Source organism: Vicugna pacos, chromosome 1, assembly GCF_048564905.1.
Source record: "Vicugna pacos chromosome 1, VicPac4, whole genome shotgun sequence".
Taxonomy (NCBI): Eukaryota; Metazoa; Chordata; class Mammalia; order Artiodactyla; family Camelidae; genus Vicugna; species Vicugna pacos.
This window is the reverse complement of record NC_132987.1, coordinates 121,818,966-121,947,988: the sequence shown is the minus strand read 5'-3', so window position 1 is coordinate 121,947,988 and position 129,023 is coordinate 121,818,966. Positions and strand designations below refer to the sequence as shown.

General features: G+C 55.2%; 1 protein-coding gene and 1 non-coding gene across 7 annotated transcripts; both read right to left on the bottom strand.

The window, feature by feature from the left end:
• Positions 1–31,632: 31,632 nt before the first annotated feature.
• On the bottom strand, positions 31,633–123,266 carry PDE9A (phosphodiesterase 9A). 6 transcript variants are annotated; one of them, XM_072969718.1, is made up of 21 exons: positions 123,142–123,266; positions 95,649–95,719; positions 94,255–94,332; positions 88,165–88,208; positions 62,651–62,737; positions 62,458–62,512; positions 61,508–61,578; positions 54,437–54,521; positions 48,304–48,385; positions 46,791–46,865; positions 43,529–43,615; positions 42,721–42,825; positions 42,359–42,441; positions 41,079–41,235; positions 39,797–39,910; positions 37,291–37,395; positions 36,515–36,643; positions 34,943–35,038; positions 33,113–33,182; positions 32,341–32,397; positions 31,633–31,871 (listed from the first exon to the last, which is right to left on the bottom strand). In XM_072969718.1, exons 1-20 carry the CDS (start codon positions 123,208–123,210, stop codon positions 32,384–32,386), a joined length of 1,677 nt encoding a protein of 558 aa, XP_072825819.1. In that variant the 5' UTR covers positions 123,211–123,266; the 3' UTR covers positions 31,633–31,871; positions 32,341–32,383. The 6 variants fall into 6 exon arrangements, with proteins under 6 accessions (XP_072825819.1, XP_072825810.1, XP_072825806.1 ...); XM_072969709.1 differs by having other exon boundaries at positions 31,633–31,868; XM_072969705.1 differs by lacking the exon at positions 32,341–32,397.
• On the bottom strand, positions 83,528–83,600 carry TRNAV-AAC (transfer RNA valine (anticodon AAC)). The gene has a single exon. It is a non-coding gene; the product is annotated as a tRNA-Val (tRNA).
• Positions 123,267–129,023: the final 5,757 nt, after the last annotated feature.

Genomic DNA, 129,023 nt, shown 5'->3' with positions numbered 1-129,023 from the left:
GACGACTGAATGTTCCAGTGACACGGTCCTAGGAGCGTGCCACGAGCGTGCTGCCTCATACTCTTAGGCACAAGCTGCTTGTTTCGCACAGCAAACCCGCAGGCGGTGCCCTTGACTGAGGGTGATGATTTCCTGCAGTCCTCTAGCTCTGAGTCTGACCCCGAGAGCAGACACGACAGGTCCCCCATGCTGGCCCCGTGCCCAATGAAACCTGCCAGGCCCAGACTGGGCACAGCACGTGGGCTCCAGGCCCCTCTGCCGTCGACCCCTGGCGTGACGCTTGCTTTGAACCATAACAGTTCAATATTGGAAAGACCCCGAAGCTACCAGCACAGTGGGAAGAGACTTTTCTCTTGTGGGTCCTGGTTGGAAAGCTCTTCACTGTATGTGGTTAAGTGGGAGCAACTAGGTTAAAAGTAAGTTTAACAGAGAAAGTTATTAAGGAAATACCCACCCCAGGAAAACCCCAGGCCCAGAGATCACAAGGGAATTCCACCAGACTTGAAAGACCAGACAGTCCCAGAGCGCCATCCAGTGTTCCGGAGCGTAGGAGAGGAAGGAAGCTCCCTGGTTCTCTGTGACGCTCACATGACGCTGGGTGCTGAAGCCAGATGCAGACGATACAGAGGGAAAGCCTGCGTGCCGGTGTCCCTCATCAGTACCAGTACAGCAACGCCGGGCGCTCGCAGCCGGACTCCAGCCCCGCGCTGCAGAAGCAGCGCACAGCGACCGGGCGGGGCTTGCTTTAAGCGTGCAGGTCTGCTCGGTGCTGGAAACCTGCTGGTGGAAGACGTTCCGTCATCTCCATGGAGACCAGCCTTGGGCAGAACTCCACATCCACGGTGAACACACTGCAGAAAACGGGGATTGAGCGGTGCTTTCTGTGTTTGAAAAATGGGGGTGAAAATACACATACAGCCTGCCATTCTAGCCATTTTTAAGTGCGTTGACATTAAGTATGTTGTGTGCAACCATCTGAGGGACGCGTTCTTGACATAAGAATATATATTTGTACACCCTGGGCCTGAGGCCACTGTCTTACTTTATGAAGAGACAGAGACAGCCCCAGTAAAACCGGGGCCGCGGCACAGTGCCCCCTGCCCCCTGCAGTCCAGCGCGGCACCCCACAGGGGGCGCCGTCGAGGGCCTGGCAGCTGGCAGGGAAGCAGCGCACCCAGCTGTGCTTGCAGATGACGGGGTAGCACATCCGGAAAAGCCTAGGGCATCCACACTCCAAGAGAAAGAATTCAGTGAAGTAGCTGGGTACAAAGCCAGCATCGAAGAAGTCAGTAGCCTTCCTAGACGTGGACAGTAAACGAATCACCGCAGAGGAAATTCCGTTCACAGTTGCCTCAGAGGTTGCTCAGGGATAAATTTAACCAGAAACATGCAGACCTCTGCAATGAACACTGTAGTCTTGAAAGACCCCAAAGCAGACCTGAACACATGGAAAGACATCTCTCCTTCTGGATGGAATGACAGCTTTATAAGGATGTCAGTTCTCCCTGACTTTATAAGTTCAAAGCAGTCCTGTAAAGATACTAGCTGTTTTATGGAGTTCGGGTGGGTTGATACTGAAGGTCATACGGAAAAACAAAAATATCCAGGAAAACTGAGGGGGACTAACCTGACCAGCAGTGACACTCACCACCACGCCTCCGTCGTCAGGACCCTGCGGTGCAGGCTCGTGAGCACAGAGCAAGGGACGGCGAAAGTGCAGAATTAGCCCCAGTTCAAGTGGAGGCCACGCGTGAGAGCGTGGCGTCTCAGGCCACTGGGCAAAGATGAATTTTTTAAAGAAAATGTGCTGGGACAGTTGGATTGCCATTCGGAAAAAGAAAATTAGATTCCTCTCTCACTCCACACACAGGAGTGGCCTCTGACAGGTTAGGAAGCGAAAAATGAAACCATGCAAGTGATGGAAACACAGGTGGGTTCCTTGTTAACTTTTGTGTAGGGAGGGTCGATGTGTGACTCAAAATCCAGAGGCAGTAGGAGAAAAGGATCGATAAATGTGACTGCATACAAATAAAAGGTTTTTGCGCGACAGAAAATACCATAAACCACATAAAAACTGAACTGACAAACTGGGAGAAAATATTTGCAACACAGACCACAGAGAGCTCCCTGTCTGTCCCTTTGTGATGTCCCTGTCGTGTGAAGAGCTCTCTGTCCCTTTGTGATGTCCTGATCATATAAAGAGCTCTTTCAAATGTTGAGAGACAAAGGACCGAGACCCAGATGGAGAAATGCGAAAAAGTCGTGCCCAAATAATTTACAAAAGAGAAATAAAAATAACTCCCACAGCATGAAAAAAAATGCTCTGACTCACTCATAACTAGAAAATGCAAATCAGAACAACAATGAGATACTACGTCTCACTCAGCAGACCGCCGGCAGCTTAAATAAAACGATGACACACACTCAGCGGGAACCGCCCCCCGTACTTCGCTGGAGGGGATGCGCGTGTGGCAGTGACCAGCAGCACCGCGTGTGCACTCGTGTGCTGCCCCTCCCCCTTCTCGGGACCCACCCTGGGGATACACGTCCAACAGTATGCAAATACACGCCCGTGAGGTTCATCGTTGAGCGTGGTTTGTCACTGCAGAATGTTGGAGCCAGGGCAGGTGCCCACGCAGGGAGGGTGCACCCACGGGCTCCAGCCTGTGCAGCTGGGACGTGGACGGAGAAGGCCTCTGTGCACAGACGAGTGATTGCCAGGACACACTGTCACGTGGAGGGACAGCATGCACACACGTGACTGTAGCATGCTCCCTTCATGTAAGAAAGATGGGGATGGAAGACAAGACACAGGCATCTGCTCTTTTGTGCAGAAGGAATACAGGATAAACCAGAAGCTGAAGAGTGATCGGTGACCTGTGGGGAGGGGGAGGGAAGGTGGGAGCAACTTCTGCCCAAGGCTGCTTGTTTGTAAAGCTCCCATTCTTAGAACCATAGCAGCGCACCCCCACGTAAGCCAGGAAAGCCACCCGGGGGGTGGGGGGGGGACAGTACAAACAGGAATCAATGAGCCTGACTTCCGTACAGTCAGTAACCGGCCTCTGAAGGGGCTGGGGAAGGAGAGAGCCAGCATGAAGTCTCTCTGGAGAACAGAATTTTGCCAGAAGGCCGTTAAGTCTAAAGACAAAAAGACCCAGACGAAATACTGTGCTTCAGACCGTAAATTCACGGCGGGGAGGGTGGAGCTCAGCAGCAGAGCGCTGCTTGGCACGCACAAGGTCCTAGGTTCAGTTGCCGGCACCTCTGTTAAAAATAAAGAAATAAACCTAATTACTTCCCCCTGAGAAGTCTTCAAAAAATAGACAGTAAATTCATTCCACACAGGGGTGTGGGTCAGCAATACTGGAATCACTTTATGTGCACATTGGGACTGAACAAATAAGTAAATACACAGCGGGGTAGGAGGCCAGGGTCCTCCCTGTTGGAGAAAGAAGTCACCAACAAGGAAAGGGGGCTGGTGGTTCCTTTGGGCTGGAATCCAAGGAATCGGGGCGAATCTATGGTTTTCAATGTACACATATTCAGACAGATGAACAGAAGCGGGTGTGCGCTGGGGTTAGCGTGTCTACGCACGGTTTCTAGCTCTCGTTGCTCAAAGACAGTGACATCTCAGTCCCAGTGAGCTCCCTTCGCGCCCAGATCTCCATTTTTAAGCACCATTCTCCAGTATTAGAAACCAGGATCCGTGGAGGAGGGGTTGATCCCAGGACTGTGGCAGGGAAATAGAAGCCGAGCCTGGGGCATCTCATGGAACCAGAAAATAAGGAATTGCTTGAAAAAAGAGGGGTCTTTGTTGAAAGGACCCAGGACCCAACCTGCAGGCATTCCCAGTGGCCAAAGCTGGGGCATTCTGAGCGACTAAGTAGATGGTGACTGAGCTGGACAGTAACCCAGAGCGTGAGACACATAGCCACGGACCCATCTGGTCCAAGCCATCGACTGAATACACACCTACATGGTGGAGGAGAGCCAGTTCCTCCGTCCAGAAGAGTTCCAGTGGAGAAACGTAAAAGGAAGGACTGAAACTCAACGTCACCACTAGGCAAACACCACAGCAAGACCCACCGATGGAGGCTCAGTTCAGAGGCAGAAGTTTGGGGAGCAGCAGGGTGGTTGCACGGCTCCAAAGTACCTCCTCCAGGATACTCGTCCGTTACCACGGGAAACTGCACCTTCACGATGGGAGACCCGGCAGGTGCCACCCTAGCCTGGCGATGGCCGTGCCTCCCCTGAGCCAGGCGTGCAGACACCGCGTCCTCGCTGGTCTGGCGCGCTGAGCAGCATCTGGTGTCTCGGCTGTGGCGCTCCTGCCAACAGGAGTGACCCCGTGAAATGGTGGACAAGCCCAGGCAAAGGGACAACGTCCGGGACCCGGCGAAGGCGGCACGGCCACCAAGGACAGCAGACGGGGACGCCTTAGCACAGAAGCAACTGGGGACTGGCAGTTCAGGGCAGCGTGGGCCTGGCTGGGATCCTGGAACTGGAAGAGGATGTTAGTGGGGACACTTGAAACAGGGGAGGCACTTGGCCTGTTGGTGTGTCTATGGGAGTGACCGGCAGAGCCGGGGGACGGCAGGGGAGCGTCCGGGGCAGGTGAGCAGGGGCCCCGCACCTGCCCTTCCTGCCTTCGTGGGGCAGGTTGCATTTTGCAGAGACGGTTAATTTACATGGAGCGGCTGGGTGAACGCTGCCCGACGCGTGCACCTGCGCTGTCATCCTCGTCAAGCCGCAGAGAGCTTCCGTCCCGCAGGCTTTCCTCGGGCCCCTGACAGTCGGTGCCTCCCCAGCGCCAAGTGTGGACCCGGGCAAGTGGGACCCCGTGGGAGGTTGATGGGTCCAGCCAACAAGAGGGCGTTGGGAACCCTCCCCAGGGGTCCCTCACCCTGAAGTGCCTTCCTCAGAATTTTCTAAGTCCCTCTGGTGCTCGGGGAGGGCTAACCCCCTCCTTCCCTGTTGGGGACTCTGCTCCTCTGTGCCCTGCCACCCAGGGTCAGTGAGTCCATCCCTCACTCAGATGCTGTGGCCGTGTGTGCATGTGTGTTCACTTACGCACATGCATGCACCTGACTTCTGCTCGCCCTTCCGTGTCCTGACAGCTGCCCCGCCTCGGCAGAGCACCCAAGGGCAGCAGAGTGGTGGAGGGGGTGGTGTCCTGTGCCCTGTTGGCAGGCAGGCCTGGGAGGGGCCACACCTCCACTGAGGGCAGTGAGAGCCTCGCTCCCACACAGCGGCCTTTGTCCTTTCTTGCCTCTGATGCAGGTGACCAAGTCAGATTCACCCTGTGGGAAAAGGGACAGAACTCCCTTGTGCAAATATGCTGCCTCTTCTGACTCCAGCCTGGCCGCTCCTGTTCTCCCATTGCTGGTGATGTGGGGGCCAGGGCTGTGGCAACACTGAGAGTCCGGGGGTGCAGGGACCACAGTGGGGGAGGCCAGTTGGAGACGTGGCTGGAAGATGCCTTGTCCCACAGGAAATCCCCAACAGTAAACCCCACACGGCTGGTGAGGACACACTGTCACTTGCGTTTGCATTTGTGGTCACCATCAAACAAGCATTTGAGAGCCTTCGGAAGCAGTCTTCACAATACTGGAGGATCCAGATTGTTTCTGAGCAAACGGGGGTTCCCAAGAGCCACTGCACTGTGGGTGATAAGGGCACGGATCCCATTCACAGGGGCCCCACCCTCATGACCTCATCTCCTCCCGAAGGCCCCAGCTCTAACACCATCACATCAGGCATTGAGATTTCAACACACAGTGTGACCGAAGCATAGTGCTGTACACCAGAAATCAACACAGCATTATAAACTGACTGTGCTTCAGTAAAAAGAATGCAAAAAAAAAAAAAAAGGATTTCAGCATGTGAACCGTGGGGAGACACAAACTTCAGCCCGTAATGTAGGAAAGCTTAGACTAGCGAAGCGACTGTGACCGCGAGTCACAGCTGACGTCTGCCGTGTCTCGTCCACACAGAGGGTAACGGGGACGCCCGCTTGGTAAGAGTGTGAACATTACATGTAGAAGAAACCGCTTATATTCATTCATCTGTGTCTTGTGGAGAGCAGTGCGTGGCACGTAGTAAGCCCTTGATAAATACTAGCTCGTGAGATATCGAGTAAGAAACACGTGTGTGGTATACGTATTGCAATACGTAGGATTATAAACTGTAGACGATGCTATTAAATCACTGCAAGAATTACTGGGCTCCACTGTGTGCCAGGCTCTGAGGATCCAAAGCAGGTCAGGAACACAGGCTTTTGTATTAATACTGCAGTTCTCAGCTGGCTCTTAATCTACACGTGTTGAGGGGAGGGAAGTATGGGTCAGAGTAAGTATTGAGAGGTGCCCCGGACCCGCAGCCGGGGAACCCCATTTGGACAGACCATCCCTCCTCCTCGCCCTGCCTCTTCTTCTGAGCTTCTCTTACTAAGCATGAGGCTGGGGGAGCCAGGTGGGAGCTGCCAGGTAACCAACGGTAACCTGCAGAGAGGGCTGGGGCAGGGCGGCCGCTCACGGCTCACTTGTCACTTTATTTGGACTGCAGCGAGCAGGGACGGAAGAGGACGCTCGTTCAAGGACTGGATGTCTGGTCTACGTCTGTCTGAAAGCGCATCATGCCTGTGTGATTGGTACCTGGATCCGCACCCGAGCCCTGGTCCTTCCTGCATCCGTGGCCGTCTGCCTGTCCTCCAACGGCAGAGCCAGCGGGCATCACAGAGCCCCCGGCCCGCTGGCCGACACCTTGGTGGGTGTTCCGCAGGCTCGCCACGCTGCTCTTGGCTTCTGGTCCAGAACAGACGGCCTGTGGCCGACAAGTCCTGCCACCAGCTTTCTGTTTTTCTTTTTTAACTGAAAATGTCACTTTGCCAGCCTGCTGGGGAGAGGGCCTGCCTAGGTGCGCGGCACACAGCACACACGAGCCCCCGTTGTGCCGCCCAGCCATGTGGTCGGCTCCCAGGGCCAGAGACGCCGCGGCCCCTCCCGTCTTCTTGGGCTCCCTCCCCAGTGACCGCAGCCCTGAATCCTGACACCGAGTGTTGTTCCACTGTTTCTGAGCTTGATCTGCGTGGATCCCCTCGTTACGTCCTCACTGGTGCCTGGCCTTTTCGTTTTGCCTCGTGGTGTGTGGGGATTAGCATTTCACGTTTAAATGTTCTGGGAGTCCTGCTTAAGTTTTACCCGACACCGGGCAGACCTGTCTCGGCCCCCGGCAGGCACAGGGCACAGCTGTCCCTGGGACCGCAGTGGCTGGAGCAGTCAACCGTGGGAGGTGACTCTTGATTTTGAAAACGGTTTCCCCTCTGAGATCTTCAGATTTGGGGACAGTGATGCTGAGGACTCTGAGGGCTGTTTCCATGGAGATGGGAAGACGAGGACATTGCCTGAGGACTGCCGCCCTGCTGACACCACGGGAGGTGTTCTCGGGCCGTTCTGCTGAATTTTCAGTCGTCACCATTGTCACACTTTCTGGGTCTGGGGCCCGAGACTCGGGACGGGCCCAGGTGACGCAGCTGCAGCGCCCGACCCCGGGCCGCCCTGGTTTTCCTGCCCCCAGTCCAGCCCCTCCCTCGTGCAGCTGCTCCCTCCTTGAGACAAGGCACGGTTGTCTTCGTCTGGATGCCCCTGAGCCTGGTGCCGCCTCCACCCCGCCCCCGATGCAGGAGGCACCGAGAATGATGTGGGAGGACTCTGGGAGGGTGGCAGAACCGGGAAGGCCAAATCTGACCCCCCCGGACGTCCGCACTAACAGAGTCTGTCTGATGCAACTGTTTCAATCTGGGGTCTGTGGACACCTTGCAGCTTCAAGGGGGAAGGGCTGGGTGGAAAGCTGCAGTGAATTTTGGTGAAATTCGGCTCTTACACAGGAGCAGCTCCCCAGCCCCACCCCAAGGTGAGTTGGTAGGTGCTCACCACGGGCAGGGGCTCCTGGGGCCGCCGGCCCAGACTGCGGGAGTCACAGTGGGCAGACGGGACCCCGTCCTCCAGGCAGGGGGTCTGTGCTCTGATGGCTGGTTGCTGCTTCTGACAACAGAGGGGCAGATGAGGAGGGGCAACAAAGAGCCATGGCGTGGTGCCCCCTCCTCAGGCTGAGTGACCGCCAGGGGATTTAAAGGGCTGGCATCCTTTTTTTTTTAATCAATTAAAAAATTTTGGAGTAATTAGATTTATTTATTAATTATTATCATCATCATATTATTTTTAACAGAGGTCCTGGGAATTGAACCTAAGACCTTGTGCATGCGAAGCACACGCTCTACCCCTGAGCTGTGCCCTCCCCTCTGGCACCCTTTCTTTTTCCTCCTTCATTGTTTTGCTTCTTCCTCTTGGGAACTAGATACTAAAGACTTGGACATTTGAAGGGAACTGCATATACAAGGAAAATCAGAACGTGAGTGCGTATATCCAGAGAAAGGCTCACAAGAGATCTGAGAAGGCTTTATATTTATACCTCAGGCAGAGCGCAGAGACCGCTTACAACAGTTGAAAAGGAAAAACAACTTCAATATAAGACAAGACACAATAAACTTCCTAGAAGAAAACATAGGCAAAACATTCTCTGACATAAACCTTAGCCATGTTCTCCTAGGGCAGTCCACCCAGGCAATAGAAATAAAGCAAAAATAAACAAATGGGACCTAATTAAACTTACAAGCTTTTGCACAGCAGAGGAAACCAGAAGCAAAACAAAAAGACAACCTATGGAATGGGAGAACATATTTGCAAATGATGTGACTGACAAAGGTTTAATTCCAGAATATGTAAACAACTCATACAACTTAAGAAAAAAACAAACAACCCAATCCAAAAATGGGCAGAAGACCGAAATAGACATTTCTCCAAGGAAGACATCCAGATGGACAACAGGCACATGAAAAGATGCTCAGTATCACTAATTATCAGAGAAATGCAAATCAAAACTACAATGAGGTTATCACCTCACACCAGTCAGAATGGCCATCATTCAAAAGTCTACAAATAATAAATGCTGGAGAGGGTGTGGAGAACAGGGAGCCCTCCTGCACTGCTGGTGGGGATGTAGTTTGGTGCAGCCACTATGGAAAACAGTATGGAGACTCCTTAAAAAACTAAAAATAGACTTACCCTATGATCCAGCAATCCCACTCCTGGGCATATATCTGGTGAAAACTATAATTATAAAACACACTTGCTCCCCAGTGTTCATAGCAGCACTATTTACGACAGCCAAGACATGGAAACAGCCTGAATGTCCATGAGTAGATGACCAGATAAAGAAGTTGTGGTATGTTTATACAATGGAATACTACTCAGCCATAAAAAAGAATGAAATAACTCCATTTACAGCAACATGGATGGACCTGGAGATCATCATTCTAAGTGAAGTAAGCCAGAAAGAGAAAGAAAAATATCATATGATATCAATCATATTTGGAATCTGAAAAAAAGAGACACAAATGAACTTATTTACAAAACAGAAACAGACTCACAGACATAGGAAACAAACTTATGGTTACCAGGGGGCAAAGTAGGGTAGGAAGGGATAAATTGGAAGTTTGAGATTTGCAGATACTAACTAATATATATAAAATAGGTAAACGACAAGTTTCTACCGTACAGCACTGGGAACTATATTCAATATCTTACAGTGACCTATCATGAAAAAGGGTATTAAAAGGCATATATGTGTATGTATGACTGAAACATGCTGTACATCAGATATGGACGCAATACTGTAAACTGAGTGTACTTCAATTAAAAAAAAATCCTAATCCAGAAAGTGAACAAACACGTACCTGTAAGCGGGTGTCGGGAAGCGGGGGGTCCGGGTGGGAAGGGAGCTGCCTGGGAAGTTCCGCAGGTGTCTTGGGATGTTTTCGTCCAGGCTCAAGACTGCAGTGACCCGGGAGGCCAGCCCGAGGGGAGGCTCCCAGGCTGCGCTGAGGACAGGCCGGAACTGCTGTTTTTCCTCTTTGCTTCCTGCAGAGACAAGCTGTGATAGATTTGTGCCTTTTCTTCTCAACTGGATTGACTTGAGTCTTGAGAGCAGAGACAATGACGTATTGAAAAAAGATAATTAACCATTTGAAAGAGTGCAGTTCAGCGACATTTAGCCCATTCACGATCCACCACCACTTTCTATCTGGTTCCAAACGTTTTCATCGCCCACAAGGGGGCCCCACACCCACTAAGCAGCAGCTCACCGATGCCCCCTCGCCCAGCCCCTGGCAGCCACCAGGCTGCTTCCACTCTCCACGCAAAAGGAAACTTGCCTTCACTCTGACGCCAAAAGTGCGGGACTCCCCCCTCCCCCAACCAACTCTCCACCTCCGACACCAGCTGCCCAGCGACTCAACTCAGTCCTGACACTGACGACCCCGCCGAGCCAGCACCGACCCCGCCGCTCCCGGGCTCCGCCCCGCAAGGCCGCCCCGACCCCAGGGAGCCCCCGGCTCCCACACTCGGCCTGACTCGGCTGCAAATCAGGGGTTCCCACCACCCCTTCCCTGGGTTTGGTAATTTGCTAGCACAGCTCACAGAACTCGGGGAAACACTGTGCTTGCATTTCCTGATTTATTATACGGGAACAGCCCGGGGAGAGCCACAGGGGGTGAGGTCCCCGAGGGTCCGAAGGCCAGGGCCTCTGCCCGTGGAGGCGAGGTGCAGGGCCCTGCTGGCGTGCGGGTGTGTCCACAACCTGGAAGCTCTGCCAGCTGCTGCAGTAGAGCCTTCCCACAGGCCTCGGGACTGAGTGTGATGATCAAGTCACTGGCCATTGGTGGTTAACGCTCATCCCACGACCAGATGGAGGTAATTCTGACCCCTCCTTTAAAGCAGGACAGCTGAGGCCCGCAGTTCGCAGTCATTGATCTTGAATTTGGATCTGACTATTTGGCTTCTGGCACAGCGCCTAGTCCCTGCTGGCCCAGGGGAAATCACCACCCTGTGGCTGGCCTGGGCGTCAGAAAAGCCTGTCTTCACTGCCGAGTGTCCTCCTTACGACCCCCACGAGACCCCTTCTCACTCTGAGTGTTCCCCATGAAATCCCCACAAGGGCATGCACAGAGACGCACTTTCTGGCCCTTTCCAGCGTGCGCAGTGATCGGGTCTCGTCCCCCAAAGCCCCTCCTCGGCCGCCGCGGTCAGGTGTGATCAGAGGACCGGTTCCCATTAAACTGTCAGTGACGAATCAATTCCTCAACGTTCTTTTTACCCTTAAAAAGCTTCCAATCCAACAGTGTTTTGTTCTGCCTTCTGAGTATCCTTGCCTCCACCTCTCCCACCAAAGCAGGACCGGGCAAGACCTCCCCTCCCAGCCCTGAGCTTGTCCGCTTTTCCATCTCGCAGAGGGAAGAGAAGGCATTCTGTTTTTCCCTTTGTAGGTTGGAAATCACCTCCTCGCCATTTTGCATTTTCATGATGGACACTTCCTTAATGGAAAAAAAAATGAAGTTCTGATGGAGGAATTAAAAAAGTTCTTTCTATGGGACACTGGTGGCAGGAGGATCCAGCGTGTTCCCTGAGTCGGGTGGGGATGGCCCTCAGCAAGCGGGGGCTGCAGGCCAAGGAGCGGGCAGAGCACATCACACAGCAAACCCCGAAAGCTCCTTCTAATCAATTCCTTGCGGCTGAGAAGATGTAAAACCCTGGGGAAGGAAGGGCAAGTGGAGTGCATGTGTGCGTGTGCGTGTGCGCCTGCCGTTGGGCACACGTGTGTGTGTGTGTGCGTGTGCACGTGTGCTTGCAGCATCCGGACCTTTTGCAGGGGAGGGACATGCATGTAATGGGTGCTCTCATTTCCTAAGACATGTGGATGCGCTGGAGGGGAGGCTGCCTGCCGGGGGGCTGCCGAGAAGGCTGTGAAGCGCCCTGTTCTGGCCGCTTCCCTCCATGAGAGTGTTTTCCCCAGTGAGACGCCTTCTGCCCCCCGGCTGCCCAGGGGCCACACTCGGTTCAGACGTGCTAAGGACCCGTTTCCTTGCATTTCTTCAGAACTTGGTCTCCTGCACTCACGGAGTTCTCAGCCTGACTTTCCTCTCCTCGTTTCCAGAGGACATGAATCACACCCTTCAGAGAGGGCGATTGCTGTGCAGTGGAGTCAACCTGCCAGCCTGGGACCTTTCCTGAGGGTGCGAAGGACCCTCCCAGCCGCAGGAAAGCCCCCAGGAGTTGTGACAGGCCCTCCCCCTCCCCCAACCATCATGACGGGCTCTTTTGCCCGAACTCGCTCCTTGCACTCTGGCAATTGCTCAGACCTAGTTCTCTGAAGAGCCAATTTACCAAAAGACCAATTCCCTGAATTTGTTGTTTCTTTGAACTAGTTTGTTTTAGTTGAGCAGTTTTCGATTTGTGTTCACATTAGGGTGTCTGGGCTGTTCTGTCTCTGCCTCAGCGGCCTGGAGATGGGGGAACATGGAGAGGGGGCTTTTGAGAAGGCACTGTGGAGGCCGCTTTAAGCCTGTAACCTTGACTATGAAGACTTCTGATCAACCAGCTCTTCATTAAAATGAAGTAACTTTCATAAAACAAATATTCCGTAAAGGAGAATAAATTAAGACTATATTCAGTGATGCATTTTTCATAAATGTATTTTTAGATGGATTTATGCTTCCATTTTTTTCAATCTGAAGGTGTAAAAGAGGTTGCTAGTTGCCTGTTCTGAAACCATTCTCCATTTTTCCTTTAACAGAAGGTCTCCTTTTGGGGGAGAACCCTTGTGCCCAGTAAACAATCATTTCCCTGCCTCCCTGGACGTAGGGAGGATTGAGGAGAGCCAAGCAGATGTATTTGGGAGGAACATTGTGAAGGGACTCACCTGGGAGGCATGCTCTTTGCCCTTCTGCTTATTTTCTTTCTGCTGGAATGTGGTCACAATGGCTGGATCTACTGTGGCCATGTTGGGACCATGAGGTGACCTTAATGATGACTGCTAAAAGGCTGAAGGTACAAACAGACGATGACCAGATCATACATAAAAATAGACTGACCCACCAAATGTTGAAAGCTGTCCAGAAAACCAATGCCTTAGCTTACAGCCAGCCTGCTGTAAGCCCAGCGACAGTTTCCCCCATCAACAGCCTCTACCAGGGCACACCTGCAGCCTTCCTGTTTTTCCCCTGTGAAGCTTTCCCCCACTTCTGCCTGCCTGGGAGTCTATGACCCCCTTGCTGCCGCCAGCTCTGAAGAAATAGTCTTTACTTTCTTATTTGAGTGGGTTTCATTTATTTCCATGATCCTATGTCTTTTGGTAGAGCAGAAGCACAGAAGAACCTGAAGCCCTGGTTGATGGGGCAGCTGCCTTTCTAGCCCCAGACTGTGTTGGGGAAATAGAATGCAAGACGAAATTTCCTCCCAATCCAGAAAACATCTCCATAAAGGTAGAAGAAAAAGAAAACACTTTTATTAGTGAACACACGTTTAGCTAGAATGGGATGTGCTTCCCAGGCAATCTGCTACAGAGACTGCAAGGATGGAAAGGAATCTTCCGCTTGCATGTGGCTAAGTAACTCCAATCTACCATGTTCATGTTTCCAAGATGAAATTGCTCAATTTCTTGTGCCTTCATGACTGGAGGTAGGGTTTGTGACTTGGAGCTGGGTGCCTGCTGGAGTGTGCCCGTCTCCTCCTGGGAAACTGGGGGGTGGTGTCCACCTTGATGATTGCATTTCAGAGACCCTCCTGGTCCTTGAGGAGCTGTGAGACTGGCAGGAGGCGGAATTCACAGTTGACCTACAACTGCCAGTTTCCAGACTTCTTAACATCACAGAAAATAAGCCTCTACCATCTTTAAGACACTCTTTATATAATACTAACTGCCAAATGCAATATCCAACAAAAGCACAGTTTTGTAGGATTTTTTCCCCTAAGTCTGGAAAATTCTCTTATCTTTGAATATTGCCCCTCCCATGCCCTCTATTCGCTCCTTCTTATAAAATATAAAATGTGTACTAGAGCTTCTCATTCTGTCTTCCTTGTCTAAAGTTTTTGTTAATATTTTTCAAGCTTTATCTGTCTGTGCTACAGATCTAGCCTCCAGTTCACTAATTCTCTCTTCAGCTGTATCTGCCTACTACATAATCATTACATTAACTTTTATAATTTCGATGAATCATAACAAATATATCTAAAATTTTTGTTCGCTTTTTAAAAATTTCTGCTTCTTTAACAAATATTCTTTACAAAACAGAAACAGACTCACAGATGTAGAAAACAAACTTATGGTTACTGGAGGGGAAAGGGGGTGGGAAGGGATGAACTGGGAGTTCGAGATTTGCAGATACTAACTACTATATATAAAATAGATAAACAACAAGTTTCTTCCATATAGCACAGGGAACTATGTTCAATATCTTGTAATAATCTATAATGAAAAAGAATATGAAAACAAATATATGTATGACTGAAACGCTAGAAACTGACACAACATTGTAAACTGACTATACTTTAATAAAACAAACAAAAACCCCCGAAATTGTTTCATGTGTTACAAATGCTATTCTCTATATGCTGTCTAAAAGAAGCCACTTTAAATATGAAGACAAAGTAAAGGATGGAAAAAGATATATTGTACAAAAACAAGTGAAAAAAAAGCTGGAGTGTCAAAGTCAATTTTATTTTTATTTATTTTTTAAAATTAGATTTATTTATTTATTTAATGGAGGTGCCGGGGATTGAACCCAGGACCTCACGCATGCTAGGCATGCATTCTGCCCCTGAGCTACACCCACCCCTTGAAAGCCGAATTTAGTACAAGGACTGTTACCAGGGATAGACAGGGACATTACATCCAGGTGAAGGGGCCAGGCTATCAAGAAGACATCACTGTCCTAAATGTGTGTGTCCTGACAACAGACCTTCAAAATGCGCAGAGAAAGACCTGAAAGACCTGAATGTTGAAATAAAGCACAATTACAGCCGGAGATTTCCGTGCTGCTTTCTCAGCAACCAGCAGGACGGGGGCCAGAACTTCCCGGGCCTGGCGGTCAGTGCGGCTCGCCTCCTGCGGCCGCGGTGTGGGGGACTGGGCCATGCGGGCGGGAGTCCGGCTGGGGTGGGTTTGTTGCTGCCATGGCCATTTCAGTGCCTCGGACTTCAGATTCCTCCAGCCGTGGGCTGTGGCTGCCTCGTTGTTGGGAGGGGGCTGCAGTGCTGGAGGGCCCTGCTCAGGGTCCCGACACCGCCTTAGCCTTCGGCTGTCCCTACAGGCCTGCCCCGTAGAGCGGTCCCTCTCCAAGCTCTTATCCCTCCCCAGGACCCTGGATCTATGCTTATGCCCCAGGGACACGATGGTTTGATGCCCCTCCTCCAACATCCTAGGTCTTTTTTAAAAATATTTTCTTGTTGGGGGAAGATGATTAGGCTTGTTTATTTATCACCTTTGGTGGAGGTACTAGGGATTGGACCTGGGACCTCATGCACGCTAGGCATGCACTCTACCTCTGAGCTAGACCTTCCCCAGCAGCCCAAGTCTTTTGCTTATAAAAGACTCTGGGAACCACGTGGGGCTTGTACCTGCCCAGGACCCACTGCTCACTTCATGCACACCTGTGTCACCAGATGGCTCTCTCTGGTCTCCTGCTTTGTTCCTGATCTTTCTTGCGAGCAGTCGGTGGTGACCCGTGGGAGGGCTTGAGAGTGAGTGCAGACTCCCCTCACACATGGGCCTCCCAGTTCTTTCCAGCTGTCACATGAACTAGCCTTTAAGAATTTCTTGAAATTCTTCAGAATCCTTATGGTGGTTACTTCTTTCTTCTGTGTCCTGTCGAAGATGCAACAGTTCATGTGCTCTCTCTCCTTGAAAGGCTTTTTCCTTTTTGAAATTTGTTTTACTTTGTTCCTTTTTGGCTCATCTCTCTGCGGTTTTGAGGATTATCTCACTTTTATCTTCATGAGCCTGACAGCTTTCTACATTCTAAGTGGAGATAGAAGTCTCTACTATGCATTTAATTGCAGCCTGAACCTAGTTAATTCGCTCTGTGAGATCATTTTCAGGGGAGTTTCCACTGCAGGAGTCCTGGGTAATGCCAGCGTCCTCTGGGTTATATGTCACATGATGAGGTCACAGCAGGAAACAGATGGTGCAGAAAATTGGGTCATTGAGGAAAGTTACAGAGCTGCGGGTGGACTGAGAGAACTCAGTGTTCTAGTGCTTGTGAGAACAGGCAGGGGTGGCAGCCCTGAGGCTAGGAGGCGGGGTGAGAGCAAACTGTTTCTGGGGTCCAGAGAGAGTGGCTGCAAGGCGGGGAGCAGCAGGGGCGGGGCCCCCGGTGGGGGAGTGCAGCCAATCTGTGTCCACACATAAAACGTGCAAGGATATGGCAGAACTCAACAATACCCGAACCAGCTGGATGGAACCAGCACTCACGGAACACTCCGGCAGTGACAGCACAGCACACATGCTTTTCGTATGTCCGTGGAACACGTCAAGATAGATGTCGCCACGAACCTTAAATCAAACCTCAGCCAATTAAAAAGGATTGAAATCATGCTGACTGTGGTCTCTGAACACAGTGCAATCAGGCTAGACATCAAAAGCAGAAAGCTAGCGGCGAGTCCATGGATGATGGGGACTAGTCAGCACACTGCCAAGTAATCTGGGGTCAAAGAGGAAATTTCAAGGGGAATTAAAAATACATTGGACTGAATGAAAATGAAAATACAACATATCAAATGTAGCTGTAAGACAGCTAAAGCAGGGCCGAGAGGGAAATGCACAGCACTAAACGCTTCTATTAGGAGAGAGGCAGAATTTCCAATCCGTAATCTAGGCTTCACCCTCAACACAAAGACGAGCAAAATAAATCCAAAGCAAGCAGAGGGAAGGAAATAACAGATAAGAAAAGAAATCAATGAAATTTAAAATAAAAAATTATAAGAAGTTTAATGAAACAAAGAGCTGGTTCTTTCAAAAGATCAATAAACTGAAGAGAGAATATATAAATTACCAAAATCAGGAGTGAAAGAGGGACTGTTAGCTTACAGAGCCTGCAGACGTCAAAGGGGTGATGGGGAACAAGTCAAACAATTCTACACAAATAAGTTTTACAGCTTGAATGAAACTGACCAATTCCTTGAAAAGCACAACCTAGCAAAGTCACCAATGGTGAAACACAATTTAAATAGCTCTGTAACTATTAAAGAGATTGAATCAATAATTAAAACACTCCCCCCGCCTCCAGGAAGTTCTCTGACCTAGATGTTTTCACTGGAGCATTCTTCCAGGGTTTTGAAAAGAATTAACACCAATTTTACACAATCTCTTGCAGAAAACAGAAGAGAAGGAAGCACTTCCCAGTTCATTTTATGAAGCAGATGTCACCCTGATACCAAAACCAGATAGACAGTGCAAAAAGGGGGAACCTACAGACCAATATCCCCACCATCTATGCAAATATCGAATAGAATTCAGCATATATAAAAAGAATTAGTCACTGTGACAAAGTGGAGTTTATTCCAGGTTTGCAAGGCTAGTTCAGTATTCAAAAACCAATTTACTTCATTTTAACAGGCTAAAGAAGAAAAAATCACATGATCATATCAATCAATGCAGAAAAAGCACGTGACAAAATACAACATCCATGTATGACAGAAGCTCTCGGAAAAACAGGAATGGAGGACAATTTCCTCAAGCTAATAAAGTACGTCTGCAAAAATTGTACTTAATGATGAAAGACTGAACGCTTTCCCTCTGAGATCAGGACTAAGGCAAGGATGTCCACTCTCGCCACTCTTCCTCAGCGTGGTGCTGGGCATTCCAGACAACGCAGTAAGGCGAGAGAAGGAAATAAAAGGCACACAGTTCAGCAAGGATGAGGCAAGCTGTCCCTGCTAGTTGATGACATGATTCCTTGGAAAATCTCAAGGAATCTACAAAAACAAAACCTCCTGGACCTAGTAAATGAGTTAGTAACTAAGGTCACAAAATACAAGATAAACGTACAAAATCAATTGTATTTCTATAGACTAGAGGTGAATACATGGACACTGAAATTAAAAATACCCTTTACAATCACTCAAAACAAAACAAAGAATGCTTAGGTCTAACTCTAACAAAATAGGACCCGTATGCTGAGAAGTATAAAATCCTGGTCAGAGAAATAAAGGTCTACGTAAATGGAGAGACAGACCATATTCATGGATTGGAAGGCTCAAGATGTCAGTTCTTCCCAAATTGAAATACATGCTTAATGCAGTTCCTATCAAAATCCCAGCAATATTTTATAGATACAGAAAACTTTATATGGGAAGGTGAAAAACCGTCTAAATAATTTAGAAAAAGAAGCTAAAATGAGAGGCCCCACGGGATCTGACTTTAAGGCTTATTATATAGTTACAGCAATCGAGACTGTGACACTGGTGGAGGGATGGACACAGAGATTGATGGAACAGAACAGAGAACCCAGAAACAGACCCACACACATGTGCCCAACTGATTTTTGACAAAGATGCAAAAGCAATTTAATGGATGAAGGAGAGCTTTGGGAGAGTTTGTCAACAAATGGTGCTGGAGCAACTGGACATCCAGGGACCAAAAAACTGAACTTCAACTTAAATCTCACACTGCCTATAAAAGTCAACTCAAAATGGACCATAGATTAAAATGTAAAACTATATGACTTTTAGAAAAGCATTGGAAGAAAACCTTCAGGATCTAGGGCCAGGCAGAGAGCTCTTAGATTGGATGTCAAAAGCAAGACTGGTGAAAGGAAAGCGGATACATCGGACTCCATCAAAATTAACAATGTTTGCTCTGTGAGAGATGCTGTGAAGAAGATGAAAGGACGAGCTACAGACTGGGAGACGGTGTTTGCAAACTGCACATCTGACAGAGGTCTGGCACCCGGACTACACAGAGAATTTCCAAAACTCAGCAGTGAAAACAGAAAAACAATAACCCCTCCACAGACAGATTTGGAAGCGGGCAAAAGACACGAGGGTGCGTCTTGCCAGTGAGCATATGCAGAACACATCTTTTCAGACATCCCACATCCTGGCCATCACAGACATGTGAATTAGAACCGCAGTGGGCTCTCACAGCACCCCTGTCAGAATGTCCAAAATAAACACCGACAACAAACACCATATGCTAGAGAAAGTGTGGAGACACTGGGCCCTTGGACATTGCTGGTGGGAGAGTAAAGTGGTGTGGTCATTCTGGAAAGTGGTTTGACTGTTGCCTATGAATCAGACGCATACCTGCCCTAGGACCGAGTGATTGCACTGCTGGCGTTCATCCCAGAAAGATGAGAAGCCATATGCATGCAACGGCTGCTACTGAACTTCTACAGCAGCTTTGTGTGCAGCAGCCCCCAGACTGGGAGCAGCCCAGATGCCCTTCAACTGGTGAACATTTAAACAAACTGTGATCCATCCAACCATGGAACACTACTCAGCCATGAAAAGGAACAAGTGCCAGACGTACACAAGGACCGGGATGAACTTCCGGAGACTGGTGCCGAGTTCAATAAGCCAAAGGTAGAATACTGTGTGGTTCCGTTTACAGACCGTTCACGAAAGGGCACCGTTACAGGGACAGAGGGTAGACTAGTGATCGCAGGGGCCGAGGAGGGGGTGGGGTGGGAGGAAAGACGGCAAGGCTGAAAAAGGCAGCAGGGGTCCCGGTGGGGATGGAATTTTCTGCGTCTGCACGGCATCCGTCCGCATCCCGGGGGGATATGGTATCAGGGTTGTGCAAGATGTTCCCTCTGGGGGAATCGGGGTGAAGTCTGTACGGGACTCCTTCCTGTTCTTTCTTACAACTGCCTGAGAACCTACAATTATCCCAAAATAAAAAGTTTAACTTAAAAAAAATCATTTTTCTTCGTTGTAACATGAGCAAAAGAGAAGCTAATTTCCTGAGACCACATGTTTCCTGAGCACCCCAGGGCTGGGAGAACTCTCACCGGAAGGCAGACCACTTCCCTTGGCCTCTCCACGCACCTGATGATTCAGCCCAGCCCTCAGCGATCCCGGCCGGAGCAGACTGGAGCGGGGAAGTATGGGCCGGACGAGGCTCACCGCAGAGAAACCAGTTCACTTGTTGGCTTTAAATGATGCTCCCCAAGATTTGGACACGGTAGGGGCAGCCTGTGAGATGGGAAATGTCCTGGGGGTTTTGGATGCAGCCTGTGGACGGAGGGTCACTGAGCCCCCCGCCGTGATGACAAGGGTCTCCTGCACCTGAGTCAGCATCCACTCTCCTTGTGTGAAATTTAAAGGAACCACAGGAGATCCCACTGGAGTCCCAGGATCGTGGAGGCCCCAAGAGGCTACGGTGCTGTGCCAGGAAGCACCAGCGCCAGGTGACTCACCTTGAGTCGGGGGCTCCCTCCAGCTCCCCAGGAGGCAGTGCTTGTTGGAAACGATCAGTTTCACTGGGAGGAAGGACTCTTTGCTCATCCTCCCTGTGGGCAGAGCTGGTGATAGACCGTGCCTCGCTGGCCAGGTTGCGGTTAGCGAGGACGTCATCGCTAATAAATAAAGCGTGGACCTCATGGGTTTGCATTATCTCAGCCCTCTCCCCAGGGGATGCTTGACCCCGCCGGCCCCTCATTCACCAGCCGGCCGGCGACAGCTGTGTAAGGATGGTGGTGGGGGGCGTGGTGGCCTGAGCGGAGGCAGAGGACGCTGCATTTCTGCTAGAAGTGCCTGCAGCGGCAAGAGCTGCTTTTGCTGCTGAGATGACACTTTACGAGCAAGAGAAAACACCCTTTTCATCTCTCTGCAATCACATGTGCCTTTTCTATACCCTTTTGTTTTGGAACAAAAGCTGATGTATTTTTCCTAAAGACAAACACATGGAGAATCTATTTAGCAGAAATGGTGGACAGCAGCTGGTCACAGCGGATCAAGAAAATACCGCAAGCTTTTCCCCAGAGGCTTTTATGAAATCCTATCAGAAATGAGTGGCCTGACATGTGGGGGGAGACCCACACATTTCAATTCTCATTCCCTCTTATGATTTTCCCGTAAGTCAGTTTTAATGCAATGCTGGTAACTCTTCAAGCTGAAAACTTGAGCAGCAAACCCGACCATCCTACCAGGTCGGCTCGTGAATAACAGTCCAAGTGCCTGCCTTTTAATTGCTCACCCACCCGCCCACCCATGCCCTCACATGCGCATCCAGCCTCCCTGAGCACGCCGCCTCCGTGTCCACACAGGCTGGGCGGAGAATTTACCTCCCTGCGTTTCCTCGTGGCCGTCCTCACCCAGCCCACGTCTCTCAGATACCAGTGAGGGCAGCTCACTTGTCAGAAATTAGCTTAAGAGAATAAGATTTTTTTAAAAAAGCTTCCTAATGCTTATTGGCTTTTTTTCCCTGCAGTTCTAACTCATTTGCTAATGTGGCCCAACAGAGAGGCCCCTGGTGCACTGTCGGGGCTGACACATTGGCCCGTATCAGGGAGGTGCAGGGGAAGCTCACAGGTTCATGGGCAAGGTTAGACTTCCATGGTGCCCGAGAGAATGAAAATATAAGGCAGTTATCTAATGAACAAATTCAACCCCCAGGCTTACTCCCACAAACGCCACGCTTCCCTCACTCCGTTCAAGTTTCATGATTGATTCTGGGTAGTTAAACACCTAATTATGCACCAGCCATTCCCAATCGAGTTAAGCCCTGAACACCTGCTCCTAATCACAGTCTCATTCAGGGAGCCCTGATGAGCGGATGTCCGCAGTCCCAGCAGGGACCACCAGGGCTCCTGAGCACCCCTGGTCTCCAGGGGGGAATACTGGGGACCCAGGAGTGTGACTGCTTTTAACTTCGTGGGGGTGGGGTTTCTAAGACAATGAAACCAATCAAGCCAATAGCGCCTGCTTGGAGGCTTAGGGATGCATCTGTTGGACCAGCTCCGTGCAGCGTGCAGGGTTGTGGTTCACATTCCCAACTTCTCACCTGCCACCTGTCCCTCCTCTGAGCCTCAGCCAGTGGTGGCACTTATTTTGGCCACTCTGCCGCATTGAAATATAGTAATTGTTCATGGCTATGTTCTGATGAACAAGCGATACAATTTCATTGTAGGAAATGAGGAGAAAGTGCTGGGTAAACGTGGCTTGTAATTTCACGCAGAAATTACCTTCTGTGAAATATGTGTAGTTAGTGTCCAATCTAACATTATTTAATGAACGTTTTCCAATAAAATTAAGTGCCTGGAAGCACACGATTGTTTTGGCTGCAGCGTGTTGCATCCTATGCGTGCGCCCTGGTTTCTTTGAAGTTTCTCCCCTTTGTAAGATGCTGTTATCCCCTTGCCTGACAGTGGCCTGAAAACTCCAAATTGCCTTTGAACTCCTCAGAGAAACAGACAGAGCCTGCCTTCCCAGCATTTGAAAGGCCAAATAGGACACTTTCTTTGAGCATTTAGGGGCTCAGGATAAAAGCTTGCACTCATTTTTAAGAATCCCTTCATTACCTGCTTTTGCTGCCAGGTTCACATCTAAAATTTCTTTACCCTTTGATTAGGTACTGCTGATGGCTCAGTACAGAAAATAACCATGTGCAAAATCTGGTGAGGCAAAAGAATGCCAGACGTAAGGAACTCGTCTTTTGCCTTCTCACAGGCTTGGGAAGCTGCGTGATGCTTACCTGACTTCCCGAGGTCGGGACAGGCAGACCCAGTCAGCGCTGGCGGGAGCCCGCGGTCTCGTGGGGCCATGGCTCCACGGCCCACCCGGAAGCTTTCAAGAGCTTTACAAGTCGAACCCCATCAACAGGAGTCCTAGATCGCCGCGTCGGGAGGTGAAGATAAAGTCTCAGCTGCAATTCATAGGGTTTGCCAGTGTCTTCACACCTGAAATCGTCACTCCTGGGAGGGCTGGAGAAAACAGGGTGGGGGGCCTGGTGGTAGAGGAGGTTAAACGGGCAGCCGGAAGAGACCAGAGCCGGCTGCCAGCTGTGTTTTCCATCACGGCCGTCCTCGCGCCGGTAGACGGCAGAAACGTCCATGCTCTGATTCTTTGTCCTGAAGTGGGGTCTGCTTTTCCACCCCTCAGATCTGGGCTTGAACAGGTGACTTGCTGTGGCCACTGGGACACGATCACGGTGGTGCTTGAGGAGACAGGGAAAAGTGCATGGGCCCTGAGGGGCTCACATGTTCTTGCTGCTGGGACCACTTTCCCACCGCATCAACGAGCCACATTTTATTAACCTGCCATAGGGTGATGGACCTGCGTGGCTGCATCTCCAGCTGCCACCAAACCCTGCCAGATGTGTGGTTGAGGCTGTTCAGACCAAGCAGCTGCAGCCGAGCGGGGCCAGACTGACAGTCCTGCCCAGTCGGCCCACAGAGCCCTGGGAAGGAATGAACATGGTTGTTTCAAGTCACTAAGGTTTAGGGTGATTTGTTACCTGGCAAGAACTAACAGATACACTCTCCATCCATACCCCAGTGGTTGAAGGCCACATTTCAGGTCTAAGTTTGACCAAGCAGGGGGTCACACTTTGTTTTCCTGGATTCTTCTGTCCAGATCAGTCTTGTCCTCTGTCCTGTCCTCAGGCCTCCCCGTCTGAGTCACTCTGCGCTCAGTGTCCAGTCCTTGCAGAGAGGCCCCGCTGGCCCTCCCTCCATCTGCTTGGACCCGAGTCCGCCTTTCTCCTTTGCTCTTGGGGACCTGCCTCCTGCCTATGTCAGATCCTGGCTCATCTGAGGAAGACTGACCAGGAGGAAACAGCCCCAAACAGAGCCACCCCCCCGCCCAGGGCAGGGGACACGCGCCACTGCTGGCCTCCTGCAGGGACGCGTGGCCCACCGGGACACGGAGGAGGGCTCCTGAGGGCCCTGCCGGTGGTGGAGGGCCAAGTGCTGGATGTCGTGCAGGACGCTGGGCACGTGCCATTATAGCGAAACCTCACAACCCCCCAGAGAGGTGGAAACTGACAGATGGGAAAGCAAAGACTGTGAGGGTGTCAGGGGTGGGACTGCGTCCCCTCAAAGAGATCATAACCACTGGTACCTGTGAGTGTGCCCTTATTTGGAAATAGGGTCTGCGTGGACGTGGTAAGTCAAGGCGAGGTCACTCTGGAGCAGGCTGGGCCCTCACCCCATGGCTGGTGTCTTAGCAGAAGAAGGAAATTCGGACACAGAGACAGGGGAGGCTGTGTCACCATGGAGGCAGAAATTGGGGTGATGTCGCCACAGGCCAGGAACACAGGACTGCTGTAGCCCCAGAACTGGGAAGAGGCAGGAGGGATCCTCCCCTAGAGTCTTCGGAGGGAGCCTGGCCCTGACAGCATCTTGATGTTGGACTGCTGGCCCCAGACCTGAAAGGGAATGGAGTCCTGCTGTTTTAAGCCAGCAGGCTTGCGGTACTTCGCCAGGCCTGCCCTCGGACACTAGTACGGAAGGCGAGCAGCCCGCAGCACCCGTGAGCCGGGAAACCCGGTATGGTCAAAGCCCAGTCCTGCCAGGTTGTTTGCAGAGCGGGCGGGCTCTGGACGACCTCCCATCCTGAGGGCGGACGCGGGCCCCGCGCAGGAGGGAAGGGGCAGCCTTGCCCGTCCGTCAGTGGAGGGGCTGCCGTTGGAGGAGCCTGGCTCGGGCTTCTGGAAGCCTCCAGGTGTTTCCATTCAGGATGGATGAGCTTGTCCGAGGGGAGCGGGAGATACAGAAACCGCTGAGCATTTCTGCCTGGTTCCTTCCCAGTCAGTAAACCGTGCCCGGCACCGTGTGTGCATCAGGCTGGCCGGCAGCCTTGCCCGTGTGGCCAGCGGGCGTTCCCACCTCGGCAGGAGCTGTGCTCCGCGGCCTGCTGCCGCTTCCGGTCGATTAGCATCCGTGGGACACACCTGGGCCACTGAGGGGGCAGGTGCCTCTGGGCACCCACAGCACAACGGGCAGGCGGGTCAGCCGGCCATGGCCGCTGGCCAGCTGCTTCTTTTACATTTAAATTGGCGTGTCCAACACATTTTGAATTTTTTCGTAAAATAACTTTTAAGGAAAACAGCAGAAATGAGTCCAGATTTCTCATTGCTATGAACACGCGTGGGATACTGCAGGTGCAGACGCATGGCTCGCCGCCCCGCGAGGGTCGTGCCCTCCCCCGCTGCCCTCCCTCGCACCCGTCCCTTTGTTCCTTAACGAAGCCCAAGTGTTCTTGTTTTTATCCCGTTCACCGCCAGGTCTGAAAGCCGTGCCGAGGCTGAATACTTGCCCTCTTTTCATCTTTTTTTTTTTTTGAGGATTCTGGTTTTCTTTTATTGAAGTATTGATTTGCAATGTGTGTGGGTTTCTGGGGCACAGCACGTGATTCGTTATACACACACATATATTCCTCCTCGTGTTCTTTTCCATCGCAGGTTATTACAAGATTCTGACTACAGTTCCCTGTGCTGCACAGTAGGACCTTGTCGTTTGTCTATTTTATGTACAGTAGTGTGCACCTGCTAACCCTGAGCTCCCAGTTTACGCCTTCCTATCCCTTTCCCCTTTGGTGACCATGAGTTGTTTTCTATGTCTGTGAGTCTGTTTTGTAAATAAATTCATTTGTATCTTTTTTTAGATTCCACATATGGGTGACATCATATGATATTTGTCTCTGCCTGACTTACTTCATGCAGTACGATACTCTCTAGGTCCATCCATGTTGCTGCAAATGGCATCATTTCATTCTTTTTTATCGCTGAGTAACATTTCATTGTATATTAATTCTAAACTCCATACCATAACTTCTTTACCCAGACATCTGTGGATGGACATCTGGGTTGTTCCCATGTCTTGGCTGTTGTATGCAGTGCTGCTGTGAGCACTGGGGTGCAGGTGTCTTTTTTGAATTAGAGTTTCCTCCAGATAGATGCCCAGGAGTGGGATTGCTGGATCCTATGGTCAGCCTGTTTTTAGTTTTTCAAGGGATCTCCATACTGTCCCCAACAGTGGCTGCACCAGTTTCCATCCCCACCAGCAGGGCAGGAGGGCTCCCTTTTCCCCGCAGCCTCTCCAGCACTTATCGTCTGTGGGCTTTTGAATGACGGCCACTCTGACGGGGGTGATGCGGTTCCTCATTGTGGGTTTGATTTGCACATCTTTTCAACTCTTGAACGTCCCTTCTCTCAGCTGGGAATGAGGCTCGGTGAGTAAAAGATGCATGTATGTTCACAGATGTGCGCAAATACACACCCACAAAAGTACACATATCTGCGAGAGCAGAGCATCCCTGTCCCACCCCAAGCACACGCACACACACACGCACACACGCACATGCGCACACGTGCAGTTTGCAGTATGACTTCTCTGTGTGATTCTCCAGGTTAGGGATCACAACCCCAAATTCATTCCTTCGATTGGTAAACGTCTGAGCTGTGACCAGGGTGGCCCCCAGGGTGCGTGGGGTCCGGGGAACACCCTTTTGCAGGGCTCTGAGCTTTCTACACAGTGCGAGGCTCCCCAGGTCAACTTCGGGGCTGTTGGATCGTCCCGTGGGGCCGGCCCGGCGTCGGGCCCCCTGCGGCGGTGTCAGAGCCGGGAGGCCTGACGGACCGCCGGGCCTGGGCAGCCTTGAGTCCGCTCCGTGGTGCTCGCAGCCGGACGTGACCTCCCACCCCCTCGTTCTCGCAACTGACCACCAAGTCCAGCTGGACAGCTGCCTAAACGGTCCCTCAGACCCCACCTCCACCTCTCCCTGGCCTCCAGCCTGCACTCCTGGCCGGGCCTGGCCATCCGCACACGCCCCGGCGCATCTGCGGCCCCGGCCCCTACCTCGCCGCCGCAGCAGGTGGCCCTCTCCCCACACCCCTGGGCTGCCAAGCCCACTGGCTCCTCCCGGCCTTGGGGCCTCTGTCACGCTGTCCCCTCTGTCATGCTGTCCCCTCAGATCTCTGCCTGGCTCACTGTGTTTATCATCCAGCAGGACTCGGGGCCGCCTCCTCTAGGAATCACACAGCGGAGGCTGCAGCTCCCAGCCCAGCCGGCCCACCTGTCTGGACGGCTCCCCCCTCCCCTTCATGCCCACTGGCCTTTCAGGAGGTGACTTCTGCCTCCTTCTGCGGGTCCCCAGGGTAACCAGTGGGTCACAGGCAGTGCACAAACTCCTGGCTTCCCCACAGCCCTCTCCCCTGGCCTCCCCACTGACCCTGAGCTCTGAGGCACCTGACATCCAGAGTGCCACCAAGACACATTTCAGGACGGGCGGGAGCGGGGCAGGGAGGAGGGGGCCGGGTGGCGCCTGGGGCAGAGGCCAGGCCTGCCCTGCTCGTCCGCGGTCACGAGGAAGGCCCAGCTTTGGGGCAGGGACTAGCCAGGCGGGAGGGCACCAAGTGTCTTCAAAAGAAGGAGCAGGCACAGAGTCTGGGGAAGGGCTTTTTCCCACTTATGAACGTGAAAGTTGAGGACATGCCGTTTGGGTCCCCGAACCCTGGGCAAGCCTGGGACAGAGACGACGGGGCCAGGATTTGGAGCTCAGGTCGTGGAGAGCCGTGGGGGGCGCGAGGCCCTGGGCTGGCGTGCGGGGACTTGCGGGCGCAGGAGGAGCTTGCCCCCCCCCCATCTCCCACCTCAGGCACCGGAACTCCCTCGACAGCCATCCTTTTCCACGCCCCGTTTAAAAATAAAATAACATTTATTTATTCTACTTAGAGGGGTGAAGCCAGTCGCCGTGGAAAATTTGGAAACCACAGGAAGAGCAGGAAGGAACCTCCCAGCGCCCCCTCCAAAAACACCCCGAACTGCCGTGTTTCAGCCAGAGCCCTGCTCGCCCTCTGCAGCTGAGGAGCTGGGCCGAGGTTCGGTTCTGGGTTCACGACTGCCCTCGGGCTTGCCTTGGCTGCGGCCGAGTCCTGGGGTGGGAAGGCCTTGGTGGACGTGGGTGGACGTGGCCGTGACTTCCGGGTGCTTCCGAAGGGCTGCCTCTCAGCGCATCCGCTTGGGTCCCATGTGTCCTAAGGGATGAAACCTTCCCGAGGCCTCACCTGGGGCGAGGTGAAGGTTCTGATGCCTCCTCAGGCCTCCATCCGAGCTCCTAGGGCCCCTCAGCACCGATGCCTCCATCCGGGGAAGGCCTTTAACGAGGCTCCACGGGCTAGAAGGGCCCATCTTTCCGGGACCAGCAGCGTCCCAGAGAGAGCAGCGGTGGCTACCAGCCTGCAGGCTGTCCTGGTGTTGGCTGGGCAACCCCGGCTCCAGTCTGTCTTGAGCACCCACTGTGCGCCAGCTTCATGTTTGCTGCCCGGGACACAGTGATGAGGGCTGGATGGGTTTCCTGGGGCAGCGGTAGCAAGTACCACGGACAAGGCGGCTCAAACCACAGTCATGTGCTCTCTCACAGGCTGGAGGCTGGACGTCTGGCACCCAGGTGTGGCAGGGCTGGTCCCTCCTGAGGACCTTCTCCTGGCCGTGCAGACGGCCGTCTCTTCCTATGTCCCTCGTGGTCGTCCCTCCACGTGCATCTGTGTCCCCAGCTCCCCTTCTCATACAGACATAGCCATTGTGGACCAGGACCCTCCCAACGACCTCATTTTAACTGAATTACCTCCTTAAAGATCCCACCTCCAAATACGGTCACATTCCGAGGTGCTGGGGGGTGAGGACTTCAACTTGTAAGTTGGGGGGTTATGATTCAGCCCATGACAAGGGCACCCACCCCCCACCAGGCTGGGCTCCTGTCTGAGGCCCCCAGCTCCTGAGGCTCCCCCAGCTCCCCCGCGGCTCCCCCAGCTCCCCCGCGGCTCCCCAGCTCCCCCAGGCAGGGTCAGAAGCCCAGCGGTGAAGCTGGGAAACCTGCCTGAAGACACAGTGGGGCTCGAATTCCCAACGCCCGTGCTGGCCCTTCTCGGTGACTTATGGAGGAAAAGCGCCTCAATATACCTAGCGATGATTTTATCTGCCCCTTAGGTTACAGTTAAATTCTTTTAATTTAAATTTTAAAAACTCCCCTGTGGCAACAGTGAGGAGCAGGGAGACAGAGTGAAGCCCCCCGGCTGCCCTTGGAGTGAGGATGGAGTGTGGCACTTCTGGGGTCACCGCCCCGTGGGCAGCTCCGGGCCCGGGAACCCGCGGAACAGCTGCTCTTCCCGCCCCGAGGAGCCTGGACGCCGACAGTTCCCAGCGACAGTATTTATTGCGTTAAGTACTTCACGGGTCTGGGGCCTGCTCCACGCTCACGGTGAACTGATTTCCCCGTGTGGTTTGGTTACAGATGCCAGCCAGCGGAGGCTGTGACGCCGGTGGAGGGGTCCTGGTGCCTGCAGTCTGAGACGGCGGGGTGTGGGCGCTTGCCCACGGGGACACCATCAGACATAGCTCTCCTCCCTTCCTCAGCTGCAAGGTCAAAGCTGAAACCACTGGAGGCTGTGCTGCCTTTCTGACGGTGGGGAGAGATGTGTGAGTCGGAGCTGGTTCCCAGGGCAGCGCCCTCGCAGAGCCGAGCACCCAGGACCACGCTTAACGGAGGATTTGTCATGGCTTCTCAGATCCAGTCTTTGACACACACAACGTTTCGTCAGTGCTCAGAGAAGTTCTTGGGGAGAAAAACAACAGAAGACAGCGCTTTCTTGTCTCCCCGTGTGAGCACAAGAGGACGGGTGTGGCTGGGTTGCCGAATGGACTCCTGGCAACGTGCTGTCTGCTGGAGGTACTGCCGGGGTCTCCTGCCGTGAGGCTCTGCTCTGCACACTTCATCCTTCGCTGTGACTTAACTCTGAGGCTGGACGGTGGCCACCTCTCCATCCCTACCCTCCTCCCCTTAGCCAGCACGTGCGGGTGCCCGGGGCAGGGGGCTGGCAGGTCCCGGTGTGCGGGCTGAGCCGGGCGGTCGGGGCCCCGGTCCGCGGGCTCTGGGCCCGTCAGGAGGCTGGCTGGCAGTTTCCCTGCAGCTTAAAGGGAGGGACGTGCCCCGTGTGAGAGGTGACTCAGGACGCAGCCTCGTCACCCCCACGGGCTCAGCTAATGGGGAGGGCACCACCTGCAGCATAGAAACATTCTTGATGCAGAAGGTTCGGGAAAGTGTTCTGTGGGAGCCTGGTGCTCTGAGGGATCCCATGAGAGGAAACCAGGCTGGCGACTCAAGGACCAGACTGTCACAGACGCTGCTGGGACGTCTCTCATTTGTTGACTTCAATGTCCCAGGACTTGGCATGACCAAAACCTGGGAATGCAGACGAAGTGTGTTAGTGTAGGAAGGAGCGTGTGTGCAAGGGCATGTGTATGTGCATGTGTGTGCAGGTGTATACACACATGTACACGTGAGACTGTGTATGTATGTGTGTGGACATGTGGGTGTGTGATTATGTGTGTGCACAGGTAAGGATGTGTGGACACATGTGCCATGTACGATCACATGTTCACGCATGTGTGTGTACACGTGATCATGGGTACACGTGCACATAAGCATTGTGTGTGGGGACATGTGTGTATGTGTGATTGCATGTGTGGACACCTGAGCACCTGTGTGATTGTACATGTATATGTGTGTGGACACGTGTGTCACACATTTGTGGTTGCATGCATGTATGCACACGTGACACATGTATGCCTGTGTGGACATACGTGTGGGTCTATGTGTGATCGTGAGTATCTGTGCATATGTGTGTTTGCGCATGTGTGCATGAGTGCTAGTTCAGTAATCGTTGTGCGAGGTGTGGGAGGGGGAAGTGTGCGGAGGAAGGCACCGGCGTACCGCGGCAGACGGCAGTCCCTCTGGGAAGCGCTGTCTCCGAGGGGGAGTCGCCTGTACAGGACGACCTGCAGGCTGACGGGCACCAGTATCTCAGCACCTACTAAGTTTGGGTTGTACTTTAGCCAAAGCTGCAGGATGTCTTGGTTTTAGCAGGATAAAAATGAAAAATGAGAAAAACAAGAAGAGAAGCAGAACCCGAGGCCCCTGTCTGTACTGAACTGAATCCAAGAAGAGATGGAAAATTTCACAGCTCAAAAATGAATTATTCAAAGATGGGGAGCAATCTTCTGGAATTCACCGAGAGGGAACAGATGCTCCAAGGAAACCGTACCGACTTGCAAATGAAAGGTCCACAGATCTCAGATATGTCGACGGCCTTTAAGTCAGGTTGCAGAGCAGAGACGGCGCCCACAGCCCCGGGACGCACCGAGGAGCCTGGACGCACGTGGGCAGGGCTTCAGGGCGAGAGGAGAGCCGCGTGCAGCCTCACAAAGCTCAACCATGAACCGGCCTGGGGCTGGGTCTCCCTGGCAGGTGCTGCGCCACCCAGAACGTCCCCAACGCTTGTCCCCAAAACAAAGGCAGGAAGAGAAGGACCGCCTCTTCCATCTCCTGAGATGGAGACCCTGAAATGTGCTGAGTAAACGCAGTCCTTTTCCTATCTGCCGATTTAGATGTGGATTTCCCACCCCTGGAAAAGGGCTCCAGCCTGTGGTCATCAATATCCCGCATGGATTTCACGGGCTCAGGTTGCCTGCGGCCCGACTGACCCCATGTCCCCAGCACCGCCGCTGATGTCCCCCTCACAGCTCACAATCGGGGCATGCACGTCCTCGCGCTCCGGGGACTGCTCTGATGTTTTAACGCTGAATTACACACGGGAGGCCAGCATCACATCCCTGGGCCACTGCTCTAAGACACACTGCGAGAAGAGCAGTGTCTTCGTCTCCACGCAAGAACCGGGGGAGATTTCTGGGGTTTATCAGAAGCAGCCCAGGACACACAACTCAACTAAAGAAGAAGTACAGTACCCATTTCTGTATAAGAATATATTATTTAAAAGACAGCTTAAAAATAAAAATTCTGTACAGCATCGTGAAGTCCTTTTTTTTTTTCTGTATCAGTGAACAAAACGGTTCTTAGAAAATGTGATCTTGTGATGTCAGGTGCTCAGAACCAACTCTTCCCTGCACGGAGGATCCCGCAAAACTCAGCTGGTCGGGTCCAGACAGCATCCTGCCGGTCTCTGCTTTCTTCACGCACAGTCTGCTTGGAAAAGGAGAAAGAATGCTGGTTTGTGTCTGTGGGACTGGAAATGTGCAGGCAGTGCCACAAATCACACACAGACAAGGAGCACGTCTTCTGTCCCAGAACTCTGCTCGTTTAATCACTAAACAACAGGATGACTGGATGAAGATGTGGTATATATACATATAACAGAACACTACTCAGCCATAAAAAAGAATGAAACAATGCCATTTGCAGCAACACAGATGGACCTAGAGATTATCATAGCCAGTGAAGTACATCAGAGAAAGACAAATATCATATGATATCACTTATATGTGGAATCTGGAAAAATGATACAACTTTTATTTACAAACCAGAAATAGACTCATGGACACAGAAAACAAACTATGGTTACCAAATGGGAAAAGGTGGGGAGGGATAAAATAGGAGGTTGGGACTAATAGATACACACTACTATATATAAAACAGATAAACAACAAGGACCTACTGTACAGCACGGGGAACTCTATTCAATTTTTTGTAGTAAGCTATCATGGAAAAGAATCTGGAAAAAAAAGTATGCGTGTAACTGAATTGCTTTGCTGTACACCTGAAACTAACATTGTAAATCAACTGCAGTTCAATTAAAAAAATTAGTAAAAAACTCAAGCAACAAGAGGAGGGGGATTGTCACCTCTAGTTTAGAGACGGGGGCTGTGGCTCAGAGAGGTTCAGACGCCTGCGCACGTCACGCAGCTTGTGATTAGCAAAGCCCGGACTCACAGCAGGGACTGTCGGACGCCGGGGCTGTCTCTGCTCCTCCCCAAAACCACACCCAGTCCTCGCGCCCCGTGCCTTGAATGTTTTCTGAGAATCTCTCAAACGATCCTCAGGCACGTGGGTGGCTGGCCTCGTCTCGCGGAGGCCGAGGGGCTGGTTGCTTTCTGCCTGGACTAACTGAACGGCCAGTCCCCAAAGGGCACCGGAAGGGCTTGCAGTGAGGAAAGCAGAAACTTTATTTTTGAAAAGCCTTCAAACAGTGCTTTCCCTGGCAAGTGGTGCACCTGTGATCACTGATCTTCCTCTGTTTCCTAAGGCCTTTCAGAGCCTAATGCTAATAAGTACGCAAGGAAGCAAAGCTTCACTTATTTAAGAAGATTCCGTCATTCAGGTTCTGTCCCTTCCCCCTCTTCCCTCCTTCCTTCTTCCTGGATTTCTGTGCCGTCCCCATCTGGGTCTGAATTACGTAAGCATTGAGACATCTTTCGGAACAGCCTTACCTTCACTCTTTCTCACATCTCTGCTTTTCTCTCTCGACTTGGTGCCCCCGGATGTCAGGCTGTCAGCCTTCTGCGGGAACCAGGGCGGAGGATAAAAAGGCCAAAGTCAGGCTCCAGGAGACAGTGTGTGAGTGACCACCTGTCTGCTTAAGAGCTTCCTGGGACTGAAGATGCTAAGATGTGTGAGGCCACTGAGGTCTACCCCTGGCGAGCCAACACACACAGTGTGAGCATCCCAGACATGGCTCTGCACCGCCAGCCACTGTCCCCGCGGCTGGAGGCCCCACCGGCCCGACACCGTCTGGACTTGGACCGCGAGCCCACGCTGGCCGCCACGGGCAGCCCTGGTGCACCAGGGGCGGGGGGAGCCCATGCCCTTTCACCTCTTTTGTGGGTCTGTTCTTTCTGGGGACAGGAAGGGGCCCTGGAGGGTCCTCGCAGCCCTGCTGGGACCTGGAGACTCAGGGCCTCCGTGGGGATGGCGTGCAGCTGGCCGGGGATGAGGGGAAGGGGGTCAAGCCCCTTTAGCCTCCGGTCAGCCGCGGGGCGGGGAGACGACTCGGCCAGGGGACATCTCCTCTTACATCCATTCTCTTCGTCATTTGCTCTTAGACGTTCAGAGTTTCCGAACCTGTCTGACTTTCTGGGAGAAGAATCCAACTAGAGAAATCGGTCGCCGGCCTGGATCGCTGAGCGACCCGTAAGCCTGTACGGAGCGGCACAGCGTGTCCTGCATCTCATGCACAAAGGAGGTTGAGGGGCGAGGGCGACACGGGGGGTTCCGCGGGGCAGGGGCACGGTGGGAGATGCCATGAGCATGCAGCCCCCAGACTGACTGACGCCTGAGGATGGATAACAGTAACCCCTGTGACACCGCCCTGTGACCTCACCGTCAACCAATCAAGGACTGTGCCTGAGCTGATCCCTTACCCTGGGACGCCCCGCCCTCACCTCGCCTTTAAAAATGCTTTGCTGAAACCCACTGCCCTGGGCTCCTTGGCGGCTGCTGTGGACACGGCACTTTCCTTCACCACAACCCGGGGCAGCAGATTGGCTTCACTGCGTTCAGGTGAGCGGACCAAGTTTGGTTTGGTACCAGCACGGGGGTCAGGGGGGCCCTGGAGTCGGGGGGATGCTGGCCAAGGCCAGACGGGGACAAAGCACCGGGCAGCAGGGAGGCTGTTCCAGCTGCATCGGGGGCTTGGAGGGGGGGTGGGGACGGTAGTGGAGGGGAGGCCACACCTGAGGGGCTGCAGACATCACGGTGGGGGTCTGCGGTGATCTCAGGCGGCAGGGGGCCTGACGCAGCTCTGCACACACTGGGGTCCTGACTTGGCCAGACCAACTCTGGGGGCTTTTGGGAAAACCTCCACTCCAGCTCTGAGCCGTGAACTGACCCCTCCCTCAAACACAGGACCCATCCCAGCAGCAACCTAGAGCCAGAGCCAGTCTCCTGACGCTCTTTGCGGGTGCCATGTGTGGCTGGGTCCCGAGTGGCAGCTTTCCCTGTGCCGGGGCGGGGCATCTCTTCCACTGCCCTCCCTCCGAACAAGGTCGCCCTGAGGAGGAGGAGGAGGACAGGGACCCCGCGGGGCCGGGGCGCTGCTCCGAGGGAGTGTGAGCAGCCATGAGGCTGTGATCCCACGAGGACCATCGCAACCGTGGGCGACTCCCTCCGGGACTTTGCATTCCACGCAGCATGGTTTCCCCGAAGACAGAGTCCCTCGTCTGACCCGGCCCGGCTTTTCGGTGGGACGTACGGGCTCTGGCCCCGAGGGCCTCTCGCCGGTGCGGCCGGCCGTGTAGGCCCTGTGCACACTCCCGTCTCACCTCCTTCATGGCGTCGTCTATTTGCTTCAGCTCCTCGTAGCGATCTCTGGATTCCCACAGGGGCTGCAGCATGAGCTCCTCGACTGCAGGGAAGAGCTGGGAGAGACGCAGACGGATGCCATCAACAGTCCGTCCTCCTTACGGAAAACACGTGAGCAAAACCGCGCCAGGCCCCGTGCGTCTGGGGGGACCAGCCGCACAGGAAACGTGCTTCTGTCCAAGGGGACCTTTGGAGGCTCCTGGGCCGTGGCTGTGGCAGAATCCAAGGTGCCCAAGGTTTGATGCCATCTGGTCAATGGCTCCTGGAAGCCCTCCTGGATGGAGCCCACGCGGCTGCCACCCACGCATCTGAGCTGTTTCCTTCTCTCATGTTTTCCACGTAGACCTGGCAGAAGCTGCTCCCCTCCTTCTGCCTCCTGGGACTCCCGACTGTCCATCCTGCAGACTCTCATCATCCAAACGCCAACCTCACCCACTAGCCCCCGACAGCCCTGTGGCCGGAGAAGCGAGGCCATCCCCCTGGGGGGCCCCGGGCCCCGGCTCTGCTCACACCACATCCCAGGCCGGCCCTGTGGCTCTGCCTCCCTCCTGCAGCTCCCGCTGTGCTGGGCCCACCTGGCGAACATCCATTTGTCTTTAAGACTCAGCTCCGAGGGAGCTACTTGCCCCCTCACCTGCGACCTCCCCAGCCCCAGGGAGGCATGCCCCTGGTATCCCTGTCCCACGGAGCCCTGGGCACATAGCTCTCAGCTGCAGTGCTCCCAGGCTTCTCCAGCCCCAGCTCTGCTCCTGCGGCTGGAGGAGAGCAGGCCCGTCATCCCCTCACTGTGCCCCTGCACCTGCCGGCCCAGGCGAGGTCTGTGGTTGTGGAAGGAACGCTCATACAGGAAGGCAGGTTCTTAAGAGAAGCGACAGAGTGGTGGAGTTTGAGGAAGGACACATTGAGGCAGTTATGGAAGGCCACTGGGGATGGCATGGGGCGCCTGAGCTCAGAGGTGGAGGTATATAAAAGGCGAGACCAGGAGCTGTGGGCCGTCCTGCGAGATGGAAGTGCCAGGGAGGGTGGGGGACTGTGCACAAGGTGGGGTGGCTTGTCTTGTGTTAGGGGCAGTGGGGAGCCACGGAAGGTTCAGGAGAGAGGCAGAGACCATCTCCTGGCTGAGGACTAACCTGGCGACAGCCCTGTGCTGGGTGGGGGGGGGGGTGAGATGGAGGCGCGGGCAGGTGAGAAGGGTCTTCTGAAGGCAAGCATGAGAGGCCCCTGGGCGGCGCCCTGGGGCAGGGAGGGCCTGGGGTGTCTCCCAGAGACACCATGGACGAGGGTCTCCTGGCCGAGGTGGCTGAGGAAGGGGAAGCCGTGCAGCTCTGTGGCTTTGCTGCTGGCGTGGCCGGCGGGGCAGGAGGGATGGGTGGGGAGGTGAGAGGGGAGTCTGTTTTGGACATGCTGGTGTTAAGGTGGGGGGGGGACTTCAGGTGGGGCACTGGGCAGGTGGCCCAAGCACACGTGCGTGTGTGCACACACACATGTACTTCCCATCCTCGGGTCACCAGCTCGTGGTGATGGCGGCTCACCTTGGTCACCGTTTCGAACATTGGGATCAGGACGAACTTGATGAACCCAATTTGGGCTGTGGCTTTGGTCACTTTGTCCCGGTCCATGAACGGGGCGACAGGCAGGCCCTCTGACTTCTCGCGGTCGCTCTGCGGGGAATGCAGGAGACACGACGTTAAAGACAGAAAACCATCCGAATCTGGAAGCTTTCAGGGTCAACATCCCGCGAGAAAGAGGAAACAGCTACCAGGCCAGGGGGACCCGCCGCGCAGCCAGCACCTCGGCGGCCACGGGGGAAGAGGACGCCGCCTTGCGTGCTGCCCAGCTGGGCCTGCAGGCTTGTGCCGGGGTGGGGGTGGGGGGCTGGGGCTCAGCCGCAGGCCCCCAGCCCCCACGGCTCCTCAGGCTGCTGTAACAAGCGGCTTATTGTCCCTTCCAGCATCTTCCATCTTGGGCTGGCTTGGCTGTCCGTCCCAGAGCCTCCCGGGAACTGCTGCTGGCTGACCTCCCCCGGGGGCCCTCTGCCTCCACGGTTCCCGCTCCTGGCCCCTGCGGGCCCCGGGGCCCCCTCAGCGGGTGAGCCAGTGGTCACAGGGGCAGCGTGACACGCGCTGCTCCCGTTGGTCCCCGTCTTCTGTGCCTCAAACCCACTTCACTGCTGACGTGTGCCCGCTGTCACGGCTTCAGGGGGCTGGTGACGCGGCCACCCTGGCACCAGCCTGCCACGTCCTCGACACGAACCCGGTGAAGGGGGGGAAGGAGCCACGGGAGGGTGGCTGCTGGGCAGCGCCCTTACCTGCATGAAGTACTCCTCCAGCAAGCAGTCCACCCAGGGCTCGGCCACCTCTGCCGGGCGGACCTCGTTGGAGATGTCACAGCACTTTATCAGAACCATCTTCAGCTGGAGGGAGAGGGGGCATCAGCACCGCCACGCAGGCCGGTCCCGCCGCTGCGGGGCATCACCGCACCCCTGGCGGTCAGCATCTTCCCAGAGGTGGGGCCTCGAGGCGTGGGCAAGCCCCTTTAAAACATGGACGGTGGTCCCACAAACCACACACTGACAAGTTCAAGTGTACCTTTTGGACGCTGACAATACTAAGAAACGCAGACACAGCACTGCCAGAAGGCGGGGCTTTAAAAGGTAAGGTGGAGGGTCCTGGGGCCCCTGGGCACAGAAGTGGCCCGCTGGAAACAGAGGGGGAAGGGGACCCTCACGTAAAAGCAGGGAGGACACCCCCTGGGCTCGGCACCCCCTCCCTGAGCACCGGGGAGGGAAGGAGGATGGGGAACCACGGTCCCGCCTGCTGACCGAAGGGGCGTCCAAGGCAGAATCCCGCCCCAGCCTGGGGGCACACAGTTACACAAAGGTCGAGGTGGCCTTGGCTTCTGCCCTCTGGTCCCAAGCCTGGCACCGCCCCGTGTTAGCCGGGCCTCTGCCGGGACCCTGGGCTTCCTGCCTTTTTTTTCCTCATATTTGGATAAACTTTTATTTTTATATCAAAGGGAAAACTAATTTCACCTGAAGCTGCCTAATCCACATTTCCAGTTGTGAAGGTGTTTCATTTACCATCTACCTTTGAAAGGCTTCAAATAAAACACAGCTAGGAAAACACACAGAGCCCCGATCGCAAAGCCCTCCCGGTGGCTAGGCGGCGGCCACAGCGCTGCAGCTGCAGGTCGGCCGCGACTTCTCCCGGGAGCCTAAGCGCAGCTCGCCTGGGGGCGCAGATAAGCAGCACCGCATCCACACGTTAGGTTGTGACCGGCAGTCCTGAGCAGACAGCATCAGACTGTGTGACTTTAAAAAATTACCCTCGACTTGCCACGAACTGTATCAAAATCCATCTGTTCTTCCAGTTCCCCCAAAAGCTCTAGGAAAGCAGTGATGTACCGTCCCCGCTGTCCTTCACTTGTTGCCCGGCTTGAGCCACTGTCCCCCAGAAGCCCCCTCCTCCTCGCCGCCCACGTCTGGACGTGTGACCGTCCAGGTCCTGCCCTGGCCCCTCCTGCCAGCCTTCCCGGACACCAGCCCCAGACGGTGCCCCCTGCACGCCCCACGCCCGGCCGCGTCCTCGTCTTCCCAGGAGACTAACTCCCTCCGTCCGTGTGCAGGTCACTGACACTTGCCCTGGGGTGGGGGGCAGTGGGGTGTGGATGGATGAGGCCCTGGGGAGCCCGTGCCTCTCTCTGCCCCTGGCCTGCAAAGACGTGATGGTCACTCTGAGTGGCCCGCTGCCCTAAGTGACCCCTGAACACTGGCAGCGCCACCCTCTGGGCTCCTGCCCCATCGCTCCGTCCCAGCTGGCCCTCCCTCTGCAAAGAACTGGCAATGGATGGGGCTGGTCTGCCCTTCCATCTTCCATCTCCAGATGTGTCCCCGCCCAGACCCTGCTCGGCCTTCTCGGCATCTTAGAGGGCAGGGCGGCACCTCCCCCGTCCCACTGTTTCCAGGAACAAGGAACTCCCTGCACCAGACTGCGTCTCTCTTGCATCTGGGATCGGATGCTTTGGGAGGCCCTGACTTGGGGGGACAGGCTCTCCCGCTGTTCAGTTATTAAAAACTGGAGGTCCTCCCCTGCACACTGTGTGTATTAGCCATAATTCAGTTTTGTGGAGTGGACGAGCCCCTCCTGAGGACAGAAGTCCAGCCAGATCGAAGAGGACTGTCCTTGCTGATGAACACATGGTGACGGAAGTGACGGTGTGGATGTTAACACTTCTGAGAAAGCGAGGCTGTCAGAGAGTAGACCTCGCCCTTAGACCAGGCTTGTAGAACCAACCCCGTCTCTCTCTGGAGACCAGGGCGGGAAGTCTTCCCGAGTTTTCCCTTCTCCGAAGGGCAGATGTGGGCACACCCCCATCACGGGTGAGGTTCCTGCCCTTCTCTGGTCCCCCCGCCCTGGTTATGCAGGGGGCGCCCTGAAATGTAGCTGGTGGGGGCACAGGTGGGAGGCGTGGGGTCCCACCGGGTCCCCAAGGTGCCTGCCCAGAGGCTGGGATTCAGTGTGTTTCCTGGGGCTGGGCCTTCATGGGAGAACCAACTTTATTCTCAGCAAACCAGAGCCAGAGGGACTGCCTTCACCCACTCATCGCCTTCAAATCAGAATGAGATGGAGGAACAGGAAAAGGCTGCCTTTAACCTGGGGGGCGGGGTCCCGACAGGGGGCTTTCCCGGTAAGAGCTGTGACAGCGACACCTCACTCCGAGGTGAGGTTATGAATTTTGGCTTCTTGGTTTCCAGTCTGAGCCGGAGGGTGGGACTCACCCACCAGCCCCCAAAGAGGGAAGACAAGCCTGCGTACGAGGGTCACGTGCTCCTCATTGCCGTAGTCAAAATTCTCCATTTTTTCCTTGAAAGAATCCATAATCTCTGCGTGTCTTGCCATGTCTGTGGCCAAGATTAACGTGATCATCCCCTGAGAAGCAAAACAGCAAAGCGTCAACACGGGGCACGATCGCGACAGCTGGGCAGTGAGTGCCGACTGTGTGCGGGGCCGCCCGCATCACTTCAGCTGGTCCTCACGCCAGCGCTGTGGGCGTGCCTCGGAATCCCCTCCTCATGTTCACAAAGACACTGAGACCCGCAGAGGCCGGGGAGCCTGCCCTCTGGAGGCTCCATTCCCTGATGTCTGGTGCCCCCCGACCCCCCCCCCCCCGCGCTCCACGGCTTGTGTCTGCATCACTCCCGTCTCTGCCTCTGTCGTCACACAGCCTCTCTGTGTCTGTGTCCTTCCTCTGTGTGTCTCTTATAAGGACACTTGGCACTGGATTGGGCCCACCTGGATAATCTGACCCAGAGCTCCTGACTTAATTAAACCTGCAAAGACTCTTTTTCTAAATAAGTCACAGGTCCTGGGGGGTCAGGAGGTGGACACACCTTTTCTTTTGGTTGGAGGGGCTACCATTCAGCCCGCCTCGCTCCTCAGGACCTGATTCTGACATCACCCCCCACCCCAACCAAGTGTCGGAGGGTGAAGCACAGGGCGGTGTTCAGTGGGACCTCCGTGTGTGCGGGCACCACTGTGGGTGACTTGGAATGTCTGCCTGAGGACAGGTGGCCACCCTCACCCTCCTCCCAACGTGCCCCGAGGAGTGAAAAGTCTCTTTTCTGAAGTGGGAGGTGGGGCTGACTGGCTCACGGGGTGGCCGGGGACAGGAGGGGACCTAGGGGCCAGCGGTCAGGGTTCTGCCCTGCTGGACGGAGCAGACGTGTCCGTCCGGGGCCCACATGGACACACTCCGCCTCCTTGGGTGAGCGAGTTACCTCCCCTCTGTCAGCCTCGCTTTCCTGGGCTGCGACATCAGAAAGGACTTGTCTCAAAGGGTTAAAGTAAATGGTGGCCGTGAGGTGCAGCTGCGTGGAAGCCCACGCAGGTGTGCACGCCACGTGCACACCTCTTCCTGGGGCCACATGGTCTTGGAGGAGGTGGGCAGGTTGGTTCTCCAGGGTGCCTGGTGGGCACAGCTGTGCTTCAGAGCTCCCTGGAGCCTCAGCCACAGCAGAGGGGGCTTCCACTCTCTGGTCCTGCTCACCATCTCCCCCGAAACCCCCACTCTGCAGCAGCGAGCCCCCACCCCGCACACCTGTCTGATCTGCCGGAAGCTGTCCGGCTGCACATTGGAGAAGATGTTGCACTCGGGCTGGGTGAGGATCTGGAAGGCCACGGCACAGTGGTGGTTCTCCAGGGGCGAGATGTCATTGTAGCGGACGGCCAGCTCCGTGCGGGCATTGATCTGGTACCTGGGATCGCAGGAGAGAGCAGAGGGAGCCTCAGGCATCCGCGCTTGGAGGCTCCTGTGAGTCAGGGCAGCAACGCCCGGGTGTTTAGAGGCTGGAAGTGATGGGGCTCTTGGGGGCAACCACACCCTGCTGGTGCCCAGAAACCCCTTCTCCTGATGCTCTGCTGCCTGCTAACTAGATGCCTCCAAGATGTCACAGTACTAATGGCAGGTGCCACCAAGAAGCCTCAGGGCCTCCCCGCCACGTGCCCTGAGGGTGGTCAGGGCCCGTGAGCATTTTCAATTTGTGGTGGTGGGGGGTCAGTATGTATTTTCACGTCAGGGGCTGTGGGCTCGGCCCTTGGCTGGCCTGTCCTCGGCACGTCCTCCGAGTGTGAGGTGAGGGGACGCCGCCTCCTCTGGGGAGCACAGACGTCCCCGCCCTGGGATCCACTCTGGTACTGACAAACCACCACCCGGTTCTTTGGCGTATCTGGTGTCATCACACACAATAAAATTTGAAACACGAACACACAGATTCAACAGAACAACCCATGCATTGCTGTGAACACAAACCAACACCGCGTGGCCTGGACTCCGGCAGGTACTTGGGGTGGATCTCTGTGCCTCGCCCCCAGCGGCGGGACTGGATGTGCGGTCCAGCAAAGCTGGCCGGTCCTCCTGGCCCCTGCGCCCTGCCCTGCCTTGGACCCTCCCACCTCTCACTCGTCCATACCCTTCTCTGACTCAGTGAGTCTTAGCCCCTTCTCTCTGCTCACTCGGGAGGCTGCCCTCGGGGGAGTGAGACCCAGAGAACGGGGTCCCCATGTGGGTGGGCGTCACTCCTTGCTTTGGGGGGAGGGGAGGTTCTGCTGCTGCCAGGCTCTGCCTGTGCAGATGCAGACCTGGGGCCGGGACCACAAAGGGGTGAGTCAGCCCCCCTCAGGGGTCCTGTCCCGGGAGTCAAGGCCCTGGACAAAGCCCCAAATCGGGGAGCCATGTCCCATGGAGGTGGAGCCGGGGGCTTGAGAAGCCTTCACCGACAGCTGCAGCTTGGAACTTGCAGAGCGTTGAGCTGGAAAGTTCACCTCTGATGCTCAGAGTGCCCTTGAGGGGGAAGAAGGAGATAAAGACTCCGAACATACGTGTTGTTGTAGCCGGGATGGTCCAAATCATGGCAGACGGCCGCTGTCATCAGGATCAAGATATCCATCTGGGAAAACTTCTCCTGGATCAGAGAGAGGGTGGGTGGGGTGAGGAGGGGTCGTAACCCGGTGGGATCCGGGTGGGCCGAGGCCAGGCGGGAGGGGACCCACCTCTCTGGGTCAGGAGGGGGAGGAGGGCGGGGCGCTTGTCATGGACACAGGTGGGGGCAGGGCTCCCAGGGAGGGGTGTGGCTCCAGGGGGCGGGGCTCCCCGGGAGGGGCAGGGCTCCCCAGGAGGGGCGGGGCTCCCTGGGAGGGGCGGGGCTCCCAGGGAGGGGAGGCCCCCCCCCCCCGCCGCACACCTGGAGCCCGCAGAGCCAGACCATGCTGTACATCATCTGGGCGACGCAGAAGCAGTGCCGGAAGTTGTGGAAGGGGTTGTTCCGGTAGTTGTCGTGCACGCAGAGCTGTGGGATGAGAGGGCAGGGTCCAGCCGCCGCCCCGTCACCCGCCGCCCCTCCAGGCTCCGGGCACTTTGTCCCTGTCGCCAACCGCCTGCTCCCGGCCTGGGCCTCCCGTCTCCCCAGGGTGCGGACAGGGGGCCCTGGAGCCTGAGGGCGTCCTAGGGCCACGCTGTGGCTTCCACTCTGGGCCTGTGGACTGAGCCATCCCCAGAGGGGCCATCCGGGGACCTGAAGCTGGGAGGGGGCTGGGGGTACGTGAGGGGCTCCAGTCACCAGCAAACCTTCAACACGCTTATAATGTTTGGTTCTCAGCAATACTGTGTTTCAAAGAAAGATCTGCTGCGAAACACACACTCCTTTACATACGTACCGGTATCCTTCCCCACATGTACACCTCACACACGCATACACACACGTGTACACACCACAGATACACACTCACATGCTTACACTTACACATGTACCACCACAAACACGCAGGCACCTGCAATCACAATTGTGCACACACCCCACATGTACACATGCATACAGTCACAAATGCACACGCACACATGCTCACACATGCACACACACACAGACACACGCGTGCATGACACCCCCCCAACACACATGCTGCCTTGTGCATCCCCATCAGGGAGGCACCCACGGGCCATTCCCGTGGGACTCTGTGAAACCGTGTGCAGGGTCAGGAGGGCCTGACACTCACCAGCCATCTCTTGAGCGTGACAGGGTTGATGCTGAAGTCTCTGACCAGGCCCAGGTCGTGGTACATGTGCTCTAAGCAGCTGAGCATCTGCGGGCACAGAAGCAGGACGGTCAACAGCATGACCGGGCCAGGCTAGGCCCCCACGGCCCGGGAGAGCCTGCAGGAAAGCCGGGTGGCTTCCCCAGGCCCCTCCTGGGGGTCCTGGAGAGCGAAGCCTGCTGACTGGGGGTTTTCAGGATCCTCCAGAAGGATGTGGGGGCTTGAAAGAGCAGTCGGGGTTCAGAAGTCAATGGGATTCTCTGCAGGAGGGGACACGCCGGGTGAGAGGGACACTGCACCCAATGGCCGCACTGGAGAGGATTTCACTTATTTATTCACGTGAGGAACCACCTCAGGGGGTCGGCATCACAGTGTGAGGTTCGGGACTCAGTTCCATCCTCAGCAGACCTGGCCCTGGACGTGCCTGAGGCTGGGAGACGGAGGAGCTCGAGGACGCACATCCCAGACGTGCGGCACCCCGCTCCCCAGGGGCCCCCGGCTGCGGGGTCACGCTCTTTAATGTGTTAACTGCAGTGCCCAGAAGCCGGCCCTCCTTCTGGGGCACTTCCCCTCTGAGCTGCCTTGTCCAGAAATCCCCGCTCAAGCTGGAACTGATTTTGTTTCCAGTCCCAAAGAGGATTCATGGTTGCCATCTGTTTAAACACCCCTCAGAGCTTCGCGTCTAATTAGGCTAGGGAAGAAAGATTAAACGATTTTTAAAAAGTGAGAGTTTGACCCAGTGGGCTCTGCTTTCTGGGAAGGCAGGTCTTGGGCGAGAGCCCAGGGGGGATGGGGATCTGCCAAGCCGGGACGACACAGAATCAGCCGGGGGGCACAGGGCAGACACCGGCTGCACTCCCCCGACCCCCCGGTCCCGCCCCGTGCCCTCCGTCCGTCCCGTCACCTGCCGCCCTGGTGTCTGCACAGGCGCTGCTTCCTGTCTGCCTCTGTTCGCCGGATGACCTTCTCCTCCCAAAGGGTGTCTCAGGGGCTGAACTGTGACCCCTAAATCACTGTGTTGAGGCCCTGACCCCAGTGAGACAGTTTGGAGAGAGGACCTTGAAGCAGGTGACTGAGGTGGGCCCTCGTCTGCTAGGACTGGTGTCCTTATGGGAAGAGACCAGGACACAGACACGCACGGGGGACGACCACGTGAGGACACAGGAGGAGACGGCCGTCTGCACGCCGAGGGGAGAGGCCTCAGACGGTACTGGCCCTGCCCACACCTTGATCTTGGACTTCCAGCCTCCAGACGGTGAGAACAGGTTTCCCCTATTCTTCAGAAGCCCCCACTCCGCTCCCTCAGCGCCTGCGGTGTTTGTTACAGGGCACACGTTGCGGGAAACTCATTTCCACTTGTTGCACAACGTAGGAGAACTGGACACACAAGTCAGGTGCGTTTTGCAAATCCAACGCCATAACCAGGCGTCAGTGCCCATGAAAGGAACACCTTAGGGAGCAGAGGCTTCCGTGGCATCACAAAGAGTCCACCCGGACAACTGGAAACCGCCCCCCTGCCCCGCTCCCCCATGCAGTGGGAACTGGGGTGATGTCCCAGATGGAAAGTCCCTGAAGGTAACCACACACCCGTCGTCCTCGAGGGGGCAGCACACGTGCAGACTGGGCCCGGGGCTTGGACACCAGAGCCTTGAAGAAGCCCCTTACAGGACGGTCAGGGTGCAGGGTCCCGGCCTGAGGACGGGAGGGCTGGTGTCCAGGCTGCTGCCCGGATCCCCCTAGCTTTGCCGGCAGCTCTGTCGCCAGCCAGGGGGCTCACTGTCCAGAGCTTCTGGTCCCCACATCGTCCTCGATGCTGGCCCTTGGGACTGGACGCTGTAGCTCTGATCTCTCACCGCCTGACACCTTTGCTCCACCCGCCCATTCTGGGTTCTGGGCAACCCCGAGGAGCTGAAATGTTTGCTGTGAAATCAGAGTCAAGAAGCGGAGGTGACGGGCAGACGAAACCATCTGGTGCCGCTTGCATGGCGGCTCCGGAGCAGGAGTGACACGTCTGTGCATCTGCTCTCGTGCTGGCGGCCCGGACGCGGCGGCGGGTCGGGGTCTGGGCGGCCGGGTGGTGGAGAGCGTGGAGGACGCCTGAGAGACCGGAGGCCCCGCAGCTGCAAGCTGGCGCTCAGCCACCTCCGTGGGGGGTGTGTGATCAGAGGGCGCCGGGCGCGGCCCCAGGCGACACCAAGCGCGCATCACCCACGCGTGGAGGGGGAGAGGTGAGCCACCACCACCCGGAGTCCTGATGTTCCCGGGATGTGAGCTGCTCCGGGGGCGGCCAGATGCAGTTTCGGGGGCTGGTGGGCTGTTGAGGCTTTCAAGTGCCATCCTCGCTGCCAGCACTCCAAAATCCACGACGTGCCCAGATGTGCCAGAGGCCAGGGCTCCGTCTCTGAGCACCTCTGGCTGCCACCGCAGGTGGCCGCAGGCTTTTCGGAAGCGCCGGAACCCCTCCCATTCTCCCCTGGGATATGCTGGTGGACGCCGGGCCAGCAGCCAGCCGCACAGGCAGCGTCGCTCCTTCCACCCCGGCCCTGAGGGCAGCTGCACGCACTCCCCGCGTGCGGACTGATGTAGGACGGAGGCGCCTTCCCATCCCGAGGCGTCTACACTCTCAGCGTGAGGGCGCGCCCCTCTCCGGCCTCAGGCAGCCCGAGCTTGGAGGACACGGGGGCGGAGAGGCTCTGCCGTGGGCCCAGGTCTGCTCTCACCCCCCAGGGGCTGGGGCCAAACGTGACTTTTCTGGATGTGCTCAGTGGTGACTCTCGTCCAGCAGGGGTCCGTGTGTCCTGAGCCCCGGGGACAGGCCCCCCGTTGTTGGGAGCCGCTGAGACAGAGGTCCTCCTGCTTCTTTTGGAAGATGTAACTCTGGCTCCTCCGGCCACGCTCCCCGGCCCCGTCCATCCCTGATCACGCAGCTCCGGCAGGTGGCGGCCACATGCTTAAAATGCCCCCTTCCCCTGAACTCGCAGCTCCCACGCGCTGACTGGTTGGACGTGTCATTGGGTTTACTCGCTAGAAAACACCCCGGGACATAGGCCGGCACGGGCCCTGCCCAGGGCCAGGCCGGGTGGGGGCGGGGTCTGTGCTTCCCCGGCCCGTGTCGCCAGGCTTCCGTGTCCTGGGAGAGAGAGGAGAAGCCAAGGAGGAGAGCGACGGGGACGCCCCCGTCTGGTCCCCAAGACGCTGGCCCCTGGGCGGCCCCCTCACTCACCTCGTTGGGCTCCCAGAGCCAGACGTCGAAGGTGGGTTTCCGCAGGGCTTCTATGGTCTCGGGGGAGAGCAGGTACTGGGGAGGACGGGGAGCGGCATCAGCCGGCCCTGAGACAAAGGCACGGTGCCTTCCCCACCCCCACCCAGGACACCTGCGCACGGACCCAAAGGCTACATCCCACGAGGATTCTGGAGAGGATGAAACTGTGGGGACAGACCTCCCACCCGCGGTGGCCGGGGGCAGGGCAAGGTCTCCGGGAATGACCACCCTGGGGACGAGGGGACTTCTGGGGAGACAGAAAGAACATTTACAGCTGATTGTGGGGGAGGCTACGTGGCTGTGTGTCTGTCGCACTTCACAGCACAGGGCACCCACGGAAGGTGGCCTTTACTGCATGCTAATGACACCTCGATAAACCTGACTGACAGACGTGCAGTGAAGTGGAGTCAAGGGGAATGTTTTTTTACTTGGCATAAATTCAAATACTGGCCAGGAAGCTATTGTGACGGCTTTTTGGCGGGGGGAGCCCGTCACTGGCTTAGCTATGGGCTCTGACTGCAGTTCGCTGAGGGGGCTGGAGCTGGGGAAGGTCAGATTTCAGGTCACACTGTTATAAGAAAGAGCAGATTTTAGACAGAAGACAGTCACAGTGTTTGAGAATTAGATATATTTGTCTCTGAGGTCCTTCTGTTTGTGTTTTAAAAAGGGATCTGCAGTGGAGGTTGGGCATCCTTTTTTTGGCCCCAGGCTGGGCCTTGGGACCCCGGGACAGGACAGGGTCCTGAGACGTGGGCCACGTGCTCATATGGGAAAAGACTCTGGGGGGCTTTGCTGCTGCAGGGACAGCAGGGGGATCTGCCTTGTGCACGGCCAGGCCCCCGTCTGCAGGGTCCCGGCTGCTGCAAAGCCCAAATCTGAGCACGAGGGCGCGTCAATCAGTGGGGCTGGGTTCCTCTCAGTCACCGGCTGAAGGCATTGGTGACGGGGTGACCACCAGCACCAGACCCTCCTTTTGTAATTGTTTGAAGACCCCTCCCTCAGTTCCCAGGGCACCGCTGCTTTAACAAGGGCCCGGGGTCCCCTGTAACTGAGAAATTCTTTGTGACAATAAAGCAAAACTTCTATAGCTCCATACTGTTCAGGGCCGGGAGATGCAATGAAGCAGATTTTAAATAAATGAGTTAAAAGTGAAAGTTCTTTAAAGCAACATTTGAGTGTATAAACCATTGGCCAAGGGGGCGGTGGGGGGCCGGGTGGACACCAGCGAGGGGCCTTATCTCTCGGCACAGTCAGCTCTGGCCTGGGGCCACTCTTGCTACACAAATGTCACCGAGAAAATACATTCCACCTAAGAATTACAGGAGGGTCCCACAGCCCAGGGCCCTGGAGGGAGCTGGTTTTGCAAATGTGCAGACAGTCGGCGGCCAGGAGGCCAGGGTGACTGAGGGTGGGGACCTGCGCCCTGGGGCTGTGGACACAGCCCCATTTCTTCAGAGGCAGGACCTCATCTTACCTTGGGATATGCGGGGACATCGCGTCGCGGCGTCAACTTCTTAGTATTATCCAAGAAACTGTACTTACAGGGACAGCTGGTCCTGCAGAGAAGAGCCAAGATCAGTTCTGGCACCACCGCGTCGGCCCTGGTGTTCACCCGGGCGGCGGCCTGTGGGGCTCTCATCGCAACAAGAACAAAAAACCCCAAAGCCCAACCCAACCCAAACCCCACGAGCCCCTCTGGCCTCGTTTGTTACGGAAGAATAAGTCATAAAGCCAAGGATGCCGCGTGGCCAAACCGGGAGCGCTCCGCCTGCACCACCCGAGGCGACCCTGAGGCCTTGGGAAACCCACCACCTTCATCTCAGAGAAGCTCCGAAAACTCTTTTCAGTGACGCAAGCAAAACAGTTATTCTAAAAAAAATTAAAAAGAAAAGAAATAAAAAAAGTCATCCCCATCTCACCCACCTCCTTCCTCTGAGTCTCACACTTGGAAGTGCCTTCTGTTAAGTTTTGGAGTCTCCTAGAATTGTGCTCGGCATAGGCGCACGCGGGCAGCCTCTGGGGCTTTTGTTGCGGGGGGAAGTAATTAGGTTTATCTATGTATTTCAAACGGAGGCCCTGGGGATGGAACCCAGGACCTCGCGCACGCTAGGCACGCGCTCTGCCACTGAGCTCTCCCTCCCCCGCTCCTGGTACTTCAAACAAGGATGGAACTGCACCAAACTTGCTCTTTGGCAATTTGTTTTTTCCTACTGAACATGCCACCAACTCATTGCTTCTGCCTCAAAGAGCTCAACCTCACGAAAGAGCAAGTCCTCCTCTGGGCCCCGGGAGGGGTGGGCCGCACGTCACCCACCCCGCCTCCCGCGATGGACTTGCAGGGTGTCCCCAGCGGTCTGCACTACACATGTTGAGAGACGAACCCGCTACCTGACTGCTCTTCGTTACTTAACATCAAGGCATCCCCCACAAGAACAGAACAAAAAGAACCCAGTGGTTTTAGGGGGAGCCCCTTCCCAACGTCAGGGGTGAGTGTGCTGGCCTGTGGGTCATAGCACGAGGCTGCAGGTGGGGGCTGCCCCAGACCTGGCACTCCACCTGGGCACCTTAACTGAAGGTGTTCTCCATCCTCCCCTGAACAGGGAGGACAGCAGGGAAGGGGGGTAGGTCCACACCCACTTTGTGTGAGACTCCCCAGGCTGGGGGTGGGGCCAGCACAGAAGCTCATGCGGTTTGTAAATACAGCTCCATCTTCCGGAAGAGCAGTTTAATACCATAGCATAGCGTCCTTTAAGCTGCATGTCTCCTCTGGGAAATTTACCTTAAGAAAGGAATTAGATGCAAGCCAACAGCGCGAAGGTATTCATCTCTGCGTTATCTGTTGCTGCAAAACCATGAAATCAAACCAGAAAGCCAGCAGGGTGTCCCCAGATGGGAAACAGCTGAGACCATTACGGCACATCAGCGAGGTGGACCGTTACGTGGGCTCTGAGACGGTTACGAGCGCTGTGCGGGGCGAGGGGACTTCAGGTGAAAGGGAAGACTCTTCCTTGTGTACAGTACGTCCTAAAAGGTTGTGCAAAACCATCTGCCAAGACACGAGACTACAAGATGAAAGCAGGTGCAGACCCCACGGCTTTCTGGACAAACGTATGATGCTGCAGGTCGGTGACGTTTTGATCTATTTATTGCTCACAACGTTGTAAATGAAAAGAGGTTACAACACAGTATTTCTTAGCCGTTTGTCAAAACTCGGTGGGACTCTGTTCCTAGAAACACACCTGGGAAGCTCAGGACCGGATTCCCGCTGGGAGTGTCGCGGTCCCTGCGTCACCACGGATTCACGCCCCCGTCAGCAGAGGCGGGAGGTTTTATAAGGAGGCTACGTGGCCTGACAGACTCGGAACAACACGTCTATTTCCTTTTTGCAAAAAGAGCATTTGGTATTACTTTCTTGGCATGCTGTTATTCCTTCTCTTGAGCCGATGTTTGCAAAAATCATCAGACTTGCTTCATGCGTGGAGGGTCTTTTAAGACAGACGTAGTGAAAGAGTGACAAAACCAAGAAAAGGCACCAAGCAAGCGATTTCCATGGTCACCCCTGTAAGCGAGGGGAGTCCCGTTTACACACTCCTGAGCAGGGGAACTTGGTCTTAAGAACACGGTGTCATCATGATTCCTTTTCTGCTTTTAACCTCTTTGCACACACGCCCACGCGTGGGCTGTCCAGGGAAGTCCTGCGCCTTCCCCGGAGGGCTGTGTAAGCTTTCAACACGCGAGGTGTGGGAATCCAGCTGCTTCCTCGAACATCCCAGCACTGGGAGCGTCTGCTGGGGCCTGGTGCCTCCTGCCAGGGCCGCCCCACCTCGGCCAGGCGCCCCCCGCCTGCTCCCTCTGCGCCCCGTTGCCATGGGAACCAGCCTCCCCCAGATGACAGTGCCTTTCCCTTTCATTCTATTTGGGGCTTGCTTTTGCTTTCGTTTTCTGTGCTCCCAGCCTCCCCTCCTCTGGGGCTCTGTCCGGTGGTCAAGGCCGTTTATTGGCGGTGAAAGTGGCGCTTACAGACCCCAGAACCCTCAGATGCCGCCCTGTGCTCTGCAGCCCCCGCCGGGGTGAACCAGCAAGCTCCACTCCGTGCAGGCACGTGCTCAGCAAGGCCCGGCCCTGCCCTACATGTGGGCAATCACCTTCTTCGTTCATGGCGGAAAACCCAAGAGGGACCCAGGGCATGTGTCTCAGGGGACTGCAGTCTGTTTGGGGGGTGTCTGTGGGTCTGCGCCCGACCGGATCACTGACCCCACTCCCCCAGGGCAAGGTGGCTGTGGTCCACTTGGACCCCCAGCTCTGAGGACCCGCTGTGGCATGCTCATGTGGGCGAAGGTGGTCCGCACTTAAGGTTTCCTGGCCGCCTGAGTGGGTCCCCCTCCTCCCCAGCCTGGTGCCTTTGATCCCCTCTCTGCCCCCCCACCCCAGGCAGGATCCCTGAGCAGCTGGGCTGACGTCGTCACGTGTGATTTCTCCCCGCCCCCGCCCCTGCAGTCCGGGCGAGGTCCCAGGTAACAAGCCTGGTCCCAGGAGGCTGAATGGCTACACGGCCCCTCCACCTGATTAAAGCAGAGCCCCGCCGTCAACAGAGACAGAAGGGGCGGTGCAAATGGCCTGTCCTCCATCTGCATCCATTCCTCCGTGAAGGAGAGGGCACGGCTGTCTGGGCCCCTGGGCCAGGGCCCGGGGTGGCTGCTGTGGGTTAGACCTGAGCCCTGAGACTGGATTTCTTTTTCCCAGCTGCGTCGCAGTGTGTGAGCTCTCACGCCATTCTGTTTTGACTGAAGAGTCACAATAACCCGTCTCTCACCTACATGGGATGCTGTGCAAACTGCCTGCCGAGAACACGCTGCCTCCAGGAGCAGTCAGGGCACCGGGGAGGCTCCTCTCGGATTATCGCGCTGTGAGCTCCAAAAACGTGCTTCCTGGGGGAGCACGGAGGAGGCCCTGCCGCCGGGACGAGGCTCAGCTCGGCCCGCTCCACCCGCGACGGACACCCGCAGGTGACAGCTCGCCTCCCACGAGCTCTGAAACTGGGCGGCTCTTCCCCAGGTGGCGCGTGGCGACCCCCGAGAGTCATGCTGAAGTCCTGGCCCCACGCACCTGCGACGGTGACCTCGCTTGGGGACAGGGTTGTTACAAGTGTAATGAGTTCAGACTGGCCATACTGGAGGGGGGTGGCCCCAGACCCAATGTGACTGGTGCCCTTTTAAAAGGGGACATCGCGACAGAGACAGACACACACAGAGAGACGGCCCCGGGAAGACGGGGGCGGAGACCGGAGGGGCGCTCTCCGAGCCGAGGGCCGGCATGCGCCGCTGAGAACCGCCAGGAGCTAGAAGAGCGCCTGGGACAGTCTCCCGGGAGCCGGGCCCCCCAGGTGCCCGCGTCAGACCCCTGGCATGCCTCCTGCTTTTGAACCGCAAAGCCCTACCATGTCAGCGCTCCAGTCTGTGCTTTTGTTTCCTGAAGACTTTCTTTTTCACTGTATTATACCTGGGGGGTGGGGGAGGCAATTAGGGTTATTTGTTTAATGGAGGTGGTGGGGACTGAGCTCAGGGCCTGGGCACGCTGGGCACGCTGGGCACGCGCTCCACCACGGCGCTTTGTTGCAGCCGCCACAGGAAACTAGTACCACTTGGGCGGAAGTTTGTTTTTCTTCCTGCAACCTGCCCTGCGGGGCCAGCGCACGCGGGAAACCACACCAGGGGCGCATGTCACCCTGCCCCCGCCCGGCTCCCACGGAACAGGGGTGGGGGGTGCGCATCAGAGGGGGCCGGCGACACGACAGGGCAGGCCAGCCAGGCGGGGGCTGGCGACTTACCCCTGGCTGCTCTGGATTTAGTCACTTGGGAAGGGAGGAGAGGCTGCCTTACAAAATGCCTCCTGCTTTTGAACCACAAGGTTGTACCCCTGAAACTGACATAATACTGTAAATCAACTACACCAACCCCCCCAAACCAAACCCCAAACTGCCTCCTGTAAGTGATTTGTGGGCTCTCTGGACACAGCACATCTGTGGGTGAGGCGATCCCACAGAGGGGGACCTGTGGGGACCGCGGCCCACCAGGCACCACCCTCTCGCCCCAGCGGACACGGCACATGGCTGCGACTGCCAGTGTGGGGCTGGTGGCAGAGGGACTGAGGTAGGGCTTGGCTGACTGGCTTTTCTCCCCCGGGCATCAGGACTGGCCACAGGATGGAGGTCCAGCACGTGGCAGCCGGGGCGCAAGGGCAGCTAGAGGGCTGAGCCCGAGGGTGACACTGTGACCAGAGGCATGGTGGCCCCAGCATCCTTGCAGCTTGCAGTTGCCGGGCAACTCCAGGGCTCCTCCGGGTTACATGAGGGTCTCTCTCCTGACCCCAAACAGACTCTCACTATGGGGGTGCGGGGATGAATCATTCGCTCGCAATTTTCTGTTGTCACAAACTCCTTCACCCAACTTCCTCCAAATCGAATGGACTGAGACATCACGAAATCCAAATCAGCCGACAAGTATGTGGGATGTGAACTCGGCAGCGTCCCGGTAAGACACACACAGATGTGGCTCTGAGCCCGTGAGGCTACTCCCCGGGCCTGCCGCGAGGCTGCCAGCCCTGCCGTACTCCGGTGGGACCAAGTCGCCGCCATCAGCATCCCTGTGCCTCCGGCCCCGCAGGCCCTTCCACTCGGCCACACTCCACATGAAGCAGGTTGCTCTCAATTTTTAAAACATAGGGGATGAGCTTCAAGATGTTAGATGTTCTCCATAGGACAATTTGGTGCATTGGCACAGGGCTTCTCAGGTCCAGTAGTCCCATTAAATCCTCTGAGGTCTGGCTGTAACCGCAGCATCCTCAGTGGCCCCCTGGATGGTAACCATGGGCGTGAAGAAGCCCAGGGGAGCAGACAGGTGTGAGCGGGTCCTGGTGCATGGAGCCCCGCACGCTGCAGGTGCTCAATGCGTGTGCAGCGTCCAGCATCATCTTGGCTGACTTTGTGCGTTTCTGTCCTCAGCCTGAACATCTGCTTTGGCTGTAGCTTTGGTAGAGGGTCCGGCTGTAGCCCAAACCTCACTTCTGAGGCAGGCGGCATTTTTTCCATGAATTTTGGAAACCTGGTCCACCTCACGCTGGCTCCCCAAGGGCACATGTGGAGGGACCCTTGTTCCGCAGGACAAGTGATTTCTGTGTCCAGAATGGCTGAACCTCGTGGCACAGTTCCCCTGACCTGCTGCTCTGTGCTGTGGGCACATCCCCATGGGAGCGGGGCCTCTGGAGCACCCGGACACTCATCCCCTGTAAGCCAAAGGCTGTTCTGCTTTGATTGCCCTCTTTCTTAAGAAATCAGTGTCAACTTCATTCAAGGAGAGAAGTGAATCCTAACACTGATCTGCAGGAAGGTCATTCTCCCTCCCTGTGACGTCATCCTCTTGGCCTCCATCTGCCGTAAACGCTCCTTTATGATAAGAAAGCTGTGTAATCGAAAAGCAAATCCCAGATGGTGCCACCCCAGCCAGAGCTGAGTCAGACCTTCAACCTTGCTTCTGGGAAGACGCAGCCCCTCCCACCCCCGTATGTTCACATGGAGCTCTGCCCCAGGGCTCATCCGGTTCGGACCTTACCTGTTGCTTCTGGCTGCCAGCTCCTCCCTCATCTTTTTAATGTCGCTCTTGCATTTCTCAATCTCCACCACTTTCAGTCCTTCCACTGGTGACAGAGAGAAACAACGGGGTTACCATGGATATGCGAGGCCGGTAACTGGGGGCTCCCACGTCCCCCGGGGGAAAGCTGGCCTGGGCAGTGGTTCCCACTCCCTCTAGGCTGCAAATACTCAGGGTCTCACCCTCAGTCAGCCCACCACAGATGACTCACGTGGCGGGTCTGTTCTGTGGCCCAGAGAGAAGCATCACGATCATCTGTGTGGCCCCTTAGGAGGGAAGCCCCTTCCCCTCCCATTCCCTGAAGCTGAATCTCCACTCTTTCCGCACCCACGCCTTGCTTTCTCTCCATGTCCCTGCGCACCGGCTGAGGACACAGGACAGAGTCTTTTATCCCCGAAAGGAAAAGGGGGTACGTGTTCTCAGGGCATTAAAATGCAATGAAGGGCTCAGTGGTTGCAAAACCACAGCCTTCCCAGCAAGGATTAAAATTTCATTAAGATAAGCTTTTAAGTTAAAAAAATTTCATTAAGATAAAAGCTTTGCATTTTAAGGTCCTCTGCAGAGCAGTTCACCAGGAGAAGTGTTCGCTTGAAATGGGTGCGAAATGAACAAACCAGGTTAAGACCAGGCTGAGAGACCCTGGTCTTGGTCTCATCCCTGGGGTCCTGCTTCGGGGGGGTCCCCTAAGTCAGGACACTATTTTCATCAAAGGATGGACTGACGCTTATGCCTGCAAGCGAGTATTCAACTCAAGATGTTCACCCTCGCAGGTGCACATTTAGCCTAGCAATCCTGCAAGCTTTGGAAAGGCTCTTAAATCAGAGTCAGTTCATAAGAAATAAAAAAGATTAGTTTCGTTACTTTGTAATCACCCCTCAATTTTCATGCAAAAAGATACTACCCACAATGCCACTCACTCCCCCTTTTCATCAAGCGTGGCTCTGAATATGGCTAAAAATAACCTGCGGATGGTTTCTAAAAGCAAAGCAACTCAATGACTTCCACTGGTTCCCACCAATCCCCGCCCACCCGGAGGGACTCTCAAGACTGGAGCTCACATCGGGGGAGACGCTTCTGGTGCCAGGCTCCGGGCAGCCTGGCAGGGACCGTAACCTCCCTGCGTGGGTTTTCTGAAGTTTACAGCGTCAGGGGCCAAGCAGGGGCAAGGCTACAGGAAACCACTGCTTCTTTCTGCCCAAATGGCAGGAATCTGGAGGATTTGGCGTTCAGATCTGGTCCCGGTGGTCTGCGTCTGTGTGCGTGGGATGCTGTGGGAGAGGCCCTTCTGCACCAGGACCTGGGACCAGCGAGGCGGGGAAGCACAGGCAGCTAGCCCGCTGTACTGCGGGCTCCCACCAAGAGCCCACGCCCTCCTTCTGGAGCCGGTGCTCTCAGCACGTTTCGGCGTCTCAGACCCTGTGAGGAGGTGGATGAACCCACGGGCCTCTTCTAAGGAAAGACACATCACCGTGACCCTTGACGGTTTGCACTGAGACCAGCACACAGCCTCCCAGGGTGCTCCTTGGCCTCGGTCTCACTGCGGGAAGCTACTCCGCAGAGGAGGGGGCCCCCGGTGGGGCTGTGTCTGCAGGGCTGCCTTGGGGGCGCTGATGTCAGCAAATGGTACACTCAACATCAGTGGTAGGAAGGGGCTGGGGAAGGGGCTGTGAACACGTGAAGCACAGACAGTTTCATCGAGTTGAACACATCCGGGGCAGAGACCTGGCATGTGGCGTAGACTTGGACCCAGAAGCGAACATATCTGGGGAAGAGACTGTGCACGCAGTGCAGAGTCCGAGCAGGGTAGCTGCGTCCTGCCAGTCAAGGTCCACGGTTACATTTATTGCATTTCAAACACCATTTTGCTGAACACAAAATAACCTGTGATCCTTGCAGAAAATGGAGTTAATGCAGAGCATCTCAAAGGATACTTAAAAAGGTATCCGTGACCCTACTGGCCCAGAAAACAACTCATTTAATATTATATATATTGATTCCAGGCATTTTTCCCCACCCTCGTGCTTTCTAAGTATCTATCTGTCGATCTGCTCTTAATTTTTAAAAAGACAAAACTGGAATCATGCTGCTGTTTCCCTGTTTGCTCTTTTCCGTCATCAGTAAGTCAAGGATGCTCTTTCTCTCAGCAGCTGCCTCCAGATCATGGCTTTTGGTGGAGGCCTCATGTTTGATTAATCAATGTATTTCAGACTCCTTGGCCACTGATTGCGGGTGATGTGAAGATGAAACCTTCTGGGCAACATAGTACCGTATCGCTAATCTGAACCTCAGAGATTCAGAATTTCTGGCAATTAGGTTCACGAAGAGCCTGGTTGCCAAGGAGATTGATAGTGAGTAATGAGGTGGCAGAAATGCATTAATCGATGGGAGAGAAAAGCAATGCGTGGTGGGAATTAAAGAGACAGACCGCAGGGGGAGGCCGGGAGACGGCCAGAGCCACGGTGGAGTCAGGCACCAGCAGCCCCGGGCCGCGGGCTCCCCGGCCTTGCTGGAGCCGGGCTGCCTGTGGGAAGATTCCCCAGCTGCCCCGCGGGCCCTCCCACCCTGGCGGAGGGAGAAGGCCGTCGGCACTGGGCCTCCCCGCGGGTCCTGCCCCGACAGGGCGACGACGGCTGAGACGCTGTCAGGTTCCTCTGCCACGGCCCACGCATTCCCCTCAAGCTTTAACTGGGCGCAGAGCAGATCCCCGAACTAAAGCAGAGGCACCCCAGCCCCGCCCAGCACTGGAGGCCCCGCTTTATTCTCCCCATCCAGGCGCGGGCCCCGGGCAGGCTGACTGGCAAAGGTGGCGTCACCTGGACGCCGCTGTCCTCTCTGGGACATTAGAAGGGGCTCTGTGGGCCTCCACAGGCCACGGCTGCCCTGATGCCGAGAACCTTTAGGTGATTTCCTAAAAAGGACGCCGGCTTTGGGCACAGGGCCCCAGACAACAGCACAGCATGGTCACGGCCACGGTCATGGAGGCAGCTCCATCCACCCTCTTCTCCATCCGCCCCGCCCGGCTCTCCCAAGAGGCCGCCAAGGGCAGGTGGGGCCTGGCTGGGCTGCAGAGCTTCCAGAGCTGTTTCCAGACACGTGAAGGGGGCCGCGTTTCAGTGCTTCCTCCGAGGACCTCAGTAAGGAACCTGCACGAAGCACGCTTCCCGGATGACAAGGGGAAAAGCAAGGTCCGTTCTCAGCCTCGCGTTTTCTGGGTTGTTTGCAGGACCCGCGGTGAACGTTGCCCCCGGGGCCAGCTCTCCAGCATGTGGGTTGTGGGCCAGGCCAGGGCACAGGACAAAGGCTGGAGGCAGAGTCCCTGGCACGGCGGCCCGTGTCCCACAAACAAGGAAGGAAGGGGGGCCCTGGACGGTCCCCCTCCAGCCAGGAAGCGAGGGAGGCCCTGCGTGTCTTGTGTTTATGCAACGGCCTCTGACCTCCACGAGGCCCAGGCTCCTCGCAGAAGGAAAGCACTGTCTGGTAAAAGGAAGAAGAGCTTTGAAGGTGAATTAAGAGGAATGGCGGAATTTATGTTGGATTCCAAAGAATCACATGCTTGAGAAGGTAAAAAAAAAAAAAAGGCAGGAAATTCCACTTAATACAAGCCGACCAGCGCCCTGTGGTTTACAGACGGCAGCTCTAGTGGTGCCTCCTTGAGCAACAGAAGCAGAGACAGCTCCTAACACAGCAGCTCACACGGGCCAGACAAAGCATGTGTGAGCGTGTGTGTGCTCACATGTGCGTGCGCGTGGAGGTACGTGCCTGTCTCTGTGTGTTTACGTGTGTGTGCAGGTAGGTGTGTGTGTGTGTGTGTGTGTCCCCACATCTGGCCGGCTTGCTCCTGACGGCTGTGCAGGGTCAGGACTGACCTTCTGAGTAGCTGGGATGGCCAGTTCCCAAGTGCCCCGAGAGGTCTGATGCAGGACCCCATCCTACAAAGGCCTCCCCTCTCCACCTCCAAGTCACCTGCCTGTGCCTGTGACCTGCATCTTCATCGAAGGCAGTGACGGCTGTCCCTGGGTGGCCCCTTGGGATTCATACCCCCGGGAGCTCAGCACAGGTGAGGGGACCATGGCCACCTCCACCCTAAAGGAGAGGCTGCTGGGGGCCGGGAAGGAGTCAGCCCCGAGCACCAGGAGAGGGTGCACCCGAAGCCAGGTGGGGTTCACAGAGCATGAGAGCCCCCCGAATCACAGCCACCTCCTGGAGGGTGAGCCCCCACGGCCAAGCTCCTGTGTCTGGTGGGCAGCCAGAAGAAGGTGTGGATGCCGGGCGCTGACGTGGGGAGAGGTCCCCAAGTAGGGCCGTGGGAGGAACCCACTGCCCGCAGGCCACTCCCCCATCCCGGACTGCTGCCAAGTCGCCCTCCAAAGACAGTCCCCTCCTCCCTCCTACTCCTTAGAAATGCGAGCTCCCTTGACCCACTCCTTCAGTGCCTAGGTCTCCGGTGCTAGAAATTAACCCAACTAGTAAAATCACGAGTGGTTTTGATCCGGGCAGTGAGCCTGAGCCCGGGGTATAAAGGGGTGATGCCTTCCTCCAGGTGACTTACGCTCATTACACAAAAGCCCTGGGGGAAACGCTTTCCCTCCCAGGAGCCACCTGGTTCTGGAAGACTTGGGGCGGGGGGGGCGGGGGGGAGGTATAGGCCAGGGGAGAAGGTCACCTGGGCTCTGTCCTTTAACGGTCCTCAGTTCACAAGCTGCTTGAAGGCAAAACAAAAACACCTCACAGCCTGATTGCTGTCTCCGTGGCCAGATACTGGAAGCCTCGCACGTTCAGGTCAACACGGCTCTCCACGGGAGCTTTGAAAATTAATTAATGGCCTCTTCAGCTTGCCTGTTTACAAGTAATGGCGGCACTTAAGGTGGCTTCCGAGTGGGGAGGGCGGGAAGGAGCCGGTGGAGCTGGCGGGGGGTGCACCTGCTGTCCCCTGGCCCCTCCATCTGCCCCCCAGGCGGTGACTGTGCGACTGTCCCCCTCCGTAAATGTAGGTGGTGACTCGGCAGTGAGCATTTTTTGTGTTCTGTATTGGAAACCCTTCCCACGTCCGGAGAGTTCTCTCCCCGATGGGGCTTGGCGGGGAGCTGAGCCTGCCCCCTGCACAAGACGGAAATATCAGATGCTCACGGCAGTGAACTGTGCCCCCGAGGAGACAGGCTCACCTCCCCAACCCCAGAACTCACGAGTGTGACCTTGTGCAGAAAAAATGATCTCGAGGTGCGACCACCCTGGGTTAGGGTGGGCCCTAAGTCCAAAGGCAGGTGCCCTGAGAGGAGAAGGTGGAAGGAGGCTTGAGAGGCAGAGGGGAGGGGAGGGGCCGTGGGAGATGGCGGCTGTCTGGAGCGATGCAGCCGAGGCCTGTGGGCAGCACCCGGAGCTAGACTCTCCCCCAGAAGGACCTGACCCTGCCCACAATTTGATCCCGGACGTCTGGCCTCCGGAGCCACGGAAGAATACATGTGTGTTGTTTTAAGCCCCTGGTTTGCGGTCCTTTGTCATGACAGCCACTGGAAACGGACGCATTCACTTTCTCTGGCCTCCCTTGCAGCGACGGCGTGGGCCTGTGGTCCAGCTCTGCCCAGACTCTGGCCCTGTAGCTGGTGTACAGAGAAGCAGCCTCATGTTGGCAGCAGTGGCCACAGGGCCTGGGGGCCCAAGCACAGGTCCTGTGGCGCGAGGGGAGGTACTGCACGTTTGGGGCTCAGTTATAAGAGATGGGTGTTCTCATGGCATCAGCTCTACGAGGGCTTTGGGGCACTGGTCCTGCTGCAGACCTGCTGAGCCCTGTCTCTGCACCTGCCCAGCACCCAGGGGGGCTCCCCTAGGTCCCCTGGGGAAAGACCCCCTTTCTGCTTGGTGCAGGCACAACCAGGGCCTGTGGCTGCCACTGCGGCAGGCTGCCACCGCGTCTTTCTAACCTGCATCCTCCTTCTCCTCACAGCGGCCCAGCCTCTTCAGCCGACAGCAAGAGTGGCCCGGCCGGGGCTGGGTGCTGGCCCCAGTTTTATTCACTTTTGCAATTTGCTGAGTGAACCTGAGCGGATCACTTCCTCTCTTGGTGGCTTCTTTGTCACCAACGGGGAAAATAAAACGGTTCTGAAGCTCCAACAACCACACGGATTTTAAAAACGTCATCGCACTTGGAAAAGTATGACCATGTAAATCATGATTCAAGTTATTTAGGTGAGCTTTTGTTTCTTAAGAGGATCCTGAATTTTTTATCTTAGAAAAATCAGAGCAATTCATATAAGATGTGAAAAGTGACCTTCAGTGAGTCCTATGATACGAATCAGCCAGGCAGAGTCTGGTGACGCCACGACCCTCACTGCTCTCGGGTTTGGATTCTGTGTACTCATCCCGAAGTCAGTGAATGTGGTGCCCATGAACCGGCAACCTTGGCCTTGACATTGACAGAGCCTTCCCGCTGTGTGTGTAACCAGGAACTACGCGCCACCTGGAATTCAAGCATTGTTCCTTATCTTATGGATGGGGACACAAAGGGTGAGTGACTGGAAGCTGTTTTCCTCCCAGAGTTTTAGCTCCTTGATCGCTGAATCAAGACTTGGTGATGATCTCGTAGGCATTTTCCAAAAATTACCAAGAAACAACATAAAACCTCATGGAACCAGAGAGGATGGGTCGGCGGCTCACTTATATAAAAAGAGACACACACTGGATGTTCCGCAGAAGGTCCTCCCTGGAGGGGGCTGGGTCTGGGGGCCTCGCGGTTTTGCTCTGGGCTCTTCTGCATGGAGGGGACGGGGTGCCAGGCGCCGTCCTACTGTGACACGTACTGTGTTGCAAGTTATCCCCACACTTACAAGCGCCCTGTGTTACTGAGTTACTTTTAAGATTAGTCACTGTTCTGGCCCCTGTTATCTTCAAAGGTAAATTCCGAGCAGCTCACAAAGAAGAGGCCCTCACCTTCGGCCTCCGCTCCCTGGCCTTCACCACACCCCACTGGGCCCCGTGGTTAACTGAAACAGAGGTTAAAAGACACATCAGGGAAAAGGAAGCAAAAACCCCACTCACGTTCGACCCGTTTCTCTAGCACGGCCAGGTGGTTTGCAACTTCAGCTTTCAGTTCGTTGATTTTAAATGCCCTGGGGAGGAAAGAAACAAAACATCAATATAACTGACACAATCCTCAAAGTTAAATGGGTTCAGCCAACGCCTGCTGGCTCCCTGCCAAGGGTGAGGTCTACAGGAGGCCAGTGAGGGGCGCTGCGTCTGTGGAACTCACGGGGTCGGGGGTGCGGAGGAACAGGACACACCCTCCAGTTATCTCGAGGGTGCCTCCTCCAAGACGGGGACCCGGAGCAGGTGTCTTTACGTCCCCACACCTGAGAGTGAGCAGACGCTCTCTGGGGGGGAGGGGCCCGGGTCCTCTGCTCACAGCTGGCACAACCCAGCCCCCATCCCACCCTGCTGGGCACAGACCGCCTTCAGGGGACCTGGTGTGCCCTCTCCAGGCCTCCGAGTCATACAGTTCAACAACTCCTGGGCTTTAAGAAAATACCCTCTGCCCTTTCCCCATTTTAACTACCCCAGGCCGGTTAAAATGCCAGTGAAGTAGCTAGGAAACGGAAAGCATTTCCTCCAGAACCGGCAGGCTGACTCGGAACGAGAGGAAGCCCCTCCAGCCACGTGGGAGCTCAGGGGAAGCCCTCCTTTAAAGCTGTCCGCTCTTGTAGGTTCAAGTCCTGGCCCCGGAAAAGCCAGCTGAGAGAACGCTCAGCAACAGGGGCGCTCGTTCTGAAAGTGCCCCCGCGACGCGGCCTGTGGTGCAAGGCGGACGCTTCCTGGCCCCCATCCGAGCTGCTTAGTTCCGGAGTCACAGAGCGATGTCACTGGTAAGGGGGCTTCTCAAGTGCCGTGTTGGAGCCTGGCGGCCAGGACAGCCTCAGAGCGAGGGGCCCAGCACCACCGCAGAGAGAGGAAGCACCGCGCTCTGGGGACCGCGTGTCGAGAAGATTCTGCACCTCGAGAACTGCTCGGCCACCTGGGTCAGCACGCTCTGGATCAGTTCTTCTTTCTCTGCAGATGACAAAAAGAAGACCGATGGGAAAAACACTCCTCGGACCGTCAGGGGCCGCATCTGCTTGCTGTGGGCGGCGGTGCTGACGCCGGGCACCTGGAGGGACGCCCTGCCACCTGCCGGCACCAGGGCCTCACCTGGGCCTGCGGTCTCCTGCCACCTGCAGACGTGCTTTCGCTCCTGGGCTGCTGCTCGGCAGAGTGGCCGGGGCTGTGGTCCCCCTGCTGTCGGCACAAGCAGTAAAAGGTGCTCAGGACACGGTCCCTAAATCCGGGACTAGTTTTCAGGTAGGGCCCTGGTCCATTTCATGAGGGCAATTACTATGACAAAGCGAGTTCAAGGCATATTTTAAGTGCAAAACACTGTTCTCGAGGCAGGTCCCAGGGAGGAAGCGGGCCGGGGGGAGCGAGGCTGCCCCTTGGTTGCCTGTCACATGAAACCGGGCTGCGTGGCTGGTTTTACAAGGATCAGGTCCCAGGCTGAATACAACCTGCCCGTTTTCCTGTTTCCTGACTGGGCCCAACACAGGATGCCTTGTAGGAAGGTGTGGGCTGCGCGGCCCTGTTCCAGCAACTCTGTGCCCTTGGGGAGGGGGAGCTCTTTTCTTGGCTCCGGGGCCCTCGGCTCACACCCTAAACACTGAGGACCTAAATCAGGCTTCCTCCTGACTCCATGTTGACCTGAGTGAGGCCTAACCCTCCACTAAAACCAACCCAAATCAAAACCAAACCAAGCCTGCCTAAACAAATAATCTCAATCATCCAATTTGGCAATGAGTCTCAAAAGCTCAGAACGTTCATGTGCTGTGCCCTAGTGCCTCCATTTCTAGGAAACAACCATGTGTGTTCACAGAAGATGTTCATCACACTGTTACTTAGCACAGTGAGAACCCTAGCAGCCTATACGTCCATCAAGTGGACATCAAATAAGTCACGGTGTTTCTACACCGTGGGAACATATTCTGCTATTAGACACAATACCTTGGAAAATGCTCACGTCTATTGTTGACGTAACAAAAAGCCTGTAACACCATGTGACCTGACTTTTGAAAACACTGGGAGAGTACACTCCGAAATGACAGTAGTAGTTACTTTTTGGTTGTAAGATTATGTGTAAACTTTTCCCTTTATTTTTGTTTCTCTATATCTAACACATTTCTATGATAAACATAATGTTAATTCATAAACATGTTTTGAAAGTCAGCCTCTCAGACCCCACCCCTTCACTTGCCAGATGAAAGGGTGGACCAGATGACCCAAGATTCCCTCTGGCTTCGGCTCTACAACTCAGATGATGAGAAGAAAACTGAAGTCTTGTTGTATCTCTTGGAGCTGTGAGAGTGAACACGCCAGCCAGGAAGCGCACTGCTGAGCCGAGCCGAGCCCTGTCCTTCAGAGACGCCTGTACCCAGCAGGGAAGGGAACGGCAACCCCACTGACGGGAACACCCAGTGAGAAGGCTTCAGAGGCCTCCCTGGTGAGCACAGCAGGGTTCCTGACCTCTTATTCTGGAATCTTTGGCAAAAGTAATGGATCACATAAGCTTCATGAGTGAGCGATCTACCTCAAAGTCTTGAGATAAATTTCTAAGTCTGTCAACAATTAACATTTATAGATCACTCAACAGTAGGACACACATTCTTTTCAGGTGCCCACAAAGCATACACCAAGGCAGACCGCATGCTAGTCCACAAAAAAAAACCCTCAACAAATTTAAAAGAATTGCAACATATGGAGTGTGGTCTCTGACCTTTAAGAGAATCGAAGTAGAAACCAGTAACAGAAAGACAGCAGGAACACTGCAAATGCTCTGAAGCTAAACAACACACTGCTAAGGAAATCTCAAGGGAAACAGAAATAGACACAGAACTGAATGAAAATGAAAAACGCAACACATCAAAATTTAGCTGTGGGACACAGCCAAAGCAGTGCCGAGAGGAATATTTATAGCACTGCAATGCTTGCAGTAGCAGAGGAAAAATCTCAACTCGATAATCTAAGAACCTAGGAAACGCAAAGCACAGTAAACCCACACATCGCTGGTGGGAATAGAAAATGGTTTTCCAGCTGCTCTGGAAAACGTTTTGGCAGTTCCTTTTTCTTTTTTTTTTCTTTTTCGTAGTACTACAGCTTATATTATTGAAAAAAAACGTGAGCATAAGTGGACCTGCACAGTTCAAACCCATGTTATCAACTATAAGAATTATTTTAATTCATATATATATATATATATATATGAATTATATATATATATATGAATTAAAATAATTCTTTCTTTGTATTGAAGCATAGTCAATTTACACTGTTAGTTTCAGGTATGCAGCAAGACAATTCAGTCTTACATGAATATATGTTTCAGTTTCTTTTCCATTACAGTTCATTAGGAGAAACTGAACATAGTTCTCTATGCTATACAGTTGGTCCTTGTGGCAGTTTCTTTAAAAAAACCAAATGTGCAACTACCGTACAACTTAGCAATTGCACCCTGGGGCCGAGAAATGACAAGTTATAGTCACACAAAAGCCTGGACACAATGTTCAGAGAGGTTTTATTTTTAATAACCCCCAACCGGAAACAACCCGGATGCCCTTCGGTAGGTGACTGGATAAACAAACTGTCCAGCCACACCGTGGAATATTACCCAGTAATAAAAAGGACTGAACCTGTGATACACGCAACAACCCGGATGCATGTCCAGAGAACTACGCTGAGTCAAGAAAGTCAACCCCCAAACTCACCTACCGGATGAACGTGATGATAGAACATTCTTGAAGTGACAGAATTATAGAGACAGAGAACAGATTCATGATTGCCAAGGGTTGAGGAGGGGTGGGGAATAGAAAGGGCTTGGCCGAGGCTATAAAAGGATGGCGACAGGGATCCTCGTGGGGTTGGAATGTTCTGGATCTGGGCTGCATCAGTGTCAGCAGCCCGGTGGTGAGATCTCACTAGAGTCTGAAAGACATCACCACTGGGGGAAATGGGCAGACGGTGTCTCTGCATTTTTTCTTACAACTGTGTGTGACTCTATAACTTGTTTAAAAGAAAAAATTTAAATAAAAAAACTTAATGTACAAAATGGAAAGAAAAAGAGGAATTTTCCTTTGGACTTTTGAGGTGGGTTCCTTTGAGCATTACAGGATTTTAATGGCTAAATTTAACGTTCAGCCCAAGCAGTAAGGACGCTTTTCGTCACTTTACCCCATACCTTCCTCCTCCGGCTCCGTCCGCAGTGCGGACATTCGGACATCCGGACTCCGGTCCGTGTCCTAGCTACACCTCACCTGCGTGCCACCCGGGCCAATGTATCCGTAATCCGCAGAAAGGGCACCGGCACAAAGGTGAGGCTGTAGCAAGGAAACCCCAACGCCAGGTCGTGGTCCTCACACTGATGTCACAGAGGTAATCTAGCCCCAGCTGCCTCTTTAGATACTGCACAATCTGCATTCTTTTCAAGGGGAAAAGAGCGAAAAAAAGCCTCTGTGTAGAAGGCCAACCACACCCACACGTCCATAAACAGGGCTTGACCAGGAAGTGGGCGCCTCCCCCGCCCCAGCCAAGCGCACTGGAATTCCTGCCGCGGGGCACTGTTTCCTCCCAGGGGACTTCAGCACTCAGAATGAACTGGGGCTTACTGTGTGTGAACTGCTCAGGACGGTGCCTGGCCCGTGGTGAGTGTCGCCTGTGAGCTGCTGCTGGTGCTGGCGGTGTTACATCACCAAGGGCCGCCAAGTGCCACAGGAGTTTTTATTGCGCCACTAAGGGTCACGGACAGCCACAGGGGGCGTTACATCGCTGAGGGTCGCCACGGGTGGTGTTACTACATCACTAAGAGTTGCCAACAGCCACAGGCTGATACCCCTTCTGTTTTTTCTAACCCCTTTATTGTGGTGTGGCTCCCGTACAGTAAACTCCACATATTTCAGATGCACAGTTTGATGGTTTTGATAGATGTCCACACCCATGAAACCACCACCACAATCAAGATAGTGAACGTTTCCATCGCTCCCCAAGCGCTGCAATTTTCGAATTCCCAATTTATCCCTTCCCACCCCCTTCACCCCCTGGTAACCATAAGTTTGTTCTCTGTGTCTGTGAGTCTGTTTCTGTTTTGTAGGTGAGTTCATTTTTTTTAAGATTCCACATGTAAGCGGTATCGTATGGCAGTCTTCTTTCTCCTTTTGGCTGACTTCACTCAGAAGGACCGTCTCCAGGTCCACCTGACGCCCCTCTTGCTTTGAGCTTCTCCCGGCTGTCCACACAGCCCAGGGGTGACAGGCTGAGCTCTGGAGGGGACCAGTCCCAGGCTGAGAAGCAGGAGCACCCTCCCCACAACGTCCCGGAGGAGCTCTTCCCCACCCCCGCGCCCCCGCGGCTGCAGACGCCCCTGAACCCCTGGGCGTGGGGGCGACAAGCAGTTTTCATTCGCAAATGTTAGTCATTTCCAGCCTTCGTGGCCAAAGCGCCCCCGATCAGAAAACGGATACATGCGGGAACCCCACCGCTTTCTCCTAAATGCCGTGTGGCATACACTGAATTTTAAAGATGAAAGCGTATTCAAGTAATTTTACTTTGTGAATTTTCAAATAGCTTTAAGAATAACCAGCAGCAACCAGGGATGCTGGCAATTAAGGGCTGGACATGACGTGGTCTTCAGGGTCCCCTCTGGATCTTGAAGGTTTTCTTTTAGAAAACTGGGAGAGAAGACAAGGCTGAGAGAACAGGAGGCAGCGAGGACCACAGCTGGTCCATGCGGATGGAGGCCGCCGCGGAGCCAGCCCGTGGTCTCCAGAGAAAGGTCTGCTCCACCAGGGCAGCCGGCGTGTCATCGTGGAGTGGTCCCGGGCCTGGGGCCGTATGGTGAACATCATTGCTCCATTTCACTGTGAGACCATCCTGGGCACCGCGGCAAGGTTAGGCCCCCGGGTGATCGGTCGGGTGATCGGTCGTCACAGCAGGGCCTCAGGAGGCCCATCAGCAGCCTCTTCAGGTCTGAGCTGCTTCTCATCTGCTCTCGCCTGGACCGGCCCGGGCAGGCGCTCCCAGGTGCCTGTCTGGGGGGAAATGCTGGTGCTGGCAGAGTCTCTCACACATTAGAGAAGAGTTTAGTTCCAGGACTGTCTTGAAGTCTGGCAGAATCTGAGTCTAGCTTTTTGTTTTGTTTTGTTTTCTGGGGGGCGGGGGAGGTAATTAGGTTTATTTATTTTAATGGAGGTTCTGGGAATTGAACCCAGGACTTTGTGCAGGCAAATCATGCACTCTACTGCTGAGCTATACCCTCCCCACCTTAAAAAATTGTTTTTAAATTGAAGTACAGTCAGTTTGCAATGCTGTGTCCATGTCTGGTGCACAGCATCATGTTTCAGTCGTCCACACACAGACATATATTCCTTTTCATATCCTTCTTCATTATAGGTCACTACAAGATATTGAATACAGTCCCCTGTGCTGCACAGAAGAAACCTGTTGTTTACCTATTTTATATATAGTAGTGTGTATCTGCAAATCTCAAATAGTTTTTTTCTTATTTTTAAAATGTATTAGTGAAGTATAGTTGATTTACAACATTAGTTTCAGGCAGGTGGCAAAGTGACTCAGTTACACATGTACATATGTATTTACATTTTCTTCTCAGATTTGTTTTCATTATATGTTATCACAAGAAATTGAATAGAGTCCCCTGTGCTATCCAGTAGGTCCTGGGTTTTTACTTGCTTTACACATAGTTCTGAGTCTAGTTTTAAGGACGCTGCCAAATCTCGCTGTGGGTCTGCACCAGAGTGGCCCCAGGACCGGCTCCTGGAACAGAACTGAGGGGTCTGGAGCCACCCACCCCCTGGCGATGACGGTAGAGCTGCCTACAGGGGTTTGCAGGCAGGATTCAGCCTGTGGGGTGGCAGGACGGGCACCCTCCCCCGCGGTGTTTAGACAGCCGCCCTGACCAGTAGCCAGGGCAGCATCCACACCCCCACCACGGGCCGCCCTCCCCGATGCCAGGCTCCGCCTTGGGCTGCTGAGGATGCTTCAAGGAACCCGCCTCCGCTTCTCCCAGCCCTTCCAGGAATTGTTTACTTGTTTCAGATAAATCCTGAGTCTCCGTGGCACAGAATGACATAAAAATCTGGTTTAACAGATTGACAGGACAGCCCAATCCTACAATTCCCACTCTAAAGACTGGTCTAACACGAGGCGCTGATTCGGCAGGGCCTGCCAGCTGATCGGTGCCTCTCCACCCAGCGCTGAACAGAATGGCAGCCACGGCCAGTCTTCTACCCTCCACAGCCCTGGGTGGGCCGGGACCCACACCTTCCCCCACCCTGGAGAAAACGGCCCCTCACAGCCCCAGTAATGCACGGGCCTCCCACCTGCGCACAGAGGGAGGGCGGCATGGGGACATCTGCACGGGCATCTGAACCCCAAGCTTTTGACCCCCTCTGTGGTGTGAGGAGTCCGGACGGGTCCCACCTCTCTGACACATCTGCAAGTGTTGCACGACGTTGCTGTTGGTTTCTGCTGTTCACATGATGCCCGGGCTGTTTCACAGTACCAGCCTCACCCGAAGCCGGGGACTGAGAGACCGAGCGCCCTCCAGCAAATACACACTCGACTGGCACCCTTCCAAAGCATTACATTTTTCATTACTCTTTGTTTGTTTGTGTGTTTTCCTTTGTGTGTGGGGGGGTTAGGTAGGTAGTTGGGTCTATTTACTTATTTATTTTTCACTGGCGGCCCTGAGCCCAGGACCTCGTGCCTGCTCAGCACGCGCTCCGCCACTGAGCTCTACCCTCCCGCACACAAAGCATTTTTTAAAAACATGGATATCCCTTCAGAAAGGGGTGTCCTGCTTTGCAGCAGGGAAAATAACCCACGGTACTTGGGCCCAAAGAGACACTCTGAGGCCCCGAACACCGAGGGTGCATTTGTTTCCAAGGCTCTGTGTAGGGAGGGGCGGGAGGGGAGGGGAGTCCCCTCCCCTCCCACCCCTCCTTCTCAGGGTGCCCTGCCCCCCTCCAGGGAAGGCGGGGCTCACCTTTGCTTCACTTTTGCTCTGCTGGCACCTCCAGCCGAGGATGTTCTAGCCCAGGGCACAGTCCCCGCAATTCACCGTTTATGGCCGTCATAATCAGACGTGCAGGAGGAGGCCATTTCCTACTGATGGGGGCACAGTACAATGGTGTGATGAGCAGCGGCCTGGCGTCGCTCCTTAAAGGCACAGGCGCCCTCTCCATGGCCTGTGCTTCCGAGAAGTCACACCCGGCTGACTTGCAGTGTGACTCTGGCTAGATGCTTTTGCCTCCTGTCAGACATTCCGCTGTGACAAAGAAAGCAAAGTGCACGGAACGGCCCGGTGACCACGTCTGACATCTGGGGAGTGGCTCGTAACTGGGCTGAGGACTTGCAGGGTCGCTGCAGATTCACGGTGCCGCGGAGGCAGGAACTGGGTTGTTTCTTCCCTCCTTCGCTTTGGAGCTGGGGTTCGTGCTCTGCGTGGCTGGGTTTGATCTCAGATGTCTGGATACAGATCCTCCCTACACCCTCCCTCACCTCCCTGGGCTTGGTTCTGGGGAAAAATGCCTCTGAGCAAGTGCCTTCGACAGCTAGCAATGCAATTCTTCTTAGTTATTTTAGAGATTGCAACAACCACGACCATCTTTACTAGGTTTTCGGCACTGCTTTGGGTGGTCTGCAGAGGTCGACCATGTGGGCCCCCTAAGGACCAAAGTGGCTGCTGATGTGGAGAAAAAGCCTTGTCAGGACATGGCCAGACCCATCCTGCTGACCTCAGGCGTGTTCCCACACTGGGCTGCAAAGGTGGGCAGTATTGCACTGACCTCTCAGGGCAAAGATCTTCTGCACGAGGGCCTCCTCCCTGAGAACCGCCCCACCTCCATGGGGTGAGAGGGGCCGTGCCCTATTGAGGGAGGAGGACGTGGGTGCGACAGGCTCTTGAGGATGCCCTCAGGGGAATCTGAATTTGAGAACGGGCAGCTGGCCGACTGCACGTGCTGGTGGGACTTTGTCCACGGCGCGGTAACCTCGTCTGTCTCAGCAACGGGACGCCTTGTGGGAAAGTTTAATTATGGTGAAGCCAAAGGGAGTCAACCCTGGTTCAGGCATCTGGGCTCTGGCAGGCTGTCAGATGACCCCACCAGACCGGCGTCAGGGAGAATTCTGTCACGGTCAATTCCTATCCAGTAAGATGATCAGCTACGATACAAACGACAGGAGGACGCTTGCGAAAGTCTGTCAGAGACTGAGCCTTCTTTTGCAAACCAAGGGTTTCACTCCCTCTGTGGAAGTCAACACGGTGCACAGCTGGAGAGGCTGCCCAAGGTAAATTAAAAATAAAAAATCCTAGATGACACAGAGGTTGAAATAAGCAGAACAAGCCTTTCATGCAGCAGTTATAAGTAGGTCCAAAAACTAAAGAGAAAGATGCTAGTAAGTAGAAACCAGACGGAGCATCTTAAAAGAGAAAACTACAAATAGTATTAGAATAAAATTATTGAACTTAAAAACACATCTGAAATACATTTATACAATGGACTACTACTCAGCCATGAAAAATAACAAATAATGTCATTTGCAGCAACATGGATGGACTTGGAGATCGTCAATCTAAGTGAAGTCAGCCAGAAAGAGAAAGAAAAATACCATATGAGATCGCTTATATGTGGAATATAAAAAAAAAAAGACACAATGAACTTATTTACAAAACAGAAACAGACTCACAGACATAGAAAACAAACCTACAGTTACCGGTGGGGGGGTAAGGGGGTGGGAAGGGATAAATTGGGAGTTCGAGATTTGCAGATACTAACTACTAAATATAAAATAGACAAACAACAAGTGCATACTGTACAGCACAGGGAACCATATTCAATATCTTGTAGTAACTTACGGTGAAACAGTAATATGCAAAGGAATATATGCATGTTCATGTATGACTGAAGCACCGTGCTGTGCACCAGAATTGACACAACATTGTAAACTGACTATACTTCAATAAAAATATACACATACCAAAAAAAAATCTGAAATAAAAAAATTCATGGCTGGGCTTACAGCAACTTGGAAACTGAGGACAGATCATTAGAAATTACCCAATCTGAGGAGCAGAAAGAAAAAAAGATAAAGGAAAAACAGCAGAGCCAGCCACTGGAGGGACAACAGCAAACTTCTAACATACACGTACTTGTTCTCAGGGAGAAAGGAGGCAGAATGGCGCACAAAACACATTAAATGCAGCAGCAGCAGCAGGAAACGACAGGTTTGGTGAGAACAAATGTATGCAGCCCGGAAGCTCAGCGAGGAGCAGCACGCAGGGCGACAGAAAGAAGCCGCGGCCGGGCCCAAGTGCTGCGGCCCAGGAACCAAGGGAAACACCTCGAAAGCGTCCGGGGGGGGGGGGGGGAGACACGTTCCTTGCCGGGGAACGGTGATAAAGCAAAAGCCGACTCCTCGTCAGAAACGATGGGGAAAAATACCAAACTCTGAAGGCGGCGTCTGTACCCTAACAAACCGCACTTCAGAATGAAGGCAAGGTAAAGACAAGTTCAGAGAAGCAGCAAGCTGACGCAGGAGCAGCAGCAGTTCGGCGCTTTAAGAAGCGGCCGAAGGAAAGAAGTTCTTCCGGCTGGAGGGACAACACGCCACTCGGGAGTTGGCATCTTCGGGGAAAAATAAAAAAGCACCAGAAACCGCGAACAGGCGGGGAACTCCAAAACCTGATCTGGAAGTTTCTTTTCGTAATTTCTTCAAGAGGCAGCTGGGTTCCAAGTGGAGGCGGCGGTGCCGCGCCGCGCAGCGCCTCCGCCGCCTCCGCCTGCTCCGGCCGGCGCCGGCGGGCCTCGCCGCGGGGCCGCGGGGCCGCGGGGCTGCGGGCTGCGGGCCGGAGGTGGCGGCGCCGGCAGGCGGCGTCGGGCGAGGGCCGCTTCCCGGCCAGAGATGGCCGTCCTGTCACCGTCTTCGCAGAGCAGGGGGCTGAGGGCTGCTCTGCGGCCTCTTTCACAAGGCGTCAGTCCCCTTCCTGGCTCACCGCCCGAAGTGCCACCACACGGCTGGTTGGGATGTCAATTCGAACTCGGGGGGGGGGGGGGGACCCGACACCCCGTGTCTAGCCCAGACGTAGCGTGCGCGGCCGCAAGAGCGCGGAGGTTGCGGGGGAGGGGCTCTACTGCCGCAGGGGCCTTGCTGCTTACGCGAAGTGGCACGGTATTACCTGCAATAGACTAAGAAGGTAAGGATGACTGAAAAGTGGGCCGGTGATCCAGAAAGGCACTTCAAGAAAAGAAGATACGGCAAATAAACATCCGAAAAGATGCTTACTCTTCCTAGGGAAACGCGAATTAAGACAGCAACGAGATACCACCGCCCACCTGTCGGAACGGCAAAAACCCCAAACCCCGACGCCACCAAACGCTGGTGAGGACGGGGAGCACCAGGGGCTCTCGCTCAGTGCTGGTGGGAACACAAAATGCTGCAGCCAGTTTGGAAGATAGTTCCATGGGTTTTAAAAAAATTAAGTGTACAGTCCAGCAGTCGCACTCCCGGGTATTTACCCAAAGAAGTTGAAAAGTTATGTCCACACAGAACCTTCACACAAATGCTCACAGCAGCTTTGGTCACAATCGCCCAAACGCTGAAACACCCAAGACGTCCTGCAATAGGTGAGGGATAAGCTACCGCACGTTCATGCAGTGCAATACTAATCAGCACCAAAGGAAGAGAGCTGTGAAGCCACAAAAAGGCGCAGAGGAAACTGCAGTGCATCTAACTCAGCGAAGGAGACCAGTCTGAAAACGCTACCCACTATGTGATTCCAACTTTGGACTTTCTGGAAAAGGCAAAACTGTGGAGACAGTGAAAAAGATCTGTGGTTGCGGGGGTTGGGCGAGAGGGATGGATGGAAAGGTGGAGCTCAGAGGATTTTTTAGGGCAGAGAACCTTCTCCTCCGGACAACTCTGTGGTGGTGGACACAAATCATCATGCATCTGTCAAAACCCACAGACTGTATAACACAGAGAGTGAACCCTGATGTAAATAAACTATGGACTTTGCTTGATAACGATGCGTCCGTGTTGGTTTGCTGACAAACCAACGTAAATCTCAAATGGAGGATGTGGATGGTGGGAGAAGCTGCGTGTGTGGGGAGGGAACATGTGGGAACTCTCTGTGCTTTTCACTCAGTTTTGCTGTAAACCTAAAACTGCTCTAAAAAATAAAGTCTGTAACTTTAAAAAGGTTGCGGGTGCACAGTGAAATACCTTGAACAGCCCACTAAGAGTAATGCTGCAAAGTGCAAATAAAGAGCCAACAGAAGGAACAAAATAGAACACAAAAATGGATCCAGTTAACCCAAGAGAAGGCAGAAGAGGAGGAGCTGGAGACCAAACCCAAGAAAAACCAAAGGGCAACGTGGCAGACCTAACCTCAAGCATAGCAATAAACACATTACACGTGAACAGATGCAGGAAGAAATAATGCCAGAGCTACACAGAGTCTTCCAGAAAACAGAGAAGAAAGGAAGCCTTCCAGTATGTTTTATAAGGCCACCATAACCCCACTAGCAAAACATGACAATAACATTCCAAGAAAAAAGTTACAAGCCAACATTCCATAGGCGCATGGACACAAAAATCCTTAACATATTATTAGGAAATAAACCTAGCAACATATAAGAGGGGAACACATCTTATATCAGGGTAGAGGTCCTGTTAAATTTATTCCCAAGTATATCCCAGGAAGGCAAAGTTATTTTACATTTGAAAATCAGGCAGCATAATTCACTATCTTAACAAAAAAGGAGAAAAATCACATGATTATCCCAGCAGATGCAGAAAAAACATGTGACAAAAATCTAACACCTATTTATGATAAAAAAATTAGAAAACTAGGAATAAAAGGAAACTTCTTCAATCTGTCTCAATAGATGCACAAAGAACATCTGATAAAACTTTACAGAAAACTTTTTCAAAGAACACTTTTGACAAAAATTTCTTAGCAAACTAAGAGAAGAAGGCAGCCCCAACATGATAAAGGGCATCGACAAAAAATCTGCAGCTCACGGCACGATCATCGGTGAAAAGGTACATGTAGTTAGTTCCCCTAAAGGCGGGAGGCGGTAAGGATGCCTGCTCTTAATTTTATTTAATTGTATTGCAGGTTCAACCAGTAGAGCAAGACAAGGGAAAGAAATAAAAACCTACTGGAATGTAAGAGGTAAAACGGGTGGGCGGGGGAGGGTAGAGCTCAGTGATAGAGTGTGTGCTCAGCAGGCATGAGGTCCTGGGCTCAACCCCCAGTCCCTCCATCAAACAAACAAACAATTCTAATTATGCCCCCCAAAAGAAGCAAAATGGCCTGTTATCAGAAGATGTGACTGTCTCTACAGAAAATCCTGAGATTCTGTAACTCCCAGAACTAATGAATGAATTAGTAAGCCATGTCACAAGCTGCTATGTCCATGCACAAATACCTGTTGTATTTTTATAAACGAGCGGCAAACAAATGGACAATTAAAAGAGCCCACTGACAACACCACTAGGAAACAGAAAATGCTGAGGAACAGACTTAACAAAAGACACGCAGGGTCCCTATCCTGAGAGCTCAGCGCTGTGAGTGCAGGGGGGTATCGTGCTCGTGGCTGGAAGACTCAGTATCGTTAAGAGCTTACTGTTTCCAAATGAATCTGTACACTGACTGCAACCCCAGTCCAAGTCATAGAAGTCTTTTTGAAAGAAATGGACAAGTTGACTCTTTATTCTAAAATCTGTAGGAAGAAGAAAAGGACTCATATAATAATAAATAATAAAAGGACCCAAAACAGGAAAAAAGTACAAACACGTAAGACTCCCCGATTCCAAGCCCTAGGAATTAAGCCAGCATGGTCTTGGTGTGAGGACAAACAGGTCAATGAACCAAAGGAGGGAACCCAGAAAGGGACTGAGGCACACAAAGAAAATCAATTTTCAACAAAGGTACCAAAGTGGTTCAATGAGAAAGAAAAGTTCTTTCTAACAAGGCAGGCTGCAACAACTGGATACCTGCATTGGGGGGAAAAAAAGACTGCCAACCCCTACCTCACACCACACACAAAGTTAATTTGGAATGGATCACAGATTAAAATACAACAGCTATAACCCTCAGTTTCCTAAAAATGTATCTTTATGACTTTGGGGTAGAGAAAGGGTTCTTAAAGAAGACACAAAAAAGCACGAAACATAAAAAAACAAAAAAAAAAAACTTGTTCACTTAACTTCATCAAGTTAAAAACTTCGCTCATCAAATGACCTCTTCAAGAAAATGAAAAAGGTGCGTCACAAACTGGGAAAAGATATTTGCTGTACTTACATCTGACAAACGAATTACATCCAGAATATACGGTTTCCCACAAACCAGTGATAAAAACGAACACAACAGTCTGAAAAATGAGAAAAATACTGGGAACAGGCACTTCACCAAGTAAGATCCTTGCGCATCCAACACGCTCAGGAAGACACGCTCAACGGTTACGTTATCCGAGAAGCACAAACTTAAAACATAATGAAATATAATTTTTACACCTATTAGAATGTCTAAAATTTAAAAAGCTGAGAATGAGTGACACCTGGGTCACTCAAAATTACTGGCGGGAACGTAAAACGGTGCGTTCCTACCACTAACAGTTCGATGGTTTCTTATAAACATCCAGTATCATGAGAAGCAGCAACATCACCCCCACGCATTGCCCAACATAACCGACAGATACATCTGCAGTGTGACCCGCACAGTATTTACGGCAGCTTAACCCCGACCTGGAAGTCACCCCCAGTGTCCACTCACAGGAGAATTAACGGACCAGTTGTGCAGTGCTCACGAAACGGAACACCACCCAGCGATACAGAATAAACGACACGCATGAATCTTAAAGACATGATCCTGGGTGAGAGAACGCAGGCACGAGAGAGCACACGCTGTTCTCATGAAATCTAAGAACAGGAAAAAGCAATCGTGGTCAAGGGAGGCAGGACAGTGGTTTCTGACGGTGTGTGGGAACTGACTTGAACCGACGCACAAGGAACTGCTCTGGGGCGAAGGAAATGTTCTTTGTCTTGACTGGGGGGTGGCCACATGCATGAGCACTTTTATCTCAGTTCATCAAACGGAACACTTTTAGAGGAGACCGGATGTACGTGTGGGGTGCCTGCTTTTCACAAATGCCTAGGAGGCAGAGAGGAGAGTTTGAACGTTTGCCTCCTTGGAGTCACGTTCAGATGTCACCGTCTTCACTATGCGGTCAGTCCTTGACATGCACAGGGGTGTGGTTCTAAGACCGCCCCCACCGAGGGTACCAAAATCTGCAGATGCTCAGATCCCTTTGTCGGCCCCCCGCATCTGCGGATGTGGAACCCGTGGACTCCATGCACCGCCTGCACGGCGTTCTGTAGTCATCGCATGCAGGTTTGGTATTCGGGGCTGCGGTCTGCTGCCCACATCCCTGGCAGTGACGCGCTAATGGTTGCTGTGGTTGCCCAGGCCACCCCAGGGGGAGGGTGACCACAAAGCTGAAGAAAACAGAAGTGGAGTAAGCCCCTCAGAGACTTCCCAGGAGAGTGGGAGCTTTTAATTTTATACACCGCACCCGTTTTGTTTTAAAAATAATGAAAGCGAAGATGACTAAGGCTACGATCACAAAGATGTTGGCAATAAAACTGCTCTAAAAATAGACAATATCATTAAGAAGCCTTATCATCGCTCAGAAGCAACATATTTGTGCTCAAATCTCAAGCACTCACTTGACTTGCAAGTGGAAATGAAGCCAGCACTCCACGGGTCGTCTCAGACCTTAGGGAGCACGCCTGTCCTGGTAAGTTCACCAGTTCCAGAGAGAGCGGGCTTCAGCCTGACTCAAACGTGCCCTCGAGGCCGTTGGAAACGATGACTATCATTTAGCGAGCGCTCCCCAAGTGGCAGGCACTGTGCTAAGCGCAAATTACTTCATTTATTCTCCTAAGAACCACACGGGTACGTTTCCTAAGTCCTATTTTGAAGGGAAATTGCTATTTACGGTGGTCACCAGCTTTCTTGTGGCCATCGCACCCGCAAAGACGAGGGGAGAGCCACTCCCCCGGCCCCGCTGGGTGCGGAAGCCCAGACTGTCCGGCGCTCCTCGTCCGGCCCAGAGGACGGGTCTCGGGGCGTCAGCCCTCAGCGCTTGCGGTCGGTCCCGCCTGGAGGAGCCTGCAGTGGGGGCCTTGGGCCACACGCATGCTCTCATCTCAGCCCCTCCTCCAAGGGGCTGTGCTCTGCAGCTTTTTAAAAATTTAAATAGTTTATTTAACCCAACTTGTCTCAGGACACCCCACGTCGATGTGTATCATTCACACGAAAGTTTGCCCACAAATGTTCACCGCGGCACCAGTCACAGGAGCCAAAAAGCAGAAACCAGCCAAATGCCCGGGGGCCGATGTGGGCAAACCCAGTGAGGCCATTCCACACAGTGGGACGAGTGCTAACCTTTGCTGCAACTCAGGGGGACACTGAAGACACCAGGCTAAGCGAAAGAAGCAGGCGCAAAAAGCCACAATGCCACTACACGACATGCCCACGACGCGCACACACAGACGCGCGCGGTTGCCGGGGGAGGGGGGAGGGGATGGGAGTCGCTGCTGAGCGCGACCGGGCTCCTTTCCAGGGGACAGAAACCCTCTGGCATTAGGCAGAGGTGACGGCTGCCCGAGAAAGAGAATACACTGCGAACTAGTGGACGTGGGCGCTTAAAATTCTGGCTCTGGCGCTGACTCCGTCTCAGTAAGAGAACACGCAGCGGCAGCACTGTCCCTGAGCTCTCTACACTCCCTGTCTCCACCGGGTCTTCAAACGTCTCTGCGTGCTCTGCGCCCGCAGCACACCTGCCCCTGGGCCGTGGCTGGCCTTTGGCCCCCGTGCTCCCCTCCCGGAGGCGTGTGTCCTGGGGGCAGCTCTGGGGTTCCGCCGCTGAAGCGCCTTCCAGCTGTCTTGCTCCGTCCCGCGGAGATTTTAACTGCGAGTCAGCCAGAGCGAGCCGCAGGCACTAACCAGGACCCGTCTTCTCTTACATTATGGGGCGCAGGAGTGGGTTCAGTTTCTGAGACCCCAGCAGAGGCAGCACTTGTAGCAAGATACAGATGGGCCCTTCTGGCCTGGCCTCCCGGGCCTTGAGGCATAGGGACCCCTCTAAAATAGGGAGGGCGTCTGTAGCGGGCAGCTGGAGCCCCCACCCCAGAGAACAAGAGCAGGTGTGCCCCGGGGCAGGGCTGCTTGTCCCCTGCTGGAGTTCTGGGCACCCTTCAATGCACAGCTGGCTCCCCGCCCCTCCAGGCGGGCACCTGTCACTCCGACTGGCAGAACCAGAAGCACCCGGGCCGCGGGCACCCCACGCATCTTCATGCCCACCTCTCATCGTCCACCTTGAGCCAAGGACAAGGAAGCTGCTGGAAGCAGGGAGGCTTGGGGTCGCCACGACCCCTGCCCAGAAGACGGGACAGGACAGCCACGCTCAGTGGAGCCAGGCAGCGCTGCCCGCAGCTGTGTGCCTCCCGACAGGCCGGCCGGACCAGAGGCCAGCAGAGGTGCAGCCGGGCAGCGTGCTGGGTGATGAAAGGCATGTTATGGTCCTGGGGAGGCGGAGATGGAGGGGCCCAAGCAGGGTGGACCTCCCCACGGCAGGTGCCTCTGTCTTAAGGTGGAGGACACTCTCCATCATCAGGCCAAGCGGCTCGGGGCTGAGCACTGCTGTCACTGGAGGAAACTGTGGGAGAGCATCAGGCTGCTTGGGACCCGCGGCTGCCGCAGGCCCTCCTGCCCGAGAACATGGGGTGTGCTCCCCTTTCAGTCCTGGCTCCGGCAAGGAGCGCTGGTGGCCTTTGGTCTAAAGGAGATGTGGCAGCCTTGACACAGGACAAGGAGCACACAGACTGGGCCCCCACCTGCCGTGCCTGGGGGGCTCGGGCCAGGGAGGCCGGCCTCCTCTCCAGGGGCCCCTCCTCCCCCTCTGGGCTCTGCTCACGGGGTCCGGTTCATTAACCATCACGACTCTAATGGTTACCTCCCGCGCAGGCTCCCAGCTGGCGGGGGCACGCCGGCAGGACAGCATCCTGGCTGGCGGCTGAACTCACGAATCCAATAATTAAGAAAAGCTCCCTGTTTGAGTTTGAGCTGCTCCAATCAAATAAAAATGATGGATGATGCGATGGTTTTCAAAAGAAACAGCACTGTCATCATAAAGAAGAGGCACAGAGGTTTTGTCATTGCTGTGGACTGTTTCATTCATCAAGGGGGAGCAGTCTCTCCGCATGACTGTCTCCCGGGACGAGGCAAAGAATACTTTCCTGAAATGGCATTTGGGAGACACACATCTTTCCCGTTGACGGGGGCCGCGTGTGCCCTGCGTTCGGGAGGCCGCGGCTGCTCCCCTGCCGACCCTGTGGGGGCCGTCTCTCGCCCCTAAGAAGGTCTGCAGCCCCCAGGGTCCGGTCCGGGCCGGGCGCGGACGGGCCCACCCTCCTCTCCCACGAAAAGTCATGGTTTTCACAATCCTCTTCCCTTTACAGGAATCCCTAATATTTAAATAGCAGAACAGCAAGCCCTGGGGGCATTTCTGCGTCGCACACCCCACCAGGACCGGCCAGGAGCATTTACGTAAACGTCAGACTCGGGGGATCAGTGAGGAGGGTGGGGCCCTTGGGAGAGGCCGGGCCCTGGGCCCCCGCAGCTGCGTGGAAGTCTGGGCACAAGGCTCCCGCGGCCTCTGCTCACGTTCTTTTTCCTGCCATTGTGAACGTGGCCCGTCGGTGGAGGGGAGGTGGGGCTCCTTACAGGCCCTCACTCAGGGCTGCGTGGCCTGGACCGGTGCCTGAGCTGGGGCAGAGGCTGGGAGGCTCTGGGAGGCAAGGCGGGGCAGTGATGGATGGAGATGAAGAAAGAGAGAGATGAGGTAAAAAGTTCCTCAGGGCAGTTTCCAAAGGGCAGAGACGGAGATCTGCTTCCTTGCCCGTCAAGAAAGTTCAGGTCGTGGGGGTCTCTCTGACACCAACTCTGCCCCGACGCATTTGGAGAAAAGGGGCCACCACACACCCAGATCCGAGGGAAGGCAGTGTTAGCCTGACCAGCCCTGTGCACAGAGCGAGGCCCGACCTTCCCTTTCTGGGGGAGGGGGAGGTCTGACGTTGCTGGGAAATGCAGGGCCTTTGGAGGAAACCCATTCCCTTGTCTGCACAGGGGAGGCATGGGGCCCGCGGGCCGGTTCAGGGGAGCAGGACAGCCGGGGGCCTGGGGGGCCGTGCACTCAGCTGCCTACTGCCCTGGAAGCGCCAGGCTGCCCCAGCCAGCAGCAAGGGACGCGGCTCTCCTGTCCTTCCAGCAGCAGTAGGTGCCATCCGACAGCTGCGTCCCAGCACCCGTTGTGCGCGAGGCCCGCGGGGCCAGGCCTCCCGAGATTCTAGAGCAGTCCCGCCCCCAGGGCTGCCTTTGCCGCCGCTTCAGAACCCGCCCCCCACAACACGGCGCCGAGCCTCGAGGTAAGCGCTTCTCTCTTTTTCTCCCATCCTTGGACCTTTGCTCACAGCATGGTGACGCTGAGATATTCGCACGGCCCCCTGTGCTCTGAAGCGCAATCTGTTACCCAACCTCTTCGTGGCTCCTAGGATCCCAGCTTTGGAGGGACTGTAGAGGTCCCCGCTCAGCCACCCACAGGTGGTCCCCACCCTTTGCCCCGGGTCCAGACAGCAGCTCTACTTTTGTTAAGTTCTGTTCCCTTAAGGAGTCCCAACCCGTCTCCCATTGGTCGTAGTTGGGCCCCCAAGTTACATTAAAAGCCTCTTTCTTCTTCCCCCAGAGACAATCTTGCAAACAAACGAACACACTGCCACGCCCCCGGGTCTTCCTCCCCTGAAGCTCATCCCTGGCGCAGCCTCCTGCTCAGCTTGCATGTTTTTCTTTGGTTCTCAAAGGGCTTCATGATTCTGGCCCCTCTGTTCTGAATGGTGGCAAGTCGCCAGCGTCCTTCCCAGGGAATCCTGTCCCTGAGTGGGAGCCTCAGGGCTCAGTCCTGGGTGCCCCCTGGTGAGCGCATCCAACACCACCCACACTGCCAGCTCCTTGCTACAGCCCCAGCTCAGGGGGCGCTACCGGCTCCTCTAGGCATGTCGACCCGACACTGATGTCCAACAGGCAAACCAGGTCCTCCTCACCCTCAGCCCACACCCTCACAAGGCTGCTGTTCCACTCTTCCTGTGGCTCAGGCCGGACCCTGGAGGCTTCTCCCACATCCACCCAGTCAGGAAATAAGCTTGGCTCGTCCTTTGGAACATGCCAGAATCTGACCACTCTCACCACCTCCATCACCTGTCCCCACACAGGAATCACAGCAGTAACTCCTCAAGGACCTTCAAGGTCCCACATGACCTGACCCCGCAATGTTCCCCAACCTCATCTCCAAATGTCTGAGCGCCAAAGAGCTGGAGTGAGGAATTCTTGGTGGTCAGCAGGAATTCGGTGGAGACGCCACAGGGATGGTGCCTCAGCTGCAGGCTAGAACTCCCCCTGGAGCAGGGGTTTCCTAGAACCATCCTAGCAGAGCTAAAAAAAAAGGTCTCAAAGGCATTAAACTGATCCGTACGTCACTTAACTGTCTGCCAGGACAGAGTCCACACTCTTTAAAGCAAGAATACAAAATCCAGATGATTCACAACATAACAAAAAATGCAAACAAGGATCTATACAAAGACATGAAGAAAAAAACACAATTGCTGAAAACAAAAAGGACAACAGTGCATTATGGGGCTTAAAACATACACAGGAGTAGAACGTACGACCTAAAGCACAAAGAACGAGGCTGGAGAAACGGAAGCACACTGTTCCGAGGGTCTTGTGTTACCGTGACGCGGTGCGATGGAATTTAAAGGTAGACTGTGATGAGTCAATGATACATATTGCAACCAAGAGCAGCCACAAAGAAATAAAAAGAAGTACAGCTCATAAATCAAGCGTGGAGAACAGTGGGTTTAAAATGGGCTCGGCATCCGAAAGCTGTAGAGAGAGAGGAGAACATCAAAAAGAATAATGAGACAAACAGAAAGTGAGCAGCGAGGTAGTAGATTTAAACCCAACCATATCAGTAGTGACATTTAATGTAAACGGGTTAAAAACTTAATGAAAAAACTGCAATTTCTAGAACTAACACATGCTGCCTGTAAGAAATCCACTTCAAATATAAAGACATTAAAAGGAAAAGCCTGGAAAGGGATAAAACCTAGGAGCACTAGACGTTCAGAAGGCTGGAGTGGCTGTATTAATAGGAGGTAAAGAAGACTTTAAAAGCAGAATAGCACCAAGGGTAAAGGGCACATTTTCCTAAGAATAAAGGGGTTGATCCACCAAGAAGACACAAATAAGTATGTGGCCAGGAAGAGAAATTGCAAATACATGAAGCAAAAACAGAGGGAACTGAGAAATGAAAGAACACAGCCACGACACAGCTGATCTCAATGTTCATCTTTCAGGCAGAGATAGAACAAGAGACAAAAAATAGGTAAAGACACAGAAAACGTGCCCTGCATAGTGCCCTGCAGCTCACGCGACCTAATCGCCATGTGTGGAATCGCACCCCCAGTTACAACAGCACACGTGCTTTTTAGGAGCGCGCAGAGCAGCTGCCAGGATATGTACCATGCATCCTAATGAATCGACGAAGACTGAAGTTACACAGTCACAATGGGATGAACAGAAATAAACAACAGAAAGATAACTGGAAAATCCCCAAATATCTGAAAACTAAATAATATACTGCTAAGTAACAAATGGACCAGAAAAGGAGCCACGAGGTAAGTGAGAAAATATTTTAAGCTTAATAAAAATGAAAACACAACACATCGAAATTTGAGATACAGATAACGTATGCTTAGAGGAGAATCTCTAGCTTTAATTTTATTTTTTATTTTTTTGGAGGGAGGATAATCAGGTTTTTATTTATTTATTTATATATTTATTTTTAATGGCGGTACTGGGGATTGAACCCAAGACCTTGTGCATGTTAGGCACATGCTCTACCACTGAGCTATACCCTCCCCACTCAAGCATTAAATTATTATATGAAAAAATGAAAGATCTAAAATCAAGGACCCAAGTCTCTGCCTTTAGCAACTAGAAAAAGAAAAGCACATTAGATCTGGATGAGTAGAAATAAGAGAAGAAAACAATGAAACAGGATGCAGACAAACAACAGAGAAAACCGATGAAACCCATTTCTTTGGGGGAAAAAATCAACCCAATTTACAAATCTCTAGTTAGACTGATTACCTTTAAAAGAGAGAGACATAAACGACTGATGTCTTGAGTGAAAGGGGGGATTTCACCGCAGGTCTGTGGACCTAAGGAGGATGACAAGGACATATTTCAAATCACATCATGCCAACCAATTCTCAGATAAAACTTAGGAGACGTGGAGACAGCTTCCTAAAACGAATTCCCAGATAAACAGAAAACCTGAATGCACCTATTAAATCTAATTCATAATTTAAAACCTTCCCACAAAGGAACTCCAAGCACAGGTGGATTCACTAGTGAATTCTACCCAGCACTTCGGGTAGAAATAGTGCCAGCCCTACACAAACCCTTCGGAACACAGAGGAGGGCGAAACACTTCCCAGCTCACTTTATGAGGCCAGATGAATATAAGGAACTGAAACTATGGACCAATATTCTCCATTAATACAGATGCAAGAATCCTTCACAGAACAGCTGCAAATTTAATCCAAAACAAACAGAAAATATGCCGTGGCCAAACGGAGACGATACCAGGAATGCAAGCTTAGTTTAATGTTTTAAAATCAATCAGTAAAATTCACTGCTAACAGGAAAGAGGAGAAAAAAAAATGATGACCTCAGTGCAGGCAGAAAAGCATTTGACACAATTCAACACTGATCTGTGATTAAAACTCTCAGCAAGTTAGGAACAGAAATTTTTAAAAAAACCAAATAAACTTTCAACCTGATAAAGGGCACCTACCAAAAACCCCTTCCACTGACATCATAACTGATGCTGAAAACCTTCACACGCTCCCTCTGACACTGAGAACAAAGCAAGAACCTGCACTCTCACACCTTCCATTCCTCTCCTGTACTGGGCATCCTGGGCAGGGCAATAAAGCAAGGAAACAAACAGAAGAAACAGAAAGCATCAGATTTGAAAGGAAGAAGCAATTCTCTATTCTCTATGCAGGAAATCGCAGGAAATCTACAGAAATCCACAGAAAGGTACTGGATCTAACAGGTGAGTTCAGCTGGGTCAATACACAAAAGCCAGCTGTATTTCTATAAACTGAAGACTAACAGAAATGGAAACTTTGTAAAAACCCATTGACGATGGCATTAAAAAATACGAAATACATTGTGACACATTTATCAACAGACATTCAAGAACTTTACCTCCACAACTACAACACATCAGTGAGGGACGCTGAAGCAAACCCAGATGAATCGAGGGAGAGCATATTCACGAATCAGAAGAGTCCACGTTCCTAATTCAGAAGTTCTTCCCAAAGGGTACTATATATTTAACATCATTTCAATCAAAATCCCAGCTGACTTTTTTTGGGTAGCAACTGACAGACTGATTCTAAAATTTATTTGAAAGTAAAAGGAGCCTGGAGTAAGTAAGACATTTTTGGAAAAGAATAAACCCAAAGACTTGCACTTCCTGACTTCAAGACTTAACTACGAACTATGGAACCAAGACAGTGTGGCACTGGTTTAAGGACAGGTGTGGGTATTAATGGAACATGACAGCGGGTCCAGAAAAAGACTCACATGTAAGTGGTCAACTGATTTTTGGAGAAAGGTGCTGTGATAATTCAATGGGGGAAAAGACTGTTTTTTCAACAAATGGTGCTGGAACAAATGGGTATCTGTACAGAGAAAGTGAACCTCAATTCTTTTCTCCCTTACTGGAAGGCAGGCTGGACATAAGGACTCGCTTCCCAAGAACAGAGCAAGAAAGGGGAAAAGAGTAACTTGACAGTGAAGATGTCTGTGGTTCGTGTGGGTGTCACGAACACTGTATTCTCCTTCCAAAAATCCACACTCTGAGGCTGATCGTGAGAAAAGCACCAGACAGACCCAGACTGGGGGGCATCCTACAAGCTCTTTTTTTTCCCTTGAATTTATTCATTTCATTATTTATTTATTTATTTATTTAGCGACGGGGGGAGGTAATTAGGTTTATTTATTTTGTAAGTGGAGGTGCTGGGGATTGAGCCCAGGACCTCACGTAGGTGCTCTCCCACTGAGCCGCATTCTGCAGACTCAGAATTTGCCTCGGTCATGGCAAACGAGGCAAGTCTGAGACCCCGTCAGGCCAGAGAAGACCGGGAGCGTTTAGCGACCGAGTGTGGACTGGATCCTGGAACAGAAAAGGGACTTCGTTGGGAGAAACTGAGTGAAGTCTGAGTAGAGCACAGGATTTAGTCAGTAACAACATAAAGCAATAATTACAAAGTTTATTATCAAGGCCAGGGCTTGATGTAGCTTTTCACGCTGAAAAGTTGTTTGCGGGGGGCAGGGAGAGCTCAGCGGCAGAGCGTGTGCTTGGCACGCACGCACGAGGTCCTGGGCTCAGTCCCCAGCGCCTCCATTCAAATAGGTAAATAAATACATCTAATTATCGCCCCCCCAAAAAAACCAAAACCAAAACAAAAAAAAAAAAAGAAAAAGAAAAAGAAAAAGAAAAAATATTTTAAAAAGAGAAAGAAAAAAGGTTTATTATTAAGGCAAGGGCTTGATAAGCTCTTTATGATAAAAAAGTTATTTGCCTACTACAAAAAGTTAGAGCTCGTATTTCACTCTAACATCTATCATCAAGAGAACTGAATTAAGAGCACTCAGGCATGAACAGTACCTAAAGCACCCGGGGCTCCTGTACAAATGCTGCCACTCAAACACTGCAAAGGGCGGCACTGAGCCATCACTGCCTCACTCACACACCACCCAGCACGGCATGGGCAGCGTCAAGTTCTCCTCTGCAGCCATCACTCACAAAAATTAAAATTAAATTAATTTTACATTTTAAAAAGAAAAATAAACCTCAGCTTTTTCCCCAGGGCATACACAAAAACTAACTTGAAATGGATCGCTGACCAAAATGTAAAAGCTGAAACTATAAAACTCAGAAGAAAACAGAGGAGAAAACTTCACAGCTGCAGGATAAACGAAGATTTCTCAGGACACAGAAAAGTACAAACCATAAAAGGACAAACAGGGATAAATTGGGCCTACTCACACTTTAATTCGGGCTGAAAGGCATGGTAAGAAAATGAAAGGTAAGTTGCAGACCAGGAGAACATATTTATAACACCTCCCTAACCAAAGGTGCGCGTCCCAGGGACACCAAGGACGCTCGCAGTTTAAGAATAAGAAGGAACAGCGCCCGCTGCCACGCCACCGACAAATCAGAAAAGATGTGAGCAAGCGCTTCGTGAGAGATTTATGAACAGCCGGGAGATACTTTAAAGACACTCACTGTCACTAATCACCATGGAAACGGAAGTTAAAACCAAATGCAGCAACACTACACACCCAGCAGAACGGTTAACGTAAAGAAGACTGACCCCACAAGCGCGGCTGAGAATGTGAGGCTGTTGCAACGTGTGCACGCTGTGGATGGGGACGCAAGACGGTGCAAAAAATGGCGGGGCAGTGTGTTTTATAAAGTGAAACGGGTCCTTAGCCACGTGGCCCAGCAAAACCATCCAGCCCTGCCAACTCCGAGAGAAAGAAACATCATGTCCCCATCAGTGCTTGTACTTGGGTGCTCACTGCCGCCTTGTTCACAAACAGCCCAGCCTGGAAGCAAGCCAGACGTCCTTCCGCAGGAGAATGGGCAAGCGAACGGCGGTCCGGCCGCGTCTTGGGACGTTACTCACCAATAAAAAGGAATGGATCGTTGATACACACAGCACACAGGTGAGTCTCAGAAACATTAGGTCGAGTCAGAAAAGAGTGCACACATTATGCAGTTTCTTTTCTATGGAACTCTTGATAAGGCAAACCTAGCCTACGGTGTCAGAGAGCAGGCTGGTTGTTGACAGAGACCAGGAGTCAAGGTGGGGCAGCGGTAATGTGGGAAGAGACACCAGGGGACTTTTTTAGGTGATGAGAATGTCCCGTCTCCGTTTTGGTGACAGTTAACAGGGATGTGTAAAACTTTCAAAGCTCACCAAAATATACACTGAAATGGGAACATTTTATTATGCATAAATGATACCTAAGTAAGGCTGATTAAAGATGCAAAAGGAAATGGAATTTTAACAAAACAGCATCTCCAACTGTGCAGGGCATAAGGGCTGGCCGTTCCACCTCGCAGTCTGAGTGGACAGGATAAGGCACTGGGCCCCGGGAAACAAGAGCAGGGTATCTCCCGGGTCTGCTAAGTGGCCAGGACCGGGTCGTGGGTGGGGCTGGACGTCCTGGGACTGCGGAGGGCTGAGGACGGCTGCCCCTGCAGCAGTCGGCGCCTTTAGGCTCTGTAACAGGACAGGCTTCCGAGCCAGTGCTCAGCTCATGCGTAGTCAATCACAGGGGCAGCCTGGAGCCCCATTTTTCTCTTTTAATTTAAAAAATGCTAGCAGCGCCTTACCGGAGAGTTGCTTGATGGCCACGGGTCTCACTTTGTAGGGGGTCCTGCAAGAGAGAAGGCAGTTTCACTGTGAGATGCTGTCAGAGACCTTCGCGTCCGTCTGGTACAAGAGATAAGCGCTCGGGGTGAATTAGAATTCAGCGAATTAGGTCTTTTAAAAATTAGTTTCTTTGGCTGTTCTGAGATTCCTCATTCAGAAGAACTCTAAATACTTTAAATATACCATTTAAGCGGTGGACCTCCTCTATCATATTCATATTTGGTTAATAAAAAAAACTTGTTGAGTGCGGTTGGGATGGCTCAGACTTGCCCTTGTCTGGCCCAGCATCTGATGGATGGATGCTGGAGGCGCCCCCCTCGTGCCTGGTTTGAGCTCCTGGCAACGGCATCTCCCAAGGGCACAAGAGCCGAGGTGTCAATAACTCAGTCGAAAATGCACGGGCACCTTGGCCATGTCACCCCCTGCAGTCGTGAGACCCACAGGGGTGGGGAGAAGATACTGGGGACACAGCAAAGGTTGGAGGGAGACAAGGAAGTCGGTGGAAAATAGGCAAAGAACAGGAATAGGCAAGAGTTGATAAGGTTTTTTTTGGGGGGCAATTAGTTTTATTTATTTTTTTGTTGATTTTAATGGAGGCACAGGGGATTGAACCGGGGACCTCCTGCACGCTAAGCACGCCCTCTACCACTGAGCTACACCCTCCCTGCTAAGAGTTGATAACAGCTAAAAAAAAAAAAGTAAAAAGAGGCACCTCAAGAAAGGCACTTACACGAGCACACGTATGTGCTCGCATGCCTGGGACACTGTGCTGCGCACCAGAGACTGACACTGCAACTGACAGCACTTCAATCAAGAAAAAAGTGTTTTTTTTTGTTTTTTGTTTTTTTTGTTTTTACACTCAGCAGTCTAGCAAAATTTTAGCAGCTGGTAACAGGAGTGCTCAAGGCACAGACAATGGTTCTCACCAGCGCTGCCGGAGTACAGCTTCCCCAGAGGGCTCGCGTGATCAGGTTCTGGTGGCACAACAGTGAACCAGGCAAGAAGGTCCTGCCCTCCTGGAACCCACGCCCACGGTCAAGTACGTGTCGGAAGGACGCGGTAAGTGCTCTCAGAGTGGCTAAGGTGTACTCAGGCCCCTCTCCCCCTGGGCTGGATGACATACCAGCTGTTCCGTGAGTGTCATTCGGTTGTTACACGCTGCAGGTAAGTGTGCAAGGACTGAGGCGGAGGGTACCCGTGACATGTTATCAGGAGACTCAGCGAGTCACAGAGCCACAGACGCAGAACGAGCTTAGAGCTGGGGAGAAAGTCAGGGAGTCTGGAAGGATTCACACCAAACACCGAACTGGTAACTGATTCACTGAGGGTGATACCAGTGGTTTAATGGTTACAGGCCACATGGAAGGGTTTTGACAATTTAAAACACTGATAAAGTATAAAAATAAAAACAGTGTAGCACTATGAATGACAGGCAGACAACCCTGTGGCCATCTAGAGACCTGACCTCTCCCACGAGGGGTCCTGCTAGGCAGAGCGCGTGGAGGAAGGGGTCCACGCCCGCCCATCCCTGCATGAGGACCTGCTTAGTTAGGTTAAGGTCCTCTTCCAAAGGTCTCTGGAAGTTGGTTATCTGGGACTTTGGTTCCTGGCAGAACACCTTACTTTGAATCCATGTGGTTTGAAGTGTGGCCCCACCTGCAGAGTGGGTGAGCCACGGGGGCTGTTGCCCAACTGGGGTGGGGCAGGCGCTCAGCCCGTGGTGGTACTGGCTGCCTCGGTACTCACAGTGATGTGCTGGCAGGGCAAGTCCATCCTCCCCGAATCCTCCAGGCGGTTGTCAGCCCTGCTAATTGCAGGTACGAGGAGCCAGAGCTCAGGGAGGGTGGGGCCTCGCTGAAACCCACTAGCGATGGGTGAGCTGGCTTCGAACCAGACGAGCGTCCAGAGGCCAGACTCTGGGCACTTGTTGGTGCCGCCCAGGACAGGAGCAGGGTGCTGGGGCGCCGGGGCAAGGGGTGTGGAGAGCCAAGGTGCGGTGGCCGTCAGCGCCTCTCTCTCCTCCCTCAGGCTCCTCCCACCACAAGCAGCACTGATGTAGGGGCAGAGGGTGGAGAGAGGGGAGCACAGGGCCCCCTCCTCGTCCTCACCCCCCGTTTCTCACCCCTCTCCTCTGCGGCCACAAGGACTCTCCTCCCCTCCTCCCCGCAGGCCGGGTGCTGTGGGGAGGTGGCGGTGGCGGGGCAGAGGGTGCGGGAGGCGGAGGACAGTGTCGCCTGCACAGGATGGGGAGACACAGAGCTGTGTCCGGCAACTCCCGTTAGAGGCGCTGATGACAGTTGGCCCTTCAAGATTACTCCTGGCTCTTCGCTCCTTAATCCTCTTGATTCTGAGCAACAGGATGTTCTCAGGACCGTATTATTGCTTCCACGATTGACTAAACTCCCGGCTCAGCCTAAATTAAGTTGCATCTTCCTCATTTCTTCCTCGACCACAAAGCGGAGATAAATCACTCTCCGCCTGCCTGGGACTTCGACTGCATTTGTCTTCTCTCCAAATGTAAGTGCCTGGCTCAAAGGCCTCTTTTTCAGACACATTTAGTGGGAGCCACGCCAGAACCCGGGGGCACTGCTCCTGAGCTGAGCGGATGGCCGAGCACGCTGTCCTTGCGAGCGCACGGTCACTTCACCCGGCGGAGAGCTTCCTGTACCACACCTGAGCTAAAATCGGAAATAAAGCGGCACTGGTGTTTGTCACGTGTGTGCTGTGTCATCCTGGCCCCCACCCCCGGGCCCTGCCACGCGCCCCAGCTTTTCTCGCGCTATTTCAGTGTCTGTTTCCCTCCTTCCGTGAGGGTCTTGAAGCCGTCGTGGCAGAAGCAGAAGGAGTCGTCAAGATGCAACACATAGGTCAGTAGGACACCGCGGGACCCAGAATGGTCCCCCGTCCGGAGGGAGCACCTGGACCGGACGCTCAGTCCCTCTGAGCACGGCCGGAGCAGAGCTGGGATGTGTCTACGCGTGTCTGTTGATCTGCAGGAATCAGGCTTGACGGGCACTCAGTCACCTTCCTTCCCAGCTCCAAAAGGGAGTGGAAGGTACCCGACCCCTTGTTAGATTATAGCCCCACTGACTTATGTAAATATGTCCCAGATTATTTTAAAATACCAGTCTGAACGTTCCCTGATTGTTAAGGCAAGAAGTATTTTGAAGGGAGAGTCAGTAGGTCATGATATTTGGTTTGAAATGAACCAAAACAATTGGGTATAAGAGATGGGACCCGACTTCTGATCAGTATCCAGGCGATCGCAGTCAAGAGCCCCTGGAGCCTGCAGAGGAGGCCGCGAGGAGCCCCTCCTGTGGGCGGGAACTGGGCAGAAAGCCGGCGTGGCGGAGGACCGGCCCCCGCAGAACAGCCCCTCTCGTGCGGCGGCTTCTGCGTCTGAGGCTCGGGGGCAGGTGCTGACGGGGCTGCGGATGGAGGGGCTGCCGCTCCTCGGTGGGAGGAGGCTGAAGGGACACGACCTGATTATCTTCTGGGAAGAAACAAAGCTGATTCGGCACTTTTCAAGAAGGGGAACCCCGTGTCTGGTGGCGTGACCTTCCGGCCGCTGCAGGACGGACGAGGCACCAGCCTGGGCTCAGGAGGAGCTGCTTGGGTTTTCTCCACTTTACATCGGTGACTCTCGCCCGGGCCGCATGTCGCCCGGTGAGCTTTAGAAACATCCCCCCAAATCCGCAGGCACTCAGTCCCCGCGGGCGTCTGGGTGCTGGCATCGTTTGAAGGAAGGTCCCGGGGGTTTCCGCCTGCGGGCAAGGCTGCCAGCCGCTGAGTGGGTTGGACTGGTTTACACTGCGTGTTTAGAAGTGGGGGACCCACGGCAGCTGGAATGTGGAGCCGGAGAACTCGGACGGAGCAGACGGGAGGCTTTGCTGGGGCTCAGGTAGCTCGCGGGAGGGCGAGGTGAGCGGGCTGGCGGGAAAGCTCGGAGAACGTCGCCCTTCACGGGCCGAGGGCGGGGAAAGCAGGCACAGGTGGGAGAAGTCGGTGGAGGGGGCAGCTCCCCAAATGGAAAAAGGTCGATGGTCTCAAATGCAGAGAGCAGACAGAGGGAGAGGAGGGGAAGCCCGGGGGTAGGAACACCGACGAACGGGATCTGGGATGCCCGGCAGAAATGCCAGTTCCGGGCGCCCACCCAAGGCGCAGCCTATCAGACAAAGGAGGCGGGGGGGGCGGGGGGGCCTGCTTCAACCAGCCCCTGGGGTGCACACGACCTGCTGGGTTAGGAGGCTGACGGCTCTGGGAAGACAAAGGGGGCTGACCACACACACCGGTTCTCAGCCTCGGCACCACAGACATTTTGGGCAGGCGAGTCTCGGGCAGGGCCGTCCTGGGCACCATGGGACCTGTGGCAGCCCTGGCCTCTGCCCACTGGGTACCCGCAGACCCCGCCCCCTGTTGCAGAAGACTTCGCCAAGTGTCTCCCTGGGGACAAAATGGCCCCCTGCTGGAAGCTGGCACAGACTAAAGTGCCAAACCAGACATGAAGAAGGGACAGAATGGGAACAAACCACAAACTGTTGAAATTAACTCAGGAAAAGTGCAGGTCTGCACCATCAGAGGCCGGCTTGTACAACGGGGCGCTTCCCCTCTGACGACAGCATCTCATCTTTTGCATGCCGAGGGTGACAGCTCGCCTGTGACTTCCTTATGAATAAAGATCCGGGTCAGGTCGGAGCTTGTGCCGTAATTTATAACACCCTCACTGGAGTGTCTGTGGATTCAATCAGCATGGCTCCTTCCGGGGCCCAGAGCCCATAATCTGAGCATCATCAGAGCCAGAGCTTCAGGGCAGAAGCTCCTGATGACGAAATTAAAAATTCAGGAGACTGACAGGCGCAGCGGGAGGGGAGGAGGCCTGGCCGCGGGTGCGCGGGGAAGGACACTGCTCCCGCCCACCGCCGAGCTCCAAGGACAGCGGAGGCTGCTGAGACGTCCTAGGGTTTGTGGCTTGCCTGGCTTTACCCGCTGAAGCCTGGCAGTGCTCCTGCGGTCTTGTGCCCTTGCCCGGGCGGGGCATCCCACACCCAGCCTGGCGAGGATGGCTGACAGCAGCTTCCAGGGGCAGTGGAAGGAGAGCAGGTGCCCATCCCAGGTGCTCAGGGGCGCACACACCTGGGTGGGGGACCCTTCTGGGCGTCTACAGCAGAGGTCCCAGGCCACCGCATCACAGAGAGCCCAAATGTTTCCCTGCTGCCCTTAGGCAGCCAGGGCCCCTCAGTGGCTGGGACGTGTAGGGGCCTGCCTGGTGCACGCTTGCTCTGCAGGGGCAGCTGGCCTGGTGCAGCTGGGCAGCACAGCCCGATGGCTGGACTGACATGTGTCCCCAGAGGGGGGTTCAGGGAGAAGCGGGAGGGGCACCCCACCCCCAGCCATGCCCTGACCCCGGCTTACAGAGGACCCCGTCTGAGTTCTGCCGGCCCAGCTGTAAGTATGAAGGGGACCGCTGGGGACCTTGCGGGCAGCCGGGCAGAGGGGCCAGGCACCCACTGGAGTCCTTGTCCTTCCTCCAGCTACTATGGCTGGGTTGGTTTCACACACATTCACAGAAGCGTTTACTGCCTGAGCCTCTCGCCCACCAGGCCTCCCCCGGTTCTGCTCCTCGGGCCCCCAGCCCCCCATTCCTGTCCTGGGCGGAGCAGCTCCAGGACTGGCCCCCGTGGGTCGCCCAGGGGGTCTGCTCAGGGAATCTCCTGCAGCCCTTTCTGATGGGTGGTGGGACAGCCCACTCAGTGCCTCAGTTTCCCCATCTGTAAATGCCTCCTAGGGCTCTTGCTGAGAACCAAACGTGGAGCCCTTGGGGAGGTCCCTGCCCGTCTTGTAGCTGCTACTTTCTTGGAAAGGGATGAGTTCTGCAAAGGAATCAACAGCCCCCTTCACAGAGCCCCCCAGCCCCACCCTCCCATGTTTGGTTAAATTCAGATCTTCCTGCCGCCGTAAATTAAAGAAACAACCATGGAGGCCCTCCCGCGTGGGCAGGGAGGCGAAAGACACACCACGAGCGTGAGCAGGCCGTCCCGCCGGCCGCTTACCGTTCTGAATTGGCGGGCATGGTGGGGTCGATGGAGACCATGGCGTCGTCCGTGGTCAGGAGGGAGATGGTCGTGTTCCTAGAAGACAGGGAGAGCCGGTGTCTTCACCCCGTGGCCGTCCCCTGGGTGCACACTCGACTCTGGGCCTCCCGCAGGTAGGCGCCGGGCACCAGGCCCGCCCCATCCAAAGGGCCGTGAGGAGGCATCCCCAGGACGCCAGCACTCCAGTTGGAGGCAAAGGCAAGTGGCTGCATGCCTAAGTCTGTCAACGCGTGGGTCATTAATATGGGAACTGGAAAGTCTAATTTGTTGATTTGGAAGATTAAATAAAACTGGTAAAGTAGAAGCGACTATTTCCATCAGCCAATGACGAATTCAGGGTCTGCCTTCCTCCTCCATTCCCCGTGGGAGCCCACCGAAACAGGCATACCCTCTCCCGCAGGGCAGGTTCCGTGGAGAGGCTGAACCTGCCTCCGCCCTCGTCCCTGGCGGCCCCTCCTGCGAGGTGTCGTCGTCCCCACGTGACTTAGCTCTTGCGTCTTCAGTTGTGGGTTTAAAATCTGTGCAGTGGGGGTGACACCTGAATCCCAGGGCTGGTCTAAAGAATCGTATGTATTTATTTCTTAAAATAAATGCTTAATAAAAGACGCCCCTAGCTGTAGGCTGTGTGTTGCGGCTACGAACTGCCACCTGCTGTGATTTCAGACCGTCATTTCATCCCTGAGTCTCCTTCTTCTCAGCCGACTCTGAAAGCCTCCTGCCGTCCTTCCCTCTCGTTCTCCTGACCTGGAGCATAACTTTAAAGTTAACTGCAGGCCAAAGCTTCTCCGGGTCACCCTCTAGAGCTGGGAAGTTAGGAGAGAAAAATCTATTTGCTCGAACAAACTGCTGATTTGGGAAGGTAACTCCTCTGGAATTCTTATGGTTCTGTAAGGTAGATTCCTGGTCTTTTCAACCTAATTTCTGACATTGGTCTTTTCTTAAACGTTGATCTGTGATGACCCTACGGCTCACTGAGATAGAAAAGACCCCTGCTGGATGGTTTGGGGCTGAGGGACCAGAGCCCAAACATCACCACCCTCCTTTATGCTTTGTCTCAAAGCAAAGGAATAAATGAAAGAAAGAAAAAAGATACTCTTAAGACTAGTTTCTGCCTAATTCCGTTCCCTCCACATGGCCCAGGCTGTTGGCGGGCAGGGGGCAGCTGTGGCCAAAACCTCCAGGGTCTCATTCACCAGTTTCAAAGGTCCCACGTGCAAGGTGGGAGCTGAACGCACTGGGCTCCTCCCCACTGCTCGTCCCCTAGAGTCAGCGGCTCGCCTCCCAGGTACCTTCCCCTCAAGGTGGATGTGAAGGCGTCTGTCCCCCTGGCGGGGACGCCGCCGGGCACTCACCGAGGCAGGCCAGTGGCGATGCAGAACAGGTCCATGATGTCGCTGGAGTTGCAGTACTTGCTAAAGACCACCTACAAAACAGAAGCAGCAGGCCGTGAGGAGTGGCAGAGCGGGGCAGCTGTTTCCACGGTGATCTCAGATTCTAGAGCTTTCTCCCTGGGCCTGACTGACCTGCAGGTTAACTTTTACAAGACAAAACAGAAAAGCCGTGGGCATTGAAATTTTACACATCTTTCCACTTAGCTGATTTACATAGGTTGAGAAAAACTTCATGCTTTTGTTCACTGAAAAGAGTTGTGAAAAACAGAGCTGTTGCCCACGTACGTGCACCTGCAGGTGTGGTCACTGGTGCCCCCCGGCCACCGTGGTGGCATCTGACGCACCGCTGACCACCTCGGCTGCGTGATATCGTACTGCTGGGGGGCTCCGACAACCTCTGGGGGCCATTGCGTTAAAAATATTTTGAAGTCATTAGCTTAAAAAGATTGCCTTTTAGGACTTGGGGCTGAGGTTGTCCGACTGAACCAGAGGGAGTCACAATGAGAAGCATCCAGTGTGGCCGCCGGCCTGCACGGTGAACCGACCTCACAGGAGGCAGCTGTGCGCACGGCCGGGGGGTCCAGTCCTGGCCGGACAGCAGGCACACGCATTTGTCTCAGCATCCTTTGTCCAAGGGGCCCCGACTGTGAATCTCGGCTCGGGAAGCCCTTCCTGGGAGAGGTTTCAAGCATGGTGAGGGGCACTGGCCTGCAAGGCCGGGCAGCGCTGGGGACGGTCCACGCCAAGGCCCCACTTTCCGTCACAACAGACATTTCCCTTTCCCGGGCTAACTGCTGTAAGGTCCCTCTCTGCTCGTCAGCAGGACTCCCTGGGTGTGGAAGAGCCAAGCCCGAGGAGAGTGGTTCTCAGTGCCCAGAGCACCGTGTTCTCAGTGAAGATCAGTTTGCATCGTTTTTTTTTTTTTAAACTGGAAACGGTGAAACAGAGCCAGCAGACATTTTCCCGGCAAACGCAGCCTCTCCCTGACTACCGCCGCCTCCTGTGTGCGGCTGGGCTGGCAACGCCGGGACGCCGCCAGCCCGCCCCCAGGCCTGCGCGCTTTCTCCCCGTGGAGCCCGCACCCTCCGTGATGGGCCGCTGGTCTGCACCGGCCGCCCCGCAGCCCGGCCTGCCTCCGCGCCGGCCCCGCCCGGCTCCCAGCCTCGCCCCAGCTCCCAGCCTCGGTTTCCAGAACTCAGACCTGGTTGGGCGTCGCTCGCCCACAGGAGAAGGCCCACCTCCTCGTGGGCACCTGAGGCTCTGGGCTTTGTCCCTGAAGCGTGTGACCCCCCAGCCCCCCCAGGTTCACTCTGGTCCAGGGGTGCCCCTCCCGGGCCCTCAGCTCTGCACCCTGCTCAGAGGTCCCCCTCCCTCTGTGCTCTGGCAGCTTCTCTGCAGAGCACCCCCCCACCAGCCAGAGGCGTCTTCCTTCACCCGGCCTCTCCTCTCACGCCTGCGTTTTCAGGGCAGCGCACCCCCAGCACATCAGCACAGACCTCAGCTCCCCCCTGGGCTCTCTGGGCTGTGCCCGAGACGGGGCCGGTGTGGGGTCCTGGCCATGCACCCACCGCTGTGAGGCCGTTTCTGACTTTCCCACTTGAACGTTAGTGAAGTTCATTTCGACTTGGCGCAGGCTGGTTCTGTGGGTTTATCACAGACCCCAGCAGGGGTGGGCCGAGGGGGAGGGCAGGAGAGCTCTGTGAACACTCTTGATCTGCCCCGAGACTTCCAGCAAAGGGTCAGGTGGCTGCAGGTCACCACCAGACGTGGAAGATGCTGAGCGTGACGACAAGGCCAGGGGACTGCCCTGGAACCTGGCCCCCAGGTGCCCAGCCGTCTGGGTGGGAAGAAAGGCCAGAGTCTTGGAATATTCCGGGGCCTTGACAAGAGATGAGTTTGCCTACATTTGTAAGCACTGCAGATGAAACCTGGAGGAGAGCCTTTTGTAATGCCTTCTTAGCCTCAGGACACCAAATAATAGATGCTTTAAGAAGTCCAATTATGAAGTCTTGCAGCCAAGCAAGCCCAGGAGGGCCCACGGGCCGGCCGGCATGCTTGCTGCCTGGTGTAACCCACCCGGCCAAACCCAGTGGGGCCAGCCTCCCTCCTGACCCAGGACAGCCTTTCTTTGAGATTAGCCTTGATGACAGGCTGGGGGCTGCAAGGAAATCGGGAACAAGCAGAAAAGACGACACGGGTGTCTTTCATCACAGCGGAGAACCACGCTGTGTCCGTCTGTAAATCCATGCCAACATTCCTCTACTGCACAGAAATGTAGGTTCTTTGATTTCTCTTTTGAACTGGTTGTAAATCTTACTGGCGCCCTTGTTCAGCTGACAAGCTAGGTAAAACGATCTTTGACGTGTGGCCATTTTCCGTCAGTGAGAATCACGCCCTTGTCTTATTTATCTAGTTAGTTCGGGAGCCTTTGTTAGGGCCAGCCGGTGAGGAGCTGGAGGGGCGACACCGGGGCCCTCGGTGGGGAGCGCCGGGACCGCCCAGGTCTCCGCCGGAGTCAGCAGTGGGAAAGCAGCCCCTGCAGCACAAGTGCCTGGTGGGCCTGGGGAGACCCCACGGCAGCCTGGTCCGGAGGGCACAAGGCTTTTTGTTCACAGGTTGAATCATTTTGCAAATTCTTTATCCAGAACCAAAGACTGGGGGCGGGAGGAAGCGTCAGTGAAATGATATTTAAACGTGAGATGTGGAGGCAGCAAGATTAACGGGGAAACACAGATTTTGTATGGCCATCCAGCCGGAGGCGAAGCAGGCTGGGGCTCATCAGCAAGCACAGTGGACCCCCCGACGTCCTCCATGTGCGCCGACTGGCAGCGCCGCGGCGTTAAAACAAGACAAAGGAAACAGATGAGAACCAAGGCCTGCTCTCTGCTGGATGTTAATGTTTCCTCACAGTCAGTGGGGTCTCTGAATGTCGGAGGGAACTTGAGCGTCTGGAACCTTCCTGCTGCCTGCATTGCTGGATGAAGGATGCTCACGGGGCACCAGCCACCCACCCAGCCCGTTCTGAGGGCTCTCCATGAGGAAACAGGCACACGGAGTGTCCGAGGCTCCCAGGGGCCGGGAGCAAGTGGTCAGGAAGACAGCCTTGCATCCCAGGCCTCCCTCTGTCCAGCGTCTACCCATCACCGAAACAGCTCCGACTCCCGGGCTTTGCACGGTGTGTAACGTCTGTATTCAAACCAGCATCTAACAGCGATGGTGTTGGGGCAAGAGTGGGGGTCCTGTGCCTCACCTTGTCCCTGGTCTCCCCCTGCTGCCCGCTGCCGTGGGCCAGCCCATCACCACCCGAGGCCTCGGTTTGCTTTTCTGTAAAGGGGGTCCATCACGTCAGCTCCACCTGCCCCTCAGGGCCGTGATGAGCAACACGTGAGGGAAATGTGTCTGCACAGAGCACTCAGGACACCACCCCTTTAGCACAAAGTTCAGTTTGTTCACACCATTGCAGCCGCCTGTGAACCTCAGTCCCCGCTGGCTCTAAAATCCTGACTGTGGATGGACGTCTCCAGGGGGCTTTCAAGTTGCCAAATACACCCAAAATGACTTTTGGCCACACTGTGGCTCCCAGTTCTATATTAGTAGGACTTCCAATTTACAGTCTGCAGGGTTTACAGAGCTTGAAGAAAGACCGTCTAACCCAGCTCCTTCCCTTGCCCTGTTTCTTGGTGGGCGGGGAACACGTGACTCCAGAAAGGCAGGGACGGAGGCCAGGGCAGGGGCTCCCAGGCTGTGCGGCCACAGCCCACAGCAGGATGGGCCTGGGACTTTGCAGGGGGCTGGCGGCTGGGGAGGGAGGTGAGCATCGCCAGAGCACACCTGGTGCCTGGACCTTCTGGCTTGGGACTGGCCTTGAACCATCCCCGTGGGGCAGCCCAGGACACAGGACCCGGGGCTCTGGTCAGGGCTGTGCCCTCCCAGCCAGACTGCTGGGTGGGGACCTTTCTGAAAGACGTCCTCTAGGCCTGTCCTTACAGGTGGGGATTCAAGAGTGAGACCCGGGGACTGCAGTGGCCAAGCCACACCCCTCACAGCACAGGAAGCCTCCACCAGCTGGCTGCCCCGCACGCTCTCTAGAGCCCTGGCCTTCCCCGCGGCCTGACCTACGACTGTCCGGCCAGTACACACTCACCTTGCCTCCTGAGAAATTTACTGAGCTACTCAGAACTGGCGGCAACTGGAGTGAGCTGCAGGGTCACGGGGAGGCTGCCCTGGGCTGACCGCCCTGGGCCACCCACAAGGGACAGCAGTGGGGGGGGGCTGTGGGAGGGAGGGGAGCAGTGGGCAGGAGAGCCCCTGGTCTGGAGTTGGCACAAGCATGTTTCTGTTTCTTGGTATCAAAAGCACCTCCAAACAAAAAAACCCTTAAAAATAAAGGAAAAAAACAAGAAAAAACAGAAATAGGAAAAAGGAAAATAACACCAACAAACTAAAACAAACGCAGCGCCGCCAACACACGAGGTGAAGCAGGGCTGGTGACTGGGGAGCAGATGGTCAGAGCGCCGCCCTCCACGGCCAGGCGGCCTCAGGGCTAAAGAGACAGGACGGCAGCTTCTAAAGGCCTGGGAGTGACTTCTCGTCCATCCTGAGTCCAGAGGCCTCTTCCAGGGACGAGATTCTACTGCTTCCCCCTCTCCCCTGGACGCCCAGTTCAGAGGCTCATGGAGGGAGGAGGATGCAGAAATCAGCCCCTGAGGTCCCGTGGTCCAGCCACACACCGCTGTCTGCGTGTGGAAAGGCAGGAGGACGGATGGCCTCCAGGCAGCTCCAGGTAATCGAGTTTCCCGTTACGAGGTTAGAGGATGGAGATCTGATCACCGCCCAGCCAGGGCTCCTGGAGGGCAATCTGAGGTCTTCCCGCAAACCCAGCCAGGATGAAAGTTTCCATGCTCCTTGGGAGAGATTTCAAATGGGACTTTAGGCCAGGAAACGCAGCTGCGTGTTTCAGTGTGAGGACATCGTGCAGGGAGAGGAGACCCGCGTGAATAGGGGGCGGCTGAGATGTTCTGGAGTGGAAACCGATCCCCGAGGGGCGTGCCCTGGACGGGAAGTAGGGCACAGGCCACGCCAGCAGCGGCAGGGCCGGGCTCCAGGCTGCAGCGGGACCAGCGGAGGCCCCGAGGTGTTCCCCACAGACAGGGGCAGCCCCCCACTTCTGACCTTTTCTGGGAGGGTCTCCCATCTCCTGAGAGGGCCCTGCATCCTCACCATCGGCCCGTGGGGCACTGCCAGGGCCCCTTAAATCCGTTTCCCAATTGAGGCTGCGACCTAGCTCACGTGCCGTGTTTTGGGGAACCTGAAAGGTGCAGAATTAAGCCCGAAGCGTCCCATTTTTCAGTTTGGAGGGACTGATCCAGTGAGATACCTCTGGTGACTTATTCTTCAATTTGGCAGCAAACTCTGTTGCAGGGAAGCTGCTGGACTGGGGTGCACAGCGGCTTCCCACAGCTCAGGCACCACCGCAGGCCTCAGGAGGGAAGGGCTGGTGTGCACCCCGTCCCCAGCATCCCGACTCCACTCCCAGCCGTCCTCCGTGCGTCCCTGACCATGGTACGTGGCCAGCCAGTGCCTGCTTCCATGTCCACCCACGATGGTTGTGGCTAACTCCCTGGTCAGTGTCAGCCCCAGAGCCAAGTCTTGTCCCTGTGCCCAGAGCCTGGGGCAGCTGGCCAGGGTCGGAACACTGGCTGACGGTGCAGAGACGCTGTTTCCATCCCTGTCAGGTACCAGTTCTGAGTTCTGCAGCACACACTTGAGGATTAAGCCCCCGACACGCACGCCTTAATAGTCATGGGCGAATTCACACAGGTGGAAACTATTAACAAGAAAGTGTCAAGACACGCTGGTCTTAATGCCCATCACCTGCTGTCCTTTGGCTTCTGGCCTCCCCCTCTTCAAGGCGGGGCACCGAGGAGCCGTGGGGGTGGCCGCCAGTGCCGGGCCTCCGTGGTCCAGGCACAGAATGAGCCTGGCTGCAGGGAGAGGGCAGCCCTGTGGATGCTTGGACATGAGAAAGATCGGCTATAGTGTCCTTTCATGTGGGCTCCACCTGTGGAAACAGCTCCTCCTGACCCCGGCCCCGTTCACTCTGGCCGTTTCCTGTCTGTTCAGCCCAGATGTGGTTGGCAGTGGCTGCAGAGAACATGACTTCCTCCTCCGAGGAACTGGGAGCCTGTGCGGGACGGCAGTAGTCAGAGCGGAGCCCCAGCCTCTACGCACCGGGGCTGGGATGAGCGCCCCTCCCCAGCTCGGTGCCTGGACGCAGAGAAGAACCCGCGCTGGGTTTCCTATTTCTGTCCCAGGCACTTCCTTGCAGCTGCGGAGAGCACTCTTGCTGGGTTTGTGGGATTCGAGTTTGGCCTGGCACGAAGTCAGCGACCACGGAACCGGCAGCTTTCTCACGCAGATCTTTGTGGCGCTACGTTGGGAAGTGCTCCCCGTCCCGGACAAGTAAGATAACAGAGTGGCAACTTAGGTTTGGGTTGGGATTTGCAGGCTGGGAAAGACAAGAGCCACCACTATCACAGAGGCCAAGTTCAGTCTGTGGGTGTTGGGAGGGACCAGGGACCAGCAGGGTGGGGACGACTGAGGCTGCTCAGAAAGCCGCGTGTCCCGGGGAGTTTTCTCTGCGGGGCTGGCTACGATCTTTTTCACCAGGGAGACGTCTCATGAAGCTGGTCAACCAGGATGGCACGACTGCCCTTTCAAGATCACAGAAAACATGTGTTCCTCTTCCACATCACTGAAAGCTATCCGTGTCAGGCGAGCTGTGCTGTTGGCCTGGCTGTTGTAAAACGCGCAACTGCGGCCGTTGTCTTGCTGCTTCTGCTCACACCGACTTGAGACTTTTTATTCAACTGCCTTAGCAACGACGTTCACAGAGCATCTCTCAACTTGGGGTGACAAATCTCGGGTAAAAACGTCCTCATAGTAATTCTTCTGCGATCTTTCCCTAAAGCGATTTTAAACGGTGACAGCTGAAGGTGGCAGCCTGGTGCTGCAGACACTGGGAGCCTGAGGTCCCAAAGGAGGAAGGGGAGGGAAGCACTTTTCTTCCCCATCCAGCCGTCCTTCCCACGGAGACATGGCGAGCTCTGTTCCTCCATGTGGGGACCTGGCTCTGTCTTCCTTCCTCCGGTGATTAGAACTGGACTCCAGTGACGTTCATTCTGGCCCCCTCCTCGCTCGTTCACGGTGGTTCTTGATTTCAGCCCCCTGAGCATCTTAAAACCTCAGCATTAACACTTCTTCATACTTTTGCTTACTTTTATAACGTGATGATGATGATGGTTCATTATAAGTGTCAAGCTGACAACAGAAATCTCCACCCAACGAAACTAGGGCACTGATGTCTCAAAATCACCCTACTGGCCTCCTAGAAATTGAAGCAAGTAATCAAATTGGCAAGAATGAGAAAGTGATGGATTGCCCAAACCTGGAAGCAACCCAGATGCCCTTCCAGAGGTGAGTGCTAAACAAACTCTGGTCCGTCCACACCATGGATGAGTCACAGAGCCAAGAAACAGCCGAGATGGGTCTGAGGGATTTATGCTGAGCGAATAAAAGCCAGTCCCCAAAAGGCTACATCCTGTGCGGTTCCATTCACACGACATTCCTGAAATGGCACGGTTTCAGAGATGGAGAACAGACAGCGTGGGGGCCGGGGTGCGCGAGCACGGGGTGGGTGGAGGAGGAGGTGGGCGTGGGGACAGAGCGGGTGGAACTGTTCTCTACCATGCCCATGACCACGGCGGTGGACACGAGATGCTGCATGTGTGATTGAACTGCACAGAGTTCAACAGACACACTCCAGTGAGCACAGTAAAACTGGACAGTCTGAGTGAGGTGGAGGACAGGGCTCATGGTAACAGCCTGGCAGCCGTCCTGTGCTGAGGTTTCATAGGACGTTACGTGGGGGAGACGGGGTGAGAGGTGAGTTGATCTCTCTGCGGTACTGGTCACAACTGCATGCTAATCCCAAGAGCTTCTCTGAATAAAGTGAAGTCACCAACTCTGGCTGGGGGAGGGGGGAGACGCTTGAAAGGGAATGTGTGCCCATGGGGCCCTGCCGGGAAGCCGTGTGGCCAAAGGTGTGCCCTTTGACCCAGAATCCCGTTTCCTGAAACTGCTCTTAAGAAAATAATACCAGCAAACACAGTAATAAGAGCATTTATTAAGTGCCAGGCAGAGTTCCAGGCACCTCCCGGCTTCAGGCCCAGACAACGGCCCCGCACGGCCAGCCGCTTTGCGAGCAAAGAGCTGGGCCAGGAGGTGGGGGTGGGGTTCCCTCTTCTCTTAGTTACTGCAGAGAAGTGGAATTAAGCTAAATATCTCAAAATAATGAAATGATTGCATTTTAATAGGTCTCCATGCTGGGACATTATATAGGCACCGAAATCATGTTTGTGAACGCTGCTGATGCAATGAGTGGAAATGATCAAAATAAAAGATTACGTACAAGAAAGCTATTCCCTCTCTCTCCCTGAAGACAACACCGGGAGGGGAGGTCGGGAAACACGAGCGTGGGGCCCCCGTCTGGCGGGGTCGCGGGTTCCTTTCTTTTCTACACAGCTCTGTACTTTTCAAATATCCTGCGATGAATATGCAGGGCTTTGACGACCCAGAAAGGTGCTGTCTCCATCTGGAAGCTGAGGTTAGTAACTGACACAAGAATTACCTTAGGAACCTGCCCTCGAACGGTGGGCAGAGCTGCCTTTCCATCGAATCCCTACGAGAGGGGAAAAGAGGGTCTTTACTGTTTTTATTTGGAAAGAATACTCTTTGGCATTCAGCCAAGTGATGAGAAAATGAAGCACCAGTTAACCAGAGGACAAAAATCAGACTTTAAACAGCATCTGCCTGGGAGCTGGGGGAGGGGAGCGTGAGCAGGAGGCGTGGGGGGATCATCAGAGCGGGGAGGGTGGGCAGAGATGTGCGGGTGGAGGGACAGCACCTCCAGGCATGCACACGCACACAGCCCCCACGGGCCCGTGTGCTGCAGGGACACAGGCCGAGCCACTGACCGAGGACAGGGCTGGAGGGCTCCACCGTGGCCCCGAGGGGGCCGAGGCCGTGCAGACCGAGGGCGGCAGGGAGGCCGCTCCCACCCGCAGTCCTGCTGAGTCCTGGGCCTGCCATTCACGTGCTGGGGCTTCCTGCTAGAGGGACGGCTGTTAAAGGCTGTCTGCAGCTCCAGATCTTAGCTGAATGCCCTTTGGACCCACGCATCTTCCCGACCCCTCCAGGAAGGGTGTGGAGTCCTCCCGAGGGGGCTGCAGAGAGCCTGGCAGGGGCCCTGTGGGGTCCAGACCGGGAGGCGGGGTGAGACCAGCTGGGGAGGGGGAGGGGAGCTGTACCCCAGACTTGGGGAGGGAGTTCTGGTCGACCAGCGCTACCTTGGTCGGGGGCAAGGGGTGGTGGTCGGCCAGCCCTGGGTTCAGATACCCTCTCTTTAAGTAGATTCACGTGTACACTCTTAGGCACCAATGATAAAGCGAGTACTCAGCCGTAATGACCGAACTATCAACACGTTTGAGAAGGGACACGGCATCTCAGGGCTCAGGTCCACCAGGTCGGCACCCAGACAGCTGCCCATGACTGCTGTCCTGAGCCCTGAGTGTCCCGCCCACGGCCACAGGCCGGGGCAAGCCAGGGCCCTCCTCCGGCAGCGTTCGGGAGACCAGTACAACAAACTGAGGCTGATGATGCTGAGGCCAACGTGAGCCTGCGGCTGCCCCCCGAACCCCCAATTCCAAACTCAGTGCTCACACAAGGACCCTGTCTGTTCCCAGTAATTCTCTAGTGGGCGCTACAAGTTTGAATGTATAGAATAGCAGGGCACTACGACATGCCACTTAACTGTGTGTATAAGCTTTACATATTAGGATTGTATGTGAAAATTTTTGAGGGAAAAACAGTTCAGTTGCTAAAACTGTGCAAATTACTACACTAACTCTTTGGCCATCAGGGCACGGGGGGTCTGCAATGAGGATGGTCAGCACGGTCACCTCGGGAGTGGCTGCTCTTAGCGGCTCTGTCTGCCTGGGTGGGCCCTGGGGTGGCTGGAGCCTGAGGGGTTCCCACTGTCTCACATCCCCAGGGTCGCCCTTGGCTGGTGTCAGGGTTGTGCACTGCTCAAAGCATGAGCAGGGTAGAGGAGTGGGTGGGGAGGAGCCAGGGAGCTGGGTTTACTTTCAGCTTCCCCTCTTGCCAGCATGACCCAGAGCAGGTTTCTCAGTCTTTCTGAGGCTCTGACTCTTCACCTGCAGAGTGAGGCCACTCAGGGTTTTAGGAGGATTCACCCTGACATCCAGAGCCCTGGGGTGCATGAGGTGCTCAGTTAAGTGGCAGCTGAGATGACAGGAGGGGCCCCTCGAAACTCACGGGTGTCCTCCCTGGAGACAAGGAGGCTCCTCCTTGACCCCTCAAAGGCCATGTTCACAAGCAAGAGGCACTGAAGACACGCGGCCTGAACTTCAACACGTGATCACCTCTGGGTGGTTCGCGTGTTCGGACACGGGGACATACAACTTGGGATGGCCGTCGCAAAGCACAAACGCACAAAGCTCCGATCGCTCTAACCGACCTCCCTGTATTGGTTACCGGCCATGTCCAGCAACATCCAAAGTGCAGTGAAAACCGGGGTTGCATCAGCATAAATACGTATCAGTTAACAGGGTCACCACGCAGTATTTCAAACACTTTGATAGGTGAAATGATCCATTTGATCTCACTCTGACATGGAGGGAAGTCTTTGGAAGGCGAGGTCGTTGTGGGCAGGACCCAGGGCAGTTCCTCTGTGTTCCAGCCGTGAGCACAGGACCTGTCCATCAGATCAGGGGACACCAGTGCCCAAGCGGCCTCCTGTGTGAACAAGCTGAGGCTGAATTCTGCACCTCTGGTTTTAGGTTACACTGCTAATGGTCCTTGCCACCACCGCCTCCACCATGACCACCATGATCCACTTCCATCACATCCACCACCACGAACACCAACACCATCACCACCACAATCACCACCATTACCACCGTCAACACGGCCTCCGCCTGCCACCTCCACCATGACTACCATGATCCACTTCCACCACATCCACCTCCATGAACACCAACACCATCACCACCACAATCACCACCATTACCACCGTCAACTCGGCCGCCGCCTGCCACCTCCACCATGACCACCATGATCCACTTCCACCACATCCGCCTCCATGAACACCAACACCATCACCACCACAATCACCACCATTACCACCGTCAACACGGCCGCCGCCACCTCCACCATGACTACCATGATCCACTTCCACCACATCCACCTCCATGAACACCAACACCATCACCACCACAATCACCACCATTACCACTGTCAACACGGCCGCCGCCACCTCCACCATGACTATCATGATCCACTTCCACTACATCCACCTCCATGAACACCAACACCATCACCACCATTACCACCATCAACACGGCCGCCACCTGCCACCTCCACCATGACCACCATGATCCACTTCCATCACATCCACCACCACGAACACCAACACCATCACCACCACAATCACCACAATCACCACCATCAACATGGCCACTGCCACCACCGCCAACTAACAAGGTTGAGCCCATGCGTGGGCCAGAACCTGAGCCAAGAGCCTTACACCCTGTGACCCTGGGTCCTTGTAAGAACCTCACTGGTTTGGTGTTATCATCATCCCAATCACAAATGAGGACTCTGAGCCAAGAGAGCGAGCCTGGCCTGGCCAGGTCAGCGTGGCTCTGGATACAACCTCAAACTACTTCGCTCCAAGCCCAGAGATGCGTGCAGTGCCTGACAGCTGAAATCAGGCTTTCAGTGGTGATCTGGATGGGAAGCAGCGGTGGTCTCTTGGCCTCTCCACCACTGTTGCTCCCCGTAACAGTGAATACAGTCTCTGCTTTGTTCTCAGACTACTGGTATTTCCGGCTGCACACTTGGAATGAGGATCGATTTAGACTGCCCCCACCCAGCAGAGAATAAACCAATTCAAGTTCCTTTCTTTTTGTCTATCAGACCATGATTCATTTTTTATTGCTTCTACATTAGCCTCTATAAGCTTTTATAAGGCTTTGTCTGCCCTCAGAGCAAACCAGAGTATCTCAGTCTGGCACCTGGTTCCCGTGCTCCAGCTGTGGGACGGAGCCCACCACACCAGCCGTCAGGACAGCCAGACTCATCCCTCCACCCCTCCCTCCCTGCCTCCCTCCAGCCCTCCATCCAGCCCTCCACCCAGCCCTCCCTCCCTCCACCCACCCATCCAGCCAGCCATCCAGCCACGTAATTCATCTGTGACTCACCTCTAATTATAAATGATACGTATAAATGTGAATACATGGTTCATCCCGTCTTGCACCTTGTGTTTGGAACACATAACAATGTCACACTCAGACAGATCACAGATAACCACCAGGCAGGCAATCACTGCCTCTTTGTTTGCTAAGATAAAAATCTGTATTAGGCCTCATTTCTCTTTCCAATTTAAGAGGTATTTTTTCTGGTCATGTTGTTTGAAAAGAATATAAACTAATAACAAAATTGCAACGTACTCCTATGAGTCCGACACATTACATACAAACGCCGAGAAAGAAAAAGAGCGCCTGTGTGATGGAGACACCGAAACACGGACAACAGCACAGGCACAGCGTGACGGAGCCCCTCCCTCCCTCCCGGCCGTCAGCCCGAGACCCAGCCTGCTGTCTGTGCCCGACTCCTCCCTCCACTGGGGTTATTTTAAAGTTCGTTCTAGACATCATCTTACTTCTTATGGTTTAAGACAGCCAGTGTGCCATCGTCACGCAGGAAGGAAACTGACAACAATCTCATTTCTCAGACTCACATCTACCCTGAGGGCGTGTTCGGATGCTCAGAAGTAATCCGTCTTCTTCAACAAATAAACGGCAAGGAACGTAAAGGGGATGGACATACGGACAGAAAGAGACCGAGGGAGATGGCAGCGAATGCAACGTGTGGGTCTTGTTGGGATCCTGACTTGAAAACAAGCATGTGTGTGTGTGTGTGTGAGAGGGAGAGGTGGTCCCCTTCTCTTTTCTTGCCATTATTTGTTGAAAAACACGTGATCTTTGGTGCTGAAAGCAAGCTCTAAAGGTGGGAGTCATCAGTCCTATTTTGTGGATATTAAGGCTCAGAGAGTTGAGGAGTTCTTCCATGGTCACACAGCACCTGAGGGGAGTGAAAAGGGAGGGTGGCTGTGAGCCCAGCGGAGGGTGACGGTCAGCATAAGGGATGGGGTGGGGGGGGGCTTGGCGGGCCAGGCCATCGTGAGACGATGCGGGCAGGTGCGGGGACCACTGGCAATGACCGACTCGGCCCAGGGCAGCGCACGCAGAGCCTCCTGGAACTGTGGGACGGTCAGTTTGGGGCAAATACCAAGAGAGGCCCCTGAAGACCAGCCTCCGACCCTGCAAAGCTTGGAAGGTCATGATGGACATGCTGTGGAAAGGCTTCTGAGCGGGGGCTCCAGGACCTGGCTCTGCTCCTTCTCTAGGAACCGAGGGGCCCCAGGTGGGTCTCCTGGCATCTCCGGGTCTCAGATGGCCCATCCTCAGAGTGTGGATGATGCCAGCTTCACCTGCTTCCAGGCGCCGTTTCCGCCCTGAACCCCAGATGCTGGAATGACCACCTCAACCCTGGGCAAGGGGCACGTGCACATGGCGCCGGGGAGACCAAGGCCTCCTGGTTCAACGCCCGGCTCTGCCTCTCACGGACTCTGGGACTGTGGGCAAACCCTTCCCCTCTTCACTGCATACTGTCCTCATCTGCAACACAGGGAAGAGACTGGCAGCCTCCATAAAATACTGACAAAGGTGTCTGGTATCTGGTATCCGAACATCCGCCAGCAGGTACCATCCCATCTGCAGGTGAGGAAACAGGCCCGCGATCACACAGCCAGCATATACGGCCCTGCTGGGCGCAAACCCCAGAATGCTGGTTCCAGGGCTGCTGGATAAGCAACCGAGGGACTAGGGGGCAGGGGTGGTGGGATGATCTGAAGCCCACCAGGGCCCCCGAGATTCATCTCTCTCCGTTACGCACTTTCTCTTGGGTCCAGCACACAGGACGCCCTCCAGGAATGTCTGTCAGGTGAAAGGGTTTGAGAGGCACGTTTGCCAAATGGGGCCTGAGTTAATTCAATCAAAATGCACAGCAAGCTTTGGTCAGGGAGTTGAGAGATACCTAAGGGCCCCCTGACCCCATGATGTGTAGCAGGCAGCCGAGGAGCTGGTGGTGTCCACAACACACGGGAGAACAAAGGCAGACGGGACACCTCTGTGAAAGAGGGCTGCCCTGGAGGGGTCAGGGGGCCACAGGAGCAGGGGCCTCAGCCGAAGGTGAAGGGAAGGGCGAGCCCCTCACTCTGTCCCACCCACGCTCCAGACCCACTGTCCTGCTGGGTTTAGGGCACAGCGACCACGTGAGAGCAGCCTGTGCAGCTGAGGGAATGTGGCATGAGCTGCGGCCAGAACATGTTTATAACCAAGTGGCTACAGCCCCATGGTCCCTGAATAGTGCTCCATCTCTCGCTGATCCCCACACCCTAACCTGGGCGCTTGGGAGCATGGCCTCCTCAGGGGGCAATGTCTCTGCAGGTGTGATTACATTAAGGCTCCTGACCCAGCAGTCCCACCCCTGGGCACACATCCAGAGGAAACTCTAATCCAAAGAGACACCTGCACCCCAATGTTCACAGCAGCACTATTTATGACAGCCAAGACATGGGAACAACCTAAATGTCCAACACCGGATGACTGGATAAAGAAACTGTGGTATATTTATACAATGGAATACTACTCAGCCATTAAAAAGAATGAAATAATGCCATTTGCAGCAACATGGACGGACCTAGAGATTGTCATTCTAAGAGAAATACGTCAGACAGAGAAAGATAAATATCACATGACATCACTCATACATGGAATCTAAAAATAGTAACACAAATGGAGTCATTTATGAAACAGAAACAGACTCACAGACATAGAGAATAAACTTACAGTTACTGGGGGAAAGGAGGAGGGTGCAGGGATAAATTGGGAGTGTTGGATTCTCAGATACTAACTTCCATATGTAAAATAAACAACAAGGTCTTACTGTGCAGCACAGGCAACTACACTGAAGACCTTGTAATAGCCTATAATGGCAAAGAACATGAAAAGGAATAGATATACATATAAAAATAACTGAATCACTATGCTGCACACCAGAAATTAACACAACATAGTAAACCGACTATACTTCAACTAAAAAAAAGATTAAGGATCTTGAGATCACCCCGGATTACCCAGGTGGGCCCTAAATGAAGTCACAGGATCGCAAGGGAGGCAGAGGGAGAGCTGACGAGACACGGAGGAGGGAGTGATGTGAAGACAAGGCAGAGTGAGACTGGAAGGTGCCGGCCTTGAAGGCTGGAGGGACGCAGCCACAAGCCCAGGCCTGCTGGCGCCCCAGAGCTGGAAGGAGCAGGAACGGATCCTCCCCCGGACACTCTAGAGGAAGGGAGCCTCTGCCGGCACCTTGGTTCTGACCCCAGGGAGACGGATGTGGGACTTCTGGTTTTCAGAGCTGCGACAGAATACATTTTCTGTTGTTTGAGGTCATGCTGTTTGTCGCGATTTGTCACAGCAGCCCCGGCCGCTAACAGACCCTTGACCTCCATGCTGAGAAGGCTGGATCCGTTTTGCAGGGAACAGAAGTCCTTGATGCCGTGTGAAGGGAGTGTACATGTGACTGGGACCGAACTGTGCAGTGGGGCCGAGGAGGATGAGGCCAGGGAGGGCTGGGGCCGGGGAGGGACGGGTTAAAGAGAGGAGACACTGAGGGCTCAGGAGCTGGGAAAGGCTGCCTGCTTACCCGGCCTCCCCTACGAGCTGCTGGGGGCCTGGGGGCCTGGGGACCTGGGGGTCTGGAGGGGAGCGGGCTCTGGCAGCTGTGGGGACTCATGCCCCAGGCGGGATGTTCGGTGGGCAGAAGGCAGCACCCCAGACTGTGCAAATGCCCGCCCGGCTCAGGCTCTGGGCTGCCTCAAGGCTCCGCGGGATGCCGGGGTCCACCTCCCGCCGGCGTCTACGGCGGCCTCCTCATTCGTCATGGCTGACCCCCTCACCGCTCCTGTCATCTTTCTGGGTCACTTGGTTTTTTTTTTTCACTTCTGGTGTCTGAGGCCCAGCTCCACTGCTATAAATAATGGATCACAGGGGACTGGAGATGCAAAAAGCCAGGAGCCGGGAGAATCGGAGATGGAGATCGACTCGGCGGACTGCTTCACGTGAGGACATTTCCGAAGGTGTCTCTCGGATTCCAATCTGCTTTACTTCTTGAGATGGAATCCCAGGAAGAGGCAGCTCTTGATCCGCGACCCTCGCCTCTCCCCTTGCAGGGTCCTCACCCCGCTCTTCTGCTGAACCCCCGCCCCCTTCTCCCGATCTGCCTCAGCTCTGCTGCATCAGGGCTTCAAGTGTGGCCCCGCGCCACCCACCCTGGGGTCAGGGCTCCTGGGCGCCCGCGGAGGGAGGGAGGTGCGGGGAGGACCCGGGGCCACAGCCCCTCGGGGAGCATCCGGGAACCTCCTCCCGACACGCATCCCGCCGCCCCATTCCAGGAGGGAGGGGTGGCAGCAGTTGGGGCACGAGGACCAGACGGAGAAGAAACCATGTGAGAGGAGGCGTGGCCCGGGAGGCGGGAAGGGCCTGCTCCCTGCTCAGGCCAGAGAGCTCCGCCGTCCTGGTGAGCAAGCATCCGAAAAGGGAGTCTGAGGGCTCCAGGCAGGCTCAGCCCTTTCCAGAGACAAGTCAAGGCTTCTAGGGGGGCGGTATTTGGAGGGAGTCTCTTTAAGGAGGTAACTAAGTTAACAGGAGGCCACTGTCTGAGTGCCCCGAGGCGGCCGTAACAAAGTACCACAAACGGCGCTGGAAACAGCAGACGTTTACCCCCTAACAGTTCCGGAGGCTGGAAGCCTGCACTCCCCGGGGTGGCAGGTGTGGGTCTTGCCTGCGTCTCTCCAGCTTCTGGTGGTTGCCAGCGGCCCCTGCGTTCCCGGGCTGTGGCTGCATCAGCCCAGGCCCTGCCTCTGCCTTAGTGGCCTCCTCTGTCTCCACGTCTTCTGCTCTCAGCTGGCGCCAATGTCCCTCTTCTTACAGGACACAGTCACGTGGGATAACGGCCCATCCTCTAGCAGCACGACCGCTTCTCACCTTGATCACAGCTACGAAGACTGTATTTACAAACCCGGTCCCGCTCACAGGTACCAAGGGTTGGGACGTGGACATGCCTTTGGGGGTGGACACAATTCAACCCCAGATAGTGATGAGCTGGGGCAGGACAAGGTGCCATGAGGGACTCAGAGGAACCCAGGCCTTCACACAGGCGCCCTGGTGAACAGTGGCCCAGAGTGTGTAAGTCAGACGTGCCAGAAAGGCTGCTGGGCAGAGCTGGCTGTGAGGACCGGGGAGCCGAGAAGCTTCCATCTGCAGGGGGAGGAGGCCTGCCTTCCTCTCCAATGCCTCCTGTTTTTCCTTTCCTTTTTATTGCTTGAAATTTCATTAGCAAAACTGAGCAGTTTTCCTGCCAGAAAAGAAATGTCTCTGACTGTGGGCGAGGGGGCCTGGAGCGAGTCCACATCTGCCCCACGCCTGCCACCCCGTCCACCATCCCTCCTCTTACCCACACCAAGGCCGGCGTCCACCGCCAGGATAAAGCCCCCGGGCCTCGTCTGCGGCTGCTACAAGTCCCCCAGAGATCGGTATGACCGCTCAATGCCCTTGGAGCCCCGAGATGTAACAGCAGCGGGCGCAGTGTCTCCAGGTCCACGCTGAGCCCAGCACTGTCCCGTGTCACCCAGCACGCGGGGCAGCGTTGCCCGCGCAGCCTCTGCGCCGAACCAAACCATCCCTCCCGGGTGCACTACTTTTAGTTTGAAGCCCGAGGCTCAAAGCCGTTGGCTGAAAGTGGCGAAACCCCTGGTTCCTTCTTCCAGAAGCCAAGCCTAGCTCTTCAGAGGGACCTGGAAGCTTCGAGGGGCCCAGGGCATCCTCTCGGGGCTGCCTGACCAGTCCCTCTGAAGCACATGCAGAAGGTTCACGGGGGGAAGGAGACCGAATCAGAAACCCCAGGCCCAGAGGGCGCCCGGCACCCAGGCGGCAGCCCCACTGCTCCAGCACCGCACCCGAGAGACCCAGGCCCCATCCCTAGAGAGGCCCTGGGCTTTGGAGAGAGGCCCTGGGCTTTGGGGAAAGGCCTGGGAGGGGAGAGGCTGTGCACAGACTAGGTGGAAAAAGTAAGGTGTGAGGCTGGGCACCTGGCTGCATTCTGGGTGAAATGTGGGGGTGCAGGGAGTGGGGGGCAGCAGGTGGAGGGGGATGGACGTTTCCGCAGATCAGAACATCAGCTGTGTCCACCGGTGCACGCAGCCCCACCCGCCACGTGCACTCATGGGAGTCCTTGATCGTGCCACGATGATCAGGGCTTAACCCCTCAGGCGCCTGGTTCTGACTCTGAGAAGGGCTGCCTTTGCCCTCTGCCCACCTGGTCACCACGGGCTCTGCTCCACCATCACCCACGTGTCACCTGCACATGTGTGTCCTCTCAGTTCCCGAGGCTGTGACCCACCTCATCCACCTTTTCAGCGCCACCCAGCACGCTCGGAGGAAACCCACCACTCCTCCCTTTACAGCCTCCGGCAGTACCTGTCCCGACCCTCGCCCCCTGGAGCAGCCCGGGCCGCTCTGCCAGGAGGACACAGATGCCGTCTCCCATCTCTGCTCTTTGGAGCTCAGCCTTCAAAGCACCACAAGCAAAATGGGTCTCAGATACGGGCTGGACCACAACTGCGCACCCTGAGAGCCCCGGGGGGCGTCTGAAGCCAGGCGGTCACTGGCCGTCTCTGCACTCACGTTCCAGGGCTTCTTGTGTTTGTTCTAAGCTCTGGGGTTTCTGTTATTAATAGTGACAGCTGAGGCTTACATAAGAAGCTTCATTGAGAGATTTCAGAGTATGTATAGCCATTAATTTTGAACCTTTAAGCACTGCCCACATCAAGGTTTCCCCACCTTATATAATACAACTGGGCGAAAACATTTTGGGGGCTGCTCCCCAAAGCACTTTGGTAATGACTCGAGCAGCAGACAGGCTCCAGAAGAGCCACCAGCCACACCCGCCTGCTTCTGGCGACAGCCAGCCTTTACATAACAAGTAAGGATGCTCCGGGTTAGCTGTTCTTGCAAATGTCAGCTGCAGGTGGGGAGACGATGGAGGATCTCTAGATGATCACATCAAATACACTGCCTCTTTTTTCCTGTTATTTGTAAGGCTGTAAAAGCAAAACAAACAAACAAAATCCCCCAGGCAGAAGCCGTGAGGGTAAAGGCAGCCTGAATCACTAGGCTCTACTAACCGTCCTGCTTATAGAACGAATCAACTGGCCCCAGGGATGCCCGGCCCCACCTGGACACCGCCTGCTCACCCGGAGCCTGCAGCTTGGCGGTGATCAGAGGGCTGGTGGCCACTTTCCTTCATGGTGGCCCTGAGTCCATGACGTGGATACATAACAAACAAAAACAACACAGCCTTACGGAATGCTCACCATGTGTCAGCCCGTTTAAGCATGGGGCACACATTCTGGAATTTAATCACAGCCACACTCACTTCCCCTCACTTCACAGACGGAGACACCGAGGCACGGCGCTCTCCACCGTGACTCTGTGCTGACGGTAAACGGGCTGTGCGAGTGAGTCTGAAAAGCAACTGTCTTCCCTGAACAGGTTACTCCTCTCCCCACCCGTGGTACGTCACCCTTCAGCAACCACACCACACACAGCCGCCCTCGATGAACACAACCAGGCCCGGGAAACTGGGGGAGAGTTCCACGGAGCACAGTTTTTCAGAAGACACAATAATCCACCATTGCATCAGAACTACGCACGCTTTGCAAACCGAGATAAGAGTGGATATGATTGAGCATTAAAGACAGCGGGCAGATTCACTGATAAATGACCACCAATGACTGGTAAATGCAACAGCAGATTGTGGTCTATGCACACAATGCAATATTATCCGGCCTTGAAAAGGAAGGACGTTCTGACGCATTCACAACAGGGACAAACCTGGAGGACATCATGCTCCGTGGAATAAGCCAGTCGCAAAATACAAACACTGGGTAAGTCCACCTACACGAGGAGCCTAGAGCAGGCAAATTCAGTGAGGCAGGAAGGACACGGTGGGTGGGGGGCAGGGCGGCGAGGGCAAGGGGACTGAATGTTTGGGGGGACAGTTTCAGCTGGGGCCATGAGAAAGCTTTGGAGACGGACGGTGGTGATGGCCACACGACAATGCGAATGTGTTAATCCTGCTGAGCTGGGCACTCAAAAATGGTTAAGATGGTAAAATGTTATCTTCCGTGTATTTTACTACAATTTTTAAAAATTAAAAAAAAATGCGAGGCAGGGAATCTAACGCCAACTGAACAAGATGCCTTGGCTCTTCTTAACTGTATTCAGACCCAGTTTTCAGGCGGCTGCGCGTTTCTGTGCAGGCAAACGCTCCCACTGGATGATGAGTTTGGGAACAGAGGAGATGTGGTCCCTGGTGGGGGTGACAGGGGTGACAGGCGGGCGGGGGGGCCAAGGCGAATTACCACATCGTCAACTGCAAAGATTTGTGTTTCTGAGGTTGAAAACATTTGGAGCCACCCCCAAGGCAGCGAAGGCATTGGCACAGGGACCCCCAGCACGACTGTGACCCTAGGTGGCAGGGAGAGATGCAGGCCCTTTTCATGCTGGCGCAGCGCGATCTCTAAGCATGCATCATCGCAGAGCCTTTCTTCTCACAAAGATTCATAACCCTGGAAACGCAAACACTTAACCACAAAAGTAGAAAGAAATGGCCCGCTGAGCTAAGATGCTGCAGGTCCACCTCAGCCCCACCTCAGCCCCTCGCGCACTGGGCCGCCCCCGGAACCCGCACTGGCTGCGAGCAGCCCCCAGGCTGCAGCCCAAGGCTCTGCCTGGCCGACGGGGGAGGGGGAGCATGGGGACATCCTTCCCTGGGCCAGGGCTGGGCTGCTGCTGTCTTGTTGATGCGGACACCCGAGGGGATCCTCTTAGCCCTTCTTGCCAAAGACCTTTGTCGCCCCAGGAAAGCGACCTGCTGGGTCCCCACGGGGGGTGGGGCCAGTGACAGGATGAAGATGGTTCAGCTTGTGCCGCTTGTGATGGGAGAGGCCGGGGCGGGGAACATGCCTCCCACCCCAGATGGCAAACCCAGGACCCGGCCGGCAGTGACCCAGGGCTTCTGGCCCCCAGCCCCGGCCGCCCACTGCACGGCCCTGCCAGGCCCGTCACCGGCACTGGCGTCCCTTTCATCTTTCAGCAGCACATCGGTTCCCAGGACCCTTTGCTTTCCGTCCCTGGCGACCAGAGCTGTATTCTGCACGGTCCTGAGGCCAGGCGTCCTCTCGGCCCGCAGGGCTCTGGTGAGGACATGGGGCCCTCGCTCAGGGTATGAAGTGACTCTGCTGCCGAAAGGTGTCACCTCGGCTAGGTTGGAGAAAGAGGTGCCTCGGACAGTGGGACTTGGGGCCTCAGGGCCCTGGTGTCGCCCCCTCTTTGTGGTTGCTTGTTCAGAGTCACACTGGGCTCAGTGAGATGTGAAACCAAGGACCCTAAGGCACTGCCATGGTTTCTTCCAGAGCCTTCGAGTGGACAGGTCCAGGGTGAGGGGAGGCAGGGGGACAGGACATGCTTACTGAGCCTCCCCAGCGGTCAGCTCTGCCCTGGGGCCTTTCTGCATGTTACTCAGCGCCATCTGCCTCACCCCATGGGGGGCACCACCACTGCACCCACTTCACGAGGAGAAGGTGACACCCCTCGGGTGTCTCAGCTGCCAAGTGGCAGAGCCGGGCACCATGAGGCTGTCTGTCCCAGCACTGCGGCCCCCAGCCCTCCATACACCCGCTGCGAGCAGCCCCAGCCCCTCCTGCACTTCGTCTGCAAGGCCTCCCTGTCGGTATCCAACAACGTGAGCGGGGTTCGGGCCTCCAGCCCTTCCCCTCCTGGGGCCTCCAGATGTCAGAAAGTGTCCGCTTGGACAGGCCTTCAGACCACAGCAAGCGGGAAGGAGGAGGGAGGCCAGCAGCCTCCTGCCTTCCCAGTGGCCTCAGGCTGGACCTGGGAGAGGCCACGCTTCCCAGAGCTCAGGCAGCCGGGCTGGTGTGCTCCAGCGGCCGGCACGCTTGTTGGAAAAGACTGAAAACTCAGACACTCATTCATTTTCACAGCCCAGTGCTGACCCAGCTGGAGCCGGATGGTCATCGCAAGTGGGGGGTCGGGCCCCCTCCCCGTCACTCCCTGCTCACCTCCACTTACGCTGGAGACCCCCAAAGGGTGTGGGATGACCCCTTTTCCATCTTCCCTTGGTTGCAATTAGCTTATGTTACCATTTCAGTCTCTGCTGAAAGATCTTATGTTGCAAACATTAAAGGAAGAGAAACAACTTTGCTGGGACCCCGGAGGGCGCATGAGGGCTCTCTGTCCTCCTGGCAGTGACAAAAGGAGCGGAGAGCAGCCCTGAGAACTCAGAGGGTCTGCCTGGCCAGGGAGGGTGCCCCTGTATTAATGAGCAAAGGCCCTTCCAGTTGGCAGGAGAAGATGCTCTGAGTTGGGGGTAAAGCAGAGCCCCACGCCGGGGTGGAGGGGAAGGGAACCTCCACTGGGCTCTGCCAGGTGGCCAGACAGACACATCCCAGGAAGGGGAAAGCATTCCAGGAGCCAGGGTGGGGACTCGAGGTGCCACACTGACTGCACTGGACAAAACCGGGGCAGCTGTACCCTTAGGCAAACAGAAGACAGGACTGCGCTGGAGAAGAGCAGGCAGCTGGAAAAGCCAGCTTGTGTCTGCGCAAAAGGCAGGCGCGCCGGCAGAGGGGCCTGGCAGCCCTCGGAGGGCGCAGGGCGGGGCACAGGGCGAGTGGCGCAGGGAGGAGGTCCTGAGCCGCCGGGGGTGTCCCGGGGTGGGGCATGGAGGGCCTGGGCCCCACAGGCCCACAGGGGCTGCATGCCGGCCTCCGAGGAGTCTCTGCACGACCCGGGGTCCCAGGTGGCAACAGGGCCAGGCTGAGGGCCCGGCACACAGGGCTGAGCCCCAGGGGCGAGGGGGAGCAGTCACAGGTGGGGGGGCCACGAGGAGCCACTGGGGACGGTCAGAACAGCAGAAGCGTCCTCTGATGGCGGCGTAACAACTGTCCGGCGCGCTTTCTGCTCCTCCTTTACAGGTTTTTCTCATTGGTTTCATTGTTTTGGAGCAGAAACAACTTAGCAGAACTTCAGTGGCTGTTCACCTATCAAAGCCTGGGCTCCAGCTGCAGAGCGAAGCTGGGACAAAGACGCGGCCGATCGGAGTGGCCGAGGGGGTCCCAGCAGGGTGACATGATGAGGGGCCATCCCGCAGGGAGCTGCTGGGCCCGGGAACTACACCAACAGAGCTGGTCCCTTTCAACGGGACTTACAAATTCCAGGATGGTCATTCCTGCCCAGATGAGGCTTCTCACCAAATCCAAGCCCGAGGCCAGGCCAGGGATCCCACAAAGGCCTCACTCAGCCTCGTGTGGATGGTGAGCAAGCCCACACCCGGACGTGCAGCCAGGCAGGGGCCCCTCAAGCTCCCTGATGCCAAATGCCTCGTCCAGGAGCACCCCAGGCAGCCCAGCTGAGCCCAAGCTTTCTCTGCACATGGATGGGAGAAGGGAGAAGGTTCCAAGGTCAGGGGACCCGAGGAACGAAACAGCAAACCCCCCCAGGTAAGGAAAAGATGCACGAGCTTCCAGATCAGGGTTCTCGGGGCAGGCTTCCCCGCCCCCACTCCCTCCTCCTTCGCCTGGTGCCGGGAGGTGCCAGGTCCCACATGGCGATGAGGGAACAGGTGATGGGGACAGGCGTGTGGAGGTGCTGCTGGCTGCATGGGGCCGGTGCCTGGCCGTCCCCAGCCTGGGTCACCCCAGTCTGTGCACAGGGCTCCTTCCCTGCAAAACCGGTCTTCCCTGAGGGGGCAAACCTATTCACCAGGCCCTGCGTGGCCGGCACCACAGCCCTTCCCACCAGCCGGCTCCTGTCCGTCCCAGGGCACCCTGCAATAGTAAACAGCGGCGGTTTACTCTCTGGCCTTCCCGGGGCCCAGGCCCAGTGCCTGGCTCAGGCCAGAGGGGCCATTGCTCAGCGGGCCTCCCTCAGCATCAAGAATGTCACATCCACGCTGGACCCCAGCTCCCAGCACCCAGCAGAGGCTCAGCGATGTGCCTCATCTGGTTTGATTCTTACAGGCAGCACGGCTTTATCCCCACGTGACAGTGGAGAAATCGTGGCACAGAGAGGTTCGGTAGCTACCCCGAGGCCCTGCAGATGGAAGTGGGGGCCTGAGGACAGACCGCTGTCTGGATCCAGGCACGACCTCTCAGCCACCCCGGATCCTGCTCGTGTGTAGACCCAGGAAGGGCCCAGACTTGGGAAGATAAGTCACATCGGTCCTCCGGGCCTCCTCTGCACGGCCTCTGACGGGAAACCCCATGCACAGAACACGGATCCTTCAAGGGGACCCCAGGACCCTGGATCCTCGTGACTGCCTCGCACTGGACCCCCTGGGCAGGTGATGTGACCGTGTGTGCTAGAGGGTCCTTCACACCAAGAAAGCCTTGAGCCAGCTGCCCAGCAGCCGCTGCAGTTTCTCTAAGCATATGAGATGCCTACGGTATTAGCACTATGGGTCCTTCCTCAGACAGGGCACACGTGCCATCTGTCCCTTCTGACGGCTTTGCCGGGGCAGACACCACCTGCAGAAGCCACTGCGCGGCATGTTATCTTCTTCTTCCCCGTTTGGGCCATCTCCGGGGGAGCATGGAAGGACCAGGAGCCGGGAAGTGGAGGGACAGAGCAGACACCACGCAGGAGCCGTAGGACAACCGACACCTGCCTTGCCTCCTGCCTCCAGCCCCCGCCCACCCGCAGCGCTCTCCCCTCGCGAGCAGCGCGGGCTTTGTGCCCATGGCCTTTCCCAGGGAGGAGCTGGGATGGCTAACAGGGAGACAGAACCCGACTGCGTGTGGGGACCTCTGAGAATTCCTCCAGCGCCTGGAACTTTAAGAACAGAAACCGCAGCCACTGGAAGTGTTGCTGTGGGCGCTGTCGCCGAGGATTTAAAGTCCCGATGCGCTGCTGGGCTCCGCGGCCGAGGTGGGAGACGGTACGGTTTTCCATCCCATGCTCGGAACCCCAGACGACGCGGCTCTCCCCCAGGGTAAAGGTCCAGCCGAGAGTCTCCAAGGGTGTCGGCAGCAAAGGCAGAGGGCGCAGAGCGAGGTCAGGAAGCAGGACGGGACGGGACGGCACAGAGATGACAGAGGTCTGAGGACCACGGCCTGCCTCCTCCCGTTTGCATCAGTTAAAGGACGTGGACGGAACAGAGAGAAGGCATCACACCCACCGTTTTCCAGAGTGTTCCGGGCACTCTGTCCATATGGCCTCTCACAGTGCATGAGGCTATAAAGCAGAAGCTATTGCCCACTGCACCGACCCGGAAGCCACTTCAGGGGGGCCATGGATTAGGTGGGTAGGGTCACAAAAAGGGGCGGAGTCAGCGCTTAGCCTCAGATCCAGCCCCTTCCAAGGCCAAGGCCTCCCTCCCAGCGCAGGTGCCCATGGTCTCCCAGGGCCGCCTGCAGGGCTGTTTTCCTGAGGGTCACCCAGTCCTCAAGTGTCTCAGCCACGAAACCCCTCAGCCCACAATGACAGCCGGGCCTGTACCTCAGCGCTCGCCTCCACCCTCCAGAACCTCTCTTCCACTTTTCACCCACTTGGCACTGAGCTTCTCGGGAGACCTTTGGGAAGTTCTGGGGAAGGAACTGTCCCTTCTGATGGTGACAGCCATCACATCCCACCTCTTTCAAAGGGTCAAAAAGGCCGATCTTTGGCAATTCTCTGTCGGGGTAGAAAAAGTGTGTGTGTATTCATGTGCATGCCTGTTTGCATGTGTGTGTGTGTATGCGCGTGTTTACATGTGGTGCGTGCATGCAAGTGTGTTTGTGCGTGCACATATCTTTACGTGCACGCTGTGTGTGGATGCATGTGCACACGTGTGTGTGCATGCTGGAGAAGGGAAGGATTCAGCAGAGGGCCCTTTCTTCCTTAGGGGAGGCCTTTAAATTTCTGTGCAGTCCCAGGTGCCCAGTCCTGGATGTCACGGGACCTGGGGGGGAGCCCTGCATCAGCTGACTGATGAAATAAGAGGGAGTGCCCACCTGCCCTTGCAGACGCTTCCTGTTCCCTGTTATCTGGTTCCCATGAAGCGGGCTACAGTGGGGGAGGGGAAGCTTGTACTTTTCATTTCATGGGATAGAGGAGGGATGGACGGATCGGGCGAGAGTGGGGGTGGCTTGATGGCAAGTCTATCAGCTGGCAGGGGCACATCTGAGAACTGGAGAGCCCCAAGCCCCTGCACCTGCTCTCTGCCTGGCCAGGGCATGTCTCCCTGGCTTCCCAGCTCTGGGCGCTCCGTGAGAAAAGCAAGGTGAGCCTCGGCAGCTGAGGGCTTCCCTGAGATGTCCAGCTGAGGCTGGGGAGTGCTTCTGTCACTGTGCCCTCCCCACAGGAGGGTCTGAGGGGGGCTTACAGAAGCCCCTCCATGCCAGCGGTCTTAGTGTCCCTCTCTGCCAATCAGAAGCCGGGGATGCTATAAACGCAGAGCTGGTCCAGGGGGCTGGCCAGTCTCTCTGAGGGCCCAGGAGATGGAGCGGCCCCGGGTCACCCCTGTCCTGTCAGAGCTGACTACCTGCTGGGATGGGGACCTGAAGAGGGTGGGGGATGAGCAGCCCCTGCTGGGCTAGCCGGACCCCCACACCTGCTCCTGGCTGGCGAGGAAGAGTGCCGGTCGCCGCAGGGGCTGCGAAGAGCTCCGCACCCCCGTGTCCCGCAGGTCTGCCCACCGGCTCCCGCTCCCGGGGTGAGTCCTCCGGGGCCGTTCCGCCGGAAATAAAAGGCTTCCTGTACCAGCCTCTGAACATAGAACTCAGCCTAATCAGACTTGCGACAAGGAAAGCTCTGCCCACCGAATGGAAAAAATGCCCCCGTGCAGTCGCCACTTCCCACGGGGCCGCACGCAGCGACACCTGCCCTGCAGAGCCTCCCCGACCCCCGCCCGACTTGTCGGAGGCCGCAGCCGGCTCCAAGGACGCGCGGACCGCGGTCCCCCCCCTCCGCCCGCGCCCCCTGGCCGGCACCTCCCCCCCGCCCCCGCTCTGCCTCCGCGACCCCGGCGCTGCCACCCCGGGAGGGGCCGCCGGCGGGCTGGCACAGCGAGGGGCGGGGGGCGTGCCGGAAGGGCGCCGGCGGCGGGCTGGGGAGGCTGGGGAGGGGGCTACCTTCTGAATGCGTCCATCGATGTCCAAGTAGATGGCCTTGGGCCGGTAGCTGGAGGAGCCGGTTCCCATCTTGCGCCGAGCGCTGCACTTGGACTTTTTACTGTACTTTCTCGACGCCAGCCGCCGCGGGGAGGGCGGGGAGTGGGAGGAGGGGGCGGGCGGCGGGAGGACGACGGGGACCGGCCAACCAGAGCGCCGCCGCGCGCCCGAGCCGCTGGGCCCGGCTCCTCCTCCCGCGCCTCCCTCCTCCTCCTCCTCCCCCCTCCCTCCTTCCCCTTCCCCTCCTCTCTGCTCCTCTCTCTCATCTTCACCCCCTTCTCCTCCCCTCTGCTCCTCCCTCTCATCTTCACCCCCTCTCCTCCCCTCCTACATTAAGGCACGCCTCCTCATCTTCCCTTTGACTCCAGCTGACTTGGGGACAGGGCCAAGCGAGCAGCCCCTCTCCAGGTGCCCTCTGGGCAGGTGCTTATAGCAAGCGACCCTCTCCGGCTGCAAATCGCATCACCTCCCCACGTGACCAGATCCCCATAGCGACCCCCTCTGGCTGCAGGGCTGGTTACTTCCCCCTGTGACCAGATCCGCATAGCGACCCCCTCTGGCTGCAGTGCTAGTCACCTCCCCCTGTAACCAGATTCCCACAGCGACCCCCTCTGGCTGCAGGGCTGGTCACCTCCCCACAGGGACAGTTGCCCGCTGGGGCTCCTCTGAAGGTGGATACTCCATCACCAGCAAGCGCTTGGTTGGTATGGGGCCCCTAAGCTAATTTATGGTCATTACCTAAAACCAGGCACTACTTAACACCAGGAGAAGTCCCCCAGGTTCCATCTCTTTCTGCTGTGAGCACTAGTCTCATTTAGTTCCATTAGGAAATGGGAAAAGTTCCTCCTCATTCATGCACATCCTTGCCCTAACTTTTCTGTGTATCCTCGGGAGTGACAGCCTCTTCCAGCTGCACCCGGAGCTGCAGTGGCAATTTTCGTTCTGTTCCTGATGTAGCCAGAGTGAGGATTACCCAGCCACCAGCTATTTGCTGGTTTCAGCACAGTTCTCGTTGCCAGCACTGCCCCCCGCCTTTTTAATTGCTACAGGGAGTGTGGGAAAAGCAGGAGGGGAAAAAGGAGGGGTTTCAGGCAGCTCTTGACCAGCAGATCACAGCAGGGGCTGCCTTTGTGGCTCCCCAGTTCTCTCGGGAGAGAGAACAAGTTGCGGGGAAGGCTGGTGATGCTGAATGGCTCTCAGTCCCTGTTGCTTTTGGAAGCGGGTGTCGAAACCCGCCAGAGAATACACTTATTGTTTTGTCCTAAGGGAATTGCAAGCCACTGTTCTCCATCTGTTGAATGTCTGGGGTTTGCTTGCAGAGAGAGTGTCTGGGACATACAGGCTCCCTCCTTCCTGCTGGTCTGCCCGGGCTAGGCTGTCCGTGGCCACGGCCAACGGTCTTTGCTCTCCCCTCCCTGGCCATCTGGCCTCCACCTGGTGGACAGTCACTGGCTTTCCAGAGTCCTTCTGACCGCCTGGGGTGTTGGCCAGGCTGGAGCCGTGGAGAGCATGAGGTTACCACCTGTAAGTGAAGCAGTCTTCCTCAGCCTTTGGACAACCCAGCCTGTGTTGCTTCATGTCCCCTGTCTGCTCTGGGTAGGGGGTGGGAGGAGGCCCAGACTGGCTCTCAAAGGGCGATGACGCTTTTGCCTTTGTGTTCAGCACAGTAAAGGGACCGCGTCAGAGCCTGGGTGCCGTAAGGTTTGCTTTCTATGTGACTGGGGGCGTGAACGGGGCACCGGAGGCCTTCCGGGTGGAGGGTCAACCCTGCTGGGTGGTTACCGTCAGTCACCAGACTCACATCGATGAAAATGTAAGCCCAGAGCGTTGGAGGGGGCAGCGCTGTTGCCGCTCAGTTTTATGGTCGATTGTTCTGATGTTCTTCGGGCTCATCCAGCGACTGCTCCACGGGGCTGCTGTGCCGTGTGACATAAAGACCTCCCCGGCCGGCGGTGGCTCTTAGCTCGGTACTTACCTACTCTCCACGTCTTAGGGTCATCTGACCTCCCCTTCTCAGCCCATCTCCTTCAAGTGCCCAAACACAGATGCAGCTCTTCAGGGCCACTTACCAGACCATTGGAGGGTGAAGTTCTGTGACTGTGTGTCCGGCACCACCGTGTGTGTGTGCATTTGGGGAGGGAGGGGTCCTTATGCTGCCTGGCTGATTCTGCATTCAGAGTAATAATCACCCCGTGAGTATTTGATCGACTAGGCTGCTGTCCAGTTACTCCATCCCTGAGTCAGCAGACCCTGCCTTTCCCCGGCCCGCCAGGAGCCGACGCTCCATCATCCATCAGTGCCCTCCTCGCTGTGAGCTGGTGCTGTTCTAGACCCTGGGCATTCGGTGCAGGAAAACCCGAAATCCTCGGCCTGTGGGAGCTGACTTTTAGTGGGAAACAGACGAGATGGTGAAAATAAATGCAACATGTAGTCAGCCTATCTGGTGATGAAAGTCACACGGTGGGGGGTGACATGGAGCGTGTGGGGCTGACATTTCAGGGCATGAGCACACAAGAGTAGGGTTGGAGCAGGGAGCTTGTGTGTGTCTGCGGGGGAAAAAGAGTCTTCCAACAAAGGGAGCAGCCTCCCTCCAAGGCTCCTCCCGCAGGAGGCTGATGGGGCTGCACTGTGGCGCGGGGGTGGTGGAGTGGAGGGCTGGGGGCGGTGGAGGCTGGCGGGTCTGGAGTGCAGGGCAGGGGTGGTGGAGGGGCCTGCAGGGGATGTGGGGTCAGAGAGGTGAGGGCGGGTGGCAGGTTCTCTTGTGGACTGGACCACAGATGTGGTTCCACTCTTGGCTGGAACCATGCAGGAGGTTGAGCAGAGGCAGGAGGTGGTCCTCTCGCAGTTCAGCTGCTGCTGGATGGAGATGCGCTGCTGGGAGGGGCTGCAGGCAGACCAGCAAGGAGCTGCCCCCATAATCTTTGCAAAGAGTGATGGTGAATTGGGCCACTGGGGTGAGAAGTAGTTGGATTCTGCATTCCGTTTGGAGAGTGTTTGTGTCTTTCATGATGGCTCATGGCTTACAGTGACGTTATTTCTGCTTTTTTGCTCCCCTTCCCTTTCGCATCATGTGATTCTGCCTAAATTCATGCTCCTTCGTCGTGGATGGCCCCTGGGATAAGGTTCCGGGAGCTCACCCTCCCCTCTGCCCACACTACATCAGCTCAGCAGCTCCTTGGCATCCTTGACCTGCATTCCTGATCCTGGCTTGGCCGCCAGAATCGCAGCCAATGTAAGTTCCCAGAATCAAGATAAAACCGAAAGAAACCACCTGCCTCCACCAGGTCGGCTGGGGCTGGGGTGAGGAGCCTGGGTGGGCAAGAGGCCTGCCGGTCTTGTGGGAACTTGGCCAGAGTTCAGAGTCCCAGGGGAGTTACCAGGAGGGACGTTTCCAACCGTCCCAGGCATCAGAGTGTGAGATCCTGCCCAAATCTTGCAGGGATGGGGAGCAGGTGAAGGAGCTCACGGAGCTGCAAAGCCAGCTCCGGGGATCCAGCGTCTGTCTCCAGCCCCCATGTGGACTGAAAGTTTTTCCAGTAGTGGACTCATTTCTGTATGCAGAACTCACCCTTTAATTGCCATGAAGACCTTATCAAAGAGGAATTTCAAATTAAGGCATCAACCAAATTGCAGCGCAAAAGGCCCGAGCCCAGCCTGGGGCCTGAGGAGCCAGACGCTGGTTCCTGGGCGGCACACTCGCCAGCCCTTCGTCTCCGGCAAGGAGGAACGAAGCCACGGCGAGGAGGAAGAGGAGGGTCTGCCCTGTCCCCCTGGAGTGGGCGGCCACCAGCAAGGATGCCGAGACTGGGAAGGAGTTCAGAGTACTCATGAAAATCTAGATGGTGCATCTGAGGTGGAAGGAAGCGTCTGTCCAGAGTGGCCGGGCCGGGCCGGCAGCGCCCGGCACCTCCTCCCGGCAGCGTCCTTGGCCTGGGCGGCCCAGGGAAGCGGGTCAGCGGGTGGCTGCTGCTTCACCCCTGAGAGCATCCTCTGCCTGTTCTCTCTCGGGTCTGACTGGGGCTTTTAATGGCTATTCTGAATATAATCCAGTCACTTCCTCTGCCAATTCTTCTGAACCGGGGGCTGGGGAAGGGTGTGTGGGGAGCGCAGAATGCGTTTGTCAAACAAGCAAAATGCATTAGCGCCAGCTGCATACGAGGCACCAAGCAGGCCTTGCTAAAGGGGCTGGGACATGTTAAAGGGGGCTGGAAACACCGTGAGAGAGGATTAAAATTGACGAGCGGGTCAGATGTAAGATGCTTTACGTTCTGGAATTCTCACCACTGGCCTCTGGGAGGAATCGGCCTGCTCGGCGCATATATAATGAACAGATCGCCCCATAAGCTGCTCTAAGCTTCTGGGAGAGCCACCTGGCAGGAGGCACCAGGGCGGAGAGGAGGCTGCGCCCTTTGGCAGGTCCGCCTGAAGCTTTCGTGCAAAGGCAGTGTCACTTTTATTGGAACAATATTTGATTTACACACATATTGACTTATCTCTTTTTGTGGCTTTGGCAATGAAAAGATTATTACTAGTTGTAAATATTTCAAACAGTGCAGACGAAAGGCACCGTCCCACCCAGGTCCCAGACGGGGACGCACCCCTTCTGACCGGTCGTCCCAGGGGGTCTCGGAAACACGAGTGCCGTCGCCTGCTCTCACCCGCTGACCAGGCCGCATCTGTGCCGGCGCTGGGACTCTCCCCCACCGCTGGCTGTCACCAGCTCCTCACATACAGAGGGCAGCGGCTCGGAGCGTCGTGTGTTTTACGAGTGTTTTCTACAAGTCGGTGTCCTGTCTTTCAGCTCCATTCACGGTAGCTTCGTGGCTGTACAGGCCGCAGTGATCCAGACCCTGCCGCGCCTCCTGCGGGCATTCTAGGTTTCTCGTCAGTGTAGAGAGCAAGTGTCATCTCTAATGGAAAACTTAAGAGACATAAAGAAAGACGTGACCTAAATTTCCGAAGATTGGGACCGTCTAATTAAATCGTGGCCCATTTGCTGAGGGGATGTCAAGGGCAGTGGCTGTGCCGAGTGTGTCGAGGCCGAGGGAAGTGACGACACCACTGGTGACACAGCAGAATCCACAGTGGCGTCGACACCCTGGCCGTCCAGGCCCGCACACGGCCCGTTTGCCAGCAGGAGTCCCGGGCCGGGTGCCGGAGGTTTCCCCGCTGCGTGAAGCTCTGTGAAAGCTGGCAGAGGGCTGGACCAATTTAGGGAGAGAATATGAAATGGCTTGTTGTGAGTGGTAGGGTTCTAGGCATTTTTAAAAAAATGCTGTGATACTATTTTTGCCATAAAATGAGGCTAAGGGGAGGAGTTAGAGTGATAAATAATTAGTGTGCATGAAGTGGTAGCCGCCTGCTTTCTTAGAAGCGGCTGCGAGGAGAGAACGGGTCTGCTTTACAAATGTGGTGTTGCGACCTTCAGGGCTGGGACAGACGCTCAGGTCCCCTTCCGGCTGTGGTGTGAGTCACGCTGCTCGGCAGGGCCCTCAGCTGACTGCCCTCACCCCTTCCTGTGGACAGAACCCGCCTCTGTGGGCAGCTGTGGGTCAGGACCCTCTGCCGTCCTCACGGTCCATTTTAGTGCCTCCTTCCGGGGCCCCTGATTTCCCTCTGTCCTTCAGCCTTCCCGTGGGCACGTCCTCAGGTCTTCTCAGTCTTCCCATGGGGCTGGTCTGCCTCTGTCACTTCCCCTCCCATCCCCTCCAGTGTGGCACCCCTGGCTTCTACCATCTGTCCTGTCCTCCGTCCCCACCCCCCGGAGACCCCAGATGCTCCGCTGTGACGTCCGTGACTTTGCACCTCATTTCCTCCGAGAAGAATGTCCTCCCTCTCTCCTC

What these genes read in the sequence shown, in the direction of transcription:
- PDE9A (XM_072969718.1), bottom strand. Translation starts at nt 123,210, where the DNA reads ATGGGAACCGGCTCCTCCAGCTACCGGCCCAAGGCCATCTACTTGGAC. An exon ending in ATGTCCCCGCATATCCCAAG is followed by an intron (nt 46,866 to 48,303) that starts GTAAGATGAGGT and finishes CGTCCTCCCCAG; the next exon opens with TACCTGCTCTCCCCCGAGAC. An exon ending in GGCTCTGGGAGCCCAACGAG is followed by an intron (nt 43,616 to 46,790) that starts GTGAGTGAGGGG and finishes CTGTGCCCGCAG; the next exon opens with ATGCTCAGCTGCTTAGAGCA.